Source organism: Haliotis asinina, chromosome 8 (genome assembly GCF_037392515.1).
Source record: "Haliotis asinina isolate JCU_RB_2024 chromosome 8, JCU_Hal_asi_v2, whole genome shotgun sequence".
Classification (NCBI taxonomy): Eukaryota; Metazoa; Mollusca; class Gastropoda; order Lepetellida; family Haliotidae; genus Haliotis; species Haliotis asinina.
In genome coordinates, this window is record NC_090287.1 from 31,868,976 (window position 1) to 32,013,154 (window position 144,179).

The window sequence follows — 144,179 nt, forward strand, 5'->3', positions numbered from 1 at the left end:
GTTCTGTCCTCTCTATGCTGGTCATACAGTTCTGTCCTCTCTATGCTGACGATATAGTTCTGTCCTCTCTATGCTGGTCATACAGTTCTGTCCTCTCTATGCTGGTCATACAGTTCCGTCCTCTCTATGCTGGTCATACAGTTCTGTCCTCTCTATGCTGGTCATACAGTTCCGTCCTCTCTATGCTGGTCATACAGTTCTGTCCTCTCTATGCTGGTCATACAGTTCTGTCCTCTCTATGCTGACGATACAGTTCTGTCCTCTCTATGCTGGTCATACAGTTCTGTCCTCTCTATGCTGGTCATACAGTTCCGTCCTCTCTATGCTGGTCATACAGTTCTGTCCTCTCTATGCTGGTCATACAGTTCTGTCCTCTCTGTGCTGGTCATACAGTTCTGTCCTCTCTATGCTGGTCATACAGTTCTGTCCTCTCTATGCTGACGATACAGTTCCGTCCTCTCTATGCTGGTCATACAGTTCTGTCCTCTCTATGCTGGTCATACAGTTCTGTCCTCTCTATGCTGGTCATACAGTTCTGTCCTCTCTATGCTGACGATACAGTTCTGTCCTCTCTATGCTGGTCATACAGTTCTGTCCTCTCTATGCTGGTCATACAGTTCCGTCCTCTCTATGCTGGTCATACAGTTCTGTCCTCTCTATGCTGGTCATACAGTTCTGTCCTCTCTATGCTGGTCATACAGTTCTGTCCTCTCTATGCTGGTCATACAGTTTTGTCCTCTCTATGCTGGTCATACAGTTCTGTCCTCTCTATGCTGGTCATACAGTTCTGTCCTCTCTATGCTGGTCATACAGTTCTGTCCTCTCTATGCTGGTCATACAGTTCTGTCCTCTCTATGCTGGTCATACAGTTCCGTCCTCTCTATGCTGGTCATACAGTTCTGTCCTCTCTATGCTGTTCATGCTGACGATACAGTTCTGTTTGCTGCAGGACCTAAATCTTTGCAACTCACAAAACTCTTTCAAAAGATACTGTGACATTTGGAAACTTGACATGGATACCGCTAAGGTCATATTTTATGGTGTATGGTGAGCTAGGATGAAAACCATGGACAATTCAGACAACTAAAAGAATGATAAACTGCTATAAAGAAGAATTAGGAATTGACAAAATATCGTTTTACCTATTAACTGTTCCCACATCAGATACAACGTCAAACTTTCAATCACCTTCGAGCAGCCATTTTGAATCAATCTTAAACAGCTGTGGATCTTTTCATATGTACATCGTATTACTGATGCCAAACCTATATGACAGACAGTGGTTGGGAAACTGGACCGACACGGTTCTCAGTGCTCAGTTTCATCAATCATGGAATAGTTTGGATACTAACAGATCAAAAGGCTTTTACTTATAATCTTACAAGAAATTACCTACATTTTGAAATTAACCTTTATCTTCCAAAATCCATTTGATATCCCTGACTTAAATTCAGAACTACAAAATATAAACTACCATCTGAAAAGAGTGACTGGACCAATAAACCAAAAGAAAATGGAACATGCAACCTTTGTAATTCGTCAGCCACAAGAGACGAATAGCATTACAAGTTCTGCTGTATATCACTAAAACTTCAAAGAAATGATGTATAAATATAGCAACAAGATCGTCGGGGAATATCTCTCCCCTTTTGTAATAAATTCATGTTTGTTGTATCAATAATATGTACGGCCACCTTGCTCGTCATATTGTGTGTATTACTCTACATGTATCATTCTTATACCATCTTTCGTGGACTTCTAGAGAATGAAACAAACATGAGAAAAATCCACAAAATGTGTTGTTCAGTCCTATCTTATTTGTCACAATTACTTTAAATATACGAAAATATGACGTATTTCAAAACTATAGGCAACAGAACCCCAGTCTGCATGTGCACTATTGGTTCACACGTTTGGCACGTGTTACAGCATTGTTGGATACTTGTTACAATTAAGAAAGGGCTAAGTGAATGTACGCAAATAGATGTTTATGTGTGAAGCACGGTTAATTTGTTTTTAAAAGTCAGACTGCACGTGCACCATTGGGTGTGGCACGTGGCACATATGTTTTCACACTGTTGGAAACCAGTTACATACAACTTGGTAATTTGCTTTGAGGCAGTATTCCCAAAAGGATTAGTAAGACGACAAATATCCCCCGTCATATGTTTCCCATCGTCACATGTTTTCGATTGGCTAATACGATTTCATGTTTTTAGCGCTATAATGCGCGAAAATCCAGGAGAAGCAGCCTGCATGTCAACAAGGAGATCCCAACTATCGGTGGGACTTCAGTAAACTACAAATCAAATCTTCATGCGTCAGCAACAGTGGAAAATCAACAAGAAGTTAATTTTAACTCAGGGATCATTAATGCAATATCTACCTCATAATCAAATGCCTAAAAATCCTAAAATCTTTACTCCAATGATGTCATTTATGTTTCACTTGCTTTAGTGCTGACATGCTACCTCACGTGATCTCGTTACTACATGATCTCCACCTCAAATGCTACTGATAAATTAAATTGGAAATCTGTTTCCGCTGGTGTTTTGTTCTCAGCATCAGTTAAAGTTAGAAATGGCAATTGTTTATTATTTCAGCAATATGAAATATTACACTGTATATGGATCGAGGTTTTGGGCATACCTTACTGTCACAACATCCCTAAAAATATACAGCCAACGAAACGATCGAAAACATATGACGTCACGTCCGGCGAAAGTTTGAAAATGCTTTGCCTGCAAAGGCGGATTAACAATGGAAAACGCATGACAAACATGGGAATGTAACAGGTTATGAAAAAAATCACCTTGTCTGAACGATATGAAAAAAACTGTATTCATGTTTCGTTCACGGAATATTTTACCGTAATCCGATTGCAAACCCATTACGCCAGGATACGTCATAAATTTCAGTTGACGTTAATCCTTTGTCAGTGATATTTGATATGACTGTTTTTAACTTTGCACTCAGCAATATTCCAGCTATATGGAATTAATCTAGTCTGTGCTAGACACTCCAGTGATCAGCAGGACGAGCATCGATGTACGCCAGTGTGATACGACATGTGTCAATTCTGCGATTGTGACCTACTGATCCCATGAGTGGCCTCTTGTGACATGAAAGAGTTACTGACGACCACAACTCGGATCTTCACAAGTACAGAAGACAATAAGAATGTGGAATACATTCTGTGGACAAAATAAAGCCTGACAGGTATATCTAAGATTAATATAATCAGTTCTATTTTCATAATGTCAATGAATATATCTCTTCATTTATGTTTTCTCTTCGTGTGTAATATGAGGGAGTATGTGAAGTAATGGTGGATGTTTTGGTCAAGACTGAGTGCTTATTGATATTGATATCATTCCAAAATTGTAATGTTATAAATCTTGGACTGTAAAATTTACATGATAAAAATAAAAGTATATGTCATTATTGTAATGAAGGTTATGTCGATGACGTAACATATGTCTAGTTTCATGAATTTTTCATTTGTAAACATTATCACTTAGAAACAGATAGTATGATCTCAACTGTGTATAAAGATGAACAACACGTGAAAAAACTGATAATATGATACCAAAGAAATTAGACATTAATACAGTGTTCCCAGAAATTATTGAGAAAATCTTTGTTTTTTTTCTAATGATTCTAAGATTGGAAAAAGGGCTTTCACTATGCACTAAGCATACTAAATAAGTTAGACAACTCTTGAAGGCTTAGAAGGCAGCTCATCACGTCAAGAGTTATCTCCCTTGTCTGAGCAGACGGCTTCCTGTGTTGACATGGCAGAATTTACAGCAAGAGAGAAAAGAAAGCTCATTTTAGATGATTTTGAAAGGGGTGAGGCTGATGCTAAAGTGTTATCTTGTAGACATGGTATTCCTCTGTCTACAGTATACAGAACTTTGAAGAATATTCAAACAGGAACCGGGATAGAGCACAAAGCAGGGGCAGGTCGGCCTAGGAAATTCAGTGTTGTGGATCGCCGAAGACTTGGGCAGATTGTGAGTAGGGGCAAATTGAAAAGTGTTCAGAACATCAGAAATGAAATGATTAGCAGCGGAAGTCCTCAGGTATGCAATGAAACAGTTAGGCAGGAATTACAGAGACTTAATTGGGTGAAAAAACGTGGAATTCCCTCGCCGTTGATGAAAGATGCACAAAAGGAAAAACGTTTAAACTGGTGTCGGGCTCATGAAAATCAAAATTGGGATAATGTTTTCTTTTCGGATGAAAGTTCTGTTTGGCTTTTCCCTAATTGTGTGAAAATTTGGACCAAAGATACTGTCAAACCTATCTACCAGCGACCAAAACATAGCCCGAAGTTTCACATGTGGGGTGGCATATCGGCTCGCGGAGTGACGCCATTGTGTGTTTTCACGGGAAACTTGACAAAAGAAAGATACGTTGACATTCTAAATGGTCACCTTCTTCCGACAGCACAAACATTGTATGAAGATGATTGGATTTTCCAGCATGATAATGACCCAAAACACACTGCGCGCGACACAAAACAGTGGTTGTCGGGCAAAAATGTTCAAGTTTTAGACTGGCCCAGTTACAGCCCAGACCTAAACCCAATTGAGAATGTGTGGGGAGTCATGAAGGACAGAATAAACCAAAAGGGACTGAGAAATATTGAAGATATGAAGGCCGAGGTGGTCCAATATTGGGATACCCTGTCACACGATTACCTACAAACTTTGATGGGTAGTGTGCCTAGGCGTATTCAGGCATGCATTGCTGAGCGAAGAGGTCTAACAAAGTACTAAAACAAGACTGAGACTGTAAAAGGATGATGTTTTAACCTGTTTATGTAAGTAAAACGCCAGAAGTTAATAAACGTAATGAGTTACATGATGCAACATGATTCTCAATAATTTCTGGGAATACTATATGTGTATTATAGGTCATATGCACTATAGGTCATATGGCTTGAAATATTGAATGTCTGTCTGTCTGTCTGAAAAGGTATGACTCGTAGTTTGTCGAAGTGCCATTTAGCCGCTTGGGTAATGTTGAAGATAGCACAGATGTTAATTTACCATCGTGTATTTTCGGAAAGTCTACATGTTGCAATGCCATGAGTGGCTATTATTTTATACTGTCATCTTTTTAATCTATTCAAACAACAACAGAGCACAGACTGCAACTGAACTTACTTGAAAAACGTCTAAATTGTTTCTCCTACGTATTTCCCCTTAAACACTGACAAGACTGGAAAAGAACTTCAAGTGGCAACACCCGTTTCTTTGTGTAGAGCGCAGGGGCTTGTATTGCTGAAGATAATACGTCCTGGGTCCAACAAGCCTACACTGATATCCATACACATATATCCCTCTTTATATTATTTTAAGCAATACAAGCCCCTGTGGTGTGCTGCAATGTTCTAGAAATCCCGTCTCAAAAGTTCAAAGCATTCAAAGTGCGATCAGGCGTGTACTTTTGAAGAAATCGTCAAAGAGCGTCATCTACAATAACAATGGAAAAACGTTTCGGTGTGAATTACATAAATATCGATTAACCCACACAATAATTGCCTTGCAGCACATCCGACAATTGAACACTAGCAGCATCAGCTACATTATATTTGACATGGAATCACCTTTCCTCCAACGTTTGGCACACAAATGATCGATCCCACTTTAGACAACAGTATGATTCGTCTTGGTCAAACTCTTATCAAGTAAAGGTCAAGATAAGCCAGTACCATAAGTACCGTGAAATGAGATTGCTTTTGCGACTGATATCGTCACCAGGATGATATCGTTGTCAAGAATAGAGTATCTGTAGCAGTACTAAATATACACCTCAAACAACTATCGTGTTCGTATTTGCCATACTATCATCAGCGAAAGGTCAGAGATAGAGCAGATACGATTTTATGTCGTTTTATATCATATATTTACGTTTTGACATGATATCCTTATCAGGATGTTGATGTCGTGACGAATAAAGCATATGTACAAATTCGTTTTTGGTGAAGAATGTTCGGAAACCGAGGTCTGACTGTAGTAGTATTGAACGTACAGTGATGGACATTATCTGCTTATAGTTAGCGATATAGCTGATGTAGAGGTTCTATGGACCCAAACATCTTGGCATTCTACTGTAAGTGGCAAACTGACTGGGATGTCCATGCCCATACTTAAATTCTGAAAACCTTTTAGTTTTTAAATGTATTTATTTATTTCAGATTGGTTTACAAAAACAGAGGGTATCCGACTCACTGTTGGAGATGGTTACACATTGGCAACAAAGAGTTGCAAATTCTCCAAGCAACAAACCCCCATGGTTACAGGCATGCTGGAGATGTTTATAAATTAGAAAAAGAGAATTGCAGATTTCCAAGTGTGAAGTGAGATATTAGGTCATTTTTTGTGCAATTTGTCATTGCTGTGCTTTTTCTTAGCAAAGTAGTTTCGACCCATACAATTTTCTGTATTTATTTCAGGAATCCTTGGTTCGCTCCAGAACATTTGCACATGTTCACAAGAGACAAAAACGTTGATAACATCTGGTTGTGAAACATACAAATATTTTTGTCAACTTCCGCCAGTTTGTGAAATCAAAACTCCAAGGCAATGTAATGTGAGTCATATTTTTACACACATCACGTAACTTACATGTTTTAATTAGTTTGTCATAGAAGATTCTACAACCGCCTGAAGGTATAATAAAGTCATACACTGTATCATTAATAACCAAATTTGGATTCTTATTAAGAGATTGTTGACTATATGTCTCCATGAAACGGGTATATGTTTATTGTAGTCTAGAGATAATAAGGTCATACACTGTATCATTAATAACCAAATTTGGATTCTCATGAAGAGATTATTGACTGTATGTCTCCACGAAACGGGTGTATGTTTATTGTAGTCTAGAGATAATAAGGTCATACACTGTATCATTAATAACCAAATTTGGATTCTTATTAAGAGATTGTTGACTATATGTCTCCATGAAACGGGTGTATGTTTATTGTAGTCTAGAGATAATAAGGTCATACACTGTATCATTAATAACCAAATTTGGATTCTCATGAAGAGATTATTGACCGTATGTCTCCACGAAACGGGTGTATGTTTATTGTAGTCTAGAGATAATAAGGTCATACACTGTATCATTAATAACCAAATTTGGATTCTTATTAAGAGATTGTTGACTATATGTCTCCATGAAACGGGTGTATGTTTATTGTAGTCTAGAGATAATAAGGTCATACACTGTATCATTAATAACCAAATTTGGATTCTCATGAAGAGATTGTTGACTATATGTCCCCATGAAACGGGTGTATGTTTATTGTAGTCTAGAGATAATAAGGTCATACACTGTATCATAAATAACCAAATTTGGATTCTCATGAAGAGATTATTGACTGTATGTCTCCACGAAACGGGTATATGTTTATTGTAGTCTAGAGATAATAAGGTCATACACTGTATCATTAATAACCAAATTTGGATTCTTATTAAGAGATTGTTGACTATATGTCCCCATGAAACGGGTATATGTTTATTGTAGTCTAGAGATAATAAGGTCATACACTGTATCATTAATAACCAAATTTGGATTCTCATGAAGAGATTATTGACTGTATGTCTCCACGAAACGGGTGTATGTTTATTGTAGTCTAGAGATAATAAGGTCATACACTGTATCATTAATAACCAAATTTGGATTCTCATGAAGAGATTGTTGACTATATGTCCCCATGAAACGGGTATATGTTTATTGTAGTCTAGAGATAATAAGGTCATACACTGTATCATAAATAACCAAATTTGGATTCTCATGAAGAGATTATTGACTGTATGTCTCCACGAAACGGGTATATGTTTATTGTAGTCTAGAGATAATAAGGTCATACACTGTATCATTAATAACCAAATTTGGATTCTTATTAAGAGATTATTGACTGTATGTCTCATTGAAACGGGTATATGTTTATTGTAGTCTAGAGATGTTCTTCTAACTGGGTATCATTTCCCAAACACATTACAAGAAAGCAGACCGGCAGAATTACACTTTAACTTCAGCAATTTCCGTACCCAAAACAACTTTTAAGAAGAAAAGATGAATCAACAAGCTGGTGATTAAACCAGAAGGGTTTGCCGAGTATTTAATGTAGATCCTTCTGATCAGGTATGAACAGCCTCTTGTATTTCTTCAATGACAGATGAACATCTTTCCATGGGTTGTTCACAATGCAGAACTGATTAGTGTTTGAGCTGATATGAGCAAGCTGACGAATGGGAACATAGCACGGTTATTGACGTCACTGTTGAAATACCTCTTAATAGTGGACTTAATAAAAAATAGATTAGTCATTCTAATTCCTCCTTCCCTGTAATCCTTTTTCATAATCATCCTCTTAATCTTATCAAGTTTACCACTCAAGATAAAAGTGAAAAAGATTTTCTCAATATCCAAGGATTTGGGAGGATTAGGAAGCGATTCAAAAATGTGTACTACAGCAGATACACCTAGAGTTTTACTTTCAGTTATCTTCCCAGTAATAGTCAAGTTCCTGTTGCGCCAATTCGCAAGAATGTTCGATATAACCTTTTACCATTTCATGATGTTAATCACCAACAGTTTATTCAAATCAACATTTAAAACAATGACCAAACCCTAAAAGTTCCCTGAGTGACAGAACTCAGTTTGACTGTGTTAAATTTTCCATCACAAGGACAGTATATATTATATTCTAAATATTTCAATGTCAAAACATTCAAGGATCTTTCTAACCATGTTAACTATCATTTAATATGACCAAGGCCTTTTATGGACAAATCTTCTTTTTAAATTCTTTGAAACGTTTCGGGGTCATTTCAAAGAATTACAAAGAAGATTTATCCTTAAAAGATCTTTACTGATCTTTACTGATGGGAAAAGAATTCCACGATACATTTTGATCAATATGTTGGTGAAATAGATAAGTGGTACCTTAAACTTGGTAGTATGAAATTTATAAACAATAACGGTTAATAGTGGTGGTATCCTGAAAGGAGGTTGAAGTATTTCTGTCATCTTAAGAGGGAAGATAGTACCTCTTTCAATTTATATTTAATTCTACCACATTTTTATTCGTTTGTTTTAGCTTTGCCTGCTTTGTCATATCAACTAAAAGTCTGAAGGGACGATGTTAATCCAATCAGGGTCCAGACAGGTAGCAAAAGCACTCCCTGGTCCTTAGTGTCCTTAGTCCTCTACATTCAGTTGTTGGCGACCTATAGCTTGTTTTTATATTGTATTGTCTTCGTAAGTAAATGCTAGTTTTAAGTATACTCTGCAAAACAAGTAGGGAAACTGTACTTTCAATGTATGATTGTCGAAACTGAGAGATATATGGGATTGAATCAATGTTGATACAATAACAATGGATGTTTTGAGAATGCATCACCACATGGATTTCATTCAAAGCAAACCTGTTCGTTCAGTTATCCCCCGTGTTAGGTGCTGGAGTATGACATGAAAATTTCATCGACCTACCTGAAAGACTCAAGATTCATAATGACACTCCATACAGGTGTAGGAGGCTCCCACGTTGTGCATGTGCTGCCCATGCATTGTGTTTGCATGCGGTGATAACGTGAAATGATGCTGCATACACAAGATAAATGTCATTGTAACGTTCTCTAGTGGGGTGTCTTTCTACCAGACTTCAAAGTTCAGGTTCCCTTACATTTTGTGAAGAGTATATTATCTGTGATACTCTAGCTATTTTACAGTCCTTTGATGACCGTTTCTTTAGCAACTTGTATTTACTTGTGCAATGGATATCATTGTGTCTGTGGTCATGTTCAGTAAGAAATATCTCATGAAAGAGAAAGTTCTACCACTGAATGATACAAATAACTCAAAAATTCGAAAAGTTATGGTATTTTTTAGAAAAAAGTTACTTAGAGATTTCAGTTTTACGCCGCTTTTGGCAATAGCCCAGGAATATCACGACATGGTCACCAGAAATGGCCTTTACACAATATGCGTGGGGAATCGAACCCGGATCTTGTTCGTAACGAGCGAAATCTGTATTCCGTTCATCAATCACAAGGGCTATGCATTTGTTGTTTTATTATGGCTAAATATCAGTACAATCGCCAGTGGCTGAAGGGATGGTATAAATCCTCTAGGGACTATGCAGGTAGCCAAGGTACAGTACGTCCCCCGTGGTCCTATAGTGGTGATCTACCTCCAGTTTTGGGCGAGCCTCATCCTTCTTTTATATTGTATTGTCCCTATTTCAGAGACATATCCTAGTTTTCTTTCTTGTTACTGTGACACACTAGTTGGTTTTACTGTCCTTCGTCGACAGGTCTTAACTGTTTTCGTCACGATATGGCTGAAATATTGCCGATGTGATGATAAATTCTCACCCACTCACATTCTGGAATATTATTTGTCTGGTGTTCATTCCCAGGCTGCAACAGTGCTATAAAACCAAATCAACAAACTCTGTTTGAAACATACCAACAACAACGACTAATCAATACAAATCACTTCAAGTAGCGATGGTATGTGCTCTTCTTAAGCTTTTTATTTCTGGGAACATTTTAGTCTTCACTTTTGCTTAGTCATTCGTATTTCTTCCAGCGAATGTATTCAAAATTCCACCAAGGTTATGACAACAAGGTGACGTTTAGTTTGAAACATATTTTAAAGCCATTTTTGAGTTTCTGCTTTGGAATTTGATGTAGTCGTAGTTTGTATGAAATTCATTGGCATATTCAATAAACCTAATACGAAGAAGTACTGACAGTACTGTAACCACTGACGTTAATCCGGACACGAACGCCAACAGATGGACGTGACACCATGGTTTGTTTACACTGTGACAGTGGAACTAACTGTCGGTCGGGGAACTGGAGTTTTCATCTTCGTAAAGCCTACGAAGAAGTACTGACAGTACTGTAACCACTGACGTTAATCTGGACACGAACGCCAACAGATGGACGTGACACCATGGTTTGTTTACACTATGACAGGGGTCCTTAACATTTGCTTATAACCTCTCTAATTTGCACAAATATCAGTATAGAACCTCAACGGATACGAAAAATATGTGTTGGCTTTATCCTGCTGAGAACGCTATCCACTGTGTGATATCAAGTGATACCAACAAGGCGACATGCTACTTTCATGCTAAATTGTATTACTAAAATGTGACGATGAATTCATTATTTTCCAAAACACCGAACACTCAAACAAATATTTAAAAATTGGCGTTGTTTGATACAGGACTGTAAATACAGCTGTATGACTTAAAGACATGACCAAGTCACACAACATATTTTGTGAAGGCCAGTCTATGATTGTCATATCTTTAACATTTATGAAATGCAGCACCAAGTGTCAATATTTGCATGTAATACGTACGTGGGCCTGAGGCCTTGTCGCTGAAATATTCTTTGTGTAATGCCAACAAAGTTCGCTCGGGACAAACGAACCATAATTCTTCATACATATTAAATGATACGTCCAATCATACTTGAGTCATACCTTCAACACCTGACGGCCTAATAAAGTGAATACTAAACAGCAAATTAATCACCACATTGCGGTAGTGACGTATAGAACGGTACAAAACGGTAATATGTATAGCATTAATGCTATTTATAATCAACAACAGGGTGGTGGGGTAGCCTAGTGGTTAAAGCGTTCATTCGTCATGTCCGAGCGGGTTCGATTCCCCATATGGGTACAGTGTGTTAAGCCCAATTCTGGTTTTCCCTGCCGTCATATTGGTGGAATATTGATGAAAGCGGCGTAAAACCACACTCACTCATTCGCTCTTCGTCTGTGTTCATTATGAACACATAAAAATGAAATATAACGAAATCAAGAACTGACAACACATTTTAATCCATCTCTTGACAATACAATTCAACAGAATGACTTTTTCTAACGTATCTAGATAGTCTTTATATCTTTCGATAGACAGACAGACATTTTATTTCAGCAATGTTGGCCACTGGCCTAAAACACAACACAGTAAAATATAAAGAATACATATACTGGACAAAAACCGTTAGGGATATATATAACTTTTGAAATTATGAATACTGATCTATCTACACTTTGACACAGTGATAAAATGTCAATCATTAAAATACGAATATCTCTAACTTTTTTTGTCCTTTATTTGCAGGATAAAGGACAACGACTAAAATACACGGTCAGTTAGTCGTAGTAGTGGGTTTACTTGTTAGTTTAAATACAGTGGAGAGGAATGTAGTTAATGTTTTTAGATACTTGCTGTTACAGGTAATTAAATGCACAAAAGTCTCAATTGTTGGAGGGTGAATCTGATAGGCTGAGTAACACTTATTTCTTGGTTCAGAATATTTACCACAGATACGTAGATGAAGCTCACCTTCAACATAGTTTAAACTAACAGAAGCACAATAAAGGCAGAGACGTTGATCATACAGTGTATTTGTATGGTGGTCGGTTTCTACTGTTAATCTAAAGTTGTTACAGCGGAACATAGGGGAACGTCGGTATGATAAGAGGTCACAGGACAAGTAGTGTTCAACATTTAGTAAAGATTTAACCAGTGAATAATATTTACATTAAGTTGAAGAGTCAAGTGAGGAGCGCCAAACTTGAAGACAATTTCTTCCCTCTGCTCGCTTGCCTGTGCATTCATTTTGTCAACTTTTGTCCAAAGTTGCTACATAGCGTTTAGGTCATATTTAAAGTCCATTGTAGAAGTCATCAAATCATCGTTAGTGCTAATATCTACAGCACCTGTATCTTCTTACGATTGCGTTAACTGCCTGTTAGACGTGGGGCCAGAGTTAGACTCCACGTCGAGACACGTGGTAAGCAACAAGGACATAATCAACAATATTCTGAGAGTCATCTAAACACACTCTTTGTCCGATTGATATTCCATGCACAATAGATCTTGGCTTGTGGGGTTGACAAAAGGTCCCTATTTTCATTCTGCATTGTCCTGAACCGATACCCATCTTGGGAGCTTCGTCGACAAGTGCACACTCTCAAAATACCCAACACGCCAGCCTCAAATAAAAACAAATGTCTTTAAATGACATTGAAACTGCCTCTCTCATCAGAACATTTTAACAATTTCAAGAAATTGTACAAATATTTTTCAATAATTTATGTTTGCGAGAACAGCGGCGTCTTGCTTGGGCCCTTAAACGTTTTTGGTTAGAAATGAAAGTGCAGGCCATGCTCCCAATAGTTGTGAAAATGTCAGAAATGTTAGAGTCGTCCTTGGCAGAGATTTCCTTATACTCGTTTTGCCAAACCGTTGTTATTATGGACTGTGCCCTGTTCTTTGACATAAAGCGAGATGAGATTGGAACGTCCGTTTTATTACCTACCACTGTTATAGGAACATCAGGCAGCTTCTCATGAAGTATCCTATCTCTGAGAACGGTCAGTGTCTCAAAGGAAGCCTCGTCTTTAACAGAATAGACCAGCACAAAGGCATCAGCATTGGCGATGGCCACGTCTCTCAAATATGAAAAACAGTACCCTCCTGGAGTATCGAAAATGTCGAGGACAGCGCGTCTACCTTCTATGTCCATGCATTTGGTGTAACGTTCTTGCACAGTTGGCCAGTAGCATGTCGGAGCGGTGCCGTTGACAAATTTGTTGATGAGGACACTCTTACCAACCATAGGAGCTCCCATTACAGCGATATTGAATGAGTCATCTGCGTTGGTTGTGGACGATGTAAAGATGTGAGACGTACCCACAAGTGAAGGCCATGCAAACTGTTGCATCATCAGAAGTAAGAGACGCTGAGAGGTTCTTGTATTCTCCAGAAAGCAAGAAAACGTATGCAAAATGGAAGTTCACGTGTATTTTATATAGGTCTCTCCCTTAGCTCAAGCGTCTTTTCTGATTGGTTTGTCACCAGAGAAGATGACGTTGTACAAAATGAACACTTGTGTGGAAAACATTCAACTTGTGTGGTAAACATGCAGCGGGGACGGGGGATGTACTCAGAAATATTTCAGTAGTCACCATCGCTTCGGATTGTGTTAGTTACAATATCACTAATGTATTACGCCAGGATGTACATTGTTCAGTCCTATCTAAGAAACGAGCTCTATGATAAATACTCATAATAAACAGTCTACATGAATGGCCACGTAGTATTGTCGGGATTCGCCGGACTTCAACAACAAACAGACAAAAACGCAATCGCAACAGCTAGGAATTTACGGCTGATTTTCAAGTGATATTATTAGATTTAAGCATTCTAATAATGAATTCTACTAGTTTCTAAGAAGTACATTTAGAGTAAGAATATCAATATTATGACAAAAATGTTTACAGCCATGCGGCACAAATGTTCTATGATCTCTGACATTATTGACTTTCAGGAACAATGACGGGAGTTCAAAACTACGGGCTGACTTCCCATAATTAAATCAAGTTATGTATTAACATAGGCGTGCAAATATATTTTGTAGTAGCATAGTAATCATGCTAAAATCGAAAGCATACTTAATGAAACATATTTCGAACAAACAACACCCAATATTCGTAAGTACTTATAACAAATGACTGTTTATATACTCTAAGGTGGAATGGGCGAGTGAGTGTGTGAGGTAAAATGTACAGTCATTTTGGCAATATTTTCAACCACATCGAGACTAAAACAGTTCATGCTTAATTATAAATATTTTATAATGTCATATTATAAACTTTGTCGCCAAAGACAGTAAAACAACTGATATATCATCGTTAGCGATTTTAAACTAACATGTTACTTAAACGTATATACTATTTAGGACATTACGACAAACAAACGGGCCATAGAATACCATGGAGACTTATAGTACCTTTGGTACATGCAGGGACCCAAACTGGATTTACTCCATCCAATCAGCCACTGAGTTATTGTCATTGTTTGAAATAACAAACACTCTTTGGTTAAAAGCTTGGTAAAGCTATATTGGCTTTTTAAGGCTTCGGGACTTAAAATACTTTACCCCCTTCGAGCATTCAGCCACTAACTGTCTCGGTTGTTAAATGTTTCTACCGATTTTATCATTTGTGTATTCACGAAACATATTAATCAAAATTTATATCAGTCAGTTCTATTTCGTTTAAAACATCAATGATTATGTACTGTGTCAATCTCATCCCAGATGGTATTACAATAAGTATTACAATGGTATTACAACTTCGATGTGCACAGCAGGGCACACCAAGCAAAAAGCGCTATTTGCAAGGCCTCCCCTAGTCCTTCGAGCAATGATGTTCCGTGGTGCGAACAGATCAGCTCCAGCGTATGTAAATGGAGGTGAAGGTTCAAGTCTTTCAGATGGAAGATCTGACATCTTCTGGGATGCGGTCTGTGCTCTCAGCTTCCTACATGTGACACATCGATGGATGATGGATGACACAAGTCTCTTCATACCAACTATCCAGTAACCTGCAGAGCGTATGACTCCCTCTGTCAATTGTCTTCCCTTGTGCTTCACAGCAGTATGATAATGAAATATCAGGAACTGTGAAATGCTCCTTTGAACGACAAGGGCGTAAATGGCCGTGACACTCGTAAGTCTTTCAAACTTCGAAGTGAATGTAGTCACTCGATCCACTCCTGGTGAAGATCATTTGATAAGACATCATCCCATCCAACATTACTGGAAACATCATCTCGAAGAATCAAGCGACCTTTGATCGTCATTGGTGCCAAGAAGCCCTAGGGTCATATATGCTATGAACCATAGACAGAAGTCCTCGTTTTGTGTAGGCTTATCCCCTATAGATACTTGGAGAACAAATGAATCAGTCTTGATGTCCCAAGATATTCCCAAACTGCGTTGAATAGGAACACACTGTTCACTGTGATCCCTGAAATTCAAGTCTTTGAGATCACTGGCTCTGTCGTCAGGTGGAAAAGCGTTCATAACTTTGGGCTGTTTGACAATATCTTATGAACACGAATGTTTCCATATGTTCTCAGGGCTGCTTCTCATGTAGAAGGTAGAGAAGCAATCCCATCATTTGGAATTTTCTGTCGACGAATTCCTTCACATCCTGTCCAAAATCTGAGCTTGAAGATGAATCAGCCTTCCTTAGCCCATATGTTGCGATTGCTGGAGATGACTTATTACCAAAGACATGGACTCGCACTCGAAAGGTTCATTACCTGGGTCGTTTTCGTAATGCCACAAGAACCGAAGATAATCTCTGTGTCTCCCATGACTGCTACAGCTTTCTTTCGGAATCTCAATAAGACACCTTTTAATCTGCTGGCAATGTCTGTTCCTTTCATAAGTACACTATTCAGAGAAGCAGATTAAATGATTTTTAACATCAGGAAAATAGTCCTTAACTGCTTTGACATTGAAATATTCATCCTTTCTGATGGAAAAATCAATACGGTCAAGCAGGACGTGCTTAATAAGGTGGAATGAAAATGACAGGATATGATATCGAAGCAAAAAGAGTAGTCACACCTCACTGTCAGGAACGTTGCTTTGCTTGACCGTGCGCTTCTCCGCGCCATCTACTAACAGTCAAGTTTATAATGATGATAGTTTGTTTTATGTGATGCATAACAATTTCTAACAGATGAATTCATGAACACCTTGCCTCGTAATATTATTTGCCTGCCTTTCTAAACTGATATACAGTATGTATTTAACAATTGATGTGTCAAACAGACTGTAGTGATCAACGAAGTTAACTGCTGATTGAGCGAAGGGACATGTACTGCGGTGTACTGCGGTCAACACATCCGTGATATTGGGCCAAATACGGTCTAGTAGGGAGAACTAGGATCACCCATGTTCAGATGACGGTAACTCTATGGTCTTGGTATTCAAGCTAACCGCAGAGACATTTTGTACATGTTGAAAATTGCTTTTCTAACCACTTTCAAATCATGGTTTTACTGAAGTTCAAAGTGCGGACATAACTACGGAGATCTACGTTGAATTACGTTTACGTACGTCTGTTTACGTTTAACTAAAGGTGATTCCATAGCAACCTTGACAGCCAACAGCCAATGACGTCTGAATCATGCTGAAGTTCCAAGTACGTCAAGTGCAGTTTAACTAATGTCAAGTACAGTGTGTACCATGGTCTACTACGAACGTGTCAGTAAATGTCATCTTCGAAAGGGTGATGCCCTAGCAGCCTTTAATTGACAGTCAACTGCCAATGACGTATGTGTTGTGGCCTTTGGAAGTAATTACTCTCTGTTTTATGCCAAACAAACGACAAACGAACCAGAATACTTCTTAAATTTATAATGATACGGTAAGTCATACTTGAGCTATACCTTCAACACCTGACGGTCTAAGATAGTGAATACTAATCAGCAAATTGTCATAGTAACGTATACAGCGGTATACAACAGTATACAATAGTATATAACAGTAATATGCATAACATGGCGTTTATAATCAACAACGTAACGGGACAGTTGGGGTAGCCCAGTGGTTAAAGCGTTCATTCGTCATGTCCGAGAGGATTCGATTCCCTACATGGGCAAAATGTGTTGAGCCCATTTATGGTGTCCACCTGGGTAGGGGACACAGAGATACATGTCGACCTAGCTTTAACATGAACGCACCTTTCCACGAGACATAAATGTGTAGTTTGAGGCCAAATGAAGCTCACCCGTGTTCCTTGTAAGTGAGTTTAGTTTCACGTCGCTTTTCCCCAAATTCGCATTTATGATGTTCTCCGCAACAACACGGTGGGAACATCATACATGCTCTTGTAGCCATGTACGGCGGGGAACATCATAAATACTCTTGTACCCATGTGAGGAGCAGAACCCGGACGAACGCTTAAACTAATAGGCTACCCTTCATCCCTGTGTTCCTTCTGAACAATGGAAACAGAAAAAAACAGACTAAACCTGGGCCCCATTTCACAAAGCTCTCTTTAGCCTAAGGTCTCGTAACTTTTCTCGTAGCATTTGTACCCAGTATACTGTAACATAGGAGGTGCAAAGGCTACGAGAAATGTTACGAGACCTTAGCCTTACGAGAGTTTTGTGAAACGGGGCCCAGGCCTATAGTCTTTGGTCACATGGTCACTCACTTTCGTCACTATAAATATAATTATATCTGAATAACTGGGAATGAAAATGAAAAGCAATGCCATTTGTCAAGTATCTAAATCCAGTTATTCAAAACCGACTGTGGCATGAAGTGTTAATCATAGCAAGTGTACATAACCCTCCTTACCGTGAGCCCCAGTAGTATTATGAACGCGTAGACATTGTGAGTTGATGTAGTGTATGTTGACGAAGACGGAGGCGTAGTTGAGTTCAAAGTTCTTTAGTTGCTTCCACAAGACATCACAAGCAAGTATACATGAGTGAAATCAGAGGAGTTCCTGCCCAACCCCAATGCGTTTCCTACGAGTGATATTATCCTGCTCCCTGTCATCCCTACAGACAGTCAGACTACCGACAGTTAAGATATGAACATATATATAGTTTTAAACAACAATGGACAGGCAAAAACTCAACAATAGACAGATTTAGAAACGAACAGCACTTCCTTGTACAGTTGATGTCATGACAGACACAGCCAAGGATGATGACCAGTTTAGGCCATTAATGCCATGTACAGTAATCAATGACAGTGACAATATGGTGGAAGTGACTGACAAGACAATGTACAAAGCGGTAGTAATAAGACTAAAGAATTCAGATTAAATAATTGCAATTAAGTCCCACATGACCTGGCTACATGTTTTGGTCTTTGGAAATATTTGGACGACAGCTGTCCTGAATTGGACACTAAACAACATAAGTGTAAGGGTGCGATACATACCATTTGGGGAGAAGAGCCACAGGACAGCGAGCGTTTAAACGTTTTCCTTTTATTTTTATTGGTTCATGATGATTCAGAATCGTGCGACAGATATTTTTAATAATTATATTATTAATAATATGATGGGAGACTAATGTTTCTGTTTGAAATGTCGCAGCAATTTATCGCCGCTTTTTGTAACGTGTCATATCATTTCTGTTTATCCTCAGGGCTGTGGATTATTTTGCATACCACAATTCTGTTGATGACGCTGATATACAGTTTGGTCATGATAGCGTCACCATCACGATGGGACGTAAGCTTCAGATACATAAACAGGCCATCAAAAAGTCACCACTGAACACGAATCAGCACAAGAGTTCACAGAAATTCAAAATCATAACTTCGCACAGGTTAAAGATGTTTGTGGCAATGTACATTTACACATTCCTATAAATCAAAAGCACTGAAGTTTGTTATTTTTTATTATGATGAAAGTTGTCCAGGGGATTGGTGTAAGTTGTTGAATGGATGACAAACAAACATTTGCAAACATGAGTTGAATGAAATTACGAGAGCATGACGGGATACTCGCTCATTCTTGGGACAAGGAAAGCTTTCATTTGTAATCTAATGAATGCATTTGTAGATTTGAACACCAGAAAATGCTAAAATGGTCGAAAAGGCGCAAGCAGTTGTTCAAATTGCACGAAATTTGAATGATTAATTCGAGAGGAGTAAGCAAGCTACGTTCACTTTAAAAGTCAGACAAAAAAGATGTGTATTGTATAAAAACACCTCATTCTTGAGCAGGTTCGGCAACCCACGCCACGGGGAAAACTACAGGTGAACAGGTATGCTTCCTTCCTGTATATTGCTTGTGGATTCAGCGTTCACACAAACACCATCTGGCATTTATCGCAACGTTTCCATTAAAAATATCAAGCTATACGTAGTCTCCGTAGGAGAATAATGAATTCGAACCACACAATTCTCGCGTCTAGGCTAACAGCCCGCCCCCCGGAAAACTGCTCCCCGACAACTGCCCCCTGGCTATCAGCACCCCCTCCACTGTAGCCCGCGGGCAATCCCTCCCGTAAAGCCCGTACTGCAGGCGTGGTCTTCTGGTGATATTCAGTTAGCACTACATTTTATCACGTTGCCAGGGAGACGCGCTCCTGTCAGCGTTAATCACGCAATGTACTATCATAGTTCTAAAATACGCCATGTTTTCCCTCGGTCTTACATAAATATTTCTGAGTTTATAGAATTGAACTAAACAACCCAGTTTGTATATTTTACTCAAAAACGAGAATACCGAACGCTGTATCTGTTATTGGTGATCTTCATTTTCCAGGTTATAAGATAATTAGCATTGTGTGTTAAGCTTTAAGATTACAGGCATTGTCCGTTCCAAGTACATTAATCCGTCAGTGAGATATGCGCTCGTCTTAATTACTAAGTTACTTGATAAGCGTTATGTCCTAATCTTTAAGAATACATGTCCTGAGAGAAAAGGTAAAGATTACGCTATGATAACACACTCGCCGAGAAAACTGTTAGATAATTTTAGTCATTTCTGCATTCTCAAGTCTTTGAAGCTACGCTGGTAATCTCAAAATTCAGATAGGCAGCAGTGTAGATTAGTAACATTTGTAAGTATTGTTTAAAGGATTACTCAGTTGAACGTGCGTCCATATCACTAACTCTGAGAGCATCGGTGGTATATATAACGGCCTTTATTCGGGGTACTTCACTCATGAAATGCACCGAATAAAGACTGGCCACTAATTGATGCTTCTCTTGGTTATTTTGAAGGTAAGCCATGTTCATTTCATTCAATGTATGTTCCTAAATTAAGTTCATGTTTTCTGTTTTCTGTTGCGTTCCATACTGTTAGTTTATACGATATACTGTCACTTAAACTATGCAGTATAGGCTAAGTACACCAGGGAATATTTTAGTTAGGTAAGACCATGTAGCACCACCCTAAATATGTAGTCTACGTCAAATAGCTTACAGTATAATTTAGTAGCATCAGGCATAATCTAACTTTAGTAAATCACATTTACCTATAATCGGGCTCGTGGAAGCAGAGAAATCATTGTGCACGTCTTGTATATTTTATTGCGTGTTTACAATCAAATGTATACCAGTGAATGTATTTCTAAATGGTTATTGTGTGCGTTTAATTCAAATGTATTACATGACGTAACTATACTGTACACGCAAAAGTAGGGAGCGCGCATAAGCCTTGTTGTTGCATTCTGCTGCGCAATATTGCTACGTTTTCAGTATTGTTAAGCTCTAGTTTCATTATTTTAGTTATTGACAACACATGTATTACTTATCTTACTAAAACGTTACCTCATCAGTCTCTATGCTTATTTGTCAGCTGCGCTGGCTTAACCTCAGTGTAATCCTTGCGATTGTTTATTGTAAGGTATTTTGTCAGTAAGGTTTGTGTAATCGTTAATTCACATGGCTTTCATATGTATTATTTGTACAAGTTTTGCTAATGTTTTATTATGTGATGACTCATGAAATGCACCGAATAAAGACTGGCCACTAATTGATGCTTCTCTTGGTTATTTTGAAGGTGTGCGGTCCCAAGCTAATTCCCCGACAACAATTCTAGGTATTATAATTATCCTAGGCCACATATAAACCCTAAAAAGGTTACTATAAGGTCAAGGTTATTAAACTATCCATTGGTCTCCTGATGTGTCTAGAGCGTTTACTTCCTCACGATGGTACAATTTATGAAGCCCATTTCTGGAGTCCCCCACTGTGATACTGATGTAATATTGCTGAAAACAACCTAAAACTAAACCCATCTGGGTCCTTCTGATGATGACCTTGCTCTTGCCGTCCAGTACAATCCTAAAAATGACCAATGTGACTGAACTACTGATTGAAAAAGGAATATAATCAAAAGATTACGGACATGAAATACCGGGGATTTACGGCAGAATTGTCGGCATCTCGGGATTTCCAAGGAAAAGTCTTCGACTGAATTATTTCACTTGTTAAAGTATTGAAGTTTGACGTAACATGGCGTCTTCCAATGACTGAATACGATCGTAAAATATCACATTAATAACTTAAACATATTGTGCCGATATGTGGTTTCGAACCTTCAACCCATCTGTTAATACGGAGGCGGTATTATTCAGTAGGTTGGGAAGAGTGAGTGAGTGAGTTTAGTTTTACGCCGCACTCAGCAATATTACATCTATATGGCGGCGGTCTGTAAATAATCGAGTCTGGACCAGACAATCCAGTGATCAACAACATGAGCATCGATCTGCGCGATTGGGAACCGATGACATGTGTCAACCAAGTCAGCGAGTCTGACCACCCGATCCCGTTAGTCGCCTCTTACGACAAGCTGAGTCGCCTTTTATGGCAAGCATGGGTTGCTGAAGGCCTATTCTACCCCGGGACCTTCACGGGTCAGGTTGGGAAGAATCCCTGTGACGAATGTGATCAGTATGAACCATGTGTTCCTCACTCTTTCATTTCCTTTATACCTCTCAGACAGCTTATGGCGTGACTCCTATAGTTCGACATTGCATCCTATTTGTAGAGCCCAAAGTGGTTCCTTTTGTTATTTCAGCACAACTTATTTCATAACGAGAAAATGACAGATAAAAAGGTACAGTCGAAAGAAATACTATTAATCAATGTACCGGTGGTCGTTACTTTTAGTCTTTGTTAAAAGTAACATGTTACAATGATACTAGTTGGGATTATGTGATGGTAAATATCAAAATACACTAAGTCAAAATAAAAACTTCATATTTTACATTTGTATATAAAAGTATGAATTGTTATAGTAGACAGTTTTCAGATATCATAATATTAATTTACAAGTCAATCCAAACATCGTGCACTCAATAATGGTGCTAAAACTCTCACTGCTCCTGCCACTGCCCACTTGATCATATCATTCGAGCTTTCGATTGCACATGTTCCCATCAACTGTAGACAGTTAAAAAAATCCACTTTAAACCAGACCTGTGAAGGTCCGAATGAGTAAATTATATTAGCCCCGAGTAACCCATGTTTGTCGGAAGAGGCGACTAACGGGGTCGGGTGGTCAGGCTCGCTGACTTTGTTGACACATGTCATCGGTTCCCAATGACGCATATCGGTGCTCATGCTGTTGATCACGGGATTGTCTGGTCCAGATTATTTACAGACCACCGCCGCGTTGCTGGAATATTGCTGAGTGAGGCGTAAAACTAAACTCCCTCACTTACTTTAAAGCACTAACAAGAACAAATAGTTCAAATGTGCAAAGAAATGTGCCTTTGGCATGTTGGTAGCGGAAATCAGTGAATGACGTTGTAAGGACATCAGGGCGCAGTCGTCGGACTGTTTATGGTTAATGGACTCGACTGCAGCAAACTGGCGTCACTGTTGACCGTCCTAGGCCAGGTCGACCACGTGCGACAGGCCGTCAAATTGTACGTGTTACCTCCGGGATCGCTTTTTCACGGCCAGAGACCGGAATCGAGTTGTCTCCAGTGATCAATCTAGATTTACCCCTAGATTAGCCGATGATAGGAAGAGAGTGTTGAGGGGATGGAATCAACGTTATGCTCAATGTTGTGTATGGGAAGTTGACAGATTTGGCTTGGTGTCATGGCTTGGGTACGTTCTTTCATTTGGGTTGGTCTTTCTTGACTTCGGGTCATCCGTGGTAACATAATATTAGTGCAGCAGTTTCCGACGAACAGGTCCTATCCCCATAACTTATTCCATCAATGGCAGCACAGGTCTATCACTATGACAATGCCAGACCCAATACAGCCAACCTGATCAGGAACTATCCACAGAACGAAGGAATCAACGTCCTTGACTGGCTGTCAAGGTCACCGGATCTCGATCCAATCGAGTACATCTGAGAAGCTCTTGGTAGAGGTCTGCGCACTCTCAGGAACCAAAACCAGAATTTGCAGGATCGTGGTGCTGCTATGCAGAAACAATGACCAATAATGTGTTTACACACAGTACACAGTCCAGAGACGTTGATTGGCATTTGTGAGCGCACGGGTGGCGAAAACACGCTACTAAACGTTAAGAACATCACATTTAATTCCATGTGACTTGACGCTTTGTTTATGGCTTTTATTGATAAATTCTGAAACCACATAGAACCGATTTAGGGCATTCTGATTATTCTCCATTCACACTTTAAACTTTAAAAATAAACAATAATTTCTATACCACATTTTTGTGTTCTTTCTTGCGTATGATATTTACTAAATGATTGTGGAGCCTCTAGTTTGACTCTATTATATAGTCAAGAAGATATGACTTTCAGCTGAAACTGTTACTTACCAAACTCTTGTGTGTAACAAATATTGATTCAGTTGGAATTTAATTGCCTTGGAACTATACTGCATTGTCTGATCGACTAATTGCTAACCGTTTATCAAGGTTATTGCATCCCCATGGCTTACGATCAACTATTCAAGCGTATTCAAGAATAACCCACCCTTGCCCACTGGCTTCGCCATCTCTTAACAAGCCTCATGTCAACACCCTGTTCATCAACCTCCTCTATTGTATAAACTCACATCTTCGTCATGTAAATATTTCTCCTTGTGCATATGTTGTTCGTCTTTTGCTTGATAACGGTGTTAGAATCTACACCGAAACGTCACATCTGCAAGGAAGGCGTTGTATATCCATAAGTCTTCATCCTCATCCTAATCACTAATCTGATGTGTAGTAAATTAATGCAACATTAAAAAGACCCTTAGGTAATGTTGAACATACTCTTTAGATGACACAAATTAAGAATGATACCTTTAAGAGGTTTCCAGTAAAAGTGACCTGGGATGTTAAATGTCCTGTATTACAAAATTGACCTACGTACACTGTGTAATTCCCAATGCAGCATATTTACCATCCCAAACAATATCAATATATCATAGTATATTCCGAACTGTTCCACTGTTGACATAATGCCTGTTTGGTATTGTGTTCATAGTTTAGGCGGGGTGATGGCAAGATGTTGATCCATACGAATAGTTCAAATCTGATGTCACTATTCACATCTCTGACCTCATAACCCGCAGCGAAAAGCGCGATAGTGACTCTCCCTTATGCCGCATAAAGCAATATTCATTCGATCATTCATTCCCACCTTCCGAATGCCTGTTTGGTATTGTTTTGACAGTTTAGGCGGTGTTGGCAAGGCGTTGATCGATATGAACAGTTGACGTCACTCTTCTTACCTCTGACCTCATAACAACTCGCCGCAAACAGCCGATACTGACACTTTCTTGGCGTAAAGTAATATTCATTCGTTCATGCAATACTGCTACTAAGTGTAAGTGCATTGGTAGCCTTGAATGGAGAGCTTATCATCGATCTGAAGCCTTTTTTGTTTGGCAACATTATTCTCCGCTGAAGATCAAACTGGTCGTGGCAGATGCGACAGCCCCTTGGGATTTTTATGGTAGTACTGGGGTCGAAGACCTGGTCTACGGTTTTCCGAGAACAATATATGAAACTGCATTCCACTCGGTAATACTGATTTATATTGCGAAACACGACAGTAAGCATGCACTCAAACAAACCCTCAACCAGCTTCTCATTCCACAGTTCAACCCGAAGACCATCTAACCACTCTTGCAGCTACTCATAGGAACAGACGCAACAAAAAACACTTTCTACATGCATAAAAATCTCTGCTAAAAGTACAGTCGATTTTACAATTGTACAATTGTGACTATATCATGAATAGACATGTGTCAGCAGTATCACAGCAGCACGATGTTGTTTGTAAAGAAATCTAGTCAGGACTACACAATCCAGAGACTAACCGCACATGCAACCAACTAGTCAACCAGCCATTCAGCTACGCAAACATTCAGCCTGCCATTCATGCAACCAACAAACCAATGACAAAAACAAGGAACTCACAAGCGTTCCAAACAACGAACTGAGTGAACATCCAGCCAACCAGCCAACCAGCCAACCTGCCGCTCAAGCTGGCAAACAACCAGTCAATTAGTATTCAAATAATATCTCAACCAGCCAACCAGTAAACCTCTTAACCAACCAGCCCAAAACAACTGATAATTCTGTATAACACAAAATTATATTACTGAAAGGCATCTTTACGAATAGATATTTCATTTGCCTCAGTTCATCAAATGAATAAAACGATATAGTGTGAGAGTTCATGTCTTTCCAGTGACATATGTCCAATCATACCATTCTGAAGATGATCCTACACTTGATTGTTCATTGTTGGGACACTAGACACCATTCACATTTTGATAACCTAGTTTAGGTTATTGAGAAATGGCATGATTGGAAAGCCAAGCAATATACTGGTTTCCATCAGGCTTGTCGACACATAATTCACACAGGAGTTGAAATGTCATAATAGGATTGTACCTCCTGTGCTAATGTTATTATTCTGTGGATAAATGTACGAATATAATGCTAATGAAGGGCCGTTTGACCTTTAAGGATTGTGATAAGTTGTGAGATGAGAATGATCAGCGTGTAACTACGCAAGCAGAATCGTTACCAGGGATGAGTCGGATGTTTGTACCACAGTGAACATTGTGCTAATGTGCTTGTGGCTCTGTCTTCTGGCGATCTTGTGTAATAACCGATAATCTGAGGGCATCATTTTCTTTCTCTCTACAAATCAGTCAATGATTTTGATGATGGTCATTTGATGACAACAAAACAGAAAATGAAATATCCCAACGTGACGACTGAAGAAAACAACCTGGAAAACGCCACCACAAATGTCACGGACTCTTCAGCCTCCATGGTTGATCCTTTTTATATTCAAATTTTGGCATCAATATCAACTAGCATTGGAATCTGCGGTTTCATTGGAAATATTCTGGGCAGTTGTGTTCTTCATCGAATGCAGAGAATAAACAAGGGTCTGAGATTGCTGAAATACCTTGCACTTTCAGATGTCATCGTCATTGTCCTTGTGTTCTTGTCATCAACGCTACGGGAATTAAGTATTGGATTTGACCTAGCGGATACAATATCTATAATATTGGATCCATTTCCTTACCTGTTTGGAATGCCGCTCTATATGTTTGAGATTTACCTGACTGTTCTAGTAGCAGTGCAAAGAAGCATGGCTGTGGCTCTACCATTCCAGTTTGAACAGTACATGCGTGACTCTGTCGTTAACAAGATTCTTGGCGCCATCATTATCTTTACTATTGCCTATAGCATCCCTCTCTGGGTTATCCACTGCCCTAAGCCTTACTGGAATAAACATTTGAACATGGTGCTGTTCAACAAGTATAAATGCCAAATCATTAAATATGGCTCAAAAGCTTACCATGCTTATATGGGACCTGTGACGTTGGTGTTTAGATGCATTATTCCGTTAATCATTCTCATAATGAGCAACATTATTCTGATCATATCAAGGCGAAGAATGAACCAAAGAATCCACAGAGCGGACGACAGAGGAGCTGACCAGTTGACCATAGTCGTTATTTCAATTACAACCTTCTCTGTCATAACTCATGTCACGACTGCAGTTCAACTCTTATTAGGCGACACACTATCAAAAACAACTTCCGTTTATTATTGGACACAAGCTTCAGCCTCGTTGATAACGCTCAACTGTTCCACGAACTTCATATTCTACTACTCATTTGGTAAGGAATTCCGTAAAGGTTTGATGTCCCTTCTAAGACGAAACAAGTGACATTTATCTGCCGTCAATAGAAGAAGAGATGCCATGTCCATGGAGACGGTTCCATCAATGGTAATTTCCGTTATTTTAAAGGTGTTATGCAAAAGACTGTAACATTTCTAAAGTTATTTGAGGAATGATTATGCCTGACAATTTTTCAAATGAAATAGGATGGACACAAACGGCAATTTTTATTGCAACCGAGTGTTTGGAATGAAACAAGACTTCGTTTCCAACAACAACCTCTGCCCATACCAGACACCATAATACGCTGACGATAGCCCGTCTGACTTTTTATGGATTGCTATTAACTGTGAAAGGAGGATGAGGTGCAACTATAGAAGCAGTATCGTTACCAGGGATCAGTCGGATGTGGAGTAACATACTGTATACAGTATGCTTATGACTCTTCTGGCGATCTTGTGCTTCTGATAGCATTGTTTTCTACCTTTCTACATCATATGTGCTTATAGGTAAACAGTGGATGACTACAGAACACTTCTTGTGTAACCAAATCATTATAAGGTTCATGATTTATACCAATGAACATCACGGTGACTGAATACAAAAAGAGCAAATGGAAAAGGTCACTAACAACGTCACGAACTCTTCGACCTCTAACGTAGATCGATACGACCATCATTGTTTGCAAAAGATCGACTCTCACCCGGATCTTCAACGTCCGCAAATCCGGAGCCCTGTCTATTAGAATCCGGAAGGAAAATAATTCCTGTTTTATCAACAAAATATTCATAAGGTAAATATTATTCAACCCACTCTCCACCCACTGTTCAGTATAACCACACTTTAAACTACGATTTTAAGGAACACGCTTATAACAAAACAATTGATGTAACGAATTGGTGTTTATGCCAGTCATTTGTATATCTATTATGAGATACGCACATCTAAATAGAAGCGACAAATGCCTTTCCACATTCATAAGAAATCTCTGCCAAAAGCGTGGTCGATTGTACAGTTGTGACTTTATCAGGAGGAGATATTTGCTTCAGCAGTATTACAGATGTATGATGTTGTTTGTAAACCAATCGGGTCTGAACCAGACGGTCCACTGATTAAAATAGTGATGTCGTCGGGTGTTCGCGAACATGTGAGCGTACCCTGTCGTACCAGTATCACCCGACATAGACATATGCTGAGTCTAGTCATTTGTTCACCTGAAGTAATTCGAGAACGTAAGATAAATTCAAAACAGGGAACTGCATCACTGATTGAATTATGTTGTCACAGATGTATCAAATTTGGATAATTCCTTCACATGTTTGACTTAAACTTCTGGAGAGTTTTTGGAATATTACAACCTTGATCAAACAACTTATGAGCAAGAGTAGTATGACGCCCTTTTGAATGTGTGAGTGAGAGAGTTTGTTTTTACGCTCCACTCACGCAGTATTCCAGCTATAAGGCAGTTGTCGAGTCTGGACCACACAATCCAGTGATCAAAACAGCATGAGCGCAATTGGAAACCGATGACAACCAAGTCAGTAAGCCTGACCACCCGATCCCGTTTGTCGCCTCTCACAACAAGCACAGTCGCCTTTTATGGCAAGTATGGATTGCCGAAGGCCTATTCTACGCCGGACCTTCAGGGGTCTGTAAAACTATGGAATGAAGGGAAAATAAAGTGCTAATTTGATATCTGGAATCCAGTAACCTAATAACAAATATTCAGAGTGGTTTCTGGACAAAAGTCAAACTTTTTATCATTTAGTACGATTGTTATAGAAATATGGATATATACTGACATTTAAGACATGTTCTTTCCCCTACTTTCATCTCCCCTTTGGCAACTGGTAATACCAGGATAAGAACTTACCTCAGCAACGTTATTGAAATCAGATTCAATATACCACACTTACAAATGTTTAGTTATCAATGGTTCCAAGGATAGAGTAGCTGTTGCCATTTCAGCAGCTGTAAGATACATCAATATGCTCTCTAAGCACAAGCAGTTTATAATATTGTCTGACTCTCTTGCGTTCAAGCTATCGATAACATATCATGTGCACATCCAGATTTAACTGAAATTATTGAATTGTATAATGAACTTGTCTTCAGAGGGTTACCGAGCCATGGAGGACTTAATTGGTATCTAAAACAGCTCTTAGCAAGTCGTCCCTATGTCTCATCTCATACTCAAAATATTAATCTTTTATTGGAAATTACACACGGGATCTTGCGATTTAAATATACAAATAACCACAAAATAAATTACATATGGAATATGACTATTGGTTACATCTACTTGGGTTGAGCATTCTTATTCAAAGAGGTCATTTTGAGACGATTTGCCTATACACGCATGAATACACACACGTATGTACGTATGTACGTATGTACGTATGTATGCATGTACGTATGTATGTATGTATGTATGACAATATCCGTTATGTGTCTCTTGTGATTAAAACATCATGGTCAAGCATGTCCTGTTTGGCTGCATTAATAGTTCCATTACAAGAGATGAATATTTCTCCAAAGAAGTAAAAAAAAGTAAAGAACCTTTACAGTAAAGTTAAATCTAATTAAAATATTTGTTGGTTTAAGTGAAATAGTTTTAATTGTTGAATGCTGATATATATTACAATTATTAAGTCTAATTAAAATTTGGTGGAATAAATAAATAACGTTGATTGTTAAACTTTCAAAAGGTAGGTATATCATAAGTACACCACCGATTTAAGTTCGTAGGAAATCCTGTGACAGAGTATTCTAACATTCGACAATCTCTGTCTTCATATCCTCAATAGTTTAATTCCTATTTGGTTTATTATGTCATTCATTAATCCCCGAACGTTCTCAATAGGGTTGAGATCTTGGCTGTAGGTGGAACCGTCTTACTTGAACATTTTCGTCCGTTTTGTCAAATTTCACGTGATGACATCCTACTTGACGTGTGAAATTTCTGGTTATGTTTTGACTGTGGGTAGATAGGTTTTAGGGTATTATTTTTCCAAATTTTGCATTAATTACGTCCGTTTCAAAATCAACATGTAAGAAGTCTTTTCTTTCACGTCTGCTTCGCCAAGGGAGATGACTTTTGATGCAGATAAGTTCATTCTTAAGCCTACAAGAGTTGTCTCCCATATTGGGTACCTCGCTACATAACGTAACACCCATTTCAAAATCCTGTTATCAGTATTAGAAACAGGGATTTTCTCTTAAATTTCAGGGAAAACTATTTTCTGTTGAATGTAACGTTATAGTTCATTTTTACAAGAAGGCTCTTGCTATACAGTATAAACCTTGTGATCAAGTTATATCCTACCAGCCTATCCAGAGATTTCCCTCTAAAATGCACATTTCTGCCCTTTTACACTGCAGCCTGTGCTGGTTTACTAAAGAATGACCACGAGGGCGGGTCGTCAAAAATGTGTATTTCCTCTGCGTCGCCGTGGTGTTAGTGTTGTGGAGGACTAATAACAACAAAATATGCAATAGATATTTCCCAACACACACACACGCACACAGACAGAGAGAGAGAGAGAGAGAGAGAGAGAGAGAGAGAGAGAGAGAGAGAGAGAAGGGGGGGGGGGTGGGGGTGGGGGGAGAGGGACTTCATATTATCTTTGCAATATGGACCCATGAAGATCCCGGGTAGGATAGGCCTTCAGCATCTCATGCTTGACATAAAAGGCGACCATGCTTGTCGTAAGAGGCGACGAACGGGATCGGGTGGTCAGACTCGCTGACTTGGTTGACACATGTCATCGGTTCCCATTTGCGCAGATCGATCGTCATGCTGTTGATCACTAGATTGTCTGATCCAGACTCGATTATGTACAGACCGCCGCCATATAGCTAGAATATTGTTCAGTGCGGCGTAAAACTAAACTCAGTCACTGTTTAAAATATGTAATCTACCCGTATGTGTGTACGTGCGCACATATAATTTACCCGTATATAAGTGCGCGAGCACATGTAATTCACCCACGAGTGTGTGTATACATGCATGCATGTATACATACACACATGGGTAAATTACATATTGTAAAGAGTAAGTTAGAGATTATCAAGTCACTATACGTATGATAGGCAGTAATGTAACTGGATACTAAGGTCGTACACATAAACTCATACAACTATTAGTTGATAGTCACTGACAGATCATCACATAGCAATATATGCATATGATTGTTTATACATGCAGCATAACATTTGCATCAAGACGAGCAACCAGAAAAACACACACCCTGCGGGTGACACTGAAGCGTAGCGTTCTACCTACCTTGTCGCCGACGCTTAGAATAGGTAGTATTAGTCTGTGGACCGATCTGCATGGTGGATGCAGTACAGTGGTTGTGACTAAGAGGTGTTAAAATGGCTGGTGACGGAGAAATTCAAAACCACCAATCAAGACAAAGAAGTCCTTTGATCAAGTCAGTAAAACAATTATATTACAATAGAATCACCTGACTACCCTCAAAACAAGAATGAACTGACCCTATAACCTGACTGAACCACGAACGCATTATATCTGAGATGAAGATATACACACAACTAATTATAATTGTTGTTGCAAAGAAGCGTTAGTCTGTTGAACAACCCTATACACCTATATACTATAACATTCGATTGGTACAAATAAAAAAAATATGAAAATGTTTGATTTATCCCTGTTACATTTACACCCTTAAAAGGCAGATTAATGTTATCACTTCATCAGGTCAAGCAGAAAAGAGAGATAATGTCAACATATCAATGCTTTGAAGACGCCCCAGACAGTGACAGTATTGAATGTAGTCATCCACAATGAAAACTGAGTTAAGACGTTTTGGACGCCTCCCTAACAGTGATGTCCACTGATATCTTTGGATAGCTTAATTACAGCGTTCTGTTTTGATACTTTTAAAAAAGTAATCATCCCTTATAATTGCCATCCTGGGTTTTCTTATAATGATAAGTACGCGGTCATCGTCACGGCCAGTCTGGGAACCTAGGTCTGTAATGCAGATCAAGACCTTAACAAAAATATTCCAATTTTTTATGGCATTTCATGCCGTTTTAAAAAAGAACACGACAAAGAACGATATATGGCTCTTATTTTACAGGCAATGGTTTTGGGCTACAATATTCCAGGCCTTTGCAACGCTTCCAAACGCTTTGTGGACCCGTGAAGATCTGGGTTAGAATTGATGTTCAGGAATAGATGCTAATTTCAATGGCAACTTACGGGATCGGGTGGTCAAGGACTTGGCTGGAACATGATATCTTATCCCAACTGCGTATTCATGAAAATGACAATGCACGTGCATTCCGAGATGTCATCCCTGTAAGAGGAACCAACGAACATGCACTGAATCAATCACTGTTCGACAGTAGCGACATGCCAAGGGAACAGAGGGGCCAAGCTGGTCAGATTGCAAGACATGTTGCAAATCATTTTTCTGTTCTTGTTCGAACAACATACAGCCTGCAGCTATGAGTCGTAGACACTGGAAGCACAGCCGACCGTCCTCGCAGTGGAAGGCCACCTGTGACAACGTTGAGGCAAAACCAGCAGATTGCCCGTCATCATCTGAAAAATCGTTTCGCTAGGGCTGTGGAATCTGCACGGACAACCATTAACAATCACCAGAGACCAATCACAGCGCGTTTGAGGCAGAGAAACGTCAGTTGTCGCAGGCTTTACCGGGGTCCGATCCTCATTGTTTGACATTGTCGAGCTCGTCTCCAGAGGGCCATGTCATGGAAATAGGCGTCACCAGGAGTGGCCAGCTGTAGTCTTCTCGGACGACAGCTGGTACTGCATCCTGACTGCTGATGGCAGAGTAAGAATGTAGCGACGACGCGGGGAGCATTCTACAGACGATTGTGTCCTGGAAAGACTCGTGGGGATGTCCGAGCATAATGGTGCTGGGTGCTATTGGACTCAGTCACAAACTAGGCCAGAATATTGGTACTGGTAGAGGAAATGGTGTAACATCTGCCCCCTATACTGATCAAGCGATGAGACCCTTTGTCGTGCCACATTGTGGTCGTCATGGAAACCTTACCATATTGCCAGAACAACTAGAGACTTTCTCTGTCAACATGTCATCGTATAGCAATAGGTTGGAAATAGTCATGTTATTGATCACTGGATTTGTCTGGTCCAGTCTCGATTAATTACAGACCACTGCCATGTAGCAGGTGTGTTACTGAGTGCATGCTAAATAAGTTGTAACATGATATTGTATGCTTAATTTTTGACTCACCAACTTAAAATATATTAATAAAGTTATATAGTAGAATATCAGTCAATAAGAAGTCACCGCGCAAGTCTTGAAAAAGTCTTTTTTTATTTGTGTCCAATTTCACATTACATAGGAAACAGGGACTTGTGATATGCCCAAAGCATTGAGTCACTATTGAGATACAACATAAATGCACAATATATTAAAAAAAGTACACCTTACAATGACATAAAGATGAGCAAAATGATTTAACAAACAAAAGTGATGAAACAGCATGTACATATTCAAACAAAGTTTTTAAAAATCCATTGTATAAAAACAACTATCACATTCAATATCCTCCTCAAACAGACATGAAAGCAAGAGCTCACTAAGGGATAAGTATGCGACATGAAAAACATTCCTGAAATGGCGAATAACAGAATTTCAAAAAAGGAACACGTAAACAGTAATGAATACATTTGCAAACATATATCTCACATAAACAGTTTAATTTTACAAAATCCATCAACAGAAATAACTTTCATCACACTATCTTGTCTGAACTAGACAAACTTAAAAACCATAAATACATCAGTAAATATGGCTGGAACGGGTTACCGGACATGTGGGATGAGTGGTAATGAGTTGGATCCTGGTACCCATCACAATACCTGAACCTGTTTTGATCATGTGACTAATAGATTAAACAATGTAATATGTTATTCTTTCTTGAAAAAAAGGTTGTATAGTCCTTGATGATTTAGATGTAGATACAGTCACCTCATCTGAATATATTACATAGTAAAGATATTGAAAAACTCGAAATTTCAGCCTCCAAGCTGAGGAGTACATTGCCATTAATTTTGATGTCAGGAATTATCCAGGTAGGGTAATAGGGCCGAGGTACCCATGTAGAAAATTTGGACCCGTCCATGCCGTAATATCCAGCAAATACAAGAGGTGCCATCATACCGTACACTGGTCTTGACAGCAACTACAGGGGACATATTTATATCACAACATGGCATGTCTCTTGGCTTACTATGAGTGAATTCTTGTAAATTGACCACGGAAAGATACATCTGAACACCTACACCACATCCCATAATTGTGATGCACATATCACATGGCCTGTCAACTGGCTGCCACAGACAGAAAGATTGAACATGGGCAGATATATCTTAACATACACATTCTGCATCACATACCTGTGATGAATATGTCCTGTCCGGTGGCTTGCGATGAGTGCATATCATAGACTGCGGACAGATATATCTTAACACCTATATTGCATCATGTAATTGGTCTGTCTGTTGGCTTACAATGAGTGAATATTGCAGTTTGAACATGAACGCTTACATTGCATCATGCAATTGTGACGTATATGGTCTGTCTATTGGCTTGCGATCTGTGAACATTGTTGATAGAACATGGACACATATATCATAATAGATACATTGTATCATGTATTTGTGATGCATATGACCTGTCTGTTGGCTTATGATGAGAGAATACTGTAGATTGTGAACACAACAACATCTGAACAGTTGACGGACAACAGTTGAGAGACAACAGCTGACAGACAAGAGTTGACAGACATCTGAACAGACAACAGTTGCAGCAAATGTAGAAGGATCCTTTCCATCAAGCTGACTTTGACATATCTACAAGTTCTAAAAAAATAACAATACATAGTTTTTGTTCCTCTACACATCTGGCTGCATGAGATGAATTTTAACACTTATAATTCCGATACGCATCATAAGCTTTACTATTGCTGACTTGGCGCTTCTGGACTGCAGCCATTTTCTTCTTTGCTCCATGGAACCGGTCCAAGTTGGCCTGGCGTGACTTGTGAGCAATTCTGTGGGACATGTCAGTTGCTTCACCTAATTGCTGTAAAAATATACGTGCAATGAGTTTCCATATCTTTGCAGTGACAGAGTGAGTTGAGTCATGCTACAAACAAAAGTGTCCAATATGTCTTAAACCATCAAACTAGTATTAACACCAAACTACACTCACATAACACAATCAAATTCTCAATTTCTCTGATACTTCAGTTACCAAACTATATTCACAAAACATAAAACAAACTTTCAGTGTTTTTCAAATTCTCTGATGCAATATTTTTTAAGAAAGTCTTTCTAAAATAGTATGTTAGGAAATATTGTGTCCCTTTCATAAATGATACTAGCTGTTTTGTATTATGTCATTGTAATTTTTACTCATACAGAAGCTACTGATACCAGATGAACTCCAGACTGAATATTCATACACAGGAGACAAATATTCCAGTATTTCAGTACTGAAGTGCTGTAGATCTTTGATTAACTGAAGTCTCCAGTCATCAAAAAAGTAAGTGAGGTAACAAAAACATATTTATGATATTTAAGTTCAAGGATTTAAAAAACGTTTCGCCATTATCCTAAATATCAGATCTGGGTCAGAATTGTCTTCAGCAACTAATGCTTGTTGCATCATGTGACAATTGGAATTGGGTGGTCAGGCTCGCTGACTTGATTGACGCAATCATGTCACTGTATCCAAGTTGTGAAGATCAATGCCCATGCTATCGATCACCGGATTGTTTGGTGTAGACGCAGTTATTTACAGACCAACAAAACATAGATGAAATATTACTGTGTGTGACGTAAAACAACAAATCAAACAATCTAAATTCCAAGTCAGCCCTGTTTCAATCTGATGGCCTTCACCTTCCTCACACCTGTCCATTTGGATGACAGTGCATTAATAGAATCTTGTCCCCAAATAATTATTCAATACACTTGATTACTTACCCACTCACGCAAATTGCAGCTAATGTCACTTTCAAATTCTTCACATTCGTTCAGGAAAGCAAATCGCTCTTCACGTTGCTCCACAGTCTTAGCACCTCTTTTCAGCATATTCTTGGCTGCCAGTCTGGATGAAATTTATGCAATAATGAGCAAGCATGTATATATATACCTGGTACGTGTGTGTATTGAAAATTTGGAAAAATGTAGGAAAATGGTTAGAAACCCATGCTTGTCATAAAGCAACTTAGAGGATTGGGTAGTTGCCACAGGTCATCATCACCCAATTGTGTAGATAAATGTTGACCACTGGATTGTCTGTTGATTATCATCAGACAGCTGCCATATAGCTGGAAAATTGCTGAGTGCATCGTAAAACAAACTTCACTCACTCACTTAATATAGCTACTTACAACTGTGCCCTGGCTTGTAGTGGAGCTCTGTTCTTTGTCATCTCGGCTGTCTTCTGCATCGTGGCTAATCCAACAACGGCCACATTGATGTTCTGACAACACAAACATGAAACACAATCTTTTTAAAAAGGCTTTCAGTTGTGAATTATGGCTCTTGATTAGGACCAAGTAACTGGAATCGTGCGACCAGGTATGTGACAGGAAGGTGTATTCAGACAATATTATAGCACTGTCGCATGTCTCTGGCCTCCCAAGCAAATATCAATCTGTTTGTGTTCAAATTACCTGGGCCCTTATTCTCGAAACATTCGTAGCCCTAAGAATTCTTAACTTTCATTGTAGTCTATGTGTTAAGAATGGGTTTAAGAAAGTTCGTAGGGTTACATTTCGAGAATAGCTAACCTGATTCTACTAGGGCAGGGCAGGGCAGGGCAAAGGATGGGATGAGCGGAGCTGAGTGGAGCTGAGTGGAGTGGGCAAGCAAGTGAACTAAATCAGTGTGTGAAGTTCTCAAATGCAAATAGTTGTTAAAAAAACTTATTCCCTTTTACACACATTATGTACAGGAAAACAGTGCAAGGGACATAACTCTGTAATATAATCATATGCTGATTTCCTCCATAGATTATGCTTGAAAGGTCCTTACCTCTTCCATCACTTTTCTGTCCTTGGTGAGCTTGTGACTCTTGCACATGACCCGGAGACACTTCATACCATTCTTGCGGGTGTAGGTGATCTGAACCTACATCAGAGGAAAGCGTTAAAAAAAACAGCTCATTAGGTCCAAGTTATTAGCAGGATCTGCAGAGTTCTACTTCAAGGGTGAAAGTCAGAGTGAATGACTGGGTACGGTATTTATGCCGCTTTTAGAAATATTCCAGCAATATCACTGCTGGGGACACCAGAAATGGGCTTCACATTTAGTGCCCATGTTGGGAATCAAACCCTGGTCTTCGGGCAATGCCTTTTGAGCTGGTAATATTTTGAAGTTACCAGCCCTGTTGTCTAGCTGGGTTTGAGGCTAATTTCATACAATGTTGTATGTCTTTAGTCAAAATAGCGTCTCAGGGTTTCTGCTTTGAGCTGGTAAGTTACATTTTGAAGTTAATGATTCACTCCTGTTGTCTGGCTGGGTTTGGGGCTTATTTTATACAATGGTGTGCATCTTTAGTCAAAACAGCGTCTCAGGGTTTCTGCTTTGAGCAGGTAACATTTTAAAGTTACCAGCCCTGTTGTCTGGCTGGGTTTGGGGCTTATTTGATGCAATGTTGTTCATCTGTTCTCAAAACAGCGTTTCAGACTTTCTGCTTTGACATGGTAACATTTTGAAGTTACAAGCACTGTTGTCTGGCTGGGTTTTTATAACATACAGTCATGTACGTCTTTTGTCAAAACAGCATCTCAGGGTTATTGCTTTGGAATCCCCACTCTGAATTAAACAGTACCTGGAAAGGCAGTTCCTCAACATCTGGAATATTGCCCGGATCTTTGAGCTTGAAGTTGAAAGTGAGGTCAGAGTCCTTCAGGGCATTTCCCACCTCCTTCACCAACCTACTGCAGTCCTGAAACAGAACAAGAGGGATGATAATGTTTCAGAATGCAGTGTGTGAATAATACATATACAGGAACACATATACAGATGAACGCATTTAAAGAGGAACACCTGTACAGAGGAAAACATGCATAGAGGAACACATATACTGAGAAACGCATGTAAAGAGGAACACCTGTAAAGAAAGTGAGTGAGTGAGTTGAGTTTTATGCCATACTCAGCAATATTCAAGCTATATGGCAGCAGTCTGTAAATAATCAAGACAATCCAGTGATCAAAAACATGAGCATCGATCTCTGTAATTGGGAACCGTTGACATGTGTCAACCAAGTCAGCGAGCCTGAACACGCGATACCATTTGTCACCTTAACGAAAGCCATTTACAGAGGAGCATTTGTACAGAGGAACACGTGTAGTGGAACGCATGTACAGAGGAACACATGTACAGAGGAACAAATACAAAGAAAGACATTTACAGAGGAACACAGTCACAGGAACACAATGACAAAGGAAAACATGTATAGAGGATCACATGCTAAGAGGAACATAATTGCAGAAGTAGACACCATGACAGATCTCCCTTACCTTTGGATATCCTTCTTCAACAAACACAAGCGATGGATGCAGCAAGAAAGTGACATGAACTGATGAAGCCACAACCTTGTTCTGCCAGATCACTCGCAGCTGCCTCACAATCTCCAAAGGGTTGAGGACATTGATGGTGCCGCCTGAAGCCAGTGCACATGCACTGACATACTGCATCCCGACAGACTCTCCCTCCACAGCCATGATGTTGATGACAATGTTCTTTGAACGAGCATATGCACCGATCTGGAATTACAAAGAAAATTTACAATAGTTAAACTACAGCAGGTGGGAGCTAAATTGTGTTGTTATAATTATTTATGTTCACACTTCCCTCACATTAAAATCTGAATGATGAAACATGATTATTCTGTATTAGAAGTGTGGATCCAAATTAAAGCATTACATTTCTCTTCAAAGTATGCAAAAAGTGACAAATGAGTCACTGACGAATCAATACTACTACTTTGCTTATTATGGAAAATACAGTATACCTGCTAACAAACAAGAAATTTTGATCATGCACCATAATCTCTTCCACTAACACTAATAAAAAAAATTCCTGGTGAGGTGATCTGCTATGATTTTGAGAAAAGATCTTCATAAACAGGAGCAATGGAGTAACCTATAGTGGTTAAAGAGTTCACTCGTCACATCGACGACCCATGTCCGATCCCAACAAGGGTAAAATATGTGAAGACCATTTCTAGTGTCCCTCCACTGTGATAGTGATGGAGTATTGCTAAACTCACTCCCACTCTTCACAAAAACTAAAAACACATTAAAAGAGATGAGAAATCTGGTCCACTACCAATAATTACCACAAGTTATTCACAGCTTACCCTTGTATAGAATGAATCACGGGTATTGCCAGTCGAAGAACCGATTCCAGAGTTTGGCGCCCCATCAGTACATAGCACAATCTCAGACGAAGGCACATCGCTCACAAACCCAGCACATATTGCTAGCGCAGGGCCAAGAGCTGTGCAGCCTCGTGTGTGCAGATCTGCCACCTTCTCCATCAAATTGCTGGCAAATGTATGAATTCCATGTTAAATCAAGTCACATGCTTTTCCAATCATCAGTCTTATCTTGCAAAAAATTATCCACAATCCATTTTCAATTATGCACATTTTGTAACACCATCTAACAATCAATTATCGTAAGTCTTGAAAAACATATATTTGATTGCTATGTAATTGTACAGTATAGTGACTGATTCACTGAACTGTCTGCTCCAAACTCAATTTGTGTACAAACAACATTGTACAGCTTCAAAACTGTCTAAACAAACTTATCCTCCAGATACAGTCAAAGATACATCAACTCTGCATGTAGGATGTGGAAAGGGTTTTGTCCCTACTATTCACACATACTAAAATGGTTGCAGAGACCAACACTTACTCATGAGAAAGTCGCAGAGGTTTGATGTCATTCTTCTTGGCTTGCTTTTGTCCCTCCTTGATGAGGGCATCAAAGTTGTTCATGTCAACTCCAGTGACCTTGTGGCTGCGTCCAGTCCCGTCGCCTACAATCTCAATCTCTGAGTCAAAGAGGACCAACATCACCTGCTTTTCGGGTTGTTCTTGTTTCAGCAACTCTACTTGTCTGTAACAAAAAGGAATTAAAATATTCACAAGATGTTTCTTGCTTCAATCAAAATGGTGATGCTTGTAAACTGAAAAAAATGCATATGCACATTTCTGTTTAATGTCTGGCATAATGGCCACAAAATATAATTAAGCTGTTCTGAATATTCAGCCTCTTATGACAACAATGTCAATGTGTGGGTTCTAATTCAGAATGCACAAAACATGCATCTTTTCCAAATTTCAGTTAATGCGAATACATGTTTTCATAGTGTTTCAGTACTTTTTTGTGTGTTATCTGTACATAGGTGTTACAGTTTTGAGGTCCGTTTAAAATATATTTGGCACAATTTGACATTTTCGTTCACAGATAGCAAGACACTAACATTGTCAGATCGCATTCTATCCGACACAACATCAAAAATATACCCTGGTTACTCCATGATGAAATACCATATCTATATAAAAATCCAAAATTGTTGTTTCACTGTCACGAAATACCTCATCACAGCCTCCTTGATGCACTCTAGTCGTGATTTTGCCTCCAGCTCCTCTCCACTTCTTGCCTGCTTCCATGCCGCTATTAATATGAATCGTGTATCATTACTGCTCAGTTACAAAAGGTACATGTACGGAAATATGTAAACAGATAAACATGTGTTGAGAGCACCACATGCACAAAGGAACACACATACTGAGGAAAACATAAGTGAGAATACAGAGTAAAATAACAAGAGAGCTCTTATGGTCAAAGGTTGATGTAACTGCATAGGAAGCACTGATGGTCAAGGGCTGATCTAACACCAGCTGCAGGTTCTGATGGAAAAGGTCTGAACTACCAAACAGCTGCTAGTTCTGATGGAGAAGGTGTGATCTACCACCAGCTGCAAGTCCTGATGGAGAAGGTGTGATGCACCACCAGCTGCAAGTCCTGATGGAGAAGGTGTGATCTACCACCAGCTGCAAGTTCTCATGGAGAAGGTGTGATCTACCACCAGTACAAGTCCTGATGGACAAGGTCTGATCTTACATCAGTTGCAAATTCTGATGGAGAAGGTGTGATCTACCACCAGCTGCAAGTCCTGATGGAGAAGGTGTGATCTACCACCAGCTGCAAGTCCTGATGGAGAAAGTGTGATCTACCACCAGCTGCAAGTTCTGATGGAGAAGGTGTGATCTTACCACCAGCTGCAAGTCCTGATGGACAAGGTCTGATCTTACATCAGTTGCAAATTCTGATGGACGAGAGCCTGACATTATTTGTAAAACCAGTTGAAAGCTCTGATGGACGAGAGCCTGACATTATTTGTAAAAGCAGTTGAAAGCTCTGATGGACAAGAGCCTGACATTATTTGTAAAACCAGTTGAAAGCTCTGATGGATGAGAGCCTGACATTATTTGTAAAACTAGTTGAAAGCTCTGATGGACGAGAGCCTGACACTATTTGTAAAACCAGTTGAAAGCTCTGATGGACAAGGTCTGATGTACCTCCATCTTCAAAACCTAGTGGACAATGAGTAAAGAACTCTGTCTGGAAGTTGTGGGTATCTCACCTTGTAGTTCTGGGACAGCTGCTCTGGAGTCCATTGAGCCACTGATGTCCATGCAGTACACAATAATTCCTGGTGTGACCTTCTGGACAACCTCCTCCTTGTCCTCCTCCTCTTCTTCTTTTTCTGTTGCTGGACTCAACATGTAGTCAAACATCAACTCTTTTGGTATCTCCTCTCCTGTCACTTCTAGATTTTTGTTCACTTTCCCACAGTACTCACTGAAAGGTAGAATATAACTCAATGTGATGTCACATCTCATGTAATTCTCAATATAAATAATGTTATAGGAACATGGCATATTATACAGTCAGCAGTAATGTGAAATGTAAATCAGCCCCTGAAGAAACAAAGAATAACCACACTTGGGAAAAGTCTTACTGAAAATAATTTCTTTAATATCAAACCAATAAACCGAACCACTCTCAGTGCACCATAAACAATGATGATGATGATGATGATGATGATGATGATGATGATGATGATTTTAAGGAAGGGAGGGGGTATGGGAGTCACCAATATTGTACATTATAATATATAAAAACTATGCTTAACAATAATGGCAAGGGGGAGGGAGTGTCATTGATTTTGTACATAAATTTTAGGGGGATTGGGGGGTCACATTCTACATGCTACTCCATAAAAATCATCATCATCATCATCCTATCCATAATTTATGAAAGATCCCTTATCAATTTTACCGACTGTTGAGAAAGGTGTAAATGAAGACGTTCTTCAATACTGACCATGTCCACTGTCGTGTATCTCCATCTTCTACAAGGACTGACGTTTGGCACAGAACAGCATCACATCTGCTGCATCGAACTGGATCCCCGGTCACAAGCTGTGGGTCATCTGCCAGTGTACCAAGGGGAATGTGAACGACGTTGCCATCAATCTTCTTTGTCTTCAATGGTGTCCTACTCGCTGCTGCCAGTGGTGGAGGTGGCGGTGGAGGTGAAGCAATATTGGGTGCTGCCTGGGCTCGCCTTCTTCCACTGAACACTCTCTTCAAGCTGGACATGACACCGCCCTTCTTCTTGGCTAAGGGGAAATAACTTCAGATGAACTTTATCATGGTTTTACCTGGCTGGTTAGTTGGTTGGTTGGTTTACAGTGGGTTCATGTTTCGCCCTTTTTTGGCAATATCATGGCAGGGGACACTACAAGTCCATTTCAAACACTCGGTCACATGTACACTCACTTTTTAATATACACATTTTAGAATTACAACATTATTTCCTACAACAAATAGATAAATACATACACATCTACATCTTAAAGCTGTGAAAATATTAGTTACAATTTAAAACATGGACTACAACAATGAACATTGACAATATATTTTTTTAGGGTACGAGTTTCCATTAATTGTGACTGCCATAACCATTTGCTGCCATTTTCACAATTTCTTTTATATTGTTATCCGAACTTTCATAATCAACACAAGTATCATACGTTCAGAAACATGGAGGTAATTAACATACCACCATATGAGGTAGCACTCTGTTGTTGCAGTCCATCAGACGCCTGAGCTTGAGCAGATGCTGAAAACCTCATTTTCTTTTGTTTCGCCTCCATCTTAGGAAGGCCTGTCACATTGATCATCTTCCTGTAGGAATCTTCAATGGTGGGGTCATAGTTTTCAACAAACGTGTCTTGCACGAGACGCAAGGTGACCGAAGACTTGCCCACTCCACCTGAACCAAGTGTTGCCAGCTGCAATGTTCAAGTTGAATCACATTGAAGCAATTTATCCTATTACACCATCTGTATATGTTTATGCACTTCAAATCTCCAACCTCAACCAAAAAAACAACTGAGTGAGTAAGTGAGTGAGTTTAGATTTCAGTCAGCAATATTTCCGCTGTATTGGCAGTGGTCAGTAAATAACTGACTCTGGACCAGAAAAGCCAGTATTCAACAGCATGAGCACTGAACTACGCAACAGGTATTTGACAACATGTGTCAAGTCAGCAAGCCTGATCATCCCATCCCGTTAGTCTTCTCTTATGACAATCATGGGTTACTGAAGATCAGTTCTAACCTGGGTCTTCAAACGTTCAAACTAGGGCAAAGCCAGCAACAATAATAAAAATTCACATTGTTTCTTGCAATAATATTACATAAGTCCTTCTCATTCTGTTATCAACAAATCAGAAAACAGCAGGCCAAAATTTGAATATATAAACAAAAATATAACCAAGTGACATTCCACTCATCTGTTTAACAAAAACGACTTCTATTTTATCGGAATTCAAACAATAAGAATTAACTGTTCACATTGATTATTTCTTCTTAATTGACACAGCTCATCATAAAATCTTACTGATTCAGCTCAGTGAACCATGACTTACCCCTTAAGGCCAATTCTGCTATTATGAGAAACTTATTTGTATCAGGCAAAAACAACTGAAGTCCTGCTAGAGATTCTCCCAAACACACTAACAATACCAAGATGCTTGGGGAGTGTGGTATAATTAAACTGCGAGACAATTTTATGTAGAGACCTATCATATGCAGAGCAATGCACAAGAGAAATACAATATTAATTAACCATTATTCAATCTTCTGTATAAAGTGTCTTATAATGGTGGGCATCTATGGAGCCCCAAACCTGCATTATGGTGAGGATAACTGTACTTTTGGACTCACATTTCAAGCTGCTTATGTCCTTGGTAAAGCCATAAGGGGATCATACATCATAATTATATTGTTTCAGAATGGTTGTAGTTTTGTTTGGATGTTGAAAGAGAAGCAACACCAAACATTTAGCTTTTCCATTTAAACAGAGATTTTATGTCACTCAATATTGTTATACCTGGATTTGTTTAAAGTCTCACCTGCAGCCACCATTCTTCAAATAAATCGTCACTAAATGTCCACTATTTATTATCTTACTTGTGATATTCCTTTCTACTGTAAATGGCTAAATTCAAAATAACATTTGCCAAGCTGTGAAATATATCTGACATACCACTCAGAACAATGAATGATGTGGCCAAAAACACTAATTTCTGAGCATGAGCTTGCTTTTAATCAAAGCTAATTTTTTTAAAGAATTAACAATAATAGTAGAAATATGTAATTAATCATTCATTTTCAGTCACAGATTTACATATCTTTCAATCTTCTCTCATAGTAAAAAGATTCACAAATAGTTCCAAGTCACAATGCATTCGTAGAGCTACGATATTCAAAAGTCAATGAAAAATTAGTGTCGTAACACTATGAACTCTTTGTGAACAAATTGTAATCTGATCATATTATCAACTGAAATTATTAAGGATGGTTGTCAAATCATTTCAATTTTCAGCTTTCTAAAACTTTCAATTTTGACATTTCCAGAATCTGAAAAGAGATAAAAGTTATCTTTTGGCTCCTAATCCTGACTTCATCACAAGGCATCTGCTGAATGTTTACCAGATAAGATTTCATTTGACTTACGATAATATCAGATATGATTTCTCTTTTGATCATAAATACCCACTCCTTACCTTATATTCAATTCCATGGCGAGGGATTGTCCTGAGCAGTTCGTCAATAGCTTCCCTGACATTGTCCCCTGTTTTGGCTGATGTCTCCCGGAAGGGCACTTTCTTCTGACTGGCCAGGTCGTTACCTTCTGCTGTGGAAACAACTCGCTGGGCATCCAGATCAGATTTGTTGCCACAAAGAACCTGTGTAATGTAAGCAATCAACAGAAACATCAAACAAACCAAGGTATGAACTTCCAAAAATTTCAACCAAACCACAGGGTTGGTCAGATGTAAAACTTGCCCTCCCTGATCAAAACTCACCCCACACACACACACACACACACAAAAATATTGTACTATAACAACATGTTGAAACTTTAAACCAACCACTGGATAGATGAATTTGAGAATCTGGTAGTCCATTTCGAAAATCACTTGTCAGTCAAACAAGCAGGTATTTCGAATGCGTACACAGACCACTTACCCCTGTTTACAAAATGACAGTCTGAGAAATACTGAGTTTAACATCTCAACAAAAGTGTCAGAGATCTTCAGCTTTACACACTGTAACCATGTGGGGATTTGAACCCCATATAAGACAGAACCAGGGTTTGCAAAAGCAGGGCATCTATTTGGGCTGTTAATAACTTTAGAGTGGGGGCAATCTTCCCCAAAGCCGTACCAAATTATGACAAATGGTAGGTAAATCATTATTTCGTTTACAAAAGGAATGAAGATGTTATCATGATGGTGGTGTGTGGCCCCATGCAAAGAGCTCTGGTGACAAAACAGCTCATATTAAGCAAAGCTGGGAGTGGAGAATCCTTAGATGGGTGACCGTGTTTGGCAGCTAACTCCTGACAGTTTCAGTCCTGCCCCACAGCAAAGCACATGCGATACACATAATCTCACATGAGGCAAGTGAGTTTGTTTAAAATTGAATCTGTTCAACCAGCAGAAAATGGGATAAGTCATGTGACAAGATAATTAACCTTCTAGTTAATGCAGGTCAGCTTTAATATCAGGCCTCCATGGACATCATAATCAGACAGTAAATATATTTGTGGGCTTTGAGCAGGATATGTAACGTGGAAAGGCTTGTTATAAATGTTCTACATTATTACTGTTACTACTATTATGACAGACTGGGGATCTACTAGGATCATTTGTAAATTTGGTCATGGGTAGAGGTGTGACAATATATCGTAGTATCAATCATCGTGAAACTTTATCGGATGATAAATATATTGACACTTTTTTTCGCATCATGATACGTATCGTTGACCTCAAAATTGTAAACTGTCAAAATTTACACTGTTACTTGATATCAAAACTTCATCAGTTTCAAGTGGGATTATTCACTATCACGATATAGACACATCATGATTTCCAGCATTTGTACACATTTCTTTGAAAAATATATAAACTTACAGCATAAAACTTTTCTCCCTGCTTGCATTTTTCCAGGAAGGTAAACATGGCATTTGCTTCATCGAAGGACTCCCTGTTCGTGATGTCATACACAATGATAAAGCCTTGAGCTGACCGTGTGTAAACATTTCGCATTGCTGAGTACTCCTCCTGTCCAGCAGTGTCCAGAATGTCCAGCATACATTCCTGACAAATCAAAATTTGTTTAGCCTTTGTGACAGAAATTACCCATCAAATAAGGTAGTATAAAAAAATATTATGAATTTTGAATTTAATTCAAACTCTAACATGATACTGTCACATACTATTTTTAAGCGTACATGTTGTTTTAACAGAAAAAACGTTTTTTGTTCATTTTGTAACTGATCAAAAACTAAAAAACAATGAAATAAAAGATAACCTTAATATTATGAAACAATCAACTAAAGCCTCATATTTGGTCAGTGTCACAGTATCATTTGCAGGAATCAATATGTCATTTTCTTTTCTTTTTCTTTCTCTCTATCACAAAATTGCATGTTAACTGTTGCAAATGTAGTTTTTAATTCTGTGTATTTATCTGTACTTTGTCTAAAATGTCTAACCTTGGCATCTCCTTCTGTCTCCTCTTCTTCTGAAGATGAATCAGAGTTGATCACTTCTTCTTCATCTTCACCAACATACACAAAATGGCTGCCAAAATCCATCTGTAAATATTGAATGACAGCATTAGAAAAACTCTATAGATGAACATTTATTACATACTAATAAACACTGTTTCAAAGGCTTACTGAACCCTTAACTCTGGCTGAAATCCCAGGCCAAATAGAACCCAATATCCTAAAAACAATGAAAACAAAACTTCAGAAAATACTACAAAATTTGCTTACAATGCATTGAAACATGAGAAATATAGCACTGTATATCTTGCCTTCCTTGTCAAAAAGCCCACTTCCTCCACCAACTACGTGTCTAAGCCTCCTCCACCACCTACCCATTTAAGCCTCCTCCACCATCTACCCATCTAAACCTCCTCCACCATCTACCCATCTAAGCCTCCTCCACCAACTAACCATCCAAGCCTCCTCCACCATCTACCCATCTTAGCCTCCTCCACCAACTACGTGTCTAAGCCTCCTCCACCACCTACCCATTTAAGCCTCCTCCACCATCTACCCATCTTAGCCTCCTCCACCAACTACCTGTCTAAACCTCCTCCACCAACTACCTGTCTAAACCTCCTCCACCATCTACCCATCTTAGCCTCCTCCACCATCTACCCATCTTCGCCTCCTCCACCATCTACCCATCTTAGCCTCCTCCACCAAATACCCATTTTAGCATGCTCCACCAACTACCCATCTTAGCCTCCTCCTCCATCTACCCATCTTAGCCTCCACCACCATCTACCCATCTTAGCTTCCTCCACCAACTATCCATCTTACCCTCCTGCACTATCTACCCATCTTACCCTTTTCCATCATCTATCCATCTTAGAGTCCTCCACAATCTACCCATTTTAGATTCCTCCACAATCTACCCATCTTACACTCCCCAACCATCTACCCATCTTACCCTCCCCAACCATCTATCCATCTTAGCCTCCTCCATCAACAACCCATCTTACCCTAGTCCACAATCTACCAATCTTAGCCCCCTTCAACATGTACCCATCTTAGCCTCCTCCATCAACTACCCATCTTACCCCTTCCATCTGCTACCAATCTAACCTCCTCCATCAACTATCAATCTTCACCTCCTAGACATCTACCCATCTTTGCATTCTCCATCAACTACCCATCTTAACCTCCTCCACTAACCATCTTAGTCCCTTTAACTGACAATCTTTTTCACAAGGCCTCCATCAACTGTCTATCTTATTCTCCCCTACCATATAACAATCTTACCATACTCTACCAACTATCCATCTAAGCCTCCTCCACCACCTACCCATCTTACTCACTCATTCAACCAACCATCTTAGCTTTCTGCACCATCTACCCATCTTAGCCTCCTCCACCATCTTCCGGGGATCCCATCTTAGCTTCCTCCACCATCTACCCATCTAAGCCTCCTCCACCATCTATATATCTTAGCCATCAACTACCTGTCTAAACCTCCTGTACAAGCTACCCATCTTACCCCTCCCATCTGCTACCAATCTTAACCTCCTATATCAGCTATCAATCTTCACCTCCTAGACCATCTACCCATCTTATCCTCCCCTATCATACAATCATCTTACCCTCCTTTACCAACTATCCATCTCAGCTTTCCCCACCACCTACCCATCTTACCCTCCTCCACCATCTTCCAATCTTGGCCTCCTCCATCAACTACCCATCTTAACCTCCTCTATGTACCTTGCTTAGCCTCTATCAACTACCCATCTTAGCCTCCTCCATCAACTACCCATCTTATCCTTCTCCACATACAACCATCTTACCATCCTCCACCATCTACCCATCCTAGCTTCCTCCACCATCTACCCAGCTTAGCCTCCACCAACTACCCATCTCAGCCTCCTCCACCATCTACCCATCTTAGCCTCCCCCCATATCTACCCATCATAGCCCCTCATCATCTACCCATCTAAGCCTCCTCCACCAACTACCTGTCTAAACCTCCTGTACCAACTACCCATCATAGCCCCCTCCACCATCTACCCATCTTAGCCTCCTCCACCATCTACCCAGCTTAGTCTGCTCCACCAACTACCCATCTAAGCCTCCTCCACCATCTACTCAGCTTAGCCTCCACCAACTACCCATCTTACCCTCCTCTACCATCTAACCATCTTACCCTCCTCCACCATTTACCCAGCTTAGCCTCCACCAACTACCCATATAAGCCTCCACCACCATCTACCCATCTCAGCCTCCTCCACCATCTACCCATCTTAGCTTCCTCCACCAACTATCCATCTTACCCTCCTGCACTATCTACCCATCTTACCCTTTTCCATCATCTATCCACCTTTGAGTCCTCCACAATCTACCCATTTTGAGCTTCCTCCACAATCTACCCATCTTACCCTCCCCAATCATCTACCCATCTTAGCCTCCTCCATCAACAGCCCATCTTACCCTAGTCCACAATCTACCAACCTTAGCCCCCTTCAACATGTACCCATCTTAGCCTCCCCCATTAACTACCCATCTTACCCCTTCCATCTGCTACCAATCTTAACCTCCTCCATCAACAATCAATCTAAACCTTGACCATCTACCCATCTTTGCATTCTCCATCAACTACCCATCTTAACCTCCTCCACTAACCATCTTAGTCCCTTTAACTGACAATCTTTTTCACAAGGCCTCTATCAACTGCATGTCCATCTTATTCAACACCACCTACATTATTAGCTTCTTATTAACTCCAAATTCCCATGCTGTTATATTTTAGACTGTTGCAGGTGCCTCATCCTACACACAATCTATTCACCCAGCTGTATACTTCCCACTCCGTCATCTTAAACAGGGTGAAATACACAGATATACAATGCCATGGTATGCGACCCGCCCAATTTCGGAATGCCTGTCAATTGACAGTTCTATATATCTCACCTATTTACGATGGACTATGGTATATATGGCTCATTAGCTGCCCTAGTGTAGTCAACAACCATGACAGGCCAAGTTAAAAACAGAAATGCATCAGTAAATGGACATGATTCATACATAAATTCGTCCATTTATTAACATTGTTTACCCCTATGTATATGAAAAATTAACAAAATAGCATAAGATTCTATATATAGTATCAACCGTAAACATTCATCGCGATTTCACAACAACCCGGAACCGTTTCGTCGAGTGTCATGTTGACTGGAGTCTAGATACCATAGCGACCAATATTTTTCTTCTCTAGGCACATGACAAACGTGAGGTGACACTGCCGGATAGTGTATGATTGGTGGGCCAAATAGATGGTAACTGTAAAATCAGGTCAAAAAAATTATCCGGAATCAACAGTAGATTCTTTAACGTAGCCGAGAGCCGCGATGCGGCCCTTTCGCGCGGATGCAGTTCGCGTCGACTGTTCAGGACCGCATATAGCGGCTCTCGGTTACATTCATAAATATCTACTGTCATGAGACATGACAACACTTTCTATAGTAATTTACTGATTTCGATTATGAAACGGCATTGCACCACTCCAAACCATGCTTTCTGATTAACACACCGACCGATAGATTTTGAACAGATATAAATAATTTCTAAATAGATCTATATGGCATTTTATGCTAGGTCGATCAGCAATTGTCGTAGCATATGACAGTGTAATAATTATTAACTGACAGGCGTATAGTTGTTAATACAGCATACCTTGTTTCTGAGGATATCTCTCTCCCAACACAAACGTCCCTTCTTGCTTGACAGATCAGCGATATAGTTTAACTCGTGTTGTCTGTGGCAAATAAATACTGCTCGTCATTAGTTATATTTAGCCTAGCGATTTGATTGGCTGGACTGAATCAGTTGCAATAAATAGATTCAATAACAACTCCACGTGTTCAGCTGAATCGAATCCGGTTCAAATCGTGCCAGCGTGTGTGAAAGCTATATGTAGATGCTAGTTGAAATAGGTGCAGTTTCAGTATTTGAAAGTGTACAACAAATTATTGACTATGATGTGTTGAGACATAAAAAATTCAGTTTCATTATTTTCTGAAAAAAAAGTTTTGTTTGTTGTTTAACGCCGAGCTCTGCAATACACCAGCTATATGTAGATGATCTGTAAATTATCGGGTCTGGATCAGACAATCCAGTGATCAACATCATGAGCATCGATCTATGTTGTTGGGATACGAAGGCATGTGTCAACCAAGTCAGCCAGCCTGGCCACCTGATAACGTCGTTCGCCTCTTATCAAATAATAACGTTATAAGATGTACTTGTATTGTTGATATTATCTAAACGTCGGGCATTTTGGTGGGGGTGGTCGTGAAGGTAGCTGTAATTGCTAACCAGATCTTACCTCCCCTCCTCATCAATGTACTACTACTCCCTAAAGAGAGTGAGTGAATGAGTCAGGTTTTACGCTGCTTTTAGTAATATTTCTACAATATTACAGCTTGGGAACCAGGTATCGGCTTCAGACATTGTACCCATGTACGGAATCCAATTCGGCTCCTCAACGTGATCCGACGAGCGAAGGCTTAAACCACCACCTACCCTACGAACCTCCAAAACAAGTCACACACAGACAAACCACATATTTTCAAAAACATATCGATTCAGGATAAAGTCATTCTGAACAATGGCCTTGATCGCAAGTATACTTTGCAGCGTTCTTCCGTCTAGGCACACATTTATCCTCATGACACGCAATGGTTCCTGTCGGCGGCTTCGCGGAAACCTGAAGGGGATTCCCCTTGATAAATTTTTTAACATTGCGCAGCAAACTGGCGCATAGGACGCTATAAGTCTCGTGCCCCACTGTAAACGTAAACATGTTTACGCTGCTTTGTGCTGCCTTAATATTCCAACATCACGGTGGTTGCCGGGGTAGCAGATCTGAGCATGGCAAACTGTACCTATGTCAAGACGCAAATTAATGGGTACCTTTAACCACAGACGCTCGAGTCTTTGCGAGGAGTAAAGATTAAATATAGAATAAACTGACATCTCAGAGAGTGGTAACATTCTGTGATCTCCTTCATAGTCACATGTGGTAAGGGGGTAGAGAAAACGTGACTTCTGCATATTATCATAGCCCGATGAATTTAAGATTCTAAAATATTACTACAGCCTGCTTTGGGAGCTCCGTTGGGAGACTGGCATCATCGCGTCTGATTCTAAATGCTAAACGGCACGAGGCTAACGTTGAGATCATTGCGTATATATGTGTGTGGCTGTTTCTACTGTACGTGGTCCGACCTCCCGGAAACGTGAAGACACCGGATAGAATTGTCTTCAGTAAGCCGTACTTGTCGATAGAGGTGACTTGTATTACTGAAAATAATACGTCCTACACTGATATCCATACACATATGTCCTTCTTTATATGTGTATGGATATTAGTGTAGGCTTGTTGGACCCAGGACGTAAATATTTTCAGCAATACAAGCCCCTGTGACTAACGGGTGGAGTGGTCATAGTCCATGGTTGACTGGTGTCAGAACATCAACAGCGAAGATCGATGCCCATGGTCTGAATTACTGTTGTTTTCTGGCCCAGGACTGATTATCTGATGACTGCCACCTTGTAGCTGGAATATTGTTGGCTGGAGCATTAAACAACTATCAGTCAAATCCGGAAGTTTTAGTGGAAAGCTACACAACTAAAGAGATGCCTTCTTATTTCCTGTTGGTATGACACACGCACTGAATGGAACCTGACCTTCAGGTCTCAGGACAGACGCTCTATCACCAGGCAATCTGATTGTGCATCGATTCGATTCGTAGAAATTTGCAAATGGCGACCGGACAGGATTAAGACCTTTTAAAATTATTATTGTGTGTAAATAGCCAGGTGCGGAACTTTATAATGACAATGAGCAAAATAATTTGAAATAATGAAAACAGTATACTTCGGTATGTATTTTATTGATCATTTATAACAAAGTGGCTGTAATCTTCCAGGCAGGTGTACTGTTAACCTGTAAGATTGTCCTGACAGGGCACTGACGACCTGAAAAAGTTTTCTGGGAAAATTGTGTCTCATACATAAGCCGACCTCCTTCTACAGACAGCTTTTTCATCCTCAAAATTCGGCTTATACACGGTAATATACGGTAAACTGGTGAACCCAGGCAATGACTAAACCATTTTAAGCACTATTTCATTTGTTCAGCCAGAGATAATCTGTATAGTCTTCCTGGTTCAGGTGTCACTTTACCAGTGGAGAAAATTCCACAGTAATGCATGTTCATTTCTGCAGAGATCAACACTTGTGAAAGAAATGACTGACCCTCATCTTTATGACTATTCCAGTTGATAATCTGTCATAGGTGAAACAACCCAAAAGCAATAACATGTTCATTAATGCAAACAATGTACACTAGTGAAGCGAAGGATCAAGTGAGCACTGAAAGCACAACATCAAGGAAATAGATGTCACGTTACTAAGGTGGAAAGTTAATTGCATGATCATTCTTGCAAGAGTGAGTGAGTATGTTTTTACAATGCTTTTAGCAAAGAAATATTCCAGGAATATCAATATGTGAGGAATCAAACCTGGGTCTTCGGCATGACGAGCAAACTCTTTAACCACTAGGCTACTCCAGTGTCCCAATTCTTGCAGAGATATACACAGATAAGTCGAAGGAATGAGCCAGACACTTTAAGGGCTTTCTCGCCTGTGTCACATTCCTAGTGAAAGAATCCCACAGTGACACATGTTCAATTTTGAGATTTATACCATTAAATTACTAAGAAACCATATGATGCCGACAGAAATTGCCAATCCACTTTCTGTAATATTACATCATCACCAAAAATGACCTCAAATCTGGAAATGAATCACTATGAAAGATGACATCTTTATGAAAATCAGATTTGAGGCCTTTAACGCTCTAGCTGTTTGGTATCACACACCTAATGTCAGGTCTGGGAAAGAATGACACGTCCACTGTGCTACCTCACTGTTTTTAAAGGTAGGAGAAAAGAATGAAACAAAACAACAAAATGCAGAATAAGCAGGATCCTCGCTGCTGTTACCTTATGAAAGATCTGCGGTAGATAGAACTGACATACAACTGTAGATACATATGAATTTTGCAACATATGAATACAAACCTATTAAGTCAAACTCATTCAAGCTAACCCACTACTCAGTGTTGATAAAGATACTCGAGCAAACATGGGAAGAAAAATAGTGTACAATAACTTTCAAGTTGGTATAAACATTTTAACAATTTTCAATGCTGTTTGGCCAGTTGAAGCCATGTGACACCACAATTCTTGTTTCATAGAATGTGACATCATCCACAGTTCATCCTTGCATATGGATAAGATTACACCATCATAGTGAATGGGTGAGTTTAGGTTTATGCCGCTTTTAGCAATACTCCAGCAATACCACGACAAAAGATAAAAGCAATGGGCTTCACATGTTGTACCCATGTGGGGAATCAAACTACACCATCGCCCTCAAGTCACTAGAGAAACAGACTGCCATCAGTGTAATATCTGTGTTGGGATGATATTTGATACTTTCAACTCTCAAATGTCCACAAGTATACAGAATAACCCACTTAAAACTCCTCAGAATTACTGGTACAGATTGTGACCCTTGTGTTGAATCCTGTAAGCTGATGGTTAAAGACTTGACATCAACTCCACACATTCACCAGTGAAAGAAAAACCTAGACTAATCATAGCTCATTCGTTGTTAGAGAAATTCATGTTCTCTCTCTCTTCCCTACTTATTCTACCCACCCACACTCTCATATGCCTAACAAAGATGTATGAGAGACAAGATTGATCATCACATGATGCAGTTGCCATTAATAAACCAACACAGATTGTGAGGCTTATCACGAATGGTTATCACTGCATAAACCAATACAATAAATGTAGCACTTTATTATTAACATGTAATATTAATCATACACTAAAAAAACAGGAGGTTAACATGGTCAAAATGATGAATACATAATGCTTCATAGAAAGTGGTTCAACTTGTGGCTGAGTGGGTTAGATGGCTGACTTTATGTGCTGGCGATTGGGTAGTCCTGTGGTTAAAGTTTTTGCTTGTTGTGACTTAGACCCAGGTTTGATTTCCCACACAAGGTAAAATGGGTGATGTGATGAAGATGGAATATTGCTAAAAAGAGTTGCAAAACAATGCTCCCTCACTTCCATACACGCCAGACAAAACCCATCAGTAATGGAATTGTAATGAGTATGGGAAGCTTGTTTAAGTTGCTGTCAGCAATTATAGGACAATGCTATGGATGTCAACTTCTTTATTGTATACACAACATATCTGAACATTTTCTTGCCCTTTCATCAGGTGAATGATGTGTACATGAAGACAGTGATTTTATGTCAGATTGTGAAATCATTCATTTCATCAAATGATTAAAATTTTCAGTCATTTTGCAACTGAGGGTGAGCTTCAACTTGGCTTTGAAGCATTCACACGTTTGTTGGACAATTGTTACGTTCAGAGCAGTCACACCTCACAAACCCCTGTCCACCACATATAGATGAAATGAAATTTCATGAAAGGACTGTATATTGATTGTTGTCACACAAAATGGCATGAAATGGTTGACCCTCTTTGTCATTTCATGAATGACTGTAACATATACAACAAACAGGATTATGTTATGAAAGAGCGAGCAGCGTGGGTTAGTGAATTTAGTTTTACGTTGCACTCAGCAATATTCCAGCTATATGGTGGAAGTCTGTAAAGAATTGAGTCTGGACCAGATAATCCAGTGAGCATTAATCTGCCCAATCAGCAACCGATGACGTGTGTCAACCAAGTCTGCGAGTTTGACCATCAAATTCCATTAGTCGCCTCTTACGACAAGCAAAGTCGCTTTTTATGGCAAGCCTGGGTTGCTGAAGCCTACTCTACACAGAACCTCTATGGGCATATAACATAATGAGTCAACGAGAGATGAGAAGCCATAAGATACTTGTCAGTTATGTATTCACTTAACACAGTGAAACCTAAATGCTTGACTGGCATTTTAGAAGATGACATTTGATTTAAATAGAGGTTTTTCTGGCTTTCACCAGTGAGCTTGACCACCCAATCCTGTCAGTCGCCTCTTATGAAAAGCGGAATTGCCTTTTATGGCAAGCATGGGTTGCTGTAGACCTCTTCTGCCCTGGACCATCACAGGTCTTAGATGAAAGAGAGTAACTTCTGCTTTTGTACAAGTATTTTCTTTCATGTCATAATCGCCTGTTTATTGTACATACACGCTTAAAATCACACAGGTCTCATGTACTGTTGTACACTAGTTGTACATGCATCCTATATATCTGTTAGTTATCATTCTTTCTGGAACAGAATTGGGTTTCACACATTCTATCCATGTGGGAAATCGAACCTTGGTCTTCACGATGAGCAAACACTTTAACCACTAGACAACCCCAACCTGTGATTGAGCACTGATGAACAGAACAATCTGCATACAGGCATACCTTACTATATGAGAAGAGTCTTGAATATATCTTAAAACTATGAACATCTGATAAAAACTGTTAATAACTACATTAAATAAGGAAATGGTCTCAGCAATATAATTAGTCTGTGTAATAAATATATTCAATTGTAACTGTATAATTCCTTTCCTGTAAGGTTTTGTATTCTAAATGCAGTATGGTGTTAAGATGTTTCACGATGGCGACTGATTGTATCAGGTATGCTCTGTCCCTTTACACCTTTATTTCTGTTTGCGTTTTCGTCTTGACAGTCAGGGATCCCTGATGAAACTTGTTTTCCAACTTTCACCACTTCAACATGGCTCTTCCCTGCTGACAATTGTATGAGCTTCATTGTTGTATTTCCACAATGTCCTGTGTTGGAATCACTTTCTTCCACATCATCGCACTGATTAATGTTATCTAACAACTCTACTGCACCTTTCACACAGTGTACATCTGTGACATGATCTGCATCTGTGACATGATCTGCATCTGATACATGATCTGCATCTGTGACACAATCTGCACCCATGTCCTTTCTTTGTTCAGGCTGATCCAGATGAGGAACACAATCACCAGGAACACCATCATGTTTGCTGACCAGCAACACATCATTTTCTCCTCTCTCAATGTCCCGAGGTTCTTTGTCAGGATCCTTCTTATCCTCTACGCCCTCCAATGGGACATATTTGTCCAGGAGGGGTAGAATTGTCCTTGCAAGCTGAGAACCTTCAGCAGAGATGTGAAACAGCCGCTCCAGAGTTTTACAAAAGCAGGATGTCATGGCTTGTGTGTTGTGGAAATGCTGAAAAATGTCCCCAACCACCTGACCTAGAGGCACCAAGTCCAGATTGACTGACTGAAACAGAACATGATGACAGCATTCTGTTAATAAGGTTTGTAAGAAAAATCCCTGGCATGCAAATTACTTCAAACTTTAGATCTTCTTTCTGTCCATTACATTTTAAATTCAGATATTTTACAACATTGTAACACAACGGAATGCACAAAAGAAACATCCTCTACACTGACCCTCGTATCAGTCAAACAGCCTTACAACATTTTGAATTGGGAAATATTAAACATCAGTTCGGGATGTTTACTGACATCTCCAGACATAACAGTTATCAAAGTCTCCAGACTTGGAAATGCTGTGTTTGTGAACAGGTGCTACTAGACTGCTGGCTGTCAGCCCCAAAAGAACGTGCAATGTATATCAGTTGGACATATATCAGCTCAGCATGCTTGGGTAAAGGAAAACCTGTGGCACAGATAGGAGAGATCCCCACACTTAACAAACAAAGGTCATCATAGGTTTCTTACAATTCTGCAAAAAGTGAGTGAGGGAGTATGGTCCTTCTCCACTTTTAGAAAATTCTGGAAATATCATGAGACACCAAAAATTGGCTTCACATATTGCACCCTTGTAGAGAACCGAACCCATGTCTTCGGCATGACAAGTGAATGTTATAACCATTAGTCTACCCCATCAGATGAATGAAAAGAGGACAACTTCATAACCTTTCCTTCCCAATGTATGATATGAACAGTCACCTGTGAGATCTTGATGACTCTATGGCAAGCATCCCTGAAAGTGACTGGCTCAATGATCTTCTCCTCCATGAGAGCGATGACAAACTGTGTGTAGCAGGTCCGGACATGCTGACAAAAATAAAACATTCAACTTTATACAGTAAACACTAAACACACTAGGCCTTAAAATCAGTCAAAGATCACATTTGTTCATGCTAAAGGATCCCTATCAATAGAATTCACAAGACATTTACAGTTCTTCTGGTCCTCAGCTGTGCATGCCAATATTGATTGATTTAAAGAGCAGGGCTGTCGAATATTGGCTCTTTTCAAGTCCAGGCTGACAAACATATGATATTTTCTAGCCTGTGGAAACGGTTTGTATCATCGGCGATTTCATACGAAACCTACAATGCAAATTTTAGCATATTTAACAAATGCTTACAAAATAAATTGCGCAGTGTGACGAGTGGTGACATATTTTACTAGACTGTCAGTAAGAGGAATACATTGCCCATATCCTTGAAGAAATGACTCCCTCCACAGGAATGCAGGCAGCCAGGCAGCTATTTCAGACAATGTCAGAATGTGAAATGTAAAACATATTGTGAATTCCTCACTTATTTCATGCACATGACAAAGACAAAATGAAAGACTGAAAATTGACATATGAGAAGGGTAGGTGTACCTGTGATTTGTGACTTTTAGACAAGCCATGGATGACTCTGGCACAACACAACCCATCAAACTCTGTCTCCTTTCCCAGCTGTAGCTTCCACAAGCTGATGCACCTTGTACAGATCTCAGTAGACACGGTCCCTGGCCGTTCAAGTACTGGAGAATGGGGAATAACTCTCAACACACAATAGGTAGGTCACAGACGCTCGCAATCTGTTCTACTGCATCACGAATATTGCAGGTTTTCAGAGAGACCTATTGTTAGGATGACTACATACCAAAAGCAAGTATAATATGTGGTGGAAGAACAGAAAATGTCACTGTGATCTAACTGTGCATATAGTTCTAGCTAAGGGTCTTTTGTCCATGTGTAGATGATACAACTTTAGTCAGAAAACAAGTTATGGCATTAGTAAGTATGTATTGGTTGACGTGTATTAAAAAGCACATTTTCTGTCAATTGTTTACCAAGAAAACATTCACACCATAAAACATTAATACAGTTTCACCTTTAATGTGCCTGTCACACAATACTGATGCACCTGTAACGCACCTGTCCCACAATACTGATACACTTTCAACATGCTTGTCATACCTGTCATGATCATCTTGATAAGAAACATATCAGCAATTGATTGGACATTATTATCCAGACTTACCAGCTGTGATAGCTAGGTTGAAGATCAGTTGAGCTAAGGATTTGACAACAAGTGGCACAAGATCCTGAAACAAATATTGAACCTGTTGAGGAACTGTTTTGTTTCTGCGTTTTTTTGTTTAACACTGTACTCAGCAATATTCCAGCTATATGGTGGTGAGTGAGTGAGTTTAGTTTTATGCTGCACGCAGCAATATTCAAGCTTTATGGCAGTGCTCTCTAAATAATCTAGTCTGGACCAGACAATCCAGTGATCGACAACATGAGTATTGATCTGCACAATTGGGAACCAATGACATGTGTCAACCAAGTCAGCGAGACTGACCAGCCGATCCTAATAGTCGCCTCTTACGACAAGCATAGTCGCCTTTTATGGCAAGCATCGGTTGCTGAAGGCCTATTCTACACCGGGAATGTCACGGGTTATATGGTGGTGAAATGTCAATAATAAAGTCTAGAGAAGAACTGAAATATAGTTTTCATATCTGTCACAACACTATGGTGTACTTTTATTAATCCTCCTGACAACAAAATCCTGGTTCACTTACGGGTCATAAATCGTAAAAGAGTTTGGTCAGATCACTTAACAGTCCTTAACTTGAATAAATTATTACACAATAATAAATTCTTTTCAAGGTCCTTCTATCATTATTCTCTGTCCCAAGAAACATCCCACTTAGCTCCAGTCCTACCTGTCTCTCCACCAGAGCTGTGTTTGCCTCAGACAGCAGGTCCAGACAGCTGGGCAGGTCAAACTGGGTAGAAGGGGACAGCAGCAGACATCTCATCATGTCCTGCAACAGGTGGTCAGCTATAGAATATGAGCAGAGATGCCAGTCCTGAATCAACTGAAAGTGGAGTCATGCCTTGCCCAAAGCAACAATTAAATTTCCTCAAGCGTAAAAAATCCAAATTCCAGAAAAGCAAAGAGAATATAAGAAGAGAATGACAGAAATTATAAATACTGAGCAAACAAAATATTTTACAGAAATGCTTCAAGTATTTATTTAGTGATGAAGCATTCCCACAATTGCCAAACATTTCAGTCATGGATTAATGAAAAGCAATAAATTTACTTTAATTTGTTAGTCAGCCATAAAATATTTTACAATATTTTGTCAAGTAATAATAACTGATATGAAACCTGGTGACAATCACAATGGCTTCCACTGGAGTGACAAATGTTATGAGATGCAATGCTACACTCAGAAACCCCATTTTCTTGATGTCCTTTCTTTAACTAACAGTATGAGTTATACCTTGATGTCACAGATGATGTCAGACAGACCACGAGCATTCTCCTTGTGTCTGCTGATGTCTGGCTTCTCTGTGGCAGGATCCGTGTGGGAGTTATGGTTGCCTAGCAACAGGTGGGTACAGAGGATACGGCTACTGGATCCTGTTAGCTCAGTTTGGATCATACCTAAAATTTAGAACAAAATGCATCTAGCTAGAAGAATATTGTTGCCAATCCTATGTGATACTATTCATGAATACTGCCATTGGGAGGCGAGTTTTACGCTGCTGATAGCAATCTTCCAGCAATGTCATATCAGGGGACACCAGAAATGGCTTTCACACATTGTACCCAGTCGGTTGACTCACACCCAGGTCTTCGGTGAACGAACAAATGACGAACGAATGCTTTCACCATTAAACTGACCCTATTCTCTTCCCACAGAGGTTGCTTGTCGTGTCTTCCTACGAACCTCTGTTCTAATATGACCCTTTCGGGGTGCAAGTGTTCAGGATTTATGATTGGATACAATCAGATTTAGTTGTGCAATCAGCGACATTGTTTCAAAAGTGATCATTTGTAAGGCCTCGGTAATTCATGTATGCTTTCGAAAAAATAGAACCCTTTCCCCATTGCAATGCATAAATGTTTCATCCAGGCCAGATCAATGGAGTCTCCATAGCCCTCATTGACAATGGACAATGTAGCCATCAGATTCTTGTATGTTGCATCAATACGAGGGATATTTGTGTCTACACATTAGCCTACATTAGTCATGCTGGAACGAAGCCAATTTAATAGATAACAGAAGGAAAATAATTCATTTTGTAATTTTTTACCACTCCAGAATTTCATGAGAACTGGGAAATATGTCTGCACTCAAACAGAGGTTGATAGAAAGATATGACAACTAACCACTGTGGGAAGAGAATGGGCTAACCCACCTCCCTAAAATACTGCTACAGATATCCATCCACAGTGATAAACCTGTGGATCTTTTGTGATATAACTTGCTGATAAAATTACTGATAACATGTGATACAACTCATTGAGAACTGACAGATACCCACCTAGTGTGATATTGCTGCTGATCCAATGTGTTATCCGACTTTCTGCTTGATGACTTGAGATATCTGCTGCCATGGCAACCACTGAACTTGACTGTTCCTCAGGCAACAACAGCTTTAGCGCAGCCAGCGTTTTCTTCTGACAAAATCTGAAGAAACATTGTAACTAATGGAAACCTACCTCATGAAACATCACATCTTATGTAAAAGTAAAACCTATTCCGCTAGAAGTAAAGACCTTAGTGTTTAAACATCTTAACCCTTATGAAAAGCAATATACTACTGTACCCTCTAACACAAAGTGATCTATGAGCATGACTGCCACAATGTTATAAATAGGCCATTATAGTTGTTTCACATCTAGTGCTTTGAATTGGGCTTTGGGTGGATCTTTGTAAAAAGATGCATTTGTGGTCTTTAAGTTTACACCATCGATTCAACATCTTGGCTGTATAATTCACAGGTTCTTTCATATTTAAAAGTCAATATGATCAATTAATAAAAACAAGAACTTAAACAATGAAAAGTGATTATGGGGACCAGAACAAGCAGCTTTTCCTTTCCTACTTCACATTAAGAATTAAATGCCAAGTATTTTCCACAAAGGAGTGACAACAAACAAAGACTGTGTCAATATTGTGAGTCATACCATGATATCTCTCTGAACTACCATCACACAAGGACCAAACATATTTCTTTTTATGAAAATCTGGATATTTTGACCAAATACTAACTCTCTTTGTTCCGCACTGACCAGTGTCTTGAGGTCACTGTATATACGTGGCACCAGTCTGTTTACTTCCTCTGACTGCAGACCCTGGACATAAGCAACATCATCAGGACAACCCAACATCAGCAACAACAAATCACGACAAGCCAATATCAGCAACAACATCATAACAAGCCAACATCATTAGTTGATGTTTGTATTTCTTGAAGACTCCAGGTCATCTATGTTCATGATATATTAGTCATCACTTGTAAGTAGCAGGCTACATCATGTTATATATATCTACAATAACAACCTGGAAAGGAAAATCTGAAAAATGTTGATAACTAACTTTTTTCAATGATTGTTCTCTGGTAATGAAGTAATCATCAATTAGGAGATTTCAAACAATTCCCAACTCTAGTGGAGAAAGTTGATTTTCTTCAGTAATGCAACTTTCAACAGCATCAGACACATCATGACGATCCAACATCATCAACTTTTTGCAATACACTATGATACTCAAGCACTAGTAAATGCATATGGGCAATATGTGTCTGAAAAGCCATGTCTAAACCCCACCTTCACAAAATATTGAGTCTATTTTTGTTGGTATATTTGATGCTTAACACAGCAGTATTCCAGCTGTATGATAGCTATAGCTGTAATGGATCAAATCTCAACCAAACAATCCAGTGATGGGCACATCATGGGCACTGATCGACAGAACTGGAACATGATGACATAAATTGACCATTTCAGTGAGCCTAACCTATCCTGGGTTGAGTCCGAGAAACTGAGACTGAACCTGATTGAAACCGAGACTCAGAGTGAGGCACCTAACCTCTAACACACTCAGCCACCACAGCTTTTCACCAAAACAGACATCTGACACGGTAAACCTTAATGTATGTCAGCTTAATATCGGAGGACTGCTGTTTGCATGTGACACTGAATACTTTGTATAAACCCATGAGCAAGAGGAATAGAACTAACAAATCATAAGCATAAGACGTAAAGCTTTGGAGCTAACAAAACTAGAAACATAGCCGCGCTAAATGAGATTTTATCACAAAATCATCTCTTTCTAGTGAGCTCAAGGAAGCAACTCAACACAACGAACAGGATTCATAACCTCATAACCTATCATTCTATCATACACATATCATTTTACTCACTGATCATATTACCATTTTTCTCTTGTCTTGGTCCAGGAGTTTCAAACTTTCCTTCAGGTTCTTGACCTTCATTTTAGCTGCCATCAACTGCTTTGGGAGGATGGAGCTTCGAAACAGCTTGATGAAGTTGGATGCAGTTCTCTCCCCTACAAACTCCACAGTACGTCTGAGAGAGGATGGGTGGTTGTGGAAGAAATTCTCTTCTAGCTGAGTCTGTAATTAAGTACTGATTGTCAGGTTTTAAGAGAACCAGGGTCTCAAATTGTTTTTCAAAAGCCACCTGCCATAGGGCAAATCCCTCATCTCGCACTGACTCATTATGTTATATACCGGAGAAGGTCTGGGGTAGAATAGGCCTTCAGCAACCGATGCTTGCCATAAAAGGCGACTATGCTTGTTGTAAGAGGCGACTAATGGGATCGGCTGGTCAGCCTCGCTGACTTGGTTGACAAATGTCATGGTTCCCAGTTGCGCAGATCAATGCTCATGTTGTTGATCACTGGATTGTCTGGTCCAGACTCGATTATTTAGAGACCAGTGCTATAAAGCTAGAATATTGCTGACTGCGGCGTAAAACTAAACTCACTCACTCACTCGCCACCATATAGCTGGAATATTGCTGAGTACAGTGTTAAACAAAAAAACAAAGAAACAAAACAGTTCCTCAACAGGTTCAATATTTGTTTCAGGATCTTGTGCCACTTGCTGTCAAATCCTTAGCTCAACTGATCTTCAACCTAGCGGCGTAAATCTAAACCCATTCACTCTCTCATTATATTACCTCCATCAACATGAAGGAGTGACTTGAGTTCAGCTTCTCCGAGAAGGTACTCATAGCATGTTAGCTCAGTGTTGGTGAAAAGCTCCAGTGATGCAGGTGTTTACCGCTTTAGTGAAGCCAGAGAGTTCAGGTATGGTGCTGACAAACCTAATAACAAACTGGGACTCGGAGTCTTAATTCCTTGTACAAGAACTGTTCTTGCAAAAATCTTTCGGCTGAAGTCTCACCTGCAGTTGTTTCTGTGTGAATGTTGCCGTCTGCCCAGTATTGGCAGCCGTTGGGGTGATCTTCCTGATGGTGCCGCGAGTGTTGGTCCCCACAGCAAACTCCATCAACAAGTTGCGCATCTCAGCTGGAACAAACCATAGACTTCTGAGAAACCTTCATAAGTTTTACTCTACCAGATCACAAGCCCTCCATGCTAAGGCCAGTCCACTAGGAAGAGAACACTCGAAGACCTATTCACTGAGTTACCATAGCTCTAAAGTGATCGTAACTCACACAATGCCAGTCGTAGCAGTAAGATTACTTTGAGAAAAATGCACCTTTTCTAAACATATGCCCATGCCAGATGAAGGCAGAAACTATAATGATTCTGTTCTATACTTGTCAAATTTCTTGAAAGTTTTATTTTCATAAACTGTGGGGTATGTAACAACACATTCATAGCAAACGTAAATCTGAAAATAAAGACACTTTCAGTTTATTGGTCCTGTTTTCTGTGAAATGCAAGTGATATCTGTAAAACAATAACACACTTGGTGTAATAAAAACATGTTTTGATCAGTAAATGGGGAACATATTCTGTTTTTGCTCAATTTTGGCCTCTGCGCTGGTCTGGAAAAATGACGGAAGCTTAGCCACATGACCAAGTTGATTAGAGTGTGTTTATCACTGAAAACAATTCCAGGCGGAATTTGGTGTTTCATTTGGGATGTTCAGAGAGACGACATATAAAATATCAAAACCAACTTTTCAGATAACTGTGTTGCCATTACTCACCAACATAAGGACAGCATGTATACAGCAGATCCTGAGATACAAGGTCAAGGTCATCCTGAAAACACATAACAACAATCACAGCTGTAGAATGATATATATCATATATTCATTGGTTCCTTTAAACCAAAAATAAAACCACCACAGCAGCTTTTAACAAGTATTTGTATAGAATTCTAGAGTCTATTTCATAAACCATCCAATTTGTACTATGTATTTTTTTATGCCAGTTCAGATATTTCACACACAATATAAAACAATATTTTTGGGTGATGCAACCTGACAAACTAGTTTACTTTACTCCTGTAGAGTGTATCCCTGTACAAGGTGCAGTGTTACTCACCAAAGGCAGGAGTTGTATGGTGTCTCCCTTGCCTAATCCATGCTTCTCTACACTCACTTCCTTGAAGAACAGTCCATCAGGCATCATGGGAGTCTGAAGGAGTCAGTGAGATAGTGACTATGTGTCTGTTATTTCCTGCCAACCTCAGGAGTGAGTGAATGAGTTGAGTTTCATGCTGCTTTTATCAATATTCCAGCAATATCATCGCCGAAAAAACCAGATTGAGTGAGTGAGTGAGTGAGTGAGCAAGCGAGCTTTATTCCAGCTATGTGGTGGTGGTCTGTAAAAAATCTACTCTGGACAAGACAATCCAGTGATCAACAACACTGAGCATCCATCTGCGCAATTGGGAACCAATGACATGTGTCAGCCAAGTCAGCCAGTCTGACCACCAGATCCCATTAGTCACCTCTTACGACAGGCATAGTTGCCTTTTATAGCAAGCATCGGTTGCTGAAGGCCTATTCTAACCCGGACCTTCACGCGTCGGAAAACCAGACATGGGCTTGACACATTGTACCCACGTGGGGGAACTGACCCTTGGTTTTTGTCGTGATGAGCAAATGCTTTAACCACTAGGCTTACCCACTGTCTCTCCAACCCCACGAACATTCAAGTAAGACTTTAGACTACACACAGCAATATAACCACAGAATCACAAGAATGTCACCTTTTTAGAAGTCAACTTACATCAAACAGCCAGCTTATCAACACCACCACCATCAGGTTGCCATAGAAGCACTTGTTCGTGGATGCTCCCTCCCAAGCTATGCTGCAAAATAAGCAGACTTTTAGTCGATACATGCTTTCATTCAAGCTAATGGTCAAATATAACTCTCTATAAAATACAATCAAAATTTCAGAAAGAGTAAGGGAATAATGTTTAATTCCCAAGTCAATGCTTACAGTTTAAAAGGACAGTACGGTATTACTGTGTCCACCAATGTGTCATTTATACTGTAATGTGCTTTCAAATGAACCTGTATATTGGGTGAAAAGCATGGTACATTTTGTGATTTTGTGTATGGTTAAAGTTAAGGTCTTTTAAACCTTCACCCAAGTTAACAGACTTTCATTCACATCTGATGTTTCCCTTCGTAATTACTTCACAAAATGACATATTTATATACATGTATTTTTCTGAATAAAATTGATATTATATGCTTATCCCGACTCATGAAACCATGAACTGATATTTACAGCCTCAGTATGAAGGAAATAGAATCTATGCATACAATCAGTGTCGTCCACTTTACCTCTCAATATATTGCAACACGAATTCCTATATCGAAATATATTACAATAATTATAGTTGCTAAAATACAACCAAATGGACTAGATTTTTCTTGACAACAAAAAAAGACAAAAACCAGTGTTGGCTGTAATGCGAGTTGTCTCCCCTACCTGAGAACATGTCTGAGACAGGAGAGAAAGCACTGGTAAACTGGCACTGTGGGTGCTAGAGGGTCCATCTGGGAGGCAAACTCCACCAGCCACGGAATGGTGAAGACAAGTCTCCGGCAGGAGATGGCGCCATGTACCATAGCAACAAAGTCCAGGGGAGACGGAATCTGAGAAAACAATTTGTTGGCAATAGTTGTGGTCATCAGCAAAACCATCTCAGTGCTCACAATGCAAAACAGATTTCTGTGAGTTAAACTGTCCAGTTGTATGAGAGTCCTCTCATACTCCTTTGTGGTTTCATGATCATGGCAGTTACAGCTCTAGATGAGCTGTATCAAATAAGCAACAAGAAAAATATTTCAACAACTCCATCAGGGCTCGAGATGAAAACCTACTTGCACCTGGTGCAACCATACATAAAAACCTAGTTCCATCTGCCAAATTCCAGTTGCACTGCTTTTATTGCATTATATAATAAAACAAATGTGCTATTGAATTATTTAAATGTTTTATTCAGAAGTTTACCCACTCAAAAATTGACTTGCACCCGGTGCTAGTTAGTGTGATAACTAGGTTGCACTTTGTAATATTGGGTTGCACCTGTGCAAGCAACAAAGCACTAAATCAAGCCCTGTCGATGGTACATGTACAAAGAACAACATTGTGCATTGTGTAAGTCTATAAACATGTCCATAGTATAAGTACAACAATATGTCCCAAGTATGAATATGCCCATGGTTTAAATACCCTGTATGACCGCAGATAAGCCACATTTTGAGGACAAAAACAGCAGTATGAAGAAGGGAATCGCTTATCTACAATCTACACCTTCATCAAGCTTTTTCTTCAGGGGGAAAGAACACAATATCACGTTGCTTTGCATGAATGAACAAGAGAAATTGACTTCTTATTTACAATAACATGTCCATGGTGTAGATACATATGTATGATGTCAGTAAAAACTAGGCATTACAGGCATAAGGAATCTGTAACAGTCTAAAACTATCTGACCATGCTCTACACATACTGTGTTCCTGTGAGCCGCATAGCTAACCCTCATAGAGTCTGGCAGTGGCTCTGTGGTCTGGTACGGTAGGAATGTTAGAAATCCCAGGAATTTTCCCAGAAGCCGCAGTGTCATCAAACAGGAAGCAAACAACTCACGTTGATCCTAAATAAATAATCACATTCCTTTCATTAGTATGAAATCAAGGTAGCATGAAGCAGTGTAGAAAGACATAATGATGAAAACTAATTCAATGACACAGATTACCCTGAAAACCTGAAGTAATGACACCTTCCCAATTCCTTCATAATAATGTTATGACATTAAAATATTGATATGAAAGAATCAAGTGCTACTAAACATTATATGAGGATTAGATAATGTATATCCCCTCACAAAACAAATGAAGAGAAATTCACGTCTACTTCCTTACCTCTTCTTCTTCAGTCTCGGAGCTGGTGGACTTAGTGCGAACGCTGCCAGGGGTTCCAAACTCAGTACTGTTCAGCTATACAAAATACAGGATGATTGTCAGTGAGTAATCAGCAATATCACTGTAGCTTCAGCATATCAAAGTCTAGGCACAGTCAGTGTTTGAAATTAAGGTTTTTAGCAAGTAGCAAAGTACTTGTGACCTGGTATAAAAATAGGTAGCAAAATCCCATACCAGTTAGCAGCAATGTTTCGTATTAATTCCTCCCTCCCAGTCCATTATTGTCATTGGCCATATGGATCTGTATTTGGTCTAGTTTTACTAGCAATCAATGTATTATCATCCTTACAAAGAAAATGACTAATGTCCCTTATCAAACACAGAAAGCAGTAATGCTATCCTTATGTGCAAGCACACTGAGCTCTGATAAGCATTTTGGGGGGATGTAAAATACCAGTATTGTTAAATTAACAATTGAAACTGCACAAGTGGAGATCTATCCTTTGAAAATACTGACTAATTGATGAACATAAACAGTTTCACTAAAAATACCAGATAGCAAGTTGTTGCCACTGTGCGCTTTCTTCTGGTCACAAAATAAGATTTTGAATAGCATATTTGCTAGCACATTTGCTACCTCAAAGTGCTAATTTTTAACCCTGCCAGTACAGCATCAAAATATGACAACGATACAATTTGTCTCACAATATCTATGTCCCATCGCCAGCAAATTCAGATCTTACACTCGTTACAAAATACTGGTAAGATGATGATTTTACCAAATCAAGCAAGAAAATCCAGAGATCATGATCATTAGCATCAATCTAGACAATTTGGATATGATGATGTGTGTCAACAAGGCTGATCACCCGATCCATGCTAGTCGCCTCTTACGACAAGCACAGGTTACTCCTTATTCTAACACAGATATTCACAAGTGATTTCTTTTCCTGGGTATTATTACATTTTCCATGATATTTCATCAGCAAGTCAGTGAGTGAGTTTAGTTTTACGCCACACTCAGCAATATTACAGCTATATGGCGGTGGTCTGTTAATAATCGAGTCTGGACGACACAATTCAATGATCAACAGTACGAGCATCAATCTGCACAACTGGGAACCGATGACATGTGTCAACCAAGTCAGCAAGCTTGACCACCTGATCCTGTTAGTCGCCTTTTATGGAAAGCATGGGTTGCTGAAGGCCTATTCTACCAGGGACCTTCACGGATCTCTCTCATCAGCAAAGCCACCACAAAATAACAAACTCTAATTTATGGTTGCCGTTATATCACCTTCAAGATATTAAATATTTTCAAACATTAGGCTTCCTTGGCATTATAACACGTCTTTTTAAATGTTTCTGTATGCCTTCAAACTTCATGCTGAAACACCAGGCCTTTTTCAAGCTTTCCTGTCCTCTGTGGACTCAGACATTGGCATTGGATCCTGTTCTGGGTTGTGGTTCATAGACAGATGTCATGTGAGCCTTGTAATTCTATACAAAAACACAGACTACTGAAGCAGCATACACACATCAAAATAATTTCCTTGAGAATCAGGGTCTTTGCTCTGGATATGCACAAACTTCAGCTTCAGAGAAAAGAAACATTTGGAAGTTACATTAAGGAAATTCGGTATTAGCAGCTCATACCTCAGTAACCTTGGCAACAAGCGTGTTAGTGAGATGCTGATTGAAGACAGCATTGCCAGCAGCCATGATGAAATCCCGGAAAAACTCCTGGTAGCCAGTGAAACTGGGTGTTGGACATGGGCCGCCCAGACTGAAGGGTTTGATGAAGCGCTCCTGCAGTCTGGGGAAAGTATACAAATAAAAATTGTTCACTTCTAAAAGTTTTGCAACCTTCAGACAAGAGTGAGTGAGTGACTTTAGTTTTACGCCACACTCAGCATATTCTAGCTATATGGCGGTGGTCAGTAAATAATCAAGTCTGGACCAGACAATCCAGTGATTAACAACATGAGCATCGATCTGCGCAATTGGGAACCAATGACATGTGTCGACCAAGTCAGCAAGGCTGACCACCCGATCCTGTTAGTCGCCTCTTACGACAAGCATAGTCTCCTATTATGGCAAGCATGGGTTGTCGAAGGCCTGATTCCTAACCCGGGACCTTCATGGGTCTTCAGAGCAGAGATAAACATACTGTGTTTGTTTTCGTGTAGAACAGGAATCCTTGTGGGTTTAACCACATTAAATTGAAATTGGAACATGCTGTATGGAGGACAGTAGGTCTGAGAAACTGATATTGCATGATATGACTAAGGTTAAATATCAGAATTACAGGTAGCCTGCCTCACAGACCCTGAACCACCTTATTTTCTGGTCTGCTTTGCTAAGTTCCTAAATGAAGCATGTCTAGATTTCCTCAGGTTCTGAATCATCCAACTGGGACTCCTTTTCAGTTTGAATTTGCTTATTTGCTACAATCAAAATGATATACATGTATAGAGATTAAGCACTAGTCTACAGATATGACAGGATATATGTATTGTTGATGGGAAATAAACATGTACTGATTTAGGTTCAAGATTGTACACAATGCAGAAAAACATTGAAAAGATTGTGGTATTTGTTGCAATGGAGAAACTGATTTCCGACACCTGATTTAATTATTAAAAATAGACAATTTAACTTAGTTTGATAACAAACATTTGGGTTACATTCATTAAACAAGTGTTAATATTCAAACAGGGGCGATGGGGTAGCCTAGTGGTTAAAGTGTTCGCTCGTCACGCCGAAGACCCGGGTTCGATTCCCCACATGGGCACAATGTATGAGGCCCATTTTCTGGTGTCCCCCCGCTGTGATAAAGCTGGAATATTGCTAAAAGCGGCGTAAAACCAAACTCACTCACTCACTCATATTCGAACTGAAATTCACTCTGACAGCCCATGTCACATCATCTCACCTAGTATTTTGTATTTCTTCAGCTTTTGTGTTCAGGAGTGAATCATGGTTATTCATTAACCGATTAAACTTGGCAACACAAATGATGCAGAGGTAGAAGACGTTCTTGCATATTTTGTAAAAGTTTCGGACCTGTCAATTTGTCTGTATGATTTCCCCAAAATCTGAGTGAAAAAACCTTCGCAGTTGCAACCACTATCTCTGTTGACATTGGCAAGCTTGGTACTAATGGCGACTTAGCTGACTGGCTACTGTGAGAATGCCAAGCCAGCAAAGGGAGGTAATAAATTCATTGGGCTGAGCCGTAGATACATTCAAGGTATAGTGGAGATATCGAGGATGACAATGGGTAGACCCATCTTCCACTGCAGAACATCAGCTATCAGTGTCTCTGACTCGCTCAGTCATTATTCGATTTTATTCACAAGTCTGTCAGCAACACCCGAAATCTAGTTTCCATATAGTAACTTGAACATCACAACACTATTTACAGTTTACAATATTAGACCACAATAATGCTTTAACAATACAGAAGGTCTTTAAAAGTCCAGATTTTAAGGGCAAGCAATAGCTAATGCACATATATATATATATATACAGTTTAAAGTACAGATCAATTTCTTTCAAGTACGCGAGTTAAAATATAAAGTAACATCTGCAGCATTTCATGATAATGAGAGCTATATACTCATAAAATAGAAGTAAACGCAAGATAAATAACATGCAAACACTGCAATGGTGGAATTAGTGTGTACCAAATTACATTCTTATTACAGCAATATAGATGTACTGCTTCAAACCAGCCATTTCTGTCATGAAATAATTTCTCATGTAAAGCATTTATTTGAATAACTAAAAACTTATGATTAAAGTGAGTGAGTTTAGTTTAAGCTGCACTCAGCAATGTTCCAGCTACATGGCGGCGGTCGGTAAACAAATGAGTCTGACCAGCATCAATCTGCGTAACTTTTCATGGTTCTGCACATTAGACACCTCTGGAACTTTGCATATTGACTTAAGAGGGTGTTTCTGATGTGGAAATGTGTTGTTCATCAAAATATTTCATCTAAAGTATGGATATATTTCACATTTTTGTATGTGATATTGACTGAAATCACTGGTCAGCTGTACTGTCACTCAATCAAGCCACAAGTCGGACCTGTCAAAGCCAAAGCCAGCCGACTTTCAATCACAATGATGGGCAAGCAACACACAGTGGTGTATTCCAAGGCGAGTTAGTCAACTCAACAAGAGACTAGCCACGTGTGTAATAGGGCCTAAAACACTTGGAACATCTGGAGCCAAGCGGACGCAGAGAGGATGTAGGTCAGGCCAGAAAATTGCAAGAAAGATCAAGGTTATCAGTGGAGTGTTTGTGAAACATATTATTCAAATTGGAAATTTTAACACCAAAAACACCAAGTTCATCCTAAGAAGTTTTCAAACAGGCTCAATGTGTCAATATGGAACTCCCAATCACATAGGAACAAAACTAGCAGACTTTCTTGTTGACAAGAACCTGAACTCCTCACTGAAACATGGTTGAAATCAGATGTGATGAGGCATCCACCCCTGAACTTACACCAAATGGATATGGTATTGTTAATGAGTAATTGAGTTGAGTTTTATGCCGCACTCAGCAATATTCCAGCTATATGGTGGTGGTCTGTAAATAATCAAGTCTGGACCAGACAATCCAGTGATTAACAACATGAGCATCGATCTGCACAATTGGGAACCGATGACATGTATCAACCATGTCAGTGAGCCTGACCACCCAATCCCGTTAGTTGCCTCTTATGGCAAGCATAACTGCCTTTTATGGCAAGCATGGGTTGGTTGTCGTTAATGTCCCTCGTACCTCACGTATAAGAGGTGGCATAGCACTATTTCATAGAAAATGCATCTATGTGGAGTACTGGGAGCCTTCAGCCAATTTTGGACATTTGAATGGATGACTATCAAAATCACTTCTGTAAATACATATGTCCATGTGATCTGTTTATATAGGCCACCACCTTTTCAGACTGTGATGTGTATATACTTATAGACCGCAAGCTTTTGGTATCAGAGTTTCATGAGGAGTTCTCTTTCTTACTAAGTCAGTATGCATCAACGAAGAATGTAATTATCGAGGACTTCAAGATTCACATTGATAAGCCAAAAATCTGCATATGGGAAGAAAGTTAACTCAATGCTGAAGGCTCATGAACTATGAATCAAGAATAATGGACATCTATATTGTCAATGGCTGTCAATATAACTTGAAGGGTATAAGTAGAATCAGGCTGAAGTTTATATATATCTGTTCAGTCATACAAGTTATATAAACCTAAACATTCAGCTTGACAAGTGGTCAGAGCTGAATGTGATGTGATCAGATTAGAAGAAATTAGTCAAACTCAACAACTTTTAACCAAAATGGACTACAGAGAACAACTGAGGTGTGACAGTGATTCTCATCAAAGAGCTGGGGCTGTGTTTAATACTGCCAACATCATTTAACTCTCTAGATTAAACTGTCAATAGGAGATCGCTCACATTATCCCCCTAAAAATACTTTTAACATTACTGCATACATGGTACATAACTTTCAGCATGCCGTCATCCATGTTATCCCCCTCAAATCTGGGGGTTATTCATTACAATCCATTTCCTGTATATCATGTTGTATGTACTCTGTTTGAGAAATGGGTTTAAATCCACATTATCTGTTTGTTTAAGAACACAGCCATCTAGCCAATGACATCCACATACTTCAGACACTAAGGCAGCACTGAAATAGGTACATTTTACTGCAATCTGACATATTTTCAATGACCTGACCAGCTTCTGTCATAGTATTAAAAAACTATATCTTAAAATTTATGAATCCATTTCACAAATTTTTCTCCATCCAACATTGGTCCTACAAAACTTCCACAGATGAGGAAGGATGACAATATACGGATGAACAACTTCTTTATTGCTATGAAGCGACATTTTGGTGAAGGTTCTGCTTGATAACAGTGTTAGAACCTTCACCAAAACATCGCCCTCATAGCAATAACAAAGTTGTTCGCTCATATATTGTAATTCTCCCTTACTTCTCCAAGTTCTACAGAAGAGAAACTTCCAGAGATGAATTTGGCTTCCAGTACTACAGATGAGTCATCCATGGGATGTCAAAATTTTCATGTTTCACTGACTACAGAGAGTTAGACGCAGGTATTACAATATCGCAATAAATATCGGAACAGAAATACTGGAAATTGTTTCTGGACAGAAAATATTACTTCACGCCACACAAACAGTTTTTCTGAAACAACTGCCTTTCCTAAAATGTCTTTTCCAGACTTAAATTTCTGTAAAACAAATCAGCCATATAAGAGGGGGGCCAATGTCCTGGAAATTTCTCTACAACAAATTAACCATATAAGAGGGGAAGCCAGTCGCTTTGGAAGGAGGACATTCTATTCTTTATTTATTTATTTCTCCCCTGGGGGAGTGGGCCGGTCCTGGAGGTACTGCAATACCAGGTCAACCCGTGGCAAAGGCGGAGCAAGCCCCTGACTCTTCGCCGAGTACCAAAAATCAGTTTAATATCGATGTCCCCCAATGGGGGACGTATCAGATATTAAGCTGATAAGAACAGATACTACACTTTGATCTTAGCCAAAAGGCCGAGAAGCGATACCGAGGAAAGGAGCATTTGACAATTGTACCTCCTGCCAATTTTTCTGAGCATAGGTACATTCCTGTTTTCTTTTTAACATTTAAAATAAGACAAAGGAAGATAAACTTGTCAATATATATACCCTCACTTGTCAGAAATTATATCTCAATTATGATCAAATTTGATAATGTTTTCATCTCATACAGAAGGCAGAAATGAATGAAACATATGAAACTCTGTGTGAAATCAAACTGTGGGCAACACGCGGAATGTACGGATACAAGCGTAGGCAGCCATTGTGTTATAAATAGCTCATGACCTACTTTAAGATCAGCCATGCTCGACAAATAATGCCTCTCTTTTCATATCAACTCAACCAGAACAAAACTGAGAAAATATTTTGGATGATTTATAATAAATGATAAACATAAATTTAAATGCAATAGTGTGATACAGTTTTACCAAATAGATTTTCTTCAAATTATATGTATCCTAACTAAACACAAAAACATCTATCATTACACTTGTGGAAGCAATGGCTTGTTATGTTAGCTGTAGAAATATGTATCTCTACATGTATGAAATGAAACACTTAAAAAGAAATTGAGATTACACACTCATATGCTAACTATCTTGGTTTGTTGACGAATCCAACAAAGGGATTCTGAACAGAGTAGTATTTCAAGGGAGACAACTCCATGGAAAAATGAATGAAGTACAACTAAAATCACAAATCTTTAAAACATTAACTCCCACCAAAATCATGGAGAAACCACAATTTTGCTGCTAAGCCAGTCGAGATTACTCAGAATTCATAACTGTTTAAAATAATGTGCGAACTAGTGTTCATTATCACTGTTTAATGTCACAAGTAATATTAGGGAGTACACCTTCTCAGCAAAATTGCAGATTCTAGTACTCTAAGGGCTTGTGTCCCACCTACTAGTAATTTTTTTCATGCAGTCAACAGTAATTGATATCATGCTAGGAGACACCATAAATGGTTTTCACACGTAGTACATGTTGAGAATCAAACATGGGTCTTCAGCATGACAGGCAGGCTCTTCAACCACTAGGCTTCCTGGTCTTTCCAGCTATGATATAGACTGAATCCACACCTTACAAGGTTTCACTACACCATATCAGACTGCAGATCAGGACCGTATGGAAACAACTCAGACGGACAAAGGCCTGAGACAGCTGTGACTGGATGAAATAGTGTAAGATGTTTATGTGTTTTAAAAGCACATCCATCCAGTAATTAAAACTGACCACAATTTTAAGTATTTAGTGCTGTCATTTTTATCACCATGACTTATGCTTATGTGTGCACCGATATTTTTAAGTAGGTGATATTTGGTGCAGAATGGAAGGTTGATGTGTTCCACTTCCTGTGATTGTAAAAATCGCCGGACAAGCTGGACAGAATTTGTGTTTTACTGTACGAGTAGTTTAAAGGCCAGACTGTACCCTTATGTACATGGACTGGCTTTTGATAGCCTGAATATTTTTAAGAAACTAAAGTGTTACTCGAGAAGTCTGTGGGAAAACATTTGGTGTCCTGTAACCTGTAATACCATGTCAGTAACCTAATTACAAGATGTCTGATTCAGGCAGTTAATGCAGTGAATATGACAAATCGCAGTTTGAGAGAATTTTGTTTGTGTGTTAAAATATGTTGCACAAGGAACAGTTGTAGCTTGCAATGCAGACATCTTGCAAAGTTTGGCAATATGAAAATGAACATTCAGATACAAGTCAGCTTCTACAAGATGAGTAACCAGCTTCATACTTTTCATATTGCTTTAACACCTGTACACCAGACTGCTTGAAAATTCCCAGTCCTCAACAATTCTTCATTAACAAACTATCAGCAAATCTAAAGGAAATGTGTCATTAACACTGTAGTGAGTGAATGAGTATGGTTTTACGCCACTTTTAGCAATATACCGGCAATATCATGGCGGGGACACTAGAAATGGGCTTCACACATTGTACCCATTTGGGGAATCAAAGGTGCTACCCTTACTGGCACTGTAACCATGGTAACAAGTGTTTGCCACTAACATGGCAATGTGCCCCCGCTAAAGAAGAATGAAATATTTATCACATATTCATTACTCTCTACTTTTTGCTCACACATAAGATGCGTGAAATGACTTGTATCTGGATAATCACCCAATGTAGCCTATCAACAAAATTCAGGATATTGGTTGCAATGTTCTATGGAAAAGTGGACAAAGGCTGTGGTCATATTGAAAATAAGATCAAGGTCACCCTAATTGGCTGGTGTTTGCACAATCCCCTAATGTAGACTCACCATATGTAGGCAGTCACCAAATTTGAAGACATCAAATAATATAGTTCATGAGATATGTTAAAGAGTGTTCAAAGTGTTCAAAGTGTCAAAGTGACTTTGACAATAAGCTCAAGGTCACCAAAACTGACTGGTGTCTGCATAATCCCCATATGTTGGCTGTCACCAATTTTGAAGATGCTAGGTACAATGATTCATGAGATATCGTTTTAGCAAGAATCTGAAAGTGGCCAAAGTGTCATGGTAACCTTGAAAATAAGCTCAAGGCTACCAAAACTGACTGGTGTCTGCGTAATCCCCCAATGTAGGCTGTCACCAAATTTGAAGATATTGGATAGATTAGTTCATGAGATATTGTGTTAATTGGCCAAAGGGTTGTGGTGACCTTGAACATAAGGTCAAGGTCACTAAAGCTGACTTTTGTCTGTGTAATCTCCAAATGAAGGCTGTCACCAAATTTGAAGATATTCAGTAAAATAGTTAACAAGAATCAGGATGTATACATAGTTGCCTGCTTGGGGACAACAAAACCTATCATGGATAATGGTATTAGTAAGGACATTAGAAATGGTTCCAAAGACATAAATGCTGTCACTTTCAAGTGAGTAAAAATATGTGAAAATATTCTAGCAATATTCTAGCAACATCACTGCAGCATTGTTCACGAATAGCGTCTGACCCTCTGACAAATCTGGCAGATTCTCCAGTGGTCAGATAGAAATCACCAACCCGCCAGCCCCAGTGTCTGACTGAATATTTCACAATGTCTTTGTGTGAAGTTTTTATTTGTGGCATGTGACACTTGTTTGCTGTTTATAAATCTTATGTTTGTTATCATATAATGTTAAAAATTTCAATGTCAGTTGTAAGAAATGTTAAATCTAAAATGTTTGTTTAACTTAATTCTGTGGGTTCTGTGAATTTTCAGTGGGTCAAACAGACATCTGAAACTTACAGGACCCAATGTCCTGTTACTTTGAAACACCATCGTGAACACTGCTGCAGCTGTCAATTTGAAATGCAGCATATGAAATTAATTATGTTGTTTACTCTTGTTTTCCAAACAGTCTGATTGCAGAAAACATTAGTTCACTTTAACAATATCCATCAAAACTAGTAAACATATTCTGTCTACGTTCCAATTCTTCAGTAAAATTCAAGAAATATAGCAAATAGTACAAAATCAACTGACGTTCAACTGTCAATGGTAATAAGTGAGTAGGTGTGGTTTTACTCTGTCTTTAGCAATATTCCTGCAATATCCCAGCAAGGGACCACTAGAAATGGACTTCACACAATGCACCCATGGGGGGAATTCAACCTAGGTCTTCGGCGTGACGGGTGAACACTTTAACCACTAGGCTACCCCACAGCCACCCGTTTAAATTATATTTAATGGATACCATAGATACCATCACTACTGCATGAAACTAACAATTCAAATAAACGAGTGAAAACTTACTTCTTAAATTTTTCTGGGTTCGTCCTCTTGAGTTGCGTGAGCAGTGTTACTGTTTCATCTTCTCCATCGCACTTCACTGACTTATCGCCTTTGCACATCTGGAGGGAGATAAAAAGAGGAAGTGTCAATTCATTTTGACCAGGTCTGCCCATCTCATCCTAGATTCAGCTCACTAATATTCACAGATTTATCATAGTAATGACCACATACTTCAAATCAAGATAAGAAGAGTCAGCAGAAGATGACATATCCCCCCAGCCCCTACATATTTGAAAGGACAAATCATCCGACAATTACTTATTGTGTTTTTAGACCAAGTCTGAATTGTTTATATGGAATTCATGAAAAATATAAATGCCATATATCTGTAATCAGAAAAAGTCACCATTTCAAGATCTGTCTCGTATATCTGCCTAGGTCTTTCGAAAGATATGAAATGGTTTTCAAGTTGTGCTCCAGAAACGAAGTCAGCAACGTGTTCATGGAACCGAGAAAATAATACATCATAAAAACTTGTAAATAGCAAAAGACACCACTTTGGGGTCTGCCATACATATCTACCAAGTAACACTGACAGATATTAAGAAGTTTTTGAGTTCTGCTTCGGAAACAAAACACACCTCTCACTTTTGAGAGTAAGTCAAAAACGTTTACATGGAAACAGAGAAAATGATAAATCAGTAAAACCTGGAAATAGCAAATGACACCATTTTAGGTTCTGATCGATATATCTACCAAGTTCTGCAGAAAAATATCGAATGGTTTTTGAGTTCTGCTAAGGAAACGAGGTCCATACCTCCATTTTGAGACCGAAATGTTTCCATGAAAACCAAGAAAATGATAAATCACAAAAACCTGTAAATAGCAAAAGACACCACTCTGGGGTCTGTCACACATATCTACTAAGTTTTACTGACAGATATTTAGAGGTGTTTGAGTTCTGCTCCAGAAACGAAACACAACTCTCACTTTTGAGACTACATACAAATGCTTCCATGGAAACCGAGAAACTAAGAAATCACAAAAAGCTGTAACTAGCAAAAGGCACCATTGCAGCTTCTGAATGGTATTTCTACCAAGTTTTGCAGAAAAATATTGAACGGTTTTTGAGTTATGCTCCGGAAACGAAGCACATCCCTTCATTTTGAGACTACGTCCGAAACATTTCCATGGAAACCGAGAAAATAATACATCACAAAAACCTGTAAATAGCAAAAGGCACCACTTTGGGGTTTGATAAAAAAAACTCCAAACAGCATTGGTAAATGAACACTGAACCATTCTTTCAGTGTTGATAGAGTGAAGGAAACCTGGCTCTGAAGTTCACAGGTTCATATTACGTTTCTTGAGTTATTAAACAATAAACCGACATGGCGTAATTGTTGTGAACTTTTAAGTTTAAGTTACAGGTATGGGGCAAACTTATTTTCACAAAGGTACATCTCAGCTTTCTGTGCGTGCCCTGTGACACCCTTCGAAGTATCTGTATTTCTATTCCTGGACACACCTCTAATGATGGAGGCATAGGAAGCATATGTAACATTCATGAACCAAAATGCAAGTTCCAAATCAATCCACATCTGTTCTAATTTCAGCTAAACACATTTGTCCACTCATAATGGTAGCCTTGATTATACCACTCACCACAATAAGCTGTGACAAAAAGAGGCGGGCAAAATGAAGATGGTTGGTGAGATCTGTGCGGAATGTAACCAACCAACGGATCCGTTCCCCATGAACATCCACCAGAGACCAGCCCGTATTTTGGCGTTTGTCTTCCCAGTCACGTATCAGTTCATAGAACACGTCCCTGGAGCAAAATTAAGGACACTGTGAGTCAAGTCCATTGCTAAGAGGAATTCCTGCTCCGACTCCATGAGATACACTGAATTCCATGGTAAACAGACGATTTCAGCGTATATGACGTAAAGTTGTTCCAGGGATACCGACCATGATAAAGATGCTACAGCTGAAACAAATGATAAAGCTGATGCGCTCTAGCTATAACAATGTCTTACTTAATCAAATTAAGGCCAACCATGCTTTTTATGCATTTCTCATCTCCAACCTGACCCAGTAAACAACTGATTTCAGTCTAGACAAGCCAGTGACCAATAATGTGAACGGCAATTCAAGCCTTAAGGTTTGACAACACACAACCAACCAAGTTACCAATTCATTTAGGCACATCTAGAAACCAGCATATGTAACTGAGGACCTGTTCTTATCTGGAAGTGGTGGAGTAGCCTAGTGGTTAAACTGTTCACTTGAAGGCCTGAGTTCAATTCCTCAAATTGTGTGAAGCCTATTTCTGTTGTTCAAGCTGTGAAATTGCTGGAATGTATAATCAATCCCTGACTCTAATCTGGAATCTCCACAGTCTAAGTAACCTTAGTCTCAGTGTATTTTGCTACATGCCAACACTGAGTCTAACAAAACCTAGTAGAAGGTCACATCAGGTAACCTTTGAGCGACCAATGACCATCCAATCAAACGCAAGACGGCTCAACAGATTTAACCCATCAGACAATGGCTACTATTTAGGGATGGGAGGGGCTTTCAAAATATTCAGGTCACTGCCGCAGATCTCTCCACATTCAAAAATCCCCATTGGGTTTTTTTGTTGACATGGTTACCATTAGCTAATATTTCTGCAAGATAACATCCTTCAATATTGCCCAAAGCACTATTTGCAGCAACTGTTTACTCACCGTTGTCATGGTTGTACGTACGCCGTGTGCATCACTCAGAAGCGAGCGTACACTAAATAGCATTCGGAATCTTTCGGGTACGAACCTTTCCGAGATAAAAAGTTCAAAAGGTATGTGTGAATGTGCACTTTCGCGATTTGGTAAGCTGTGTTCTGATTGGTCTATCTCAAAGGCTACCTGACGCGACCTCCCATAAGGTTTCGTTAGACTCAGTAGTGGAGTGTAACGAAAAGTAATGAAGATAAGTTTACTTAGACTGGAATCTCCACCGGGTAAAACATTTTATGAAATATTCGTCTTTTTGTTATTATAGTATTAGTATAGCGCCAATATCCAGTCCAGCTGCTCAAAGGTGCTTTGTTGTTTCCTCGATCATTGGATGTCCATCTCTAAAGGCACATAGTATTATCAATCTCAAGTCATGGAGGATCAAGCAACATATCATATCTGGAAAAGATGATGAAAGCTGTTTCTCACCTTTGTTTTTTGAACTGATGGAAGCACTTATCATTGGGAAAGCTCTTCCGGTTGTCTGTATCAGCCTGAAATGACACGCCACCTATTGGAGACCTTGGGAATGACAGGATACTCTGCAAATACAGACATGTTTATCAACCATATGCTGTCGTGAGGAAATAGACAGACAGCAAATTGTGGAAATCTGCTTTTTTGTGTACCAGATGTGATGGAAATGTCAATTTGCAAATACATTTCTTCAAATGAAAGCCTACACTGTCAACATGTATGTAAATTGGTATACATCAGTTTCTATGAAGCAAGAAATGAATAATGCCATGGCATAAAAAATGACGTACAATTAATGTAGCCAAACACTGTGTTATGCCTCTCCTCTGATGTACATATCATAGCAATGTTGGCCTTGTCGTAAGCCTCTTTTGATGTACCTACTTGAGCAGTGATGGGCTGGTTGTATGCCTCACTTTTGATGTACCTACTCAAGCAGTGATGGACTTGTCCTATGCCTCTCTTTTGATGTACCTCCCCTAGCAGTGTTGGCCTTGCTGTAAGTCTCTCATGTGATGCACTAACCTTAGAAGTGTTGGACTTGTCATAAGCCACCCGCAGCTGATGTTGGAGATTAGGTGAGAAGTCTATGATTCTTGTGTTGTCTGACAGGAACCTTAGAGTACTCTTGTCCAGCTGGCTCAAGATTCTGGACAGGAAAAACATTTGCATCTAAAGCAGAAGGCAGAGAAACTTTGCCAATAGTTCACTATAAACAAAATCCATTGTATGTACCTATAATATTTCTATATCGGAACTATATCTCCTCTCCATGGAGCAGATACAATAGAGAACATAATCAAAGCTTATTGGCATGAAGTCCAGTTTTTCATTGATATTGCAATGATTACCAGGGCTCAATTTAAGAGCTGTTGCAACAGGTGCAACTTCAGATAAAAACCTAGCGCACCAGACAGATTCCATTTGCAAGATAATGTGTAAAAATGTCTTAGGTTTCGGTGCACATAAACATACAGTTTTCCACAATGTATTACCCATGAAACCATAGCAACACAGAGACACAGCTGATCCTGTTTACATGAGCTGTCATAGCCAAGACGTGGCTACGAACAGCAATGTTTTGATGTCAGAGCTATACAAAGTTTACAAGAAAAATGAACTGGCATATTAATGCTTATACTTTTATTGTTGATTTATTTTTCAAAATTGACTTGCACCTTGTGCAAGTTAGACATATAACAAGGTTGCACTTTGGGTTGCACCAGAACAAATACAACAGCACAGAATTGAGCTGATTACTAATGACAGGATGACTGCTTCTCTTAAGTACATCTGGGCCCTCGAACGTTCGTAGCCCTAAAAATTCTTAACTTTGATCGTAATCAATGTGTTAAGAATGGGCTCAGGAAGTTCGTAGGGCTACGAACACTTCGAGAATAGCTAGCCTGTAGTGATGTTTCAGCGCGGGACGAGGATCATTGGCGAAGAGTGAGCTATTGTATACTCCCTGGATCACAAACTCCTGAATCCTTCATCTTCTACATAACTCAAACCTAATCTCTGGTTCTGACCTCTCCTTATATATTTATCATTATTTTCATATCTATATCTCAAAGTTTGAGACACATCTACACATGATATCTCAAACCTAATCTCTGGTCCTGACCTCTCCTTATATATTTATCATTCTTTTCATATCTATATCTCAAGGTTTGAGACACATCTACACATGATATCTCAAACCTAATCTCTGGTCCTGACCTCTCCTTATATATTTATCATTCTTTTCATATCTATATCTCAAGGTTTGAGACACATCTACACATGATATCTCAAACCTAATCTCTGGTCCTGACCTCTCCTTATATATTTATCATTCTTTTCATATCTATATCTCAAGGTTTGAGACACATCTACACATGATATCTCAAACCTAATCTCTGGTCCTGACCTCTCCTTATATATTTATCATTCTTTTCATATCTATATCTCAAGGTTTGAGACACATCTACACATGATATCTCAAACCTAATCTCTGGTCCTGACCTCTCCTTATATATTTATCATTCTTTTCATATCTATATCTCAAGGTTTGAGACACATCTAAACATGATATCTCAAACCTAATCTCTGGTCCTGACCTCTCCTTATATATTTATCATTCTTTTCATATCTATATCTCAAGGTTTGAGACACATCTACACATGATATCTCAAACCTAATCTCTGGTCCTGACCTCTCCTTATATATTAATCATTATTTTCATATCTATATCTCAAGGTTTGAGACACATCTACACATGATATCTCAAACCTAATCTCTGGTTCTGACCTCTCCTTATATATAAATCATTATTTTCATATCTATATCTCAAGGTTTGAGACACATCTACACATGATATCTCAAACCTGAAAATTAGTCCCCAGATCACCAAATCATATAAAAATTGTGTCTCAGTCTAAAACTGTACTCACTATAAAAAACATTTTGTGGATATATTGTAAACAAACAACTGGTTGTATAAACATGAGGATTAGTTAAACTGAGTTCACCATGTCGTTGCCACTTTGTTTTGACAATCATTTTCGAGGAAATGACATGTGAACAGCTAACCAGCTTCATCTGCCATGTATGGGTACATCAAAAAGACACTTACTATCACATGATAGATATCGCTGCTAAATTGACGTACACTGATGTGCTCTTTATTACAGGTACATGTACATGTAACATTTTTTTAGAATACAGTCTTTATTTACACATAATTCATGCTTTTAATTATATGTCTTGTGTATGATGATAACTGTGAAACAAATGCAAGAATGAAACTAGAGATTTTTTTGTTTTATATGTTGATGTATACAAGTTCAGTGTATATGCAATAGTATGTACACAATGTGCATATTTTCAATGCATTTCAATCTCGAATCACACGATATCTCGAACCTGTCTTGATGGTCCCTTGGGGTTCGAGATCCAGGGAGTTTATTGTACATTGTAAATAATTGAGTCTGGACCCGACAATCCAGTGATCAACAGCATGAGCATCAATCTGTACGACTGGGAACCAATGACATTTGTAAAGCAAGTCAGCAAGCCTGACCACCCGATCCTATTAATTGCCTCTTACAACAAGCATAGTCAGCTTTTATGGTAAGCATGGGTTGCTGAAGGTCTATTCTACCCCGGACCTTCACAGGTCATTAGTAAAGAATTATATAGGCTTAATTTTGAGCAGACACATCAAATAATCTCACCCAACTTGTTTCTCCATGATAGTGACGGCAAAGTACACAGCATTGTGTACCGAACAGAAGTACTTCACTTCATCTGACTCTGTAACAGGACAACCACAGCAAGTCTGTCTCACAGAAATCAAATCTGACTTTCATATGACATATCTCTCCATTGACCAATCTCAGTGATTATCATAGGATTTGGGAACTAATCAATGAAACATCAACTTAATCTTTAGAAAGTATGTTTCTTATTGTTGTGATTGTTAAATCAAAAAATGCTGGGGTGTTATTCATAAAGCTTCTTAGAATTTTCTTAGTTTTTTTCACTTAAGTTTCCATATTAAGAGTTCATAAGTTTAAGAAAACTTCTTAGTTTCTTTCTTAACCCAAACTAAGAAAAAATCCTAGCTGTAAATGTTCTTACAACACAGAATTAACATTCTTAGTGTGAAAGTTTGTGTTTCCAGGAGCCACTGTACTGGATAACTAAGGATTTTCTTAGTGAGTGAGTGAGTTTAGTTTTACACCCCACTTGGCAATATTCCAGCAAGAAAAGAACGTTGTTATGGAAACTAAGAATTCTTGATGGATTTAAGAATTCTTAGAAGCTTTGTGAATACTGCCCCTGGTCTCAACAGGAAATCAGGAAGTACCCTCAATTGTCTTGAATGAGACATTAATGGGTGCCTCTTTTGTTTACACAATTGTTTTGCCTACTTAAGTTTTGTGGGTAATGGCAAATACAATCAACAATTGATCAATTACTGTGCTCCACTTGTCCAATTGTGACCAATAACTGGCAACAATCTCTACGCCTCTGGGTACACCTCCATACCAGAGTAACTGATCTGATTTTACTCAGACTGATAAATTTGATTACTGTTCACAAACTTAGAATTGATATCTGAATAAATATATTAACCATATCTTAAAGCGAGGAGCTAGAATGGGGATTGGTTGGTCACAATGTCATTGTTCATGAGTGAAGCCACATGAGTGTTGAATCCACTCAAGTCATTCATCTAAATCAAGGAGTCTGTAAACATGTCACTATTACACTATTTGACAAGTCAGACTCACCCTGGATGACATCCTTGTCATCCTGCACCTCCTCACCCACTGAGGTGAGAAGCTGGGTGAGGAAATACAACTCCACCGTCAGGTTGGGAAAAAGATGATCTGTAATGGGAGATAACTCAGTAAGATGACATTCATCATCTACTGACAACCATGGAAGAGAATTTCTGGGTAACCAACTTGTTCAAAATTTAGACTGCAGAATCATTGTTATATACATAAGAATTGACTTCAATACCTTTCACATTTATTGAGGTATAATTCTAAACAAAACTGTGAACATGCTGTGTAAACTCCATAAATGCACAACTGGGTGAGTGACTGAGTTTTAGTTTTACGCCGCTCTTAGCAATATTCCAGCAATGTCATGGCTGGGGACACCACAAAATGGGCTTCACACATTGTACCCATGAGGGAATCAAACCTGGGTCTTTGGCATGATTAGCAAACACTTTAACCAACTGGCTACCCCGCCATCCCAAACGCACAACTATTATGAAGTTACTTGTAATGGACTTACAAATCGTTATCCGATGTGTATTTTGACAAAAAGCTTCCAAAGTCCTTTGATTTGGACAACACAGGTGCCAGGCTTAGTACACCTTGTAGCCAGCTTACCTGATAATGCCCTGGAATACAGATCCGCCATGACATCAAGACCATGTTTGTGCGTCACCTGACTGGGATCAGCGTGGACATATTCTATATGACTGGCTTTTCTCTCTAGGACTGTCTTGGTTGGAGTCACACATGGAACAGAATCATGGTCAGACTTGGTAGACTTTGGGGAAGCGCATGGATCGTTCTCCATCAGTTTCTGTCGACGAAGCTTTTCCTGCCTGCTTACGTAAAATCACATAAATCACAATTCACAGATGTATATTACACTGCAAATTTAGTACCCATATTGGGCAGTTGAGTGAGTGAGTTTAGTTTTACACAACTTTTAGCAATATTCCGTCAATATCACAGCTGGGGACACCAGAAATGTGCTTCATACGCTGTACCCTTATGAGGAATTGAAACTTGGCATGAAGAGAACTGGACAACGGGATATTGGACATCATTACTTGGACCAACTCTCAAAACAAAAAGCTATCAAGTTCCTTCATTCAAAGGAAATTTGAAAATCTGAAATAAACAATGCCTTCGGGACATTTAAGAGTCCACTTTAACAATCCTTTCATTTCCTTTATGCCTTTTATCAGCACTATACAAGTCACCTTTGATAATCCATATAACACTATCTATAAGGGCAGGTGGGGTAACCTCATGTTTAAAGTGTCCACTTGGCACATCAAAGAGGGTTAGATTCCAAGCACAGGTACAATGTGTGAATTTGTGGCATGTCCTGCTGTGATATGTCTAAAACTAGCTGCTGTGCTCAGAAAACATGTGAACAAGGCAATTTATGCAGGCATGATGTACATGCATCTCGATTTTGGTGTTTGTTAGCGCCAACTCTTCCCTTTCCACAAACAAAAACATTCCTAACCTCTATCTCATACAATATTTCAACTTGGCAAAACAGGCTATATTACCACAATTCATGTTTTCCTCAAACTTGACTTCTGGCATATATTTTTTTCAAAAAAACAAACAAAAACGGTTCAAATACTCCACTGATACTTGTATGTCATTGCCAATACTATGACATTTCATTTGCCTTTCAGTATATAATAACACCACTATTTTCTCTAAATCAAATTTGGAATAAAATAATCAAAGGAGGATGATGCATAACAACTGCAATCCAATCAAATGGATTTTCTGTTTTACCGGAGTAACTCCCTCTCTTCAACGAGTGTATGCTGGGTAGTGTTACTGCTCCATGCATCCCCTGAAGCTTTCACAGGAGGCGACACTTCCATCAGAGCCACAGAAAAGGGAGACGATGATCCCTGACTGGACAACCTTGTCACTGGAGTAGGATTAATTCGCCGCGGTTTCCGTTTTTCAGACGATCTGAGAGAAGTGAATATCACAGGGCAACATTACCTTGGTGAAAACATGAAAACAAGGACAACTACCTGCTCTCTTGTGGAAGAGCTTTTAATCATCATAAAGTCCAAGGGCTCCTTTCATGAAGCAACCTATACCAAGTTTAAACTTGTATCGGTTGCTTCCTGAAAAGAGCCCCGGGATTACTTCTGGAGTAAAATAATTTAAAATCTGTGGCTAAATTACACAACAGAAACTAGTGTGTTGACCAATAAGCATAACATTGACAAGAAGGCAAATTTGTCTGCAATTTATATTTTCTGGTCAGATTAGAAGCCCTTACAAAATAATAGAACTTTTCTAGGACTGATTACTGAAGTTGGGAATTATTCAGGATGTCTTCACATCAAACTAGAGTCAAACACAATGTTAAAGGGGCACTGATGCGGATCGAATAATGTTTCTCGCCAACGGTCTAATTACGAAACCAAACTGCAAATTGGTCAGCGCCCGCTCCTTCGACCGTGACGGACAAAGGAACTGGGCTCCTGTCCATATTAGCAGAATTTCTTCACCTAAACAGTCAGGAGGCCGGATGCCCATCATATGCCATTATTTAAAAATATCCATGGTATTCCTTGTCTGATAGTAACAAAATATCCCAGCAGTGTAGTTTTTTTCGGATGCTTGGATGGTATAGTTACTGATTCAATTTGATCCTTTTTCTGTGTTTTTGACCTCTATATTTAATCATGTTACATGAAAATATGATGTCTACATGCAGATAGCAAGCCATTTGTTTTAGTCCGAAAGATTCAAAGCTTTATATTTAGGTAATTTTGAGTGTTGGTTCAGCTGTGATAGCAAATATCATACGTAAATTTTGGTAGCTATGGTAGCTACAATGGTTTATTATTTATGATAATAAAAACACACAGTTGATTTATTTGAATTCGTAAACAAAAAAACGATGACTTTGCCTTTGGTAGAGAAATCTGAAAATTTTCTTAGGTAAAAAAAACCCTTTTTACACCTATTTACCCAAGTACACAGCAAATGCCTGTATGTATTCCTTATTTAACGAAATTCTGTTGGTATCCTCAAAACAGTTTCGGCCCCTAAGTGTTTTCAGGCTGCATGCGACACAGAGATTACATCTTCCTTGCTGTAACTCGCGTTTGATGGTGTAAACCTACACGTGTTATTCGTCATCATTCTCTGGATGGTCAATTAATGAATTTATAACAGGTATAATTAGTAGTAACACCACTTCGGTTACTCAACAAAGGTTCCCATTTGGCATTTCTCCTGTCTGGAGTAAATACTCAACATTATAAATTAAGGTCTGTAGTGGCAAATGTATTGTATGTTATCTAATATGTGCATGTAAGTGACGCAAGAGGGTTTATCAGCTGAGTTACAAAAACAAACATTGATCAAAGGATTAACCGATAACACACTGATTGATTAATTACTTTTATCTTCTAGCAGATTTGTCAAAAGGCAGTGTGTGTAGATGACTACACCCTGTCGTAAAGTGCGAGTGTAAAAACAACATCCTCCCTTCAAAGAATTGACCACCCTTGTGTTGACTGATTGATTGCTCATTATTGGTTAACTAAAATACTTAGAATAGCGGACATCATACAAGTAGTTGCCAGGTGTGCTATCTTGGGTGACCAATGAGAGGGCTATCAGGTTTTCACCAACGCAAGACGTGAAACAAAGTGTTACTTTTTCGCAAATTAGACAGTTGTAAGACACCTGACACAGAGATGGATTACTTACCAGCTGCAGATGAATGGAATACGATTGCTTTTATGTGGATATTGATGGATACATTCCTGAACAAGGTAGTAGCCTGACATCGTTGGTATAAAATTAGTCTGTTTTACATTCATTATTTGCATTTTGTTTTAATTTATTTCTTGTAGCATTCAGCAGAATCTACATGACAGAAAACACACACTAGATCGAGTATGTGTGTGAAATAGGATCCACATTGGCAATCTATACAATGTATAAATGTTGCTGTTATGTTAGAAATTTACTATGAGTATAAGCAGATTGTGTGTTCTTTCATTAATTTTTAAAATCATACAAATATGACAATAAACTAATTAGTGTTATGAGACAAAATATAGAGACGTACATTGGCTTCGTTATTTTCCCGTCCTAATAGTTTTTTTTACCATTTCTACCACTGGCAGATGACTAACCTTCAAAGTGTTTCATTTGTTTTCATAATACATTTGTAATGAAGTAAAAATGACTTCACCTCAGTTGATCTGTCTATAATTAAACTCTCAAGTGCGCATACGGATTGCGCGGCAGAGGTCACAAACCAGTCATGAATTCTGGGATATCCTCCGGGTATTCACGGGAGAAAAACAATAACAAAAGTTTACACCAGTCCGCGGAAATTGCTCCGCATCAGTGCCCCTTTAAGCGTGTCCACACTATCACAACATTGCCACACCATTACAATATACCATGATACAAAGACCAACAACATCATACAAGTCATTCATGAATTATCATACCTTATACATGACTTTTCTGCTATCTTTTTATGATGTTCACATTTTGGTCCTGAACTGTCACCTCCTCCTCCGACTGTATCAATGCATTCAGCAGCAGCAACAGCTTGTGCAAAGGGAGATAACCCTGGTTCTTGAGGAACCTTGGCCACTGGGGTTAGCGCTATTCTTCGAGGGTTGGATGCTTCAGGAGATTTATTTGGAACATTTTTGGCATCACTGAAGCATAACATGTGAGCAATGTCTTCATAAACTTGTGACACATACAAGATTTTATAAATTTGATATCAGAGAAATCATGATACATGCAACCACAAAATATTCCTACACAAAAATAAAAGGTGTCAATTTATCTCAGTAGATTTTCATAGAGCATGACAGACTGCCAGTGTTACAAACTTGTGACTGATTAGAGTATTTCAGCTGCTGCTGATGTGACAATCTAACATTTTTAAAATGAATTTTGCTTGTGATAGAAAAAAAAAATCCATGTACCTTGCAATGCATCTAGTTGATCCAGATGTATAGAAACATTTCTGATTGTTCAGCTATTCATCATGTGTATCACATTTCATATATCATGATAGCGCATATTACAAAAGACGTGCATTAAATCATTTCTCAAAGATAACTAATATGCAACCTTTTTTCTCGTTTTTCATCAGCTGTTCCAACTGGAGGAAAGTCATTCATGTTGACGAGGCTGAAAACAGGAGAACTTTTTTCTTTTGCATCCTCATTACTTCTGATGAGGGGTGATCCCCCTTTCCTCCTCCCTGGGGCTCTGCGATTGGGGGGCTGGGCAGTTGGAGATGGGGAAGCTTCTCGTGATGAATAGGGAGATCGTCTTCTTCTTGAGTTTCCAGATTCTGGTGTCAGGAGAAACTCACCCAAACTCAGCTTCTGTTTCGTACGTTGAGCTTCAGGAGTTTGAGAAGATGAGGATCGACGTCTATTTGGGGTGTCACCATCATATCGTTTTCTGTGATGATAGTCATTGTATGACATTCTGTCACTACCACCAGTACGATGATGGATATGGGCAGAATCAACTGAAGCGTTGGGAGAGAAAAGGGGGCTGACATGATCAATGTCTGGTCGCAAGCAATCAGCAGGACTTTCGGAAAATAACTGAATCCTTTTTGTACTTGAAGTTGCTCGTTTTTGAACTGGTGTCTCCACTTTGTGGGAGCTTGGAGTTTTAACTGGTGATGTGTTACTTGATTTTGCATTCTGCAGGAGATGTAAAGTTTGGTCCCGCAGAAAGTTTAAGAAAAAAGCAATAAATTCTGTTCGCAGGTTGTCTGTGCTTTCAATTCCTTGTGGAAGTTCATTCTGCAAAATAATGTTCAAAGCACATGTAATTATGATAAGTATTAAGAAACTTTACACTTGTGAAACAACCCTTTTGAGTACACTGAAATTCTTGCTAGTGTCTCCGCAAATTCAAGACTTAACATTCTTTGTCATTTAAAGAACCTGGAGTCTAATCGACCAATTTCAAGTTAACAATAATATAACAAGTGATAACCACATGGCAGGTATTGGAACCTTTGACAATCATATTTGTATACACATGTAAATATGACCAGGTTAGGGAAACCTACCAATCAGCCTATAATATGCCAAAGGGGATATTATACGCCATTCTGCCTATATTGCTGTAGGCCAGTCAGCTTATAATTATGATATTTATGAAATAAATTTGAAGTGGTGCATAAGAATATTAATATGATTTAAGTTTTGATGTCCTAAGGTTTTCATTCAAGCCATTTTTGACAATTTTTATCACATAATAAAGGCGTTTGAAATTTGCTAATTATATATGTCGATAATATTTCTAAAATATTTCACTGAAAATCAATGACAAAGATATTCAGTTTTAGCTGTCTGAAGGAAAATCTACGAAAAACTGTGTTCTTAATGAAACATCCTTTCCTGAACATTATATAAATTTCAATTTTGGCACAAAACATCGTTTTTTCAAGCTGAGGACGTCCACTAACTTTTCATCTCTATGATCAAATAAAACCAGTTTGTGTGGAAACTGATAGTTTGTTTCCACCACAGTCACAGAGAAGGGAGACGATGATCCCTGACTGGGCGACCTTGTCACTGGAGTAGGATTAATTTATCTGCGGTTTCTGTTTTTCAGACGATCTGAGAAAACAGAATATCACAGAGCAAGATTACCTTGGTGAAAACATGAAAACAAGGACAACTACCCGCTCTCTTGTGGAAGAGCTTTTTATCATCATAAAGTCCATGGGCTTTCCTTTCATGAAGCAACAAGGTTAACCTTAGTAACGACATGTGAGTTCCTTTCATTCCCTATATTCTTTCTTGCCCAGATTTACAGAGGAAACACTCAGTGGTTCAACCCTATACAATGTACTTAATTTTGGAGCTTTTAGTAATTTTTGTGAGTCCTCTAGCACTAATTGTTGTGCTAGTTTTTTGTGAATATTTCTAGTAAATATCAATTAATACATATTATTTGGAATGGCACAACGGGCGGAACTCTTACCAGTTAGAAATAAGTCCAACTATAGTCCGATTGGCATACAGCAATATAGGTAGAACGGTCTATTATATCCCGTTCGGAATCAGTAGGTTTCACCTGATGCACATCGCAAATCAAACGTTCACTGTCCGCTGTGGGACCTAACGACAAGCAAAGCTAAAGCAGGTTTGCGTATTGCAGTCATATATTAGCCTGGTTCTTACAGTGTCAGATTTGTTCTTCAGCCAAGTAACGAGTGCCTCCGCCGACACTTGACTATTCAACAGGAGTTGCAACACGGTAGCCATTTTGATTACCCCGCCTTTGCGGACTGGGTTGTTGCTGAAACGTGGCCCGTAGAATAAGTCGAAATAAGCATTAGCAATTTATTTAACAAGTCCCCGAATATCCGTGTCATGGAAAAAGCCATTTACTTGTTAACAGCTATTGTCGTAAGCCTTTTTCAATTAGCAAAGTGGTAACAAAATTCCACTGATGACGAAATTATACTACCGGTGTTCAAACATACAGGCAGACTTTCAAAATACCACTTCCCGCGAAGTTGTGCGTGTGTACGATTAAATCAGACATTTTGATGTGTTTACTGATTTGAACAGGGGTAGATGACAAAACATAGCACGACCAACCAAATAAACTGACATGTCTAAGATGTGCAAGCCAAGAGCAAAGAATGTAATTTTCTACTGAAAAATAGTTTCCATAACAAATATCTAATCCATGGGGAGGAATGTTTACTCAGAGGGACCCAACAGACAATATCACTGGCCATTAAATCCTAGACTGACATCTTTTCCAAAACACATATTTTACAGAAACACAAATTCCTAAATTCTCTGCCTAAAATATCATGAAATGGACCCTGCCTTAACATGAAAATGTCTGGTCTTGCCACATATAGTTGATCGAAGGTATTTTCTTGAGTTGCATATGGACAGTGTGAATTACTGACTGGACTCATCACCTACATCAGGGATACTCTACAACAGGGATAGGTCACTCGCTTGCTTTCTCTACTATTCGTACTAATTCACGTGTGCCTCGTCATGCTCCAACGCACACAGTGACCTGGCTCGTTCCCAGTGCAACTTCAGTTGTGTTTAACCATGCAGGGAGACTATACAGAATATATACGTTTGTTGAGCCCTTAAGTCTTAAGTCGATGTAGATTATCCCAGGTTTAACAGAACTTCAGTCAGTTTATTGTATCAGTCAGAATTTTATAATGAATGAATGAATTATAGTAAGAATTAAGATCAAGAATTATATATTGTGGTGAATCAACGAAATAAAGAAAAGGAATAGAAGAAAGAAGTGCATAATGAAAGAATAAATGATACACTGCGGCCTTCCCCCCCAAAAAAACATGTTAAAGAATGCAAAAGTATCGCGAGAACACGTGTTTACATCAGTTGTCCTTTGTAAACATTTTTGTTTACATTAATAATTAATTCAGGTATCTTAATGCATGTGGGGAATGTAACGGACATTAACAAGATGTTAACACTGACACTGTCACACTGCCCTCAAAAACAGAAAGTGTAAAACTGTAACAAAGCGTTCTAAACACCTTACCAGTTTTGTCAAATAATAAGATCAACAAGAAAGAAAGAAGTTATGGAACTATAACCCTCAACCATCAATGGCGGATCAGATAAGATCAGCAAATTGTCATATTTTTCACACACCTCAAATACACCCTAACATTCTTTTTTAGATTATGAAACTATCACTGTTACTTGAAAACACATTTCACCTAATAGTATATTCCCCTCATATGAATGAAAGGTGTATGTGAAAGATGTTTTTGAGGAAGTAACTCGGAATTAATACTCAAACAACGGCGTAGAGCATTTCAATGGCGAAATGTCATATTTTTCACACACCTCAGTTACACCTTAACAATTTCTTAAGTCATAAAACTGTCACTATTACTTGCAAATACTTTTAAACTAAAGGCATGTTCTCCTAAAAATTAAACGAATGTGTGAAAGAAGTTTTTATCGGCACAATGTAGTCTGTCTTCGGGGTGAATCAAGAATAGAAGCCAGTGAGCTATAACTTACCGACTTGAAACTTTACTACAAATCTACTGTCCTAATACGGACACAAATACCAATTATTTGACTTAAACTGAAGTGACAAATTAGTTAACCTATCTTCTACATGTTGGATTTGAGTTGTTGCAACACTCAGCGAACATAATCAGCTGTTGAAAATAAACCGGGCTCAATCTTAAATACTACGCTGCCACCATATTGGCTACACTCGTTACGTAACGACCCGAGACATACGTTCAGCGGCTTTTTGAGGAGTTTCTTCTCCCCCTCTATATAGGCTCCCTGCCTTCATGCAGTATGGAATGTGATCCGATCCCTGGCCGCTTCAAGACTAATAGACTGTTCATATTAGGAAGTGGAATTACACTGTGGCGATTTATTAAGACAAAACCTGCGGGGAAAACAGCAAGATTCGATCTTTTGATTCACACAGGTCAGCTGAAGCGTACGATCCGATAGCCATTCTTCAAACAGTTCAAAATTAACATGGAGATGTTTGGTAAGATAAATACGTTGTTCGCTGGTCCCTCGGGGCTGTTGGGTTGATGTACCCATGTTTGTTTATGTTCCCCTAGCCCGAAAGCATGGGGCTCTGGGAACATAAACAAAGGGTACATCACCCCATGCAGCCCCATCCCCGTTGTAACAACTTACATTATTGTGTATGATTGTCCGCACTCTGGTGCCTAATTCATTTTAATTTTTCCAGATACATACCATAACCGATCGTTCTCCAACCGTTATGCAAATGATTTCAATTTATCTTTATTGATTTCCGTTGTGTGTAAAACAACTGTCTACAACCAGGAATAATTTACAGCGTACATGACTATATTTTGTATCCCTGCTACCACGATTGTTGGTGCATTTCCGTATTTAAATAGAGTCCTTCAACAAACATATACTCATGAACAGGACACCACATTTGCCTTGTTGCACGTCAGTGACCAGGAAGATAATATAACTTATTTTGAGTTTACGCAGCTTTTAAGTACATTAGATGAGTTTCACTAAACACTTGACACCCGTAACATTTTGGTCATTTTTCCTACACCACTCACTCACTCACTCACTCACTCACTCACTCACTCACTCACTCACTCACTCACTCACTCACTCACTCACTCACTCACTCACTCACTCACTCACTCACTCACTCACTCACTCACTCACTCACTCACTCAAATTAGAAACGTTGTTATCGCTATGTCAGACAACGATACACGACACCGGAACTTAGAAATGAGATACTTGAAACAATTAAACAATTAATATTTTTCTGCATCCTGTGACTCACACACCAACCCAACCGAGGAAATTTATACACATACAACCACTGTAACTATTGCAGTTTCAACACACACTAAGGGCAACAGAAAATAGACATCGATGTTTAATGGTAGTTAGGATTGAAAGTAAAAAGAAATGGTTAATCGAAGGTGTATTTATTTGTGATTACCTTGGTTGACACATGTCATCGTATCACAATTGCGTGGATTGATACTCATGCTCTTGGTCACGGGATTATCTGCTCCAGACTCGATTGTTTACAGACCGACGCCATGCATGCAGAAAATTACAAAGTGAGGCGTTAAATAAGAAACAAAACTAACAAAAACAAAAAGTTTTTTTCTGAAACTGAGCTCGTCACGCTGAAAAAACCCGGGTTCTATTCCCCACACGAGTATTAAGTATGAAGCCATTTCGGGGGTCACCCGCCGTGATTTTGCTGGAATGTTGCTAAAAGCGGCGTAAAACTAAACTCACTTACTCTGAAACTGAGTGGAGTAACCTCGTATGTCATTGCCATTTATGAAACCAAATATTTACTTTAGAACATACGTGGCTTTCGACCATATTTAGTCAAAATGTCGATTTTTCTGAAGCTATGATCAAGGAAGCGAGAAAGGATGGCGAGATATGACAAGAGGCGTGTCTAATCTAATCTTCATACTCTTGTTTCTATGTCCTTCCCCTGTGAGAGTACTTAACCTTCTCTCTAGCACGAGAGGATTAGTATTCCAGTTTCAGCGTTATTCAGTAACCATTGGCTTCCACTTACGCTAAAGCTGAAGTCGTTTAGGATCCTAACCTAAGGTTACCCTTGATCCAAACGAACGCATTCAAGGTAGGTTTTGTTTTGTATCTTTTCTCTGTTGTTGATTTGTTTATTGTGTATTATGAACGTTGGCTTCACTTGAATTTGAACTTAAACACCAAAGTCGCCTCGGTTCATCTACAAACTGATGTGATTTGAGGTGAATATTCTTTTCATTATGCAAAAAAAAAAAAAAACAAAAAAAAAAAAACACGTGTGGCGAACATCGTATACCAGGATATGAAACTCCCAAAAATTTCAGTCAGACCACCAGGCTGGCTGTGATCTGAAACTTGGCAGCCCTGACTAAAACGTACCGGACTGATGACAAAATATCTACATGTCTAAATACATGTCTAAATTTTAACCGCGCCGTCAGCTTAGGAACGTGGTTATCACTATGTCACATAACGATACACGACACCGGAACTTAGAAATGAGATAAAAACAATAAACTATGAATATTTTCCTGCATCTGTGACTCACACAGCAACCCAACCTAAGTCACTGATACAAACACAGTCTGTGTAACTATCGCAGTTTTTACACACACCAAGGGCAACAGAAAGTAGACAGGGACGTTTAATAGTTGTTAAAATGAAAGAAAAAGAAAGGAAATGGTTAATCGAGGGTGTATATATATTGCAAGATTGTTTATATATTATAATTTTATGATCATATTGGGAATGTTTGCATCTCATTTTCAAATGGACACCTGGCTTCGTGTCTTAGTAGGTAGTGTAATGGCATGGGGGGACCATACAAAAGTATGAGTTCTATTTTGTAAATAATTATGCACTCTTAAAAAGACATAATTATAGAGGCATAGGTGAAAATAGAACTCATATAGCTGCAGCGAAAACAATACAAATATACTATGAAAACAAAACAAAAACAAAACAAAAAGAAAGAAAGAAAGAAATCAGTTGCGAAAATGTTGTATTTTCCGATATATATATATATAACCCGTCCACAAACAGACTTTAGTGCATGAAATTTTAGAAGAAAGGTAATGTCTGTACGACCAAGTGGATACTTTAGATAACGGATACGTTGAGCGCCGATGGTGACGACGTAGCACGACCCCGACGTTAGGTTTCCTGGCTCTCAGACCAATCTCTTTCAACCTGTTCCGTACAGTTTGACCGGATATCCTGTGACGTCCAGGCACACCGGCTGCTGTGCTCTCACCCGTGGCAATACGATCACTTAACTGCAGTACCCGGATGTACCGATCTTGGGCGGCAGTGGTAACTCGAGGTCTGCCTGTACGGGGACGGTCATTTGTTATAAGTGTTTGGTTGCAACCAGCTGCAAGCCATGACACAGCAAAAATAACTTGGTTTCCGTTCTTGCGGAAACCTGATGGATACTGGGTAATGTAGGTTTCCGCTAGGTTTCAGTTTCAGGAAACGCGCAATGAGAGTTTCCGCATAGTTTCCACAACTGAAACTAACAAGTCTTAGTTTCCGTCATGTTTCCGTCAACTGAAACTGTAGTTGGAAGTTTCCATTTAGTTTCAGTTTACTGAAACCTTTATAGCTGGAGTGAGTAAGTTTCTGGTCTTGCGGAAACCTTGTGGATCTTGGGTAATGTAGGTTTCCGCTAGGTTTCTGTACAAGGAAGATGACAATGAGAGTTCGCTTAGTTTAGAAAGCTGAAATATGTTGTATTATCTTGTTATATTTATTACATATTTATTTGAACAAAAAACAAACGCTGGAAATATTATGATCCAACTGTTTCATTTCTTAGAAAAGCTCACATTTTAATGCAACAGGGCAGTTGCAGTAGTACACAATTCGCTGTATTAAGAAACTGGGGCGCTCAGAGAAGAGTAACAGAATTCTCTGCACACAAGCATTGCTCAGGAAGTAGACACACTGAATGAAGACGAGCTAGCCAGTACACAAAGTGCTTTGTTCTTCTGTAGATGTTTGTTGGTGTATGCGAGTCCTGGTTAATATCTGGCGAAACATCTGAATCCGAATCAATCAGGCTCTCACATTGTGGTGGTAATAGCTCGCAAACCTTGAATGTGCTGTTAATATCTTGGTCACTGTCAGTGTCTGGAAAGGAAAAGGACATTCAGTTTGAATCATCAATTCAACTGAGAGACAATTCAATGAATGAAACACAGCAATATATATGATAATGCAGATAACATGTATTACAAATATTAAATACGTATTACCATTTGCTCACTTTCAGTTATTACAGTTACATGTATGATACATACATTAAATATATTAAACATGGATAGCAAAGTGACAGTGCAAACTCGATTTTTAGTGAAATCTAAAAATTCTTTGATGACTAACCTGATGAAACATTTGTCATTCACCCGAAAAATCTTTACAAACTAACAAACATCTTGTTACGGAGATGGAGATAGCGTGTTTTTCTTGAAACAGACGTCTGGCAGTGAGGACAGAAAAGCCGTATTTCTCCTGGAATTTAAAATATATGTATATATTATGCTTGAATCCATGTACAGTTACACTTTGAGTGAGGTCAAAAAGGTTTGTTGTATGTATTAACATAGTGTCAGCTTCATTATAAAGCTATATGAATAATATTGTTATAAAAGAGATTCCCTTACCGGGCATCATTCTCCGAGTTTGTTGGTCCACAATCCATATCTGTAAATCAAATAACTGACACAACGACTCTTTCAGAAATATGAAACTTGAGGTGTGATGATAATGTCAATGCATTGTAGGGCTAACACATGCAACATGTACTGATGGACAAGGTTTTAATGGTTATAAAACAAATATCAAACCATGAAACTGATTAACTGGTACAACTGGATACACAGAACTGACACAGAACATAAGATACTAGATAATTTGATGAACTAATAAATGTATGATGTGACTTGGTTGAAATATTTCTGGAGTACAGATTATATGAATAGATATAACGAAGACATATATGCGGAATATCTCTGGGTACCCATGTTAAAACAAATATTGTAGAAACCAACCATATTTTAGAAACGTATTTCTCGTGATTTTAGGCTGTTTTTCTTGACAATTACTTGTCGCAATGTCCACAAAGAACTGTGTCCCTGCAGCAGAAAGTGCCACGAATAGTCTACAGAAATTATGCATGTACAAATCATAGCCAAAGGGTCAGTGGGATTGTGCTTCATTCTTCATTCACATTGACAAATGAATTAAGGTTTCACCCTATTATATTAGTAATAGTAGTAAAGTTAACTTAAAAGGTAGATAGGGATAGTAGATCTGGGTGTATAACTGAAAAGAACAAACAATGTTAATATTTCTAACCCCCGTGCATGTTGTGAGCACAGTGCGTAAATTACTTACATGGTACGTGGGCGGGGGGGGGGGGGGGGGGGTGTCCATCCAGCAGAAATATATCCGGATAGTACCTTCTCCTGACAGGGTTTTAGAAAATAACTTATTTGCCACAATAAAGTTTCCCATGAGTGCTAAATCAGTAGGACTCATGACGCTCGGGCATGTTAAAGTAAGGTGAACATGTTTTCACAATTAATCACTGTTAATAATCACAAGGTCTACATATTGATGCTTGACACTGAGAAAAAGCAATCAGTTACGCTAATGCGATGAAAAAACTGCTAAAACCATAACTGCTCACTGTTGTCACTTTAAGTACTTACATTCAAACCGCTGAATTCCACTTTTCACACTCCCCTTTGATGTCGGCAATGTAAACAAATAAACGAATGGCGACAGGATCACGTCCACGCGAGACTATCTAATTGTTAACAAAACAACTCACAACAGGGTATACCTTCCTCTTTTGTTGTAGAACGAGGAAATCTACTGTCAAATGGTCACATTAGATTTATTTAAAAAAACACAATGACAAAACTGTCTATTTCCCGTGAGTGTTAGCGAGACGCCATCTTGTTTGGCGGGTAGGAACAAATTTGTTTTCCTAGCAATTATTTTTCAAAACTTTAAGCATAAGATGGCTGCGTCGTGTAAACTTTGCCATGGCCACCTCAGTTTCCCCAAAAGCACTCGACGAAAGAATTCGCGACTTGGAGAAGAAAGCAGACAACGGATGCGAGCAACTCGGAGTACCTCGGATGTGTCAGGTAAGACCGAGGGTATTTTATTGTAAATAACGTTTAAAGAAATATTGCGTTAATGACAGAAATCCGGATAGATTATAAAGTTTATCCCGCGAATGTATATTTTCGCTCGTATTATTTTTAAATGTTATCGTTAAATCTAAGTAAAATAGGCCTGAAAAATAAGTTTGTTTATATTCCATTTCAATAGATCGACATGGTAGATAGAATACACCAAGCTTGTATTTGTAAGTAACTATCTTAGTACTAACCATAAGTATTTTAAGGGGCAGACCTTTGATTTTAGTGCTCCTGTTAATAGTTTGCAAATTTTAGCGTTGCAACTCGGTTAACACTTGTACAAAAGGTGTGTGTGTGTGTGGGGGGGGTGCATAAAAAAGATCCGCCATATGTAGTGGTTCACTCATGGGTTTACTGGGTATTGCAAGATGTATTTCACCAATTCAGATATATTTTAAAGAATGATAAAAATGATGGGCTTTTACAATGGCAACATTTCGGTGTAATTTATTAAATGCAATCCTGGATGATTAGTGAAATGAAATTGTTTACCCCCAAATTCGCTCAGAGGGGTCAGATGTGTTTCTGAACTATTTGAGGCAAACACTAAATTCATATAAGAAACTGTTAGCTCTGCGTAGGATACATTTAAAATTTCATGTAATTTTTCAATAATTTAATACATACGTGTTGAGCATAATCATATATATATACCTGTTATATTTAACGTATTTGATTTAATCTTTTAGGCTGTTGTGAGAAAAATCTGGACACGACTGCTCCTGGAGGATCACCCTTGTCTATCGAAGGTATGTGCTCATGTTACTAGGTAATTTCACTTTGAATATTTCATTAATTCACTTCCCTACGTACGTTTTCTCAAAATGAAAAATACATGAAAGTATCATTTGCAAATGGATTTGAATAGCCGGTAAACTAAATCAGTTTAACATTACACCTGTGTGAAATTGCCATCAAACTGACCCCTTGATTTTACAATGCTTAATTGCTGCAAGGTTATGTCATGTGATATAACTAAACTTCTTTTATCATGATCTTTATGTCAGTTGTTCACTTACCGGTTGCATAACTTTGGCAAACAGGATGTACATAGAATTTGCACGAAATAACACAAAGGATGGTTAGCCTTTTTGGAAGTTATTTTAAATCATTTAACTACAAAATGGTAAACTTTCAGAAGTTATAAATCTGCAGTTTACTTGGTTGTATAATTTTCACTGACGATCGTTAATTTTAATAGACATTGTGTTGAATGCATGATTGAATGAAGTGCAAGAAAAATGACATTTGTTTTTATTTCAGTAAAGCCTATGACGAGGACTCTATGAATATAGTAGTCAAAGAAACAAGTGACTATATCACGACCAAGGATGGTCAATAGGATCTTGTGAAGGTAATTTTCACTCACCTGCCTGTCATTATAAATAGTTAATGATTTAAATAATAGTGTAAAGACAGATATATGTTAACTTCAGTAACCAAGCCAGCATGGCATATATAAATACCTTTGCCTAACAGATGAACAAAAATGTGTGAAACATGCTGTATAGTACTTTAAACATTTATTTTCAGAAGCGCTTTGTAGATTGTGGCGGAACAGGCGTGATGATCTCAGTAGACAAGAAACCGGAAAGAAAGTGTCACACAGAACAGCAGCAAAAAAAAACAAAACAAAACAAAAAGAATGAAATCCGTAAGTATATCTATTCGAATAATAACATGTAACAATTCTTCTCATTACAATGTGTGACAGATTCTAAGTTCTGGAAATATACATTTAAAATGTTTATGGATTATTGCTTTTTACATTCTTAAGATATGTAACACATGATTCAGATCATAATTTCATAAATCATAACATAAGAATCAAGTCAGTTAATGGTGATATATAAACATGTTATTACACTTCAGTGACTTCATGTCACTTCAGAGCAACAGATTGTGTGTCCATAAGAAAATAGGATATGTCATTAAATGTGATGAACTGCTTAACTTGTGTTGGGGTGATTAATGAAGTAAATAATTTTTCACGACACTTCCTTTTTAATAATTTGCAATCCATCTTGGCATTATGGTTTATCTGTTGATTGATTTTTGTTTAATTTTCAGAAAATTGCACTGCGCATGAAAAGCCTGAAAATATTGACAGGCCAGATCGACGAAAGGAAAGGGTTTCAACTATACTTACCTTGGAAATGACTTCACCAGTTGTGAGTGATGAAGAAGATGCCAATTCATTGCTCTCTTACCCCTTTACCTGGGAATCTAAACTCAAGATGTCTGCACTGGACTCAGCCACAATTTTCAACGCCACCACCAAAGCTAAGGCCAACATGAAGACCAGGATGCGGCATCCAACCACAATGACAGAGATATCCGCTCAAGGATGCCCAAGTGGGCTAGTAAATAGCTAATCGATCACATGAACGTAATTTTATCTGTGATCAATTAAATTTGAATTATTCTCAATGTAAAACTTTAATAGTTTTGATATTCTGATTGTATTTCAATTAATACAATTTTATTCAATCATAATTTTTATCTATTTTCCAAGAGACCTTTATTTACTTTAAATACATTTTTTGTACTTTCAATGTAACCTAAGTTCTTTATTGCATTTTATTTCATTGTTGTATTGTATTGCATGGTGTGAGTTATTATATGTTTAGCATTGACTGACTGGGGTGTGTTTTTCTGTGTCAGCGTGAGGAGGTGCAGGAGTCAAGGGATGCAACTGTTATAGCATGTTTTTAGAAATATTTGTGTCATAAGTGACAAATATTGATCTGTTATCTAGTGCTATATCTTTTTATTATTTATTAGATATATGTTTGATCCATATTTGTCTGAAAATAAAACAGTGAATCTTATTGTATCTTTTGTTTTTCTTTATGTATACGTGATGATTGTACACAAACTCCTTATATTGTCTTTGCCAACCAGGAGTAACAAGAATGTTATATGCAATGACACACATTGAATGACTCCTGTGAACCCGAGTAAATGAAATGCTGTGGAAAGTTTTCTGGCAACAGAAACTCTGCGGAAACCTGATGGAGTCTTGGTAACTGAAACTCTGCGGAAACCTGATGGAGTCTTGGTGACTGAAACCCTGCGGAAACCTGATGGATCTCTAACTTAACTGAAACTCAACGGAAACTTGTTGGAGCATGGGTAACGGATACCGTGCGGAAACCCTTAGAAAGTGGGTAATTGACAGTTTCCGTCATTGCGGAAACTCAGTGTAAAAGAACGGAAACTCACTGGATTCTTGGTGGAAACTTAAGTTTCAGTCCACTTTCCATCAGGTTTCCGCACTGCGGAAACCAGGTTATTTTTGCTGTGTGATATCTTGCTCAGACTAACATTCAGACGCTTGCCAACAGAGATTGGTTACCTCCAGCATTCATTCTTTCAATGGTGATGTTCCTTGTCGCAGAGTCAAAGCGTGAGGTATTGATTTGACCTTGAAACTCCTAAACGGATGTCAATTTCTGAAAGTAATCTGGATGTTTTTTGCCAGACAGTGAATTTCACTGCACAATTTCAACTTAAATGTGATTTCTGTTGCGTTGTGGCGATGACCTTCCAGTCCTTGTAAGAATTCTCGTCAAAATCAATATTTTCAGGTAAAATCCATTTTACTTGTGCAGCTGTGTAAAACCATGTTATCAGCACTGTTGTTACATATTTTGACGATTGTTTGAAGCAGTAGGTAATTAACAGAATTTTTATAATTCAAATCACCTATATATATGCGTTTCTTTTTGAGATAGTATATTCTACATGCATTTCTCTCCATAACGACTCATGAAGGTCCGGGGTAGAATATTGATCTTCAGTAACTCATGCATATCGTAAGAGGCGACTAACGGGATCGAGTGGTCAGGCTCATTGACTTAGTTGACACATGTCACTGTTCCCAGTTGCGCAGATCGATGCTTATAGTGTTGATCAGTGGACTGTCTGGTCCAGACTAGATTATTTACAGACCGGTATAGCTAAAGTACTGCTGAGTGCGTCGTAAAACTAAACTCACTTAGTTTCCAAAACGACATCTTTGTGTGGTTGTACAGCTTCAGCGCCAAAGACGCGATAATATCAAGTTTTTCCCTGGTTATAAAAGCGTATAAAGAAATAGTCGCAAAAGAGTCACCAAGGAAACATGCAAAGCCAAATGCACGTGCCACTAAGCGGAAAAGCATGCGGTATCGAAAACTATTAAAAGGCAAACGTTGTGTTTAATTTTGGCAGTTGTATTTTGCCTGAAAAAGAGGAAATCAATATGCCACGACTGAGTGTCGCCAATTAAAACATCGCCATGGGTCGTGTTGCAGCTGTCCGACATTTCAATGATCATCAGAGCACCATATCCGCTGATGGTTACCGGCAGACCCATTCCGCCCAAGATTGCCCGAGAAGAGGTCGTCTCGAGTTACCACCCAAGCCCAGGACTGCTACATCCGGTTGCTCGCTTGCCACAGCCGTGGAGACTGCACAGCCCATCCCTGGTTTGAGAAGAATTTCCGGCCAAACTGTCAGGAATCGATTGCGTGAAGTGAGGATTAGACGAAGAGTGCCAGTTGTCACTGCTGTTTTGAGATACTTCCATCGGCGCGGTGGTGCAGTAGAGTCTGGAACTGGAACCTTAGAAATTGGAGGCGAGTCTTGTTCAGTGATGATTCACAATATCTTCATCAATGGCGAGATGGAAGACGGAGTGTTTACCAATGCATGTTTTAGCACTAATTGCATTCGACAGGTCGACTTTTGACAGCCATTGGATCAACAAAATCCTTACACGTCACATGTTTCCGATTACGGACCGGCAGAGGGAATGATTCCAGCATGAGAACGCTACTTCAAAACAGCACGCGTGACGGTCCGATCCTTGCCAGTTTTATCGTCCAATGTCTTGCCATGGCCTTTCTGATCACCAGTTCTAGACCCGCTAGAACATTCACGGGGTAAACTCGATCGACGCCTCAGACACTTTCATAACTGACCATCGCATTGTAGGAAAACCGGAGAAGAATTCCGCAAGAGCGACTGTTCAGTCTGTGACGAGACGCTGCCGAGGAGTAATTGCTGCCAATGGTGATAATAGAAAATACTGATTTCGACGCCATCTTGTTGACGCAAATAAACACAACAATAAAAGCTGCTTGTGTGTTGGAGAACTTTGTGTCTAAATTACATGGCATATTTGCTCTTAAACCAACGCAATTAGTTATTATAAAATGCGGGGTTATTTTGTTGTTGTTGTTGTTTTTTTTTTGGTTTTTTTTTTTTGTTTTGAAGAGTGTATAGTCTGGTTCAAAATTATTGAGAATTTTTCTTCTTACTTTGAGCTATCCTAACACCTCAGCTGATTCACTGATACTTAAAACTAAGTAATGGTATAAGGGAGGTAACTCATCTTGGCCTACTGAGTATAGTACAATTAGAGTTACCTCCCCTGAATTTGTAGCAGACGTCATTTTCCTCAGCACTGTCAACAATGTCTGCTGAAGATAAAAGAAGGTTGATTTTTGAGATGTGTAATCAAGGAATTGATGATGTAAATACATTGGCAGAGAGAACAGGAACTCCTCTTTCTACTGTGTATAGGATTAGGAAGAATTTTAAAGAGGGAAAGGATTTGGGGCACCAGAAAGGAGCAGGGAGACCCAGAAAATTGGACTTCTCAGATCGCGTCCGGCTGGGAATTTTAGCGTCTAAAAAGCAAAGGGCAAGCATCTCCAACATCAGGTATGAAATGATAGAAAGGGGATCAACAGTTGTATCAAAATCTACAGTTAGAAGAAATTTGATTGATCTTGGATGGGAGAAAAAGACTGGAATTCCTTCTCCTCTCGTGAAACAAGAACATAAAGACAGGCGTGTTGAGTGGTGTTTGGCACATGAAAACTTTGACTGGGAAAATGTGATTTTTACTGGTGAAAGCTCAATATGGGTATATCCCAATAATGTGAAAATATGGACAAAGTCTGCGTCAGCACCGTTGTATCGACGACCTAAATACAGCCCAAAGTTTCATGTATGGGGAGGGATATCCTTATTAGGAACGACCCCGCTGTGTGTGTTTGAGGGAAATCTGACAAGTCAACGCTACACTAACATATTAGATAATTTTCTCCTTCCAAGTGCACATGTGTTTTATGGAAATGACTGGATTTTGCAGCAAGATAATGATCCTAAACACACCGCAAAACATGCCAAGCAGTGGTTTCAGGAGAAAAATGTGACTGCATTACCATTTCCTGCATATAGTCCTGATGAAGGAATGTGTGAATCAAAAGGGGTTGACAAAAATTAAAGACATGAAGAGAGAAGTGGTCCGATACTGGGACAGCATAACTCACGAGACACTAACCTCTCTGATAGGAAGTATGCCTACCCGTCTTAGACTGTGCCGTGAAGCTCAAGGAGACTTGATAAAATATTAAATTGTTACCTACACAACATGAAAAGGTCAGTTCACTTTCACAATACATTCAATTTTATCTGATTTGTTCTCGTTTAATAATATGAAATGCTTTAGCTATTCTCAATAATTTTGAACCATACTGTATCTGTCGGAAAACACGCTAAGTCTGTAATCACTGGTATATTGACATTTTCTGGATAGCGTAAGGTCTGAGGTCGGGGTTTGTGACTAAGGATTTTGGCGTATAGCTGAACTATTATCGATATAACTTAAATTTTAGCTCACTATGACTAAAGTGGAAACACGTGTCATTAACAGGCTATCTATGCAAACAGTGGATAATTTATATCTTTTCCTGAAACTGTTACAATTCAGAGTCAATGCACTTACAACGCCTGCGTGTCATATTTTTCAGCGCAGCTCTATAATGAATGCACAGTCACATTAATTACGGTCATGACAGTTTGCTTTGTAAACAGGAAATAATGATACTTATTATGAGAGTACACCATTGCCCGTGTAATTTCTTAATTCTCTGTTTAAGGCCGCACTCTGAAACATTCCAACTATATGGAAATGCTCTACTTTGGCCCAGACAATTCAATGGCTGATACCAGGCGAACGATCAACGCATTCATTCATTCATTCATTCATTCATTCATTCATTCATTCATTCATTCATTCATTCATTCATTCATTCATTCATTCATTCATTCATTCATTGAGTAACTGATGAAATGATACGTTTATTTATTTATTTATTTATTTATTTATTTATTTATTTATTTATTTATTTATTTATTTATTTATTTATTTATTTTCTTGCGATGTTGAAAATACATATTTTGAGCACTATATGTACATCAGAAGGCACTGGTAAGTATTTAGCATGTATGTATTAATCAAAGGCTTGGTAAATTCTATCATGGCTCCAAGAGAGACATAGACTGTTGAGGATGAATTCTATTCATTATGTATTCTATTTTTGTTTCGTAAATATTGATTCAAATGAAGACATCCCCTCAGGACGTATGGCATCTTAGTGTAAACGAAAATTGGTGAATACTTTCACTCAGTTAATTAATGCATTTCCTTGTCTGTTCACTTCACAGAATGGCAATAACTGGCGCCTTTCATCTTGGACTGGTGTACGCAATGTCAACTTGGTCATCTGTGCGAACCAACCAGCTCCCACCGGCTCGGCCCTGTATGCTTCATCATCAGTCGCACGATTATATTGCTGACTGCCGTAACAGGAATCTCACAGACATCCCCAATGACCTCCCAAAGAACATCAATACCTTGCTTCTCAGAAACAACAACCTCAACATAACACGCCTTCCGCCTGGATTGTCCAGGTTCTATCACCTGAGCCATCTGGATTTGTCCTGCAATCAACTGCGTTTCTTGCAACCAAGAACTTTCACTCATCTTAAAAGTCTCGAAAGTCTTGATTTAGAAGGAAATCATCTCCCACTGAACAATTTGGCCTATCCAAATGCGACGTTTCGGGGTCTTCCGAACCTTCGATCACTGAAGATAAACAACAATGTCAACGATCACGATCTGACCTCAGATATGGACTATCCCAGTTATGTACTGGCAGAATTGTCTGGCCTTCAAGAACTATTTATTGATGGTATACCTTCAGGTGAATTCGGCGAGGAGTTTCGTTCCCTCAGGAAACTGACAAATCTAACATTGTCAGGGAGAATAGGTGCATGTAATATTCCTGACATCGGGGGAGACTACTTTAAAAATCTAAAGCATCTGACCTACCTGAATATGACACAATGTTCCATATCTTGCATTCGAAAGGGGGCATTAACTAATTTACATAACATCACAATCCTTGATATGTCCAGCAATTCACGAATGGACATGAATCATGTGGAAAATATTTCGTATGGACTGCAAAATTCCTCGGTTGAAATATTGAAACTAGATTCAATGGTGAGTGAATACGCAACATGTATTGTTGTCAATAGACTAATAGCTCAGTATCTTCACACTACTGATTTAAAGGAGATATATATTAATGATAATTACATTGTCTCCGTTGAAATGGGAGTATTGTCACTTCTTCCAAAAAGTCTTGAGGTCTTATCCGTCAGGAAGAGCAGACTTGTATATGGGACTTTCTTTGAACAATTGTTTCATCTGGAAAACGTACGGATCATTGACCTAAGCGAAACTATAGGCTCTACTGTTCACATCACACCCGGCTTAACATTTAGTCTTCCTCCTAAACTGGAGTATTTCTACTGTGAAGACAGCACGTTTAGGATCGCGTTTGATAATGTCAACTTTACCTCTAACAATGTGAAGTTGATCAGTTATAGGAAAAATGTTATCACCCACTGGGCTGGCCCAATGTATGGTTTGAACCATGTTAGTGAAATAGACCTATCAGAAAACTTCTGTGAACGTATTGACAACGGCTGTCTGATAGGATTTACAAATCTAAAGATATTAAGAGCTAACAGTAATTACCTTGGGGAGTTTTTACAAAAAGATTTAACAGGACGGGCGTTTGCTTATTCGCCAACTCTGGAGTTTTTGGATCTATCTTTGAACAGAATCCAGTCCTTGCCAGAGAATGTGTTTAGAAACCTTGTCAATCTTAGCACCTTGAACCTAAGTAAGAACAGTATCAGTAACCTGGAATTCAAGATAACTCACATGACCAATTTGAAATATTTAAACTTAAGCTCAAATGAGATTTCAACTCTTGATCACATGTTTATGTCCCAACTGGACTTAATCAGCAAGACCTCTGTTTTGAAAGTAGACCTGTCAGACAATCCTCTAATCTGTTCCTGTGAAACATTGCATTTTATACAATGGATGACACAGAGAAAGGGTTTGTTCATCAACCAACATTTGTATAAATGTTCAGAAGATTCTGGATGGTTGTACAAAGAAAACGTGTTTGAGATTCTTTTACAACTACAACAGAAGTGCATTTCTCATTTTGGTTTAGCAATGGGTATGTTGGTTTCCATAACAAGTTTCATCTGCATCTTATTTGCATCTATCCTCTACAGGTATCGATGGAAGCTGAGATACTTGTATTACGTAGCCCGAAGACGTTACCGAAATGTTAACCCAATCCAAAATGGTAATGATACAAACTATGAATATAATGCATTTATATCGTATGCTGATGAAGACAGAGACTTTGCTCTGCACATGTTCATTCAGAAGCTTGAAAGAGAAGGTAATCTTCGACTGTGTCTTCACCATCGAGATTTCATTCCAGGTGAGCCAATAGCTGCCAACATACTGTCAGCTATCCAAAAGAGTCAATTTGTTGTCATTGTATTGTCGCCTAATTTCCTGGACAGTTACTGGTGCAGGTATGAGTTTGAGATGGCTCGGATGGAAGGACTTTACACAGAAAGGAACATGGTAGTCCTGGTGAAATACAAGGAGGTTCTGCCCAAGCTTGTTCCCCGAGATTTGTTGTACATGATGCACACACAGACCTTCCTGGAGTACCCACAGGACACAGATGACCAGGACACGTTCTGGACTGCTCTCAAAGATGCCATTGAAGCACCATGAAAACTTATTGGACATGATTTGAACCAAAGTCATATGCTTCGTATATTGCATAGACCAGTGTTTGAATGTAAATTCTTACAGTTTCAAGGTTTTGGCTACATCGGAAAGTCGTTCTATGCAATAGTTATACATGAGACATTTATTGAAATGAATGTTTTGTGTATTTTGACACGCCAGAGTCTTGTTTGGCTCCGTACAGTGCGATTGACGTGTTCTGAGGTACACTTTCAATTTACACCAAATGAACCGTGATTTTGTAAATACATGTTAAACCTGTAGTCCATGATCTGAAAGATAGAGAATAAGCCGGATTGCGTGAGGTCTGAGGTCGGGGTGTGTGACTAAACATTTTGGCATATGGCTGTACTGACATCAACGTAACGTGTAGTTTTGCTCACTATGACTGAACTAGAAAGTAACATGGATACGTTATCTATACTATACTATACTATGCAAACTATACTATGTGTTTCGTGATACTGTTGCAACGTAGAGCAAAAACACTTGCAAAATAACCATGCGTTTTTTAACAGGGCAGAGTATATATAATCATTTTACATCCATGACATCCACAAGAAAAAAATGTTGATTTACAAAAATTTACAAAATTTAAATGTCATATTTACAAACATTTACAACGATTGTAAAGGTGATGTTTACAAGGCTTGTAAATGTTTGTAAATTTAGGAAGGATTTTACCGCTACTTCTTTCAATTTTGCCATCAAGAATCCCCATGACTCTTTAAACTTACTAATATTTCTTTTTGTTCTGTTAGAGTTCTTACTGTTGATATGCATAATGGATCTTACATGTGACATATTTATTCATGAAAACTGAAGGAATAAGCCATATTTTGTGTAGTCCATTTGTGCTTTATATCAATGCAACTGCGTCTGGTGCGTGAAAACATGAAAGTTCATGTGTACGGCCAGCATTGATCCATATACCAAATACTTGTGCCTGTTAAAACAGATGTCTTGCCTTTGTTCGAGATCATCATCCCAAGCTCATTCCGATGATTTTACCACTATACTCCGTGGGAACTATATGCATTCTCTAAATAACACCTGTCACTAGACCTTTTATGTTGGTGCTCATTAACGGTGTTATGCAATTGGCGTATTCAAGAAATCTCATAAACATGTCAATAGATAATTGGTTGTGATGTCAGTACGTGTGGATTGGAGCAAGTAGTCAAATGAATTAATAAAAATCATTGTGTAACAAGATTTATATAATCATTTACAAGAATTATGTTACAGAATATTTAAATGGTGCGTGTCGGTCTATCATTTGTTTGTTTATGTTCGGCGTACATAATTTTTTAATTTATTATTCATACATAAAACATAACTTACATAACTGTACAATCTGCTTTGCATTTGGTGACTTTCGTGAATATAAGAAATTCTTAAAGTGCTACACAATCATACATCATCAGTGTCAACAGTGATAGTTCACTTCATACACAACTGACCCAACAAGATGGGAAGCAACTTTTCCATACTCTGTTATGGTCTTCCTTTCTGCTTGAAGATGATTTTTTTGTCTTAAGTCTATGGTTACTTCGGTGAGCATCCACAATTTTACCATCAAAACACCAAAAATAATTATCTTACCAATAACATTCTCGTAAATGCTCTATATTGATACAATTAGTTTGTATGTGTGGAATGCACTTTACAAAGGTAAATAAACCAAAGTTCTAATACAAGATTATCATATAACAAACCACGCGGTTAATTCTTCAATCATATATAGTATCAAATCTAAAAGAAGCAGTGACGAAGAGTTAGGACAGATTATTAAGATCAGATAATTCACTATTTCCATATGAGATTGTCTTCAAGCTTTACCCATGTTTGTTATTCAAATTTATATACATATGTGACAACACATGCTGCATTTAAATTTTGTATTGTATGTTGTATGGAACCGGTGTCGATATAAACTGTAAAGCTGTTCACAATCCCATGTCATTTTTTACCAATAAAAAACAAACACAATAATTAAGGACAAAAAATGAGATGTGTAAATCATTCCCTCTGCTGGTGATGGCTGTGTGGGATTAATTAAACGACCAAACCCAGTTAAGCATGCCTTATAATTCTCTTACTCTTAAAACAAACAACTTCAGTCCAAAGAGGATACCACTAGTGGGATTATTTGGCCGATTTGAGTTAGTGTTTTGATAACGCTTAGTCTTGATGAACAATAGTCTATTTCAACAACATGGTCAATTGGTAAAATTCATATTAAAGTGACATACCTTTATTTACATGTTTCACAAACCGTTGTGTACACGTGCACTGTCCATGGTATTTCCTCGTTGGAGAAGTTACAGAGAGGAAGAGTAACTCAAAGTAATTTGATGACCTTTCGAGATCTAAATACATATATGAACACCCGATGTGAAAATACAGTTGATCATTGCACACCAACATACGGACATTTTTGTTATCGTGAATTTCAGACTTTACATCTACAAAGCCGTTCAGAATGTCTGTCAACGATATTTCTTCAAAGGGCACATTCAGCTCAGGTGAGTATATTGCAGATGATGCAAGTATATTATTTGTAAAATCAGTAAGGCAATCCTGATGATGCCATGTGTTCCTTCAGCAGCATGGTTGTTGAGAAATCTTACACTCAAGACTACCATATCATTTAGCAGGGAGTTCAATATACAGAGTCGTAGAGTATCCCTGCCATTCAGTAAGTGTTTAGTATATTGAATCACGATATGAGAACAACAGCCCGACTAATTGGCTGATCAAAGGTTTATTACATGTCATAAATATCCTTCCTGGGACTTAATCAGGCTATGGGGGTGGAATATATTCCCCAGGTAACACCAGCTGTTTTTTTTTTTTTGTGGTTGAGCTGAAGGATTACCTGTTGCATGTAATTTCAGTCATAATGTATAATCAGTATAAGACTGATTTTGGACATATTCTTACAGATGTAAAATGTTCTGTTTTATGTTTTAAGAGATAGGTTTCATCAAAAACAACAATGACGGAGCAATACAGACTAATCCTAGTATTCATGCATATACGTATTTTGGGTTCCCATATCACACGTCATTATATGGATGGAATAGTGACTTTAATAGATATATCCTTTTCAAAATCGCTAAGGCATTTCAAAATCAAATTTAACACAAATATATTTTAAAAACTAAATTGATTGTTTATTCCTTTGTAAATGTGTGTAACGTTTTCAGACAAGATATTCTTATACGACGTTGTATTAGCAGTAATTCGACTTTATTTAAGACTTTAGTTGTAATACCTGCTAGTCATTTTGTTAGGTTTTTCAAAATGCTAATTGCATTTTCCCCATGAATTTACTTTCACAGACAACTGTGAGGCAGGCTCTACGGAATGCTGAGTCTGTAGGAGGAATGACCCTAAATCCACAACAGACGTAAGAATATACTTTAATATGATTTAAATACAGTAACTGCAAGAGTTTCAATGCATTAAACCATTCAACAAGTAAAACTTCAGGTGTTACTACAATAACCTCGACATGAATTTATCTTCATTGTGCTGACAATAAATTTAGAATTGTATTTTTTTAGGTTGGAAACAGGACAGAATAAGGACACTAAGGCAGCTCTCCCTGTTATTCCGCACGCTGAGTTTCAAGGTATTGCAGTTCTGCTTAATGCTCAGTCCTATATGCATCAGTGCACAACCAAAAATGAGCACAACCCACTGTCATATAAATAAGATTGCTCATTTCTTGAGCTCCAAACAGTAAAATTATGTAACAAAAGATGTTCATGGGCGATTTTGTTCAACCGTTTGAATCGGTTGCATGTGTTTGGTGACGACTTCTTGCTATAATTCTGTAATCACTCTATAATATACGTCAGTTTTATTGAAACATAAAGTTTCTGTCAGGGTATTGTATTTTGTTTGCTGCAGTGGCTATGACAAGATGTTTGCAGACAAAAAAGGAAACCGTCTCAAGAAAGAAAAACAACCAAAACAAACACAATGATGTCAAGAGAAGAAGTTCCAGAAAAACTACAATAAGTAAGCATGAAAACCAATTTAAGTAGCTTTCGGGAATCAAGAATTAGATGAAAATTTTTTAACTTGGCTTACCATCAATTAGAAAGGAAGAAGGCATGTTAATTGATGAATCTTAACTGAGATGATATCAATTAACAAGGCATTAGGCCTTCATAATTAATGAACCCTTACTGACATGACTTGCTCATCAATGAACAAGGGATTAGGCCTTGTTATGTGTTGAGGCTTTGTTCAAGGCTGGGAGATACAGTAACAATCATCCCTCAGTATTAATCCGCGTGATCTTTCAAAGGAGAAAAAAGGTTGTACCATACAACACCTGTGTTCTAATGCACTAAATACACAAGTATCAATAATACCTGCTATGAGATTGTGAGAATAACCATTGATTCTATTTTCACACTGGTTTACCATTCACTTAATGCAAGTATAATCATATTGACTGTTTTCTTCAGAAATCGAGTCGAAGGGATGCAACAGGCAGACCTCCCCAGCCATAAGAGAGCAAAATATGAACAAGTATTAAAGAATGCACAACTGCAATGCTACCCCATTGTTTTTATTGTATATTTGATAATAATGTGTAACATATTTTCCGTAAATTTGTAAATGGAATGTTTTTGTATGAAATTTAATCTTCCTCTTGTTATAATATGTAAATAAACATCTAGTGTAAGCTTGACACTGTCTATTTGTTTTGGGATAATTTAATTTGAAAGACGGGAGTATTATAAACGTGAAACAAATTCCGCATTAAAGAATACCATTTCCATCAACAGTGCAGTATTGACCATGGAGCACTATCAAGCGAACATCAAATGTATTTCAATGTTATGATATGCTAAATTCCTTGTTCACGCGTCATAAACCAAATTCAGCACATTACAACTTTCACCACCTAAACAACCCACTCCTCGGCGCATTATCGCGATGATGACACTGCAAGATGTCAAACCAGCCTACAACTCCTCAGAAACAATTTCAAAATGTTTTTTTATCCAATTTCTATCCAATAAAGATGTAGCAGAGTAGCGAGGGAAATGGAAGCAGTGTGACTCGCCACACCTCAAATATGGTTCCTATGCCATGTGAATAAACTGACAATGCACAAAGTCGAACGAAGGCCATTCTGTGTTTTTACAGGCACAAGGTGGATAAGAACTTACTAGTATTTGGCGTTACCACTATTGATCACGAGATAAAAAAACCCCAAAACATATGAAATATCAACATGTCAAATATTCCACCACTTTAAGTATTAGTAACATATATTCCATTATATCAGTTCTGCTGTTTGTAAGAAAATAATAAAATTACAAGCATACTAATGAAGATTTTATGGATATCAACTTCTTTATATGAGAACACAACGTTTCGGAGTTAATGCTTACTCCTTCATCAGGTGATTGAGAATGGGGTACAGAGCTATATTTATATGTACAGGTAAAGCAATAACAAAGTAACAAGTGGAATGAATTAACGAAAGCTGGAAGCCAGTATAAACAAGCGCTGATTGGACACCGACAGTTATGATAACAATGATAGAAGCCAATGGTAATACATTACAGATGATGGTATATGTTTACATAACACAGGTAGGGGGTAATGACGATGTACATGATAGGGGAAAAGGGTGGAAGCCAATGGTGGATGATGTTTACATAACACATGATTGGGGATAAGGATGATGTACATGACTGCATGAGGGTTGATGGGCATGTTTACATGGGGGTAGATGATGTACAAACACAAGTAGATAAGGATGTACACGGGTAGATTGGCTATACATGGATTACATAGATTACATAGATAGAATGTACACAGATAGATGAGATTAATTTATCAATAAGTCCCAGGCACTTGGTAGGTACAATCCTTGGTCACGGTTGATTGCTGGTTTCTGTCTCCGGATCTCGATGGCTTCTCGATGGTGTTGTGCCATGCATAAGTGTCTGTTGTGGTGTACTCATGTATGTCGGTGACGGTGTGCCATGCATTGGTGGATGTTGTGGTGTACTCACGTATGCCGGTGGCCGTGTGCCGTGCATTAGTGTATGTTGTGGTGTACTCATCTATGCTGGTGACCGTGCGCCATATATTGGTGGATGTTGTGGTGTACTCATGTATGCAGGTGTCATTGTACCATGCATTGGTGGTTGCTCATGTATACTGATAGTGGTGCACCATGCATTGGTGGATGTTTTGGTGTGCTCATGTATGCCTGTGGCGGTGCATCATGCATGCAGTGGTAGATTTTGTGGAGTACTCATGTATGCCGTTGGCGCTCCGCCATACATTAGTGGAAGTTGTGGTGTACTCATGTATGCCGGTGGTGGTGCGGTGTCCTATAATTTGGTGGATGTTGTGGTGTACTCATGTATGCTGGTGTCGGTGCACCATGCATTGGTGGATGTTGTGGTGTAATCATATATGCCGGTGGCGGTGTGCCATGCATTAGTGGATGTTGTGGTGTATTCATGTATGCTGGTGACGGTGCGCTATGCATTAGTGCATGTTGTGGTGTACTCATGTATTGCAGTGACATTGTGCCATGCATTGGTGAATGTGATGGTGGTGGCTCATGTATACCGAGAGTGGTGCCCCATGCATTGGTGGATGTTTTGGTGTGCTCATATATGCTGGTGGAGCTGCACTATGCATTGGTAGATTTTGTGGAGTACTCATCTATGTCGTTGGCGGACTGGCATGCATTGGTGGATGTTGTGTTGTCCTCATGTATACCGGTGGCGGTGTGCCATGCATTAGTGGATATTGTGGTGTACTCATGTATGCTGGTGGCATTGTGCCATGCATTGGTTGATGTGATGGTGGTGGCTCATGTATGCCAATAGTGGTGCCCAGTGCATTGGTGGATGTTGTGGTGTGCTCATGTATGCCGGTGGCGGTGCACGATGCATTGGTTGATGTTGTGGTGTACTCATGTATGTCAGTGACAGTGTGTCATGCATTATTGGATGTTGTGGTGTACTCATGTATGCAGGTGACGGTGCGCCATTCATTGGTGGATGTTGAGATGTACTCATGTATATCGGTGGCGGTGTACCATGCATTAGTGGATGATGTGGTGTACTCATGTGTGCTGGTGAGGGTGCATGATCCATTGGTGGATGTTGTGGTGTACTCATGTATGCTGTTGACGGTGCACGATGCATTGGTGAATGTTATGGTGTACTCATGTATGCCTGTGGTGGTGCCCCATGCATTGCTGGATGTTGTGGTGTCCTCATGTATGCCGGTGGCCGTGTATGATCCATTGGTGGATGTTGTGGTGTACTCATGTATGCTGTTGACGGTGCACGATGTATTGGTGGATGTTGTGGTGTACTCATGTATGTCAGTGGTGCTGTCCAATACTTTGGTGGATGTTGTTGTGCACTGAAGTATGCAGGTGACGGTGTGATATCCATTGGTGGAAGTGATGGTGGTGTCTCATGTATGTTGGTGGTGGTGTCCCACGTATTGGTGCATGTTGTGGTGTGCTCATGTATGCCGGTGGCTTTGACCCATGCCTTGGTGGATGTTGTGGTGTGCTCATGTATGCCTTTGGCGGTGCCCCATGCATTGGTGGATGTGATGGTGGTGTCTCATGTATACCGATAGTGGTTCACCATGCATTGGTGGATGTTTTGGAGTGCTCATGTATGCCGCTGGCAGTGTACCATGCGTTGGTAGATTTTGTGGAGTACTCATGTATGCCTTTAGCGGTGCACCATGCATTGGTGTACGTGATGGTTTTGTGTCATGTATGGCGGTGGCGGTGCGCCATGCATTGGTGGATGTGATGGTGTACTCATGCATGCTGGTGGTGGTGCAACACGCATTGGTGGATGTTGTGGTGTGTTTAGGTATGCCGGTGGTGGTGCGCCATGCATTGGTGGATGTGATGGTGTACTCATGTATTGCCAGTAGCGGTGTGCCATGCATTGGTGGATGTGATGATGGTGTCTCTTGTATGAGGGTGCTGGTGCCCCATGCATCATTGGATGTTGTGGTGTACTCATGTATGTCGCTAGCGGTGTGCCATGCATTGGTGGATGTGATGGTGGTGGCTCATATATACCGATGGTGGTGCCCAGTGCATTGGTGGATGTTGCAGTGTACTCATGTATGCCAGTGACCTTGCGCCATCCATTGGTGGATAAGATGGTGCTGTCTCATGTATACCGATAGTGGTGCACCATGCATTGGTTGATGTTGTGGTGCACTGTAGTATGCAGGTCCTATCAAATTTTGGATGTGATGGTGGTGGCTCATATATACCGATGGTGGTGCCCAGTGCATTGGTGGATGTTGTGGTGTGCTGATGTATGCCGGTGGCGGTGCACGATGCATTGGTTGATGTTTAGGTGTACTCATGTATGTCGGTGACAGTGTGTCATGCATTATTGGATGTTGTGGTGTACTCATGCATGCAGGTGACGGTGCGCAATGCATTGGTGGATGTTGAGGTGTACTCATGTATGCCGGTGGTGGTGCCCCATGCATTGCTGGATGTTGTGGTGTCCTCATGTATGCCGGTGGCCGTGTATGATGCATTGGTGGATGTTGTGGTGTGCTCATGTATGCTGTTGACGGTGCACGATGTGTTGGTGGATTTTGTGCTGTACTCATGTATGTCAGTGGTTCTGTCCAATACTTTGGTGGATGTTGTTGTGCACTGAAGTATGCAGGTGACGGTGTGATATCCATTGGTGGAAGTGATGGTGGTGTCTCATGTATGTTGGTGGTGGTGTCCCACGTATTGGTGGATATTGTGGTGTGCTCATGTATGCCGGTGGCTTTGACCCATGCCTTGGTGGATGCTGTGGTGTGCTCATGTATGCCTTTGGCGGTGCCCCATGCATTGGTGGATGTGATGGTGGTGTCTCATATATACCGATGGTGGTGCCCAGTGCATTGGTGGATGTTGTGGTGTACTCATGTATGCCGGTGACGGTGTGCCATGCATTATTGGATGTTGTGGTGTACTCATGTGTGCTGGTGAGGGTGCATGATCCATTGGTGGATGTTGTGGTGTACTGATGTATGTTGTTGACGGTGCACGATGCATTGGTGCATGTTGTGGTGTACTCATGTATGCCGGTGGCTTTGACCCATGCATTGGTGGATGTTGTGGTGTGCTCATGTATGCCTTTAGCGGTGCACCATGCATTGGTGTACGTGATGGTTTTGTGTCATGTATGGCGGTGGCGGTGCGCCATGCTTTGGTGGATGTGATGGTGTGTTTAGGTATGCCGGTGGTGGTGCGCCATGCATTGGTGGATGTTGTGGTGTACTGATGTATGTTGGTGGCAATATGCCATGCTTTGGTGGAAGTGATGGTGGTGTCTCATGTATACTGGTGGTGGTGCGCCATGCATTGGTGGATGTTGTGGTGCGTTCATGTATGCCTGTGGCCTTGCGCCATGCATTCGTGGATATGATGGTGCTGTCTCATGTATGAGGGTGCTGATGCCCCATGAATTAGTGGATGTGATGATGGTGCCTCATGTATGCCGGTGGCGGTGCACGATTCATTGATGGATGTTGTGGTTTACTCCTGTATGTCGGTGGCGGTGTCCCACGCATTGGTAAATGTGATGGGGTCTCATGCACCAGGGTGCTGTGCCCCATCTATTGGTGGATGTTGTGGTGTACTCATGTATGCCGGTGCAGTGTACCATACTTTGATGGATGTTGTGGTGTACTCCTCTATGTTGGTGGTGGTGCCCCATGCACTGGTGGATATTGTGATGTACTCATATATATCGGTGGCATGACGCCATGCATTGGTGGATGAGATGGTGGTGTTTCATGTATAAGGGTGCTGGTGCCCCATGCATTGGTGGATGTTGTGGTGTACTCATGTGTGCTGGTGAGGGTACATGATCCATTGGTGGATGTTGTGGTGTACTCATGTATGTTGTTGACGTTGCACGATGCATTGGTGGATGTTGTGGTGTACTCATGTATGCCGGTGGTGGTGCCCCATGCATTGCTGGATGTTGTGGTGTCCTCATGTATGCCGGTGGCCGTGCATCATCCATTGGTGGATGTTGTGGTGTACTCATGTATGCTGTTGACGGTGCACGATGCATTGGTGGATGTTGTGGTGTACTCATGTATGCCGGTGGCGGTGTGCCATGCATTAGTGGATGTGATGGTTGTGGCTCATGTATAACGATAGTGGTGCACTATGCATTGGTGTATGTTGTGGTGCCCTGTAGTATGGAGGTGCCGGTGTGCTATCCATTTGTGGATGTGATGGTGGTGGCTCATGTATACCGATGGTTGTGCCCAGTGGATTGGTTGATGTTGTGGTGTACTCATGTATGCCGGTGACGGTGTGCCATGCATTATTGGATGTTGTGGTGTACTCATGTCTGCTGGTGACGGTGTGCCATGCATTAGTGGAGGTTGTTATGTACTCATGTATGAATGTGGTGGTGCCCTATGCATTGGTTTATGTTATGGTGTACTCATGTTTGCCGGTAGCGTTGTCCCATGTATTGCTGGATGTGATGGTGGTGTCTCATGTATGATAGTGCTGGTGCTACATGCATTGCTGGATGTTGTGGTGTCCTCATGTATGCCGTCTGCAGTGCATCATCCATTGGTGGATGTTGTGGTGTACTCATGTATGCTGTTGACGGTGCACGATGCATTGGTGGATGTTCTGGTGTACTCATGTATGTTGGTGGCGGTGTCCCATACTTTGGTGGATGTCGTGGTGCACTGAAGTTTGTAGGTGCTGGTGTGATATCCATTGGTGGATGTGATGGTGGTGTCTCATGTATGCCGGTGGTGGTGTCCCACGCATTGGTGAATGTTGTGGTTTGCTCATGTATGCCGGTGTCTTTGCCCCATGCATTGGTGGATTTTGTGGTGTGCTAATGTATGCCTTTGGCGGTGCCCCATGCATTGATGGATGTGATGGTGGTTGCTCATGTATACCGACATTGGTGCACCATGCATTGGTGGATGTTTTTGAGTGCTCATGTATGCCGCTGGCAGTGCGCCGTGCGTTGGTCGAGTTTGTGGAGTACTCATGTATGCCCTTGACGGTGCGCCATGCATTGGTGTATGTGATGGTTTTGCGTCATGTATGCCGGTGGCGGTGCGCCATGCATTGGTGGATGTGATGGTGTACTCATCTATTCTGGTGGTGGTGCAACACGCATTAGTGGATGTTGTGGTGTGTTTAGGTATGCCGGTGGTGGTACGCCATGCATTGGTGGATGTTGTGGTGTGCTCATGTATGCCGGTGGCGTTGTCCCATGTATTGGTGGATGTGATGGTGGTGTCTCTTGTATGATAGTGCTGGTGCTACATGCATTGGTGGATGTTGTACTGTACTCATGTATACCGATAGTGGTGCACCATGCATTGGTGGATGTTGTGGTGTACTCATGTATGCCGGTGGCGGTGCCCAATGCATTGGTGTACGTGATGGTGGTGTCTCATGTATACCGATAGTGGTTCACCATGCATTGGTGGATGTTTTGGTGTACTGATGTATGCCTGTGGCGGTGCACGATGCATTGTCTGATGTTGTTGTGTACTAATGTATGCCGGTCATGGTGCCCCATGCATTGGTGGATGCTGTGGTGTACTCATGTATGCCGTTTTCGGTGCGCCATGCATTGGTGGATGTAATAATGGTGGCTCATGTATGCCGGTGGTGGTGCCCCCTGCATTGGTGGATGTTGTGGTGTACTGATGTTTGCCGGTGCCGGTGCCCCCTGCATTGGTGGATGTTGTTATGTTCTCATGTATGCCGGTTTCGGTGCGCCTTGCATTGGTGGATGTTGTGGTGTGCTCATGTTTGCCGGTTGTGGTGCCCCATGCATTGGTGGATGTTGTGGTGTTCTCATGTATGCCGTTGGTGGTGCCCCATGCATTGGTGGATGTTGTGGTGTACTCATGTATGAAGGTGGCAATGCCCTAGAGTAGTATAGGGAATGACAGTCCGAAAACACTTTTCAAAAACCCCTCTAAAAAAGCCTCATTTACTAAATGAGGCTTTGGTGGGACTATTAGCTCTTACTATTATTACCCCTACTACAAAGCTACGCCATCACGTTTACCGTGACTTAGCAGGCGGTAACACTGTGCCGTACGGTACGATCAATAATTCTTCTCTTACAAATCCCCTACCCGGCCCATCCCTCAAGTAGTACATATCCACTTTATCTATGTTGTAAGTTTTGACTGACTATATAGGATCGGTGGCTCGCTTACGGTTATGTTATGTTTATATCGATGAAACAGTTTAATGTGAACCGCCTACGATCTCTTTGGTGTTCATAATAAAGGCTTGCTGGGCTTTTTGTATTCCCTGTGCTATGTACTTTTTTTTCTCGTCCTCGCTGATAGCAGACTTACGAGACTTGGATCGAATATCTTGTTTCATTTCGTTATATTTTTTGAGTTCAGATAGGATTGAACGAAACTCCTCTTCTGAGATCTTACTGTCAGATAGTGCCGTGGAAATTCGCTCACTCACTGTGTTTAGCTTTGCTTCAGCCAGAACCTTTATCTCGTCGTGTTTCAATGCCTTACGATTAAGCCTGCGTGATACTAACTTAAGCGCCAACCCTACCAACCCTGTCACCCCAGCCGTTATTTCAATACCTAGCACTATAGGTGCAGCCACGATGGTGGTTAACAACCCAACGCCTGCCGCCCCTAGTCCCATGCTGGTTGCCATAAGGGTAGTGTCAGCCCCATCCACGATATTGAAAGCTCTATTATATTTTTTACATAGTGCTTTCCGCGTGTCACGGTCTTGTTCTAGTTGACGTTTTACATCACATAACTGCCTCAAGCGGAAGCCATCTACGGTTTCCAACGTCTTCGCTACTTCCTCTACGACTGGGTACAGGCCCATCCTATAATGTATATTTTGAAAGATATTTTAATTGGGGTTCAGTTAATATTCTATCAATGTATTTGAAGTCTACAAGTTCTAGACTACTAGTCAGGGTAATAGGTGAGAGGCTAATAGAATTTCCTGTTGTAATAGAAACCCCAGGGGAGCTTATTAAACGTTTTATATAACCAGTGGGGGTATTCCGTTGTATAACAATACGACAATAATCGGTTGTGTGACCCAAGCGTATTGACACCCCGGGTAAAATTTGGCGTACTATTGGGAAGTCTCTATCGGATAAACCCGTAAAGAAGACTTCTATGATGAGGGTGAAAGGGGAGGATATGCTATCAATATTACTGCTAAATATTAATTTATTGTTTGGATAAGCGAATAACCCCTTTTTGCCGTGACCAATAGATTGTCTGTGTACTAATTCCCTCTCCGGAATGAAATCCCCTGCCCAGATACCATTGTTCTTAATCTTAGAGACAACCCCATTATTTAATGTGATATAAGGTGAGGTGAATGTTAAGTTGATCAGCCATTTGGGCTCTTTTAAATCTGGTAACGGCACCCGTCTGTACACGTTGTCTTTGAAGTGTAGGATGTATAATTCATCTTCCTCACCAGGCTGATCGAATCCCTCCGTGTCTCCTAGGTCGTTAAGCGTAGTGTTGGGATGATGACTAGTCATTATTATACTATTATGATATAATTTCCAACTGGTTTTCTGATAATAATTCAGGGGTTAACTTTATACCCATGAAGTGTATGTTGTCAGGCAGGAAGATATTGATTAGTGATATCTTGTTTTCTACGATCACGTTGACCCCCTGCAGACTGGTCTTGGAGTCGACACCCACCCGCACGTAAACGTTGCAAACTTGAAACTGGTGTCGTTTCACCCACCCGAGTTTGATCCCCTTCACGATCTCGACATCATTCCCCGATGGTTCCCCTAGGTAGACTTTGATGAACAGTGTTGAGTTTGCCGGTAGACTCTCTAGTATCTTAACCACGCCTTCGAATTCAGACACCAACTGCAATTTCACGTTTTGCATGGCCGGTTTACTCGATAGCATGTGGGCTGCTATAGTGTTGACTGGGCTGACGACTATACTACGTCTCTGAGTTGGGACGTAAGCCACGAGCAGGGTTCCATTGTTTACGACTTTGTTTAGGTGGTTGTCTTTGTTATCCGTGAACACGTAAGGGGAGACGAGTCTAATATTGAGAAACCATTTGTTATCGGGTAACAACACCCACTTGTCATCTTCGGTGAAGACGAGCATATATGGTTTGTTTTTGACGACGGTAGTGCTCTCAAAATCGTCTAAGTCGAACAGTTTACCTCCGAATGATGGGTATATTCTCCAGTTGTCATCACCGGTGTTGACGAGGGCGTACTTAGTGTTGGCTGTTGCTCCTGTGGTATCTATCATATCACTTAGGGCTCCACCGGAGGGGATTTCAACGCGTTTGTAAATGTTGTTTTTCAGTTGCAAGGCGTACGATTTACCATCTACTCCGGGAGCGTCGAAACCGCGTGTGTCTCCGAGGTCGGAGATCCCGATATTGACACATTTTTTCACTCCGGGTCCTTGTGCGCTGGTCATGTTACATGAAGTGTTAAGCTGAGGTATCCTATATTTACAGGATTATGATTTATATCTAACACCGATATTGTCAGCTCAGGTATGTTGCCCTGGGTTAATCTCTTATACTGCCGTGGTGAAAACGACTCGGTTCTACCGTCGTTGAATTTCTCAGTTTTCACCGGCACTGCTCTCAGTATAGTGGAAGGGTGGCCTCCTTGAATGTTATACGTTGTGCTCACCTGACCGAGATGAATGTATAGCTCTCGGTACGGTACTAGTTCGGGTAACTTCGTGCCTGTGACGGTTGTTGTTGGTTTTATCTCGTCAGGAGACATACCGAGTATCCTCGCTAATGGTCGGCCTAGCCTCAAGGAGGTTCTTCCGTTGTTGATTAACACCACTGTACCGTTTGAGTCGTTCATCTTGAGTTCAGCTCCCAGGGGTTTGAAGACCTCGTCGTTTAGAGAGCACACGCTGTAGTAGCCGTCAGTTATCTGGCTGCGAGTTCCACTGACGAACAGCTTATTGTTGCTGATATTAATGTTAGTCCATTGTGGTAGGTAGGTGATATCGCAGAGTGCGACTTCGAGTTGACCTGACGTGTTATCGATCGCGTGCGTCAGCTGAACGGCCTCACCGCTCGTTATTCCTGGAAGTGTTATGTACATATTATAATATATGAATTATAAATTATAATATGGATTTAGCACACTTGAAAATCGTGGTGAATGCAGATGGTACGGGGTTTAAAACAACCTTTATTGATATCTTTGAAAAGTATGTCGTGTCCGTTAATAACGCGCAGGCGGTGGTAAACTGGAATCAAAACCCAATGCAGTTTTGGCAGAACCAACTAAACTTTGCTGTGTGGTGTGCGACGACAGGTTCGGGTGTGAAACCAGACTACGGTATAGACGAACTGAGTAAGGCGGTTATTTTGTTTCATATTTATTATCAAACGAGACGAATATTGAAGGAAATAAGTGCTCCTCTTCCCCAAGATAAAGCGTGGAGTATGACGAATAACCCCTATGATAGACGCGCTTATGAACGTGTTTGTGGGGAGTTTGAGATTCCAACGAATAAAGACTTTCGCCTTCCTGGTGTGAACCATGGTCTCGGTATAGTTCTCGTGTACTTCTACAGGTCCGGAAAATATTATGCCGGTTCTAAAGATGGTTCATACAACCCAAACCGGCATACATTTACAGGCCCCACAACGAATGAAAAGATCCATGTCAGCTGTATAAAGCAAACCAGTCCTGATGCAGCCACAGCCTGGACTAAAATGATCTCAAAAACATCGAAAGGATTCACTCGTGCTGGTACAATACGCTTGAACGACTCGATTCGAACGTACGTGTGGGCGCTGTTGGGTGCGCAGTCGATGACGCGTTCTAACATCCTCGGTAAGGGAACTGCTTACGACGCTCAGACACAATTCGTTTCCAACGTTGAGGATGCTATCAATTCTCCAGTTGATCTCCCGCGGGCCATCAACCGTTATCAAAACGTGTTAGAATACGCCAGATCGAAAGTCAACTACGTGTTCGGCGTGGGGTTGTACATGGCTCCGAGTGATATGCAACTGAGAATAAAAAAAGTGGTGGGTTATAACAACAAAATAGTCATAGCCACGGCGGACCAAAAGTTGGGTATCAACCCCGATATTAACACCCCACATATCCCACACATCCCACCACGTGAAAAGGGTATAGTGGCGCCACCTCCGGAGCCTAAAGTTCATGTGGAGGTACCCCCCACACACTCTCATATTCAGGCTCAGCAGCATATTGATAATAAAACAGCTTTAGTGATTGGTGGGGTAACTTTGGGACTTATTTGGTTAAAGATTTCTTAGCCGCTACGTACACCAGACCCGCCACGGCGACGATGGCTGCCCACAGGTTTTGACTGAGCCACATGGCAGTTTTAGACAGAGCGCCCAACAACCACGAGACGATGCTACCCAGGATGCCGGGAAGGGCTTCGGCGGCTTTACCAGCTAGTTTAGCTAGACCTTCCCCGAGTTTTTTAATCCAGTCTTTAACACCACCACCACCGCCTGGAGTTCCACCGCCGCCGGCAGGCCCCACAGGGGTTCCTCCCACCAGTGACACCACCAGGGTTGATATGATTAAACCCAATGCAGTCAGAATGCTGGCGATGGTGATCCCTTGCTCCCGGAATAATATCCGAATCCTGTTGGCTAAAGTTGTATCTTCGTTCAGTATTCTATCGATTGTTTCCCGAATGCGACTGATCTGGGATCGAAGATGTTCACGATTCGAGGAAGCGGCTTCCAATCGTGTACGTCTCTCGTCTTCTAAATCACGTATTCGTTCATTGATGCGACGCTTCATATCATCGTCGTCAGTTTCGGTGAGTTTGGTTTTTTCCCTAGCGATGTGCTCGTCGATTTCGTTCAGTTTCCCCATGTTGTTCACGAGTTCTCCACGCACGCGTTTCACGGCTTCGTCTAAGCCGTACAGTTCCCTTACCGGAAAGTCAAACCCCGGTAACGGTTTGTCCCAGTAGGTGCTCAACAGTTTTTCTATGCTGTCCGAGGCTTCTGTAGCACGCTCTGGCGTCATTTCATCTATAGTGGTGAGGTGGGATCTGGTAGCTTGCAGATCTTCTTTAACGGTCTTAGGTATTGCACCACCGTAATCACGCATGTTTAGATGTTCAATGATAAATTTAGCACCACCATTGCGGCTGGCTAGAGTTGACAAGGCCAGTGGTTTTTTATTGATCTTGTTAAAGAGGTCAACCCCTGGGGCAGACTTAAGACGTAGAACACCCTTTGTATCAACAAAAAAATTCTTATGGTATATACCATTTGGTTCAACGTAGTTTTTATCACTTTTTAAACTTTCGTAATAATCATTTACCGTTGTTTCTAAAAGTTGTTGGCTCAATGGCAAACTAGTAAATGAGGTCTCCTGCTCATCAGATGCCTGGGCACTAGCGCCCCGCATATCATCCATAGGTATGTCTTCATCCATTAGTATTTAAATATATTTTATTTATATATAACAATGTACGGTAGAAAATTAGATCCTTTCAGAAAATTGAGAGAGCCATTAGGTGCCAGAGCCGTGCGACAGTCGGTGACCATCACCAACAATCCCAGCAAGATAGACCAGAACCAAACTCTGCTGGTTAGATTTCCAAACCTTGGTGAGAATGACCTCATTGTACCAGGCACTGTTCGACTGGCGTTCAATATCACGTTGACCTCCGACAACGACAAACGCGAGCTAGTGCGGAACGTGGGTCGAGCTATCATCAAGAAAACGACCGTCAAGATCAGCGGTAACGAGGTGCTGAGCATCGACGACAGCGACGTGTTTCACTGCTACAAGGATCTCTGGAAAAGCGAGAGAGAACGAGTCAATGATGTGTACCAGGGTATCAGCAAATCAACCCGGGCGCGCATAGGATACGTCTTCACGCAAGACCAACAAGACAAGCTATCGGACGGTGAAAAGGCCATCGCTCTAGCATACGGGAATCGATTCTGCGTGCCGCTCGACTTCGAGTTGCTCACGGGACACGCGCCGTTTTACCAGGCCGCGCTGGGTGATAGACTCGAATACGAGCTCACGTTTAACGACTATAGCAAAGTAGTGCGTACGCCGAACGGTGATGAGGCCAGTTATGCCATAGACAACATCTCTCTGGAGTTCGACATGGTTACTAGCCCGGAGCTGGCCAGGCAGGTTCGAAACCAGTACTCTGGGAAGATGGCTATCCTGTACGATCGCGTACTGAGGCATAGATCAGTCGTGCGAGATAAGAGCGACACTGTGTGGAATATCAACCTGAACGTGCCGGCGAGATCGATGAAAGGTATCCTGGTCGTCCCCGTGGAGGATTACGATCCATTCCGGAGGGACAGCGAGAAGTTTTTCAACCCCGAGATTGAAAAGGTGGAAGTGACCATCGAGGGCGTGCCAAACCAGCTGTTCAGTCATGGTATGAGACCACACCAGCAGTGGGATGAGATAAAAAAGCTACCAGTGGGGGATTACATAACAAAGGACCTGGACCTCGGCTCCGTGCAGATCGGTGAATACCTGACCACCAAGTACGCCCTATGGTTGGACATGCGATCCACGGATGATGATAAACTGCACGGTAGCGGGCGCCGTATAGATAACGGTAGCGAAGGGATAACTATCCAGATTAATAAGAAGGCTCAAACCGCTGGTAAGTTGAAATTATATCTGTACGTTATTATGGACGCGCAACTTAATATAGACAATGGGAGATTTGTGCAAGCCATCTATTGAGGGGGGGACACCCCCCCACACCCCCCGAGGGTACCCACCACTACCCACTGACCCACACTGCGCTATCATATGCGGGCAGACTGGCTGTGGGAAGACCGTTTTCGTGTTGGATATGTTGGAGGGTTACTACAAGGATGTGTTCGATAACATCGTTATCATGTGTCCTACTCTAGGTATGAATAAAACGTACGCGCGACCTTGGGTAATGACGGACCCTGACGTACACAAAATCGACCCTGGAACACGCCTGCAGGACTGGTTGAAAGCTCTTCATGAGAAATTTAAAGGGGAACCGACGCTGTTTATACTGGACGACTGCAGCGCTAATCGCGAGATAACAAAAAAGAGAGACATGCTATCGTACCTGGCCTTCTCCGGCCGGCATGCAAATCACAGCGTCTGGGTGCTAACGCAGAAGTTCAACTCGGTGTTGAAAGACCTCAGGGAGCAGACGCGATGGGTGGCCTTATTTCACTGCAAGGATAGGGATTCATTCGAGGAGTGTTTGAGAGAGAACGATGTGATGAGTAAATTAGAACGGGAACGGGTGAAGAAACAGCTCGCTGAAACTAAACACGCTAAGCTCGTGCTAAAGACCGACCAACCAGTAGCATATATAGTTTGCTAAGCAAAGCTAAGCAAAGCTAAGCAAAGCTAAGCTAAAGCTAAGCAAAGCTAAGCATATAGCTATGATATTCGAAGTATTTGTCGTGTGCAACTTAACCTTCATTTCTCTGTGTTTTGTTTGTATCGGGTATTATATAGTTAAAACTAAATCTTACTTGTTATATTATAAGATGGAGTGTGAGGAATTGCTCGAACAATTGTCGCCCGCAGGCCCCACTGATGACAAGCGAGAGAAACTGGTGGCGTTGGCTGTTGGAGGCAAAGCCAAACATTACTTTGGAGACTACACTCCAGATAAAATTAACAAAATGTCAGCCGAAGAAATCGATAAGCTGTACGCTAGATACGAGTCCCGGCTCGGAGCAGAAATGACAAAGACAATAGGATCGGCTATGACCCAGATATACACCGGTATTGTATCACACTTCCTTCCCATTCCACCAGAGCGCCGACTTTACCTGTGGGAGGACCTCGAGAAAGACCCTTTTATCGAACACGCCGTGAGCTCTATCAGCTGCGGGCTGTACCACAAATATGGTATGTTGTTGGCTCCAGTGACGGCGGCTATTATCACGGCAAAACATTGTCAATTTGAGAGAAAGAATAATAATAATAGTATAGATGGATGCTGCACAGGAAACAGTGAGTCCCGAGGTGACGGTGGAGACCCCTTCACAGGAACCAGTGGCCCCAGTGGTGGTACCCCCAACAGTAACCAGGCAGAAGAATCCTAAGAGAGTAGCTGCCGGTAAAAAACGGTGGTGTAACCAACATAAAGTGACCAACCCAACCCGACTGTTGTTGGTTGTAGGTGTAACTGCTGCCGTGGTTATAACATGGTTATACACCTCCCACAGTGAGCCACAACCCAACAGTGAGAACAGTGGGGGTGTGGGGGTATCCCCCATGGTAGACCCGCATATCATGTTATAATTTAAAATATTTTATATCATATACATAATGTCTGAGGGGAAAACGTTCGTCAACGACGCATACCACGCCATAGTGGTAGCCAGTCTAGCCGTAGGGTACGCTCGGTTGACTAAAATGGTGCTTAAACAACCAACTATCAAGCTAGATTTCAACCTGCAGGATATGGGTATGCTCATAATGAACCTTGGTATGGCGATGGCCACAAAAGACATCCTAGTAAAACAAGGAATAATACCTGATAATATAATGAAATAAATATAGGGATGGCCACGATAGCTATGATGGTCGGTGGGGCGTTAGTGAATGCCCTGGCATTTTCCGGGAGTAATTTCCTCTTCTCGAAACTACGAGATGATCACGCGGCTGAAATACAGGAAGAAAGGAAGCGACACGATCTCGCTACTGAGAAATTACAAAGAGCACAGGCTGAGTACGCTAAAAAACGCCTCCAGAGGATCGATTTTATTAATGAACAACTCACGCGTGAAAACCATGCCGTTCAAACATTCAACGATGTCGATGAAGCAATGAAAGAATACTATCTACTAACTGGTAAACAATTGGAACCGCTCAATAAACCCACACTCGCTCAGTACTACACACCATCCAAGGGACAAATGAATCGTGAACTGGGCTTCATAGTGTTGGGTATAGCAGCTACTGCGTTGGTTGCTAAGCAATTAAACTAAAATACCTATATAAGTAAACATGAGACCCGCTCCATACCGATGCGAATATATACTTATGGGGAAGACCGAGGCCTGTGGTAGGAAATGCAGGAATCAGGGGTTCTGTTGTTTCCATATGGGAAGTCCTAACTACACGTGTTCTGTGTGTGGTATCGGGGTTAAAGGGCACTACTGTTTATGTAAAGCTCACGGAGCGAACGTAGTCAGACATCAACTCATATACGAGAATAAAAAAGACTACATAAAAGAACGTAGACGACTGCTCAAGATAAAATCCAATTAGAGATTGGTTCTCTTAGGTGTAAACATGTCTACTGTACATTCTTGAATATGGAAGCCTATCTTACGGTAAAACAATTAAAAGCTATAGCAAAACAGCTTGGATGCCGGCGTTATTCAAACCTGGGGAGAGCCGGGTTAATCGAATTGTTATCAAATAACCAAACACTGATCGATGCCTACATAGATTCACACAAGCTGTTGGAAGACTTACGAGAATTGTGGCCAACAAACCGAGTTTGGTTAATAAGTGATTACAAGAAATAAAATATTTTTTATCAAGAGTGGAGGAGTTACCTCCCCTTACTGTGAACCAATTAGACATTAGTTCTCTTAGGTGTAAACACAATGACTACTGTGCGCGAGCTCAAGAGGGTCGCAAAACAGAGAGGTGTTATCGGGTATTCTAGAATGCGGAAGCCAGCATTGTTGAGATTACTAGGTTTAGAAGTCCCTCCTACGGTAAAACAGTTAAAAGCTCAAGCGAAACAGCTTGGATACACGGGTTATTCAAAATTGGGGAAAGCCGGGTTAACCGCATTGTTATCACATACCCCCGTAGCACGTCCCACTGTAAAACAACTGAAAACCGAGGCACACGATTTGGGTTTAGGCGGGTATTCTCGTATGAGAAAACCACAGCTTTTAGAATTATTACGACAGAATAGAGCTATTGACCTACAGTTCGTGCGCACTGAGCACGCCGTAGGCAATTATTTGAGAGGTTGGCGCATGCACATTGATAGAAACATAGACATTACAGATATTAAGCCTCTGATAGCTGATAAGGTCAACCAGGAACTAAATAATCTAGGAAGTATCAAGTTTCAGATCACAGTGAAAATGTCGCTCGATAAGCAGGTTGGGAGTACCACTGAGTATTTTCAACCTTACTTCCGAGGTAAACAAGAGGTCGTCACACATGCAGAGACCATTGACGCATCAATCGATACAAGTTTTCAGCAGATACGAGAATACCTAGAACGCTACACACACTTAGGGTCCGGGTGGGCTGTAGATAAAATCGATAACGTCTATCTAGATATAGCTAAATACGTGCCGTTCAGAGGTGGGTCATACCTAGACTTGCCTCCCTACTATAAAAACAAACAAGCCATAGTAAACGTTAAGAATAGAGGAAACGATTGCATGAGGTTATCTCTCAGGTCAGCCTTATTTCCAGCTGCCACTAATCCGAACAGGCCTTCTAATTATCCACAGGATGATGGGCTCAACTGGGATGGTATAGATGAACCAACCCCAATAACCCAGATTACTAAAGTAGAAAAACAGAATAATCTGGCTATAAATGTCTTTGGGCACGAAGGTAATACAACAATAATACACAGGGTCAGCCCGGTGAAGGATTGTCAAGTTATTAATTTATTCATGATTCAAAAAGGTGAAAAGTATCACTACACGTGGATAAAACATCTCAGCCGGTTGTTACACGACCAGTCGAAACACGATGGGGAAAAACACTTTTGTGTACGATGCCTACACTGTTTCAGTCGGGCTGATTTATTAGAATCCCACCTGGAGGATTGCCAAGGTGTTGGGCAGACGGCCATACGAGTCGAAATGCCTAAGGAAGGTGAAAATATCCTAAAATTCGACAATCACAAGAATCAAATGTCTGTGCCTTATATTATATATGCCGACTTCGAAGCCTTAGTGGTTGGGGAATCATCCACTAGTGGGAGTTTCACACACAAAACACAAGAGCATAAAGCCTGTTCGTTTGGATACATTGTCGTCCGTTGTGACGGGGAAACGAAAGCTCCGGTAGTGTATAGGGGTCCTGACGCGGCTGAAAGGTTTCTAAAGTGCTTGCAGGAGGAAGAAAAAATTATTAGGAATGCATTGTATAAAATCGCTCCAATGCGTATGACCAGAGCCGACATGCTAGCTCACGCCAGTAGCACTAACTGTCACGTGTGCGACTCACCACTTAACGGTGATTCGGTGAGAGATCACTGCCACATAACTGGTAAGTATAGAGGCGCCGCTCACAACGCGTGCAACCTCAAGCTTAAAATCAACCCTAAGACAATAAACATCCCCGTTGTCTTTCACAACTTGAGAGGATACGACTCTCACTTGATCATGCAGGCCATCGCGAAAATCGATGGTAATATATCGTGCATCCCAAACAACATGGAGAGATACATCTCCTTCAGCTTAAACGGACTTAGGTTCATTGACTCGTTTCAATTCCTCCTGTCGTCACTCGACAGTCTGGTCAAGGCCAACAATACCTTCCCTATCACAGATCGATACACAGACGCCGAGACTAGACACCTGCTCATGAGGAAGGGCGTATACCCATATGAGTACATGGATAGTTGGGTCAAGTTCACAGAGACCAGACTACCTCCTATCGACTGCTTTTATAGCAAGCTGAATGAGGCGTCCGTCTCACGAGACGATTACTCGCACGCGATTAACGTATGGAATAAACTGGGTTGTAAGAACCTTGGCGATTATCACGATCTGTACTTGAGGACAGATGTACTGCTGTTAGCCGACGTGTTCGAGACGTTTCGGCAAACATGTTTCAAGCAGTATAAACTCGACCCCGCATGGTATTACACCAGCCCAGGTCTGTCGTGGGACGCCTTGCTTAAAAAGACAGGAGTTAATTTAGAATTGCTTACAGATTACGACATGCACTTATTCATTGAGAAAGGCTTGCGAGGTGGGATTTCCATGGCATCCAAACGATACGCTAAAGCAAATAATCAATACGTGAAAGGTTACGATCCTAACAAACCAACCAATCACATTCTCTACCTCGACGCAAATAACCTGTACGGCTGGGCCATGAGCCAGTATCTACCTACAGGAGGATTCGAATGGGTACCAAACGTTGATGTTATGAGCATTGCATCAGATTCGAACAAAGGGTATATCCTCGAAGTTGACTTAGAGTATCCCAAGGAATTACACACATCGCACAACAGCTATCCCCTTGCGCCCGAACGTATGAAGGTTAACACAGACTGGATGTCTGAGTACCAATATAACTTGTCAGGTGGTCGTGTGGCGGACGTTGAGAAACTCGTGCCTAACTTAATGAATAAGACCAAGTACATAGTTCACTATCGCAACCTACAGCTGTACCTGTCATTGGGTATGAGGCTGACCAAAATACACAGGGTGCTCATGTTCAACCAGAGCCCATGGATGGAGCCCTACATCAGAATGAACACAGACCTACGAAAAAAAGCCACCAGTGATTTTGAGAAAAATCTCTACAAGCTCATGAACAACTCGGTGTTTGGTAAGACTATGGAAAACCTTAGGAAACGTGTAACCGTGAAACTGGTTAGATCTAGTGAGGAAGACAAGCTCAGGAAATTGATAGCCAGTCCGGCATTCAACCGTAATAAAATATTCACAGACGACCTAGTTGCCATACACATGAAGAAAAGCCACATAAAATTCAACCGACCTGTTTACGTTGGGATGAGTATCCTCGATTTATCCAAACACCTGATGTACGACTTTTACTACAACGAGCTTAAGAAACAGTACGGCGACAGGTGCGAAGTGCTGTACACTGACACGGATTCCCTGCTGATGGAGATTCGAACCGAGGATGTATACGAGGATATGAAAAAACACATCGATTTATACGACACCAGCGACTATCCTAAGACCCATACCATGCACAGCACGGTAAATAAAAAGGTCCTAGGTAAGATGAAGGACGAGTGTGCTGGCACGCCAATAGCTGAGTACATAGGTTTGAGGCCTAAGATGTACTCCATATTGAAAGCCGACAATAGTGAGATCCGAAAAGCTAAAGGGGTTAAGAAGTATGTGGTGAAACAACACATCAAACACGCCAGATTCAAGGAGGCCCTGTTCAAGACCCGTACCTTTAGGCATAAGATGAACACGCTTAGAAGTGATGGGCATAAGATATACGGACTGACTATAAACAAGACGTCCCTATCGCCTATGGACACGAAACGTTGGATAGCTATTGATGGTATAAACACATACGCGTATGGACATGAAAAAATTTGAGGCTATTTATTACAGCCCGCGTGGATATTGGAAAGGAGCTAGCGCAGTAGATAAGCTATCTAAAATGGCACGAGTATCACCAGAGAAAGCCAAAGCGTGGCTTGAAAAACAAGCCCTGTGGCAGATCTATTTGCCGGCGCCACGCTACGTACCTAGAAGGAGTTTCGGAATTAACATACCTAATAGCATTCACCAGGCAGACCTACTGTTCCTACCTCATGATAAGAGGTACAAGTATGCCTTAACCGTAGTGGACGTAGCCAGTCGTTACAAGGAAGCCGAACCCTTGACCACGAAAGATTCGGCCAAAGTAGCCAAAGGATTAGAACGCATATACAAACGCAGCCCGCTGACTTGGCCAACAGAGCTGCAAGTTGATCCCGGACGGGAGTTCATGGGTGCCGTTTCACAACTGCTAGCCAAACACGATACAAAGGTCAGACGTGGCACGGCCGGAGCCCATCGCAGCCAAGCTATAGTTGAGAGATTTAATAGGACTTTGGCTGAGCGCTTGTTCGGTCATCAATATGCTAGGGAAATGACAACCACTGGAAAACGATCGACCGAATGGGTAGCGAGGTTACCCGAGGTGGTGTCGGCAATCAACCATGAAGTAACCCGGCTCACTGGTAAGAAACCGGCAGACGCTATCAAACTAAAATCAGTGTTAGCAGAGTCGTCTGCTCCATTGCGTGGAAAGGAGAAACAGATACCAGATAGGGCCTTAGTTAGGTATCTATACCAGCCGGGGGAACACGAGGGCGATAGCCGTAAGCGAGCCACCGATCCTATATGGTCGGTCAAAACTTACAACATAGATAAAGTGGATATAAAAGCCGACGAACCTAACTTATACTACTTGAGGGATGGGCCGGGTAGGGGATTTGTAAGAGAAGAATTATTGATCGTACCGTACGGCACAGTGTTACCGCCTGCTAAGTCACGGTAAACGTGATGGCGTAGCTTTGTAGTAGGGGTAATAATAGTAAGAGCTAATAGTCCCACCAAAGCCTCATTTAGTAAATGAGGCTTTTTAGAGGGGTTTTTGAAAAGTGTTTTCGGACTGTCATTCCCTATACTACTCCTAGGCATTGGTGGGTGTTGTGGTGTACTCATGTATGCCGGTGAATGTGATGGTGGTGTCTCATTTACATGTATTGTGGTGTACGATGTTGGGATGATTCTTTTGCTTTAAACAAAACGTAAACTAGACATAGTGAAATTAATATTTCGAATCCATGTCATTTTATCTTGCAACTGAAAATTTAAGTCTTAGAATTTTATTGAACTTGGGATAAAAGTTGTTTAACAAACGATTATAGATTCAAATCGTTATTACTGGTTTGTATTGCAAGGAGGTAAGCGCAGCAGTTAGAACAGTGAAACGAGTGCACGTGCGGTACGTGATTAGCGTTAACTTAGACCAACCCAACTTCTCGACGTTTTATTTAATGTGCACCCCAAACCCCTTGTAATACAAACAAAGAAAGTGATTTCAAATTATGATCGTTTGTTTAACAACTTTCATCTTAAGTTGAATAAAATTCTGAAAATTAAATGTTCAATTGGCAAGGTATAAAATTATAAGAAATTTGCCACCGTAATTTCATTTTATTCGATTTACGTTTTTGTTTAAAGAGACATTCATCGGTACGCTTTCACGGCAAACGTACTGTAATCGCTGAATAACACGAGTGAGTCACGAAAGCGATGAGCAGTGGTAAGCACATCACAATTTACAACATTCCCACCCACGGACGACAGTTTGTTTTAATTTATTTACATTGAATGTTCCATACACCTATGTCACTTTGGGTTTAACTTGTAATTTTAAATTTACAATGGGTTATACCTGTATTGTATTAGCCGTTGATTATGTTTTAGCTATATTGTCTTACATAAATAAATCTGTAATTAATGAAAGAAAGTTTTGTTTCGTTTTGTTTCAATAATGAATATTACCAGGTCTTACTTGGCTCACACTAAATAAGAAAACATGCCTCTGTGCAAACACTTGTGATTGAGGAGCTTTCAATAGCTCTAATCCTTTGTTTCGGGTTCGGCGACTGGGATTAGGTTGCGTAAGCGAGCGACCCGAAGCGAGCGACTGAAGCCCGCTTGGAGTTTGAGCACCCACCTATAGTGATGTGAAATATTCGTCGTGGAGACAGAAAGTCTTGAAATCCTGTAGAGGTAGGACGACTTCAAGGATTCTTCGGAAGGGCGACAGAGGACCAGACAGGTAGGTGTTTCCATATCTTTTTGGAAGAAAATATGCATCTTCATTGATATTTGTTTAATATACAGTGCACACTCATTCTCTCATAGTACACAGCCATTTAGGTATAGATGGGAAAGGTTGATACTGGTTTCTGCATGTAAACGGAGTGGTAGTGTAGCCTAGTTGTTCAAGTGTTGGCACGTCATGTTCAGTGTCAGTGTTCGAGTCCTCACTTAAATATTGTGTCCCACGCCCACTTATGAGGCCCGTCGTGGGAATATTGCCAAAAGCGGCAGAAATGCTTATGCATGACTCATTTCTTTCAGACGCAGGAACCCTGACACACTCTGGAGTTGGTGTTGTGTCACTCTAAACCCTTCCACCTGGATTTTAGTACACTGGCCTTCCGAGGGTCCGATGGGATGTACTTTTGTCTCATGGTGGCTCCATTGTGCGTCTGCTCTCCGCGTAGCCCCCTGCCGAGCGTACATGGAGTAGGTTCGGTGCTAGGGCCTGACTGTACAGTCAGGATGGTTGTTACAGCAACCCAGCTAGTTTAGGGTTGGCACACTCTGTGGCCCCAGTCTTTTCAGCACCCCCAGTAGACCCAATGCTGACTGCACTTGACTGGTAGATTAGGGGTTAGTGTAGATAGGGCCCCCTTCGTGCATGCCCTGTACGATGCTATCTATAGATAGTATAACTTAGTGTTAACCCACCATTCCGTCCTTCAATAGGTAGTTCGAGACAAAGCAAGTCCCGGATGGTCACTTTGAAAGTCAGTGTACTGGCCACCTGCTGGTAAAGCATTCACTATTTCAGTTTAAAACTGAAATTTAATTTTGTTTTTCACGTCCCGACATATTTGCTTTGCATTTAAATGTAAGGGGATCGTCGAATAACCGAATGGTTAAAGCGTTCGCTCATGACGCTCCAAACAACCCTATTTCGATTTCCCATATCTGAATGATGTGTGAAGCATCTATTTGTTGTTACTCACCGTGATATAGCTAGTATATTGCTAAAAGCGGTGTGAAAGGACACTCATGCAGTCATAATCTGTGTGAGAAGCATAAATTATGTCAAGTGTTCTTTGCCTTTTTAAGTAAAACTGTTGCTTACGCATGCAACTGTTCCTTTCAAACAATCTTTTGAATAAACCATAACATGCAAAGCATCCTTGTTTATCATGACGTCTACTGCAAAATTACAACTTGAGTTTCATGTTTGAGATTTTACGTGTAGGCATATAGGTTGCATTTATGCACACAGTAAGTGCCAGCAATGTAAACTATATTCTCTTTACTGTTATGAGCAGGGATGCCATCGTCCTGGGGGCGGAAATGGACCCTGAAGTCCCCCAGAGGCAGGGCGACTGCCAAGAAGATATTCCGTGGACAGAAGTGGATCAAGGTCTCTTCTGGCGGCAGGACAACGACCACAAAGCCGCCAGACTACCAGGAAGGCAAGTTCTCCAAACTATCTTTTGAAGACAACATACAATATATTCTTGTTGACAATGGCGTCATGACCAAGTTACAACTTGTGTTTCAGGTTACAGCGTTTTCCTGACCAAAAAGCATATGCTTTTGATATTTATTATCTATGTAGTAAGTATCAGTGATATGAAACATTAACCTATTCGTTATCGTTACTATTAGGAACGTGGATGCCATCGTCCTGGGGGCGGAAATGGACCCTGAAGTCCCCCAGAGGCAGGACGACTGCCAAGAAGATATTCCATGGATAGACGTGGACCATGGATTCTTCGGAAGGGTGACAGAGGACCAGACAGGCAGGTGTTTTCAACTCATTTTGGAAGAAAATATTTGTTTCGTATATAGTGCACACTAATTCTCTCATAGTATACAGCCATTTAGGAGTGAGTGAGTTTAGTTTTACGCCGCACTCAGCAATATTCAGCTATAAGGTGACGGTCTGTAAATAATCGAGTCTGGACAAGACAATCCAGTGATCAACAACACGAGCATCGATCTGCGCAAATGGGAACCGATGACATGTTTCAACCAAGAAGTCAGCGAGTCTGACCACCCGATCCCGTTAGTCGCCTCTTACGACCAGCATAGTACACAGCCATTTAGGTATAGATGGGAAAGGTTGATACTGGTTTCTGCATGTAAACGGAGTGGTAGTGTAGCCTAGTTGTTCAAGTGTTGGCACGTCATGTTCAGTGTCAGTGTTCGAGTCCTCACTTAAATATTATGTCCCACGCCCACTTATGAGGCCCGTCGTGGGAAAATTGCCAAAAGCGGCAGAAAACCACACTTACTCGCTGTTGTTAATCCAATCTACATCCGAGAGAAATGTGATTACTGATGCTTATGCATGACTCATTTCTTTCAGACGCAGGAACCCTGGCACACTCTGGATTTGGTGTTGTGTCACTCTAAACCCTTCCACCTGGACTTTAGTACACTGGCCTTCCGAGGGTCCGATGGGATGAACTTTTGTCTCATGGTGGCTCCATTGTGCGTCTGCTCTCCGCGTAGCCCCCTGCCGAGCGTACATGGAGTAGGTTCGGTGCTAGGGCCTGACTGTACAGTCAGGATGGTTGTTACAGCAACCCAGCTAGTTTAGGGTTGGCACACTCTGTGGCCCCAGTCTTTTCAGCACCCCCAGTAGACCCAATGCTGACTGCACTTGACTGGTAGATTAGGGGTTAGTGTAGATAGGGCCCCCTTCGTGCATGCCCTGTACGATGCTATCTATAGATAGTATAACTTAGTGTTAACCCACCATTCCGTCCTTCAATAGGTAGTTCGAGACAAAGCAAGTCCCGGGTGGTCACTTTGAAAGTCAGTGTACTGGCCACCTGCTGGTAAAGCATTCACTATTTCAGTTTAAAACTTAGATGAAATTTTGTTTTTCACGTCCCGATATATATGCTTTGTATTTAAATGTATGGGGATCGTCGAATAACCGAATGGTTAAAGCGTTCGCTCATGACGCTCCAAACAACCCTATTTCGATTTTCCATATCTGAATGATGTGTGGAGCCGATATTTGTTGTTTCTCCCCGTGATATAGCTGGTATGCTGGTAAAAGCAGTGTGAAAACGACACTCATGCAGTTTTAATACGTGCTGGAAGTATAAATTATGATACAGAATACTGTTTACCTTTATTAGCAGAAGCCACTGTGTTCTTCCAAACGATCTTTTAAAGAAAACATAAAGTGCCTCGTTGTGTACATTTACGTCTACTGCCAAGTCACAACTTGATTTTCGTGTTTGAGATATGTTCTCGTGGAATCACATATTTTGCATTTATGCACACAGTACAAATGAAGTAAAATATGTTCACCTTTATTATCAGGAGCGTGGATGCCATCGTCCTGGGGGCGGAAATGGACCCTGAAGTCCCCCAGAGGCAGGACGACTGCCAAGGAGACATTCCATGGACAGAAGTGGATCAAGGATTCTTCTGGAGCAGCATGTGGATGTTTTACTGTTCGGACATTTTGTGACAATGTACTCTGCGTGTCTACTACTGTAAACCCTCCAGTAGAATAGGTAGCGTTGTATACGTTGAGGGAACTCGGTTCCAGAGGTTTTTTTCTCAAAAATGTTTTTTATCTCTGGTTTTACGTGTCGGGCTTCAGTTACCTTTGACCTTGTTCAAATCTCAAATTTGATCAAGATCAATTTAGACACACATTCTGCGACAACAATGTTGGTGTTTATGTTCGAGGATTTGGTACTGTTCCATGTTGGGAATGATGACATTAATAAAACATAATCCGCACAGCTGGTCCAATTGTACTTGTTTGTTTTGCTGTTTTGTTTGTGAAACTTGTGAACTCGAGAAGAATTGTTTTTGTCCATGGAAATCGGATGTGCACGACTTTATCGCCTTGTCGGAGTGCTTGTTTTTAGCCATACACTGCCATGCACTGCTAAACACCGCCAACACAGAAACACATCACAAAACAAGTCCAACATTAAAACAATAGATCAATACACGGGGGTATTCTAATGTCTACAAACCAGAACTTACAATACAAAAGCCTATCAACATTACTAGATCACATCGCACAGACCTTTAGTTCAATGTATGTACTAAACAATCCAGTTGTGTCTGTAGATGAGACAAGACATTAAATGAAAAGCTCCCACCAACATCCAACAGTCTAGAATATTACATTGCGCAAGTAAACAACCAAGTGCATGTATGCCAATCATATTCCTTAACCAGCTGACCATGGTTGGAGCATTT

The 144,179-nt window shown here is 40.0% G+C and overlaps 4 protein-coding genes and 1 non-coding gene across 5 annotated transcripts; 1 reads left to right on the top strand and 4 right to left on the bottom strand.

The window, feature by feature from the left end:
- Positions 1-13,115: 13,115 nt before the first annotated feature.
- LOC137295216 (ras-related protein Rap-1-like) lies at positions 13,116-13,778 on the bottom strand. Its single transcript, XM_067826536.1, has one exon. It carries the CDS (start codon positions 13,776-13,778, stop codon positions 13,116-13,118), a length of 663 nt encoding a protein of 220 aa, XP_067682637.1.
- A 19,999-nt stretch (positions 13,779-33,777) lies between these two features.
- Positions 33,778-51,506, bottom strand: LOC137294503 (circularly permutated Ras protein 1-like). The gene is made up of 16 exons (XM_067825535.1): positions 51,382-51,506; positions 47,659-47,760; positions 47,075-47,260; positions 45,662-45,844; positions 43,652-43,883; positions 42,911-43,208; positions 42,168-42,385; positions 41,116-41,194; positions 40,430-40,633; positions 39,868-40,054; positions 39,026-39,271; positions 38,334-38,450; positions 37,535-37,630; positions 36,889-36,980; positions 36,479-36,602; positions 33,778-35,573 (listed from the first exon to the last, which is right to left on the bottom strand). The coding sequence occupies exons 2-16, from the start codon at positions 47,758-47,760 to the stop codon at positions 35,412-35,414; spliced, it is 2,526 nt and encodes an 841-aa protein (XP_067681636.1). The 5' UTR covers positions 51,382-51,506; the 3' UTR covers positions 33,778-35,411.
- A 2,078-nt stretch (positions 51,507-53,584) lies between these two features.
- LOC137294829 (codanin-1-like) lies at positions 53,585-94,381 on the bottom strand. The gene is made up of 28 exons (XM_067825950.1): positions 94,280-94,381; positions 92,196-92,887; positions 91,556-91,771; positions 88,851-89,036; positions 87,690-87,910; positions 87,075-87,173; positions 86,013-86,091; positions 83,320-83,443; positions 82,747-82,859; positions 81,203-81,368; positions 79,559-79,656; positions 70,847-71,006; positions 69,191-69,265; positions 68,779-68,922; positions 67,752-67,918; positions 67,038-67,119; positions 66,348-66,440; positions 66,008-66,062; positions 65,233-65,357; positions 64,237-64,437; positions 63,072-63,154; positions 62,341-62,486; positions 61,293-61,456; positions 60,726-60,827; positions 60,035-60,098; positions 59,386-59,531; positions 58,719-58,826; positions 53,585-58,023 (listed from the first exon to the last, which is right to left on the bottom strand). Exons 1-28 carry the CDS (start codon positions 94,361-94,363, stop codon positions 57,346-57,348), a joined length of 4,671 nt encoding a protein of 1,556 aa, XP_067682051.1. The 5' UTR covers positions 94,364-94,381; the 3' UTR covers positions 53,585-57,345.
- Positions 75,606-75,798, bottom strand: LOC137295492 (U2 spliceosomal RNA). The gene has a single exon (XR_010957585.1). It is a non-coding gene; the product is annotated as a U2 spliceosomal RNA (small nuclear RNA).
- A 15,507-nt stretch (positions 94,382-109,888) lies between the features above and the next one.
- Positions 109,889-112,342, top strand: LOC137295217 (toll-like receptor 4). Its single transcript, XM_067826537.1, has one exon. The coding sequence runs from the start codon at positions 109,889-109,891 to the stop codon at positions 112,340-112,342; it is 2,454 nt and encodes an 817-aa protein (XP_067682638.1).
- The last annotated feature ends 31,837 nt before the right edge of the window (positions 112,343-144,179 follow it).

Bases quoted from the DNA above. Each gene is read 5' to 3' on its own strand.
- LOC137295216 (XM_067826536.1), bottom strand. From the start codon at position 13,778: ATGCAACAGTTTGCATGGCCTTCACTTGTGGGTACGTCTCACATCTTT.
- LOC137295217 (XM_067826537.1), top strand. From the start codon at position 109,889: ATGGCAATAACTGGCGCCTTTCATCTTGGACTGGTGTACGCAATGTCA.
- LOC137294829 (XM_067825950.1), bottom strand. From the start codon at position 94,363: ATGGCTACCGTGTTGCAACTCCTGTTGAATAGTCAAGTGTCGGCGGAG. The intron at 87,911-88,850 runs GTAAAACAGAAA...TTACGTAAGCAG, and splicing joins GAAGAGAGGGAGTTACTCCG to GCAGGAAAAGCTTCGTCGAC. The intron at 61,457-62,340 runs GTGGGTATCTGT...TCTAAATTTTAG, and splicing joins CAGCAGCAATATCACACTAG to GTATGATCCAAACTGAGCTA.
- LOC137294503 (XM_067825535.1), bottom strand. From the start codon at position 47,760: ATGGATTTTGGCAGCCATTTTGTGTATGTTGGTGAAGATGAAGAAGAA. The intron at 47,261-47,658 runs GTTAGACATTTT...TTGATTTGTCAG, and splicing joins AGACAGAAGGAGATGCCAAG to GAATGTATGCTGGACATTCT. The intron at 40,055-40,429 runs GTAAGTGTTGGT...TACATTTGCCAG, and splicing joins CCTCTGCGACTTTCTCATGA to CAATTTGATGGAGAAGGTGG.